Consider the following 144,179-nt stretch of genomic DNA (forward strand, 5'->3'; position numbering starts at 1 on the left):
AGGAGCAGGCAGAGCCTGTGGCATCATACCCAGCTGGTGGGTGTAGATGAGACAGACCAGTCACTACAGCCCACAGATGTAGAGAGACCAGTCAGCCCCCATGCCAGCATATGTGGACTGGACAGACATCACCTCTGGCCAGCACGTGCAGAAGAGACAGGTCGTAACCCCTGGCTGGCAGGTGCAGAAGGGACAGGTCATAATCCCAGCCAGCAGGTGCAGAAGGGACAGGCATCACCCCCTGGCCTGGCAGGTACAGAAAGGACAGGTCATAATCCCTGGCTGGCAGGTGCAGAAGGGACAGGCATCACCCCCGCCAGCAGGTGAAGAGGTGCCCTTGCAGCAGTTGGATGTGAGGCCAAGAAGCAGAAGCTAAGGGAGGGGGGCTGGGGCATCCCTGGAGCTCAGAAGCCAAGGCCCGTGCCTGCCCCAGGGCTGGTGCTGCACAGGCACTGGGGACCGAGGGCAGCTGATGGGGCCCTGAGCAGGACGTGCCTCTTCCGGACTTGACCACAGAACCCAAGCATGCTAAATGTGCCTTATGGATGCCATCAGGTTGGGGCAATTCCACAGGAAATGGACCATCAGCCCTTCCTTGGCCCTTGGACTCTCCCCCCTTCCCCCACTGTGGGTGAACACTGCCTGTTCCCTGTGCTCTTGGGGGAACGGTCTGGGCTCTGGGGTCACCACTGCTCATGCCAGGCCTAGGTGGAGGCAACTCTGCGGTGTTCTCCCTTAGTGCTCCCTCTGTGCTCCCCCTTGTGCTACCTCGCCTCGTGCTTCCCCTGTTCTTCTCATGCTCTCCCCAGTGCTCCCTTTGTGTTTCCTCTATGCCCCCTTCTATGCTCCCTCCCATGCTCCCCTCCATCCTCTCCTCTTGTGCTCCCTCTTGTGCTCCCCTCCCCTTCTCGCTCCATGTTCCCCGCCCTCCACACGTGGCTCCCTCTTTGCTCTGCAATCTGAGCTGTGAGGGCCCAGGTGCTGCTCAGCTGCCAGGCCCGTGGCCCTCCCATCCTTTTCCTAACCCTCCTCTACTCCTTCCTGGGGGCCCCCACACCAGTGCTGCCAGGGAGGCCTAGACGGCCATGCCCGCTGTCTCACATTCATAGTGGGCCAGAAACACTCACAAAAATTTATACTTCCACCTTCCTGTGCTTCCTTGTTTTAATGAGAATGATGCGCCATCGTTCAAGGTTTAGTAAGCAGCGAAATACGTCTCAGCTGTGGAGGCTCATGTCAATCACCTTTAAGAAGCGAATGAAAGTGTTACATGTGCATGACAGCTAAAGCTTTGTGAGACAGCCAGAGCCTGTTTCCCCCATAAAGACGTTTACACCTGACATGCGTGTGCGAATAGTGCCAGGCAGTTGAGCTCCCTGCTGAGGGTATGAAGGACAAGGGATAATAGAAACAGAGAAAAAGAAAAGGGGAGTCTGTGTGAGAGAGAATAGACTGAGGGCAGAAACCAAATCAGCTGCCTGGTATAAAAATGTGCTTTGAGATAAGATAAATTATGGGATTTCATGTTAGTCTATGATAGCGTACATGAGGGATAAAATCTACTTCGTTATTAACTGATTTCGTTTAGTTTGCCTTAATTAGAAAAACTGTTACAAATCACTATAAACGCAGAATTAACAGGTTGACAAGTGGCAACAAAATAATGAGTCCCATGGTGATAATTATGTAAAATATGTAAAATCAATTTTCTAATCATTGATTTACATAAAATAAAAACGTTAATTTGACTTTGGGTTGCCTGAAGATATTGGCAGCCACCTGAATCTAAATCTTTTCAAACATCTCCAAGATAACTATGCAGATGAGCATGAAGAACAACTTTACGTAGAATTCTTCCCTTGGCAAGCCTGGGAGAGAGAGACACGGTGTGTTTCAATCACCTGCAGATGAAATAATAAACAACATACAACAGCAGATCGATTACCTTTGATCCCAAAGGTAACACAGTGGTGGACACTGAGGAAAGTCCAGGGACATGGACAGGAGGGACATGGAGAAAAGGAGCAGGAGCTGCCGTTAAGCAAAACCCACTTTGTGGTGGTAAAACTGCAGAGAAGCCTCCCAGGGGCTGGCGGCTCCAGGGAAGGGACACATGCATCTCCAGGACCCACGTGGCACGCCCAGAGCTGCTTTGCCTCTGAAGAAAAGGGTAAATCAGAAGGAAGAAGGACCCTTAGGAAGCAGAGGGGTGAAGAAATAAAGAGAAGCAAGAGAGGAAAATGTGGGGTTCTGCAAGACCAAAGAGGAGCAGAAACCAGAGGACACACCACTTCCCCCAGGACAGCAGCGAGAAACAGAATGCTGCTGCACTGACAGAAGAGAGAGCTCTTGAACAAGGAATCCCATCCACTGCCTCTAACGGCCAGCTGCATGGAAGAAATAAGCAAACAAAAGCAGCCCAGCATTATAAAAAGCTATTAGTAGAAGAAAACACAAAATGAGAATCAAGCCATTTCAGGTGATAAAAATGCACTGCCAAAAAACAACCGTGACGGAGAAGGGAACGGAGCACAATACTGCACCTTAAATTAAATATCCTTACCAAGCAGTTGGTTGTACAAGGAAAAGGACGTTTTAGTAGGAAATATAAAAATGACCAAAACCAAGAATGGTTGGATTGAGTGACAATTTGAGACATTCAAGAAAGGCAAGAAAACAACAAAAATTAAAATTAAAATGATTTATGAGAGTTCTCCAGTGAAACAGAATCCCTGGAATGAAGAGTGAGCTCAGGTAATTATGGGGCTGGCAAGTCCACAGTTTGCAGGTTGGGCTGGGGCTGGAGACCCAGGAGGGCCAACACTCCAGCTGGAGTCTGAAGCAGGTGGGCTGCAGAGTTCTCTCGGAGCCAGGGAGTGGGGGTCTTTAGGCCTTCAGGGGTGCAAGGCCTGGTGCAACCCCCATGTTATGGAATCTGCTTTTTTACTTAAAGTCCACCAAAGTAAATTAATCTCAGGCACTGACACCCTCATGGAAACACCCAGAATAATGTTTGACCAAAAACCTGGGCACCCCATAGCCCAGGCAAGTTGACACATAAAATGAACTATCAAAATGAGTTATATTATAAAAAGGATCAGAGTGACATTGATGACACGCAAGAGAGCCAACAAAGAGCCAGCATACGTGTAACTGGAGTCCCGAACAAACCCAGGGCCAGAGCTAGAGAAACCAGAGTTAGATAACTTTTCCAGAAACAAAAGAAGCATTGATGCTACATGTTAGAAGGGCCTACTGAGACCTGCAGGAACTGGCCTGGCATATTTAACTGAGACATAGCCAAATAAAACTATTACACTTTAAAGATAATGAAACACAATCCTAAGGGCCTGAAGATAAAATATCACATTCCTCATCCAGGCCAAAGAACAAAGTAGGCATCTGACTTCTCAAGAGTGACCTGCAGAGTGAGGCCACAGTGGGGCTGCATCCCAGAAACCACCTAATGGAGGTGTGAGCACAGGATCCTATGCCCAGCCAAAATGCCTTTCCAGCATCAAGGCTATAGAAAAATAGTCTTAAGCATGCTAAAAACTCAGGAAATGTACCTATAAGCACTTCTTGAGGGATTTACTCCTGCAAAAATGTCTGGAGCAATCGTAGGCATCACCATGTTTATCTTTTTGGGAGAATACATTGACCTCTAGACCACCTGGTCTCCAACATCTAAAAACAGTCATTTCTTGTCTTCTGCCCAATCTTGTAGTTGTTTACATCAGAACGTTAAGCCTGCCTCAGTTACTTCATCATGGCTGGAAAGATAATCAATGTCTACTGCTTTTTTTAAATTAGAAAAACACAAAACAATGTTTTAGCATCTTCTTGTAAAATAATTGTTTTAGTCAAATTTTAATTGAGCAAATGAATGAATGAACAATCAGGCCCTCCTTTTTTTTTTTTTTTTTTTTTCTTTTTTGTTCGTTTTTGAGATAGAGTCTTGCTCTGTTGCCCAGGCTAGAGTGCAGTGGCATGATCTCGGCTCACTGCAACCTCCACCTCCCCAGGTTCAAGTGATTCTCCTGCCTCAGCCTCCTGTGTAGTTGGGATTACAGACGCCCACCACCGCACCCAGCTAATTTTTGCATTTTTAGTAGAGACGGGGTTTCACCATCTTGGCCAGGATGGTCTCGAACTCCTGACCTCGTGATCAACCCGCGTTGGACTGCCAAAGTTCAGGGATTACAGGCGTGAGCCACCATGCCTGGCCAGGCCCTTCCTTTTATAATAATATATACAACTCATGGGTTTTAAACCTTTCACTTTACTCTAGTCACAGATGGACTCTGAGAGAGAAAATAGCACTCCTGTCCAAATGTCACATGCCTGGCGGTGGAATGCAGCCTGGCCTGTGCATCTGAATGTCAGAGAGTGCACCTTCCTCTCTTCTTTTGCTTTATTTCCAGGGAAAGGGAAAGGAAGACATGCAGGTAATTTATCAACTAAATTACAGGCTGACTGATAATAAAGCTCCCTGCCCCACTAAAAAAGGAAATGATTGTGGGGTTTTAGTGGGTTTTCAATGCTCTTTCTTTTCTCTCCACCATGAAAATCTATCATTAAAATACATTATTTAGTTTTTGCTTTAAAAGTTTAGATAATTCTACCAGTAAAAATGAACCTTCCAAAAACTGCACATAATTTGTCACTGGGTAGAAGTCCACAAATCTACCAACTTCCCACTGATCTTAGTCTTTATTGTATGACTTCGTTGTGCTGCCTACCAGAATTTCTTGCCGCCAATGGGTAACTCAAGCCATACAATGTTAGAATAATAAAGGATGTTAGGCTTTTTCCAAAATCTTCAGTTGTATATTTTCATCACCAAATAAAGTGTAGTATCCAAAGCAAAATTAAAGTAACGTATTCCTTATTTTCTATCTAGAGCCAATACATATGGACTTCATTTATTGGATCATTGAATATGTTTTCTTTAACTATCAAGAAGCAATAACATCACAACTATTAACCTACCTATATAGTTTACATTCTAAATGAAATGTCAGGTTATGTATGTGAATAGAGACATATGAAGATTAATATTCTCCCATTTAGACTTTCAATCATGAATTGGAAAAGCATTTCTACTATGAATCATAGAAATATTTATTGCATGATAATAAAAGATTTGTACCTAAATACAATTTCATCAGAAAAGCAATGTAAAGATATTTTTGACTCAAGTTTTCACCTCAGGCTTAAATAAAATGCATGTATCATGATACTATAAATTTTATATAAATATTTTGATGATGATATTTGGCTTTCAAAGAAAGGTACTTTTGGACACATGAACAAAGTTCAACCAGTAATTTAATATAAAAACAGGAATATTAGTTATTATGTAATTAAGTACCATTATAAAGAATTTTAGTGTATCAAACAAAATATTAAAAGTGCTGCTAGAATCTATTATAAAATTTTCTTTTAAGAATTCAGATGCTTTGGATAATTCTGTTTGTGCATTAAAATTGTTTCTATAATTCTTATTAATGTTCCAACACTAATCTGCTTCAAGAAACACCCCTTTGCTTTCCTTTTTAGTCTCATTGAAGTCCTTGGGTCACTTTACCCCCACCCTTGGGTAGATGGACGATCAGATGTCTTCCTTCTCATGCTGGCTGAGACATCAAACACCAGAGTGGACTTACTTGGCTCCAGTGCTGGTGATGGGCACTTCTGAGTGAGTGGAATCTGGGGTGTATGTATACTAGTGAATTTGCTGGTTCTTAGTGCAGGATCATTTGAAAATTTATTATTCTGCCAAATTGATCAAATCACTTTGAACAATTTATGCATGTACTTCATTACATAATAGTTTCCATTTCTGCACATTCTTACACCTATTAATTTTTGCAACTATAGCCGTAATATAACATCACGTTGTTATTTTTGATTTGTGTTTAACTGAATTCAAGTACTTTTGTACTTGTGTTCAGAAGACTGACTTTAGGTTTTCTTACTTGTAAATTACCTTTTCATGTGTGTTGCCCATGTTTTAATGGGTTGACCTTTTTTATTGATGTTACTATGGACTGAACTGCATCCCTGCCAGATTCATATGTTGAAGCTTGAGCTCCCAGTACCTCACAATGGGACTGTATTTGGAGATAGGGCCTTTAAACAGGTAATTAAGTGAAAATGGGGTCATAAGGGTAGGCCCTGGTCCAATATGGTTAGTGTCCTTATAAGAAGAGGAAATGAGGACACAGACACATACAGGAATGACTGCATGAGGACACAGGAAGAGGCCCCATTTACAAGCCAAGGAGAGCCTCAGGAGGATCCAGGAATGATCAAATTGTCATCTCAGTCTTCTAGCTTCCAGCACTGTGAGAAAATAAGTTTCTGTTTTTCCATTAAAAATTCTGATTATTATTGTTGAAAATGAGCACAATGGCTTTTTTTTTAAAAAAAATGTTGGTATTCTATCTGACCATCTGAGTGAAAGCTCTTATTAGTGCTAGAGTTTTTTTCAGATTTCTTTGAATTTTCTGTATAAAAATATTGTCAATAATACAAAATATATTATCTTTTCCCATACAGTTCTGAATTCTCTTTATTATTTTTTATCTTAATGTGGCTAATAGAAAATAAAGTGCAATGCTTTATAACTGAGGGGACACCTTCCTCCTTGTCTGATTACTAAGCTTAGTAGAATGTTAGCATGATGTTTGTTTCAAAAACTTGGAAGATAACCTTTATCTATTTAGTTTTTCTTTTTTTTTTTCTTTTTATTATTATTATTATTATTATTATTATACTTTAGGCTCTATGGTACATGTGCGCAACGTGCAGGTAAGTTACATATGTATACATGTGCCATGCTGGTGCGCTGCACCCACCAACTCGTCATCTAGCATTAGGTATATCTCCCAATGCTATCCCTTCCCCCTCCCCCCACCCCACAACAGTCCCCGAAGTGTGATGTTCCCCTTCCTGTGACCATGTGTTCTCATTGTTCAATTCCCACCTATGAGTGAGAATATGCGTTTGGTTTTTTGTTCTTGCGATAGTTTACTGAGAATGATGATTTCCAGTTTCATCCATGTCCCTACAAAGGACATGAACTCATCATTTTTTATGGCTGCATAGTATTCCATGGTGTATATGTGCCACATTTTCTTAATCCAGTCTATCATTGTTGGACATTTGGGTTGGTTCCAAGTCTTTGCTATTGTGAATAATGCCGCAGTAAACATACGTGTGCATGTGTCTTTATAGCAGCATGATTTATAGTCCTTTGGGTATATACCCAGTAATGGGATGGCTGGGTCAAATGGAATTTCTAGTTCTAGATCCCTGAGGAATCGCCACACTGACTTCCACAAGGGTTGAACTAGTTTACAGTCCCACCAACAGTGTAAAAGTGTTCCTATTTCTCCACATCCTCTCCAGCACCTGTTGTTTCCTGACTTTTTAATCATTGCCATTCTAACTGGTGTGAGATGGTATCTCATTGTGGTTTTGATTTGCATTTCTCTGATGGCCAGTGATGGTGAGCATTTTTTCATGTGTTTTTTGGCTGCATAAATGTCTTCTTTTGAGAAGTGTCTGTTCATGTCCTTCGCCCACTTTTTGATGGGGTTGTTTGTTTTTTTCTTGTAAATTTGTTGGAGTTCATTGTAGATTCTGGATATTAGCCCTTTGTCAGATGAGCAGGTTGCAAAAATTTTCTCCCATTTTGTAGGTTGCCTGTTCACTCTGATGGTAGTTTCCTTTGCTGTGCAGAAGCTCTTTAGTTTAATTAGATCCCATTTGTCAATTTTGGCTTTTGTTGCCATTGCTTTTGGTGTTTTAGACATGAAGTCCTTGCCCATGCCTATGTCCTGAATGGTAATGCCTAGGTTTTCTTCTAGGGTTTTTATGGTTTTAGGTCTAACATTTAAGTCTTTAATCCATCTTGAATTGATTTTTGTATAAGGTGTAAGGAAGGGATCCAGTTTCAGCTTTCTACATATGGCTAGCCAGTTTTCCCAGCACCATTTATTAAATAGGGAATCCTTTCCCCATTTCTTGTTTTTCTCAGGTTTGTCAAAGATCAGATAGTTGTAGATATGTGGCATTATTTCTGACGGCTCTGTTCTGTTCCATTGATCTATATCTCTGTTTTGGTACCAGTACCATGCTGTTTTGGTTACTGTAGCCTTGTAGTATAGTTTGAAGTCAGGTAGTGTGATGCCTCCAGCTTTGTTCTTTTGGCTTAGGATTGACTTGGCGATGCGGGCTCATTTTTGGTTCCATATGAACTTTAAAGTAGTTTTTTCCAATTCTGTGAAGAAAGTCATTGGTAACTTGATGGGGATGGCATTGAATCTGTAAATTACCTTTGGAAGGATGGCCATTTTCATGATATTGATTCTTCCTACCCATGAGCATGGAATGTTCTTCCATTTGTTTGTATCCTCTTTTATTTCCTTTAGCAGTGGTTTGTAGTTCTCCTTGAAGAGGTCCTTCACATCCCTTGTAAGTTGGATTCCTAGGTATTTTATTCTCTTTGAAGCAATTGTGAATGGGAGTTCACTCATGATTTGGCTCTCTGTTTGTCTGTTATTGATGTATAAGAATGCTTGTGATTTTTGTACATTGATTTTGTATCCTGAGACTTTGCTGAAGTTGCTTATCAGCTCAAGGAGATTTTGGGCTGAGACAATGGGGTTTTCTGGATATACTGTCATGTCATCTGCAAACAGGGACAATTTGACTTCCTCTTTTCCTACTTGAATACCCTTGATTTCCTTCTCCTGCCTAATTGCCCTGGCCAGAACTTCCAACACTATGTTGAATAGAAGTGGTGAGAGAGGGCATCCCTGTCTTGTGCCAGTTTTCAAAGGGAATGCTTCCAGTTTTTGCCCATTCAGTATGATATCGGCTGTGGGTTTGTCATAAATAGCTCTTATTATTTTGAGATACGTCCCATCAATACCTAATTTATTGAGAGTTTTTAGCATGAAGGGTTGTTGAATTTTGTCAAAGGCCTTTTCTGCATCTATTGAGATAATCATGTGGTTTTTGTCTTTGGTTCTGTTTATATGCTGGATTACATTTATTGATTTGCGTATATTGAACCAGCCTTGCATCCCAGGGATGAAGCCCACTTGATCATGGTGGATAAGCTTTTTGATGTGCTGCTGGATTCTGTTTGCCAGTATTTTATTGAGGATTTTTGCATCAATGTTCATCAAGGATATTGGTCTAAAATTCTCTTTTTTTGTTGTGTCTCTGCCAGGCTTTGGTATCAGGATGATGCTGGCCTCATAAAATGAGTTAGGGAGGATTCCTTCTTTTTCTATTGATTGGAATAGCTTCAGAAGGAATGGTACCAGCTCCTCCTTGTACCTCTGGTAGAATGTGGCTGTGAACCCATCTGGTCTTGGACTTTTTTTGGTTGGTAAGCTATTGATTATTGCCACAATTTCAGCTCCTGTTATTGGTCTATTCAGAGATTCAACTTCTTCCTGGTTTAGTCTTGGGAGGGTGTATGTGTTGAGGAATTTATCCATTTCTTCTAGATTTTCTAGTTTATTTGCGTAGAGGTGTTTGTAGTATTCTCTGATGGTAGTTTGTATTTCTGTGGGATCAGTGGTGATATCCCCTTTATCATTTTTTATTGCATCTATTTGATTCTTCTCTCTTTTTTTCTTTATTAATCTTGCTAGCGGTCTATCAATTTTGTTGATCCTTTCAAAAAACCAGCTCCTGGATTCATTTATTTTTTGAAGGGTTTTTTGTGTCTCTATTTCCTTCAGTTCTGCTCTGATTTTAGTTATTTCTTGCCTTCTGCTAGCTTTTGAATGTGTTTGCTCTTGCTTTTCTAGTTCTTTTAATTGTGATGTTAGGGTGTCAATTTTGGATCTTTCCTGCTTTCTCTTGTGGGCATTTAGTGCTATAAATTTCCCTCTACACACTGCTTTGAATGCATCCCAGAGATTCTGGTATGTTGTGTCTTGGTTCTCATTGGTTTCAAAGAACATCTTTATTTCTGCCTTCATTTCGTTATGTACCCAGTAGTCATTCAGGAGCAGGTTGTTCAGTTTCCATGTAGATGAGCGGTTTTGAGTGAGATTCTTAATCCTGAGTTCTAGCTTGATTGCACTGTGATCTGAGAGATAGTTTGTTATAATTTCTGTTCTTTTACATTTATTGAGGAGAGCTTTACTTCCAAGTATATGGTCAATTTTGGAATAGGTGTGGTGTGGTGCTGAAAAAAATGTATATTCTGTTGATTTGGGGTGGAGAATTCTGTAGATGTCTATTAGGTCCGCTTGGTGCAGAGCTGAGTTCAATTCCTAGGTATCCTTGTTGACTTTGTCTCGTTGATCTGTCTAATGTTGACAGTGGGGTGTTAAAGTCTCCCATTATTAATGTGTGGGAGTCTAAGTCTCTTTGTAGGTCACTCAGGACTTGCTTTATGAATCTGGGTGCTCCTGTATTGGGTGCATATATATTTAGGATAGTTAGCTCTTCTTGTTGAATTAATCCCTTTACCATTATGTAATGGCCTTCTTTGTCTCTTTTGATCTTTGTTGGTTTAAAGTCTGTTTTATCAGAGACTAGGATTGCAACCCCTGCCTTTTTTTGTTTTCCATTTGCTTGGTAGATCTTCCTCCATCCTTTTATTTTGAGCCTATGTGTGTCTCTGCACGTGAGATGGGTTTCCTGAATACAGCACAGTGATGGGTCTTGAGTCTTTATCCAATTTGCCCATCTGTGTCTTTTAATTGGAGCATTTAGTCCATTTACATTTAAAGTTAATATTGTTATGTGTGAATTTGATCCTGTCATTATGATGTTAGCTGGTTATTTTGCTCGTTAGTTGATGCAGTCTCTTCCTAGTCTCGATGGTCTTTACATTTCGGTATGATTTTGCAGTGGCTGGTACCGGTTGTGCCTTTCCATGTTTAGCGCTTCCTTCAGGAGCTCTTTTAGGGCAGGCCTGGTGGTGACAAAATCTCTCAGCATTTGCTTGTCTGTAAAGTATTTTATTTCTCCTTCACTTATGAAGCTTAGTTTGGCAGGATATGAAATTCTGGGTTGAAAATTCTTTTCTTTAAGAATGTTGAATATTGGCCCCCACTCTCTTCTGGCTTGTAGGGTTTCTGCCGAGAGATCCGCTGTTAGTCTGATGGGCTTCCCTTTGATGGTAACCCGACCTTTCTCTCTGGCTGCCCTTAACATTTTTTCCTTCATTTCAACTTTGGTGAATCTGACAATTATGTGTCTTGGAGTTGCTCTTCTCGAGGAGTATCTTTGTGGCATTCTCTGTATTTCCTGAATCTGAATGTTGGCCTGCCTTGCTAGATTGGGGAAGTTCTCCTGGATAATATCCTGCAGAGTGTTTTCCAACTTGTTTCCATTCTCCCCGTCACTTTCAGGTACACCAATCAGACGTAGATTTGGTCTTTTCACATAGTCCCACATTTCTTGGAGGCTTTGCTCGTTTCTTTTTATTCTTTTTTCTCTAAACTTCCCTTCTCGCTTCATTTCATTCATTTCGTCTTCCAGGGCTGATACCCTTTCTTCCATTTGATCGCATCGGCTCCTGAGGCTTCTGCATTCTTCACGTAGTTCTCGAGCCTTGGTTTTCAGCTCCATCAGCTCCTTTAAGCACTTCTCTGTATTGGTTATTCTAGTTATACATTCTTCTAAATTTTTTTCAAAGTTTTCAACTTCTTTGGCTTTGGTTTGAATATCCTCCCGTAGCTTGGAGTAATTTGATCATCTGAAGCCTTCTTCTCTCAGCTCGTCGAAGTCATTCTCCGTCCAGCTTTGTTCCGCTGCTGGTGAGGAACTGCGTTCCTTTGGAGGAGGAGAGGTACTCTGCTTTTTAGAGTTTCCAGTTTTTCTGCTCTGTTTTTTCCCCATCTTTGTGGTTTTATCTACTTTTGGTCTTTGATGATGGTGATGTACAGATGGGTTTTTGGTGTGGGTGTCCTTTCTGTTAGTTTTCCTTCTAACAGACAGGACCCTCAGCTGCAGGTCTGTTGGAGTACCTGGCCGGCCGTGTGAGGTGTCAGTCTGCCCCTGCTGGGGGGTGCCTCCCAGTTAGGCTGCTCGGGGGTCAGGGGTCAGGGACCCACTTGAGGAGGCAGTCAGCCCGTTCTCAGATCTCCAGCTGCATGCTGGGAGAACCACTGCTCTCCTCAAAGCTGTCAGACAGGGCCATTTAAGTCTGCAGAGGTTACTGCTGTCTTTTTGTTTGTCTGTGCCCTGCCCCCAGAGGTGGAGCCTACAGAGGCAGGCAGGCCTCCTTGAGCTGTGGTGGGCTCCACCCAGTTCAAGCTTCCAGGCTGCTTTGTTTACCTAAGGAGCCTGGGCAATGGCGGGCGCCCCTCCCCCAGCCTCGCTGCCGACTTGCTGTTTGATCTCAGACTGCTGTGCTAGCAATCAGTGAGACTCCTTGGGCGTAGGACCCTCTGAGCCAGGTGTGGGCTATATTCTCCTGGGGCACCGTTTCCTAAGCCCATCGGAAAAGCACAGTATTCGGGTGGGAGTGGCCCGATTTTCCAGGTGCCGTTTGTCACCCCTGGAAAGGGAACTCCCTGACCCCTTGCGCTTCCCGAGTGAGGCAATGCCTCGCCCCTGCTTCGGCTGGCGCACGGTGCACTCACCCACTGACCTGCGCCCACTCTCTGGCACTCCCTAGTGAGATGAACACGGTACCTCAGATGGAAATGCAGAAATCACCCGTCTTCTGCGTCGCTCGCGCTGGGAGCTGTAGACCGGAGCTGTTCCTATTCGGCCATCTTCCTATTTAGTTTTTCTGAAATGTAATGTTGTTCTCACTTTAAATTTTCTAGTACTATCTATTATATAGGTATGAGTATTGTATATTAAACTGATCTTATGTTACATTAAAAAAATACAGTATTTTCAATAATTTACAGCTTTTATTATCTAAAATGATTATCTCTCAATACAGGTTTTCTAGTTCCTCCATAATGGTTTCTCCAGTATCACATTCTGAATGAAAACATATCTAGTGATTTCCCATTAAATATGATGCTGGCTTTAGGAGAAATATAATTATGTTAAACATATTTGCATATATTACATTACATATGTTTATGTATTTATATTTACTATATATAGTTTTACATATTTATAGATAACTATACATAGTTGTACATATTTATATCTGCATATATCATACATATGAATTGATAATAAATACTTGCTTAACCTACTAAAATATATAAAACATTTACATATATCAAGAAAAAGATATCTATAATACAATGAAATATAAAACATTATTATATTTTAATGTGTTAAAGAAATATCCATCAATTTATATTTTATAGAATGTTTGTATTAGAATGGGAGTTAGATTTTGCCAAAAACATTTTTAATGTCTGTAAATCTGAGACGGGAAACCAGCAGGACTGGTTTTCTGAGCAGCAGTCAGGACTGCAGCATGACCCTGCTGGCCAGAGCAGGATGGGGTGGAAATGGTGCAGTGAAACTGCCAAGCCAGCAGGTGGAGATGGCAGCAGCCTTAACTTCCCTCAGTATTCATTTGCATAAAGACCCCTCCACTGGTGCCATGACAGTTTACAAATGTCATGGCAACAACATGGAAATTACCTCACATGGTTCTGGAAACTCCCTGCTCTTTTTCTAGATATTTTTTCAAAACAGCTGGCTCACAGCTCACAGGTGCAAACTCTGGGTGAGCTGTCCATGGGGTATCCCTGCTCTGCAAGGGGCAGCACCAGTTCAGTAAAAGTTGCTTTCTGTCACCACCAGCTCACCCTTGAATTCTTTCCTGGGTGAAGCAAGAACTCTCCTGGGATAATTCCCAATTCTAGGGCTCGCCTAATGTATTAGTCCATTCTCGCATTGCTATAAAGAAATACCAGAGACTGGGTAATTTATAAAGAGAAGAGGTCTAACTGGCTCATAGCTTTGCAGGCTGTACAGGAAGCATGGCAGCATCTGCTTCTGGGGAGGCCTCAAGGAGCTTTGACTCATGGCAGAAGGTGACATGGGAAGAGGTATCTTACATGGCAGGAGCAGGACCAAGAGACGGGGGAGGTGCCACACACTTTTAAACAACCAGACCTCACAATAACTTACTATCATGAGAGCATCACCAAGAGGATAGTGCCAAACCATTCATGAAGGATTTACCCTCATGATCCGATCACCTCCCACCAGACTCCACCTCCAACCCTGAGGATTACAATTTATGTGAGATTTGGGTGGGGACACAGATCCAAACCATATATTCCACCTCTGGTCCCTCCCCAGTGTAATGTCCCTCTCACATTGGAAAATCCAATCATGCCCTCACAACAGTCCTCCTAATTAACTCAAAATTCAAACTTGAAAGTCACACCTGAGACAAGGCAAGTTCCTTCTGTCTACGAGCCTATAAAATAAAAAACAAGTTAGTTACTTCCAAGATACACTGGAGGTATAGGCATTGGGTGAATACTTCCATCCCAAAAGGGAGAAATTGACAAAAAGAAAGGTGCTACAGGCTCCATACAAGTCCAAAATCAAGCAGGGCCGTCATTAAATTTTAAAGCTCTAAAATAATCTCCTTTGACTCCATGTTTCACATCAAGAGGATTCTTGTGCAAGAGGTGGGCTTGGGCAGCTCCAGCCCTGTGACTTTGCAGGGGTCAGCCCCATAGCTACTCTCACTGGCTGATGTTGAATACTTGTGGCTTTTCCAGGTGCAGGGTGCCAGCTGCTGGTGGCTCTACCATTCTGGGGTCTGGAGGATGGTTGCCTTCTGGAGGATGGGCAGTGCCCCATTGGTGACTCTGTGTGGGGGCTTAAACTCCATATTCCCCTCTACACAGCCCTAGTAGGGGTTCTCCATGAAGGCTCTGCCCCTGTAGCAGATTTCTGCCTGGATGTCCAGGCTTTTCCATATATCCTCTGAAGTCTAGGTGGAGGCTTCCAAGTGTCAATTCTTTCACTCTGTGTACCTGCAAGCTTAACACCATGGGAAAGGCATCACAGCTTATAGGGTGGAAGCCATCACCCTCTGAAGCAGTGGCCCAAGCTGTACATTGGCCTACTTGAGCCGTAGCTGGAGCTGGAGCGGCTGGGATGCGGGGAGCAGTGTCCCCAGACTGTGCAGGGTTGGGCAGGGCCTTGGCCTGGCCCATGAAACCATTCTTCCCTCCTAGGCCTCTGCACTGTAATAGGACGGGCTGCCACAGAGGTTGCTGAAATGTCTCCAAGGCCCTTTCCCCATTGTCTTGTCTATCAGCATTTTCCTTCGTTTTAGTGATTGAAATTTCTGCAGCTTGCTTGAATTCCTCCCCTGAAAATGGGCTTTTCTTTTCTACTACATAGGCAGGCTGCAAATTTTCCAAACTTGTATGCTCTGCTTCCCTTTTAAATATAAGTTCCAGTTTCAGGTCATTTCTTTGCTCACACATACAAGCTAAGGTATTAGAAGCAGCCAGGTCACATTGTGAATGTTTTGCTGTTTAGAAATTTATTCTGCCAGATACCCTAAATCATCACTCTCAAGTTCAAAGTTTCATAGATTCCCTAGATCAGGGGCACAATGCCTACAAGTCCTTTGCGAAAGCATAACAAAAGTGACTTTGACTTCAGTTCCCAATAAATTCCTCATTTCCATCTGACGGCTCCTCTGCCTGGACTTTATTGTCCATATTATTATCAGAATTTTGGCCACAACAATTTAACAAGTCTCTAGGAAGCACCAAACGTTCCCTCATCTTTATGTCTTCTTCTGAGCCCTCCACACTCTTCCAACCTCTGCCTGTTACCCAGTTCCAAAGCCACTTCTCCATTTTCAGGTATCTTTATACAATGCCCCACACCTTAGTGCCAATTTTCTGTATTGGTCCGTTCTCACATTGCAATAAAGAAATACCCGAGATTGGGTAATTTATAAAGAAAAGTTTAATTGCCTTACTGTTCCACAGGCTGTATAAGAAGCATGTCAGCGTCTGGTTCTGAGGAGGCCTCAGGGAGCTTTTACTCATGGCAGAAGGCAAAGTGAAAGTAGGTGTCTTCCATGGCAGGAGCAGGACTCAGAGAGAGAGGAGATGCCACACACTTTCAAACAACCGGACCTGGTAAGAACTCCCTCACTTTCATCATGAGAGCATCATCACCAAGGGAATGGTGCCAAGCCATTCATGAAGGATCCACCCCCACAATCCAATCACCTCCCACCAGGCTCCACCTTCAACACTGACGATCACAATTCAACGTGAGATTTGGGTGGGGACACAGATCCAAACCATATTACCTGCCCTGCATCAAATCTAATGCTATTAATTTTTCTCTTTAGAGGGATTGCTATGTCATGTTGCTGACTTCCTTCATATTGGACTGACCCTGAGTTCATGAAATAGACCCCAGGTAGCCACTCTTTGCTAAATAGTTAATATTTTTGCATCAACATTTATCACTGATAATTTATGTTTTTTTCTTAGTACCATATTAGGTTTAAGTACAAATGATATTCTTGATTTATAACTAGAATTTGGAGTTTTCTTTCACTTTCTGTTATTTAAGGTAATTTGTGTAATATTTAGAATATCCTATGTTTAATATGTGTTAAAATTATTTCATATATTCTTATGAGGAGGTGATTTTTTGGTGATGTAATTCTCTATTTCTTCTATTAAGATTAATTGATTTAAACTTTATATTCAATCTGAAGCTAACTTTATAAACTGTATTTCCTCCATTTCACCTATGTTTTCAAATTTATTTTTATAGGATTGATAAATTATAGTAACTTCTGACTTTTAAAAGTTTTCTGTTTCATTGTTATTTTGCTCTTTCAATTTCTTTATTGTATGTATTTAAGGTACACAACATGGTGCTTTGATACACATGAACATAGTGATATGATGTGATTACTACAGCCAAGCAAGCTAACATGTCTGTCATCTCAAATAGTTATCCTTTTTTTCTGTTAGGTGCATCTAAAATCTACTCTCTTAGCAAATTTCCAGTATACAATACAATATTATTAACTATAGTCCTCAAGCTGCCTGTTCCATCTTTAGCTTTATTCATCCTGCACGACTGCAACTTCCTACCCTTTCACCAACTTCTCCCATCCCCCTTCCCTGCCTCTGGAAACCACCGCTCTGCTCTCTGCTTCTGTGCATCCAAGTTAAAAACATTAAGATTCCATCTATAAGAGAGATCTTGTCTTGTATATTTGTCATATTTATTTTTTTTGCTTGGTTAAATTATCTAGTTGTCTACTTTGGTAAGTTTTTCAAAGAACCAGGATTTATGTTACTGATTATATCTACCATTTTATTATTCTCTATCTTTTGGTTGCAAATATTTATGTATGTTTTTTGTTTCCTGTACTTCCTATTTGTTGACTTCATTGCTCTCTTTAGCCATTTCAATTGGTAATAAAATTTATTCTCATGCTTTTGTTTTTATTGATCTGAGTGTTGAGGGATCTGATTTCTCTTCTGATCCTGCCAAGATTTGAAATGCCTAGTAGTGTTTTAACTTTTCATTTTGAAATTACTTTACACTTCTCAGAAAAATTGCAAAAATAATACAGATTGTTTTTATAACACTCTTCATGAGCTTCCTCTAATCCTAACCTCTTGCATGAACTTGGAACTTTTTTTTTTTTTGAGATGGAGTCTCACTGTGTCGCCCAGGCTGGAGTGCAGTGGCATGACCTCGGCTCACTGCTACCTCCCCCTCCTGGGTTCAAGTGATTCTCCTGCCTTAGCCTCTCAAGTAGCTGGGACTACAGGCATGCACCACCATACATGGCTAATTTTTGTATTTTTAGTAGGGACAGGGTTTCACCATGCTGACCAGGCTAGTCTCGAACTCCTGACCTTGTGATCTCCCCGCCTCGGCCTCCCAAGGTGCTGGGGTTACAGGCGTGAGCCACTGCGCCTGGCTGGGACATTTTATAAAGCTGTGATGTTAGCATTGGTGCAACACTGTTAGTTACAGACTTAATCTGGGTTTCCCTGGTTTTCTCATGGACATCCTTTACCTCTCAGCATCTCATCTGTGGTATCACCCTGCACTTAGCCATCTCATTCCCCCACTTCCCTTTGACTGCAGTGGGTTCTCCAGTCATAAACACAAATTCTACACGTGGGTTTGTGACCTTCATACACTGAAAGAGAACTGGTCAATAAGCTTGCTGGGTGACCCTGCATCAGGGTTTGTCTGATGTTTCTTCATGATTAGTTTGAGGCTACAGTAATTATCCTTTAAGGAATAGCATAGAGAAAATATGTCTTCTCAGTGGGCCCTGTCTGGAGTGCACTGGGCTGGTGCCTCTTCTCCCTGGAATGTCAGCCTAAACTGATTTGGTTAAGGGGCATGTCTGACTGGTTTCTCCAGCACAAGGTAACCATTTCTCCCTTTGTCATTAATAAATGTCTTGAGGAAGAGCGAACCTAGAGCACCAGAGAAGGACAAGTTCTGCAGCAGCCTCGGGTTGGAGGAGCTGAGGGAGAAGGACAAGTCCTGCAGCAGCCTGGGATGGGAAGAGCCGAGGGGTGGAGAAGGACAAGTCCTGCAGCAGCCTCGGGTGGGAGGAGCTGGCAGAGAAGAACAAGTCCTGCAGCAGCCTCGGGTGGGAGGAGCCAAGGGGTGGAGAAGGTGCATTTGCACAACCTTGGAGGAGATTGTGTCCTGCTGTTTGCTGGCCACACCAGGTGGAGTCTGTAGCCTATGGCCAGGGACGTGGCCCATCACCCTCAAGGGCATGGGCACCCTGGAATCCTCCCAGCACCTCGCCCTGTGCTTCTCCTCTACCCAGCTGTCCGTCTATACTCTTTGTCAGATTATAAATACACGGGTTCTTTGAAGTGATCTAGCAAATTAATTGACTGCAAGGAGGGGGCCATGGGAACCCCAATGTATGGCTGGTTAGTCCAAGACACAGGTCAAAACCTGGGGCTGGTGACTGGTGTCTGAAGTAGGGGCCGTCATGGGAACTGAGCGTCAGTCTGTGGGTGCAGATGCTGTCTGCAGGTGGCCGTCGTGGGAACTGAGCCTCAGTCTGTGGGCTCTGATGCTGTCTCCAGGTGGCCGTGGTGGGAACTGAGCCTCAGTCTGTGGGCTCTGATGCTGTCTCCGGGTGGCCGTCGTGGGAACTGAGCCTCAGTCTGTGGGCTCTGATGCTGTCTCCTGGTGGCCGTCGTGGGAACTGAGCCTCAGTCTGTGGGCTCTGATGCTGTCTCCTGGTGGCCATCGTGGGAACGGAGCCTCAGTCTGTGTGCTCTGATGCTGTCTCCAGGTGGCCGTGGTGGGAACTGAGCCTCAGTCTGTGGGCTCTGATGCTGTCTCCTGGTGGCCATCGTGGGAACGGAGCCTCAGTCTGTGTGCTCTGATGCTGTCTCCAGGTGGCCGTGGTGGGAACTGAGCCTCAGTCTGTGGGCTCTGATGCTGTCTCCTGGTGGCCATCGTGGGAACGGAGCCTCAGTCTGTGAGCTCTGATGCTGTCTCCAGGTGGCCGTGGTGGGAACTGAGCCTCAGTCTGTGGGCTCTGATGCTGTCTCTGGGTGGCCGTCATGGGAACTGAGCCTCAGTCTGTGGGCTCTGATGCTGTCTCTGGGTGGCCGTCGTGGGAACTGAGCCTCAGTCTGTGGGCTCTGATGCTGTCTCCTGGTGGCCGTCATGGGAACTGAGCCTCAGTCTGTGGGCTCTGATGCTGGCTCCGGGTGGCCATCGTGGGAACTGAGCCTCAGTCTGTGGGCTCTGATGCTGTCTTCAGGTGAGCGGTGTTGTGAACGAACTGAACTGGAGGACACCTGCCTGGTGCCTGTTGGACAATTTGCTCCCGAATTGGTGGTTGGAGGGAAGAAACCCTCACACATGTAGGCCATGGAAGTGTACTATGTTGTGAGAATATTGTCGGAGAAACCGAATATGTTCTGTATCACCATTTGAACTATTCTAATCTAACAATATTTGCCATCTTCAACACTGATATTATTTTCTGTCATTTTCCTTCTGATCTGTTTGCTTTTATCCATTTCATTTATGCCATTTCATCTTTAGCTTTTTAAGTCAGCTTTCTCTGTTATTATTTTATCTCTTCTTTGAAACGTCACCTTTATTTAATATTAGCGGGAGCACAAAAAGCATTGTTGGCTAACATTCATTTCTATCACTACAGTAAAAAGTCTCAGAATTAGCAAAATAATGGGATGTGGCTCTTTGACATCAAGCCATGTGAATTTTTCTAAATTTAAATCTGGGTAATTTATTTTCCATCATGTGGTTGTAAGTTAGACCAATACTATCTGAATTTACTCACAGCAGCAAGAAAACATGTTTTATCCTTGATCATGTGTCAATGGTTCATTCCTGTTTAAGCTATGCACAGCATTCAGTGTGCTAATATCACTATTGCTAAGAATGTGTTGTTTGAATATTTAACTGATGTTTGCTTTTGGTTCATTCCTGTGTTGTTTGAATATTTAACTGATGTTTGCTTTTGGTTCATTCCTTGTCATTATAGCTATATTTGGAGTGATTACTTTGTGTAAGACAGGATTTTAAGTGTTTATAAATTGATTAATTTAATCCTGATGTCAACTCTATGAGATAGATTTAGTATCTATGTTTTGGGATGAGAAAGCAAACATTGAAAGGCTAGGTAATTTGCCAACATTAACTCAGCTAACTGTAAGAGATAAGATTTGTACATAGGTATTTTGAGACGAAAGCCTGTCAGTCTACCTCATACATTTTAAGATGGATTTATTTGCAAGATACAGTTAGAAAATGTAAAATAAAAAAATTAGGGTAAACAAATATGGCAAAAAAGAAATAAAAGTGACCATAAATATTTTATTGACAAGTGTTTTTAAAAAAATGTTTCTTGGAATTAATAATAAAGTGAAATTTCACTATTCAAAGTGTAATAGAAATGAGTATATTGTTTTATAGTAACTATTCAATTCACAAAAGTATACACAACTGGCTCATTAATCTATATGCCTGTACAATGCCAGAATTCTTTTACATAAAAATAAAGTACTAAATAAAAATGAAATCAGTGTCTTTCTTTACAAGTAGAGATAATACAAACCTTTAAAAATACTATTTGGTATGTTTTCTGATACAAACTGCTGTTTTCAGGAACTCAGTGTTGTAAAGTTTGAGCAATCTCATGAATAATTTTTGTGTATTGTTTACCATGTGCTAAACCTTTTATGTGGATTTTCCATCAGTTTTCAATTAAAAAAATCAAAGCTTGGACATTCTGAGTCAGAGCGCCAAGGTCACACAGCCGTGAGTTATGGAATGGGCATTGAACTCAGGCTGACTCAGTGCTTGTGCCCTGGGGCCAGCCCTGCTTTCCACGCGTGGTCAGTTCCAGAAAAATCCAAGGCAGGGCCGTCAACAGCCGTTCTATGGAGGGGCTGCTTTGGATGAGTGATGATGATTCTTGAGATGGGCTCCTAAGACCTAGCCACAGACACACTGGACCAGGGTCTTTCAGGGTAAATCCAGGCATTTCTCCCAGGAGGAGACAATGTTTATGTGCAAGCTTAGAATGGTGGTACTACTGAGAATAGTAATTTTTTCACTTCTTGATGTTCTCTTAAGGACTTTAAATAAACACAAATAATTCTAGAGAAGAACAGGAAGGCAAAAAGGCTCATTCATGTTTGACTGCTGTGGAAAGAACAATGGCCAGAGAATCAGGACAGGGTCAGATCTGATGGTGGAGCTCCCCACAGTGGGCTACAGTGTGAGCTCCAGTCCTGGGGCAGATGAGCCAGAGAATCAGAAAAGGGTCAGATCTGAGGCTGGAGCTCCCCACAGAGGGCTGCAGTGTGAGCTCCAGTCCTGGGGCAGATGGGCCAAAGAATCAGAAAAGGGTCAGATCTGAGGGTGGAGCTCCCCGCAGAGGGCTGCAGTGTGAGCTCCAGTCCTGGGGCGGATGCATCCGCGATGCCCTCCACACTGGTGCTTTGAGGAGGAATTACCTGGAGCTGAGGGAAGCTGAGCCTCTAGGCCCAGGGACGGGAAGCTTCTGAGAGGAATGGCTGTGTTTTGGGTAGTGCTTAGGCTATTAATGTAAGTGCTTATTACGTTAGAAAGTATTATTTCAGTAAAAGATGTATATGCATGTGCTATCACACCAGTGAGAATCTGAGAAGATATGATGCAAATAGAAAATGAGTTTTACTACAAAATAGCAGGTGAAGAGAGCTGATAAAATTAAAGGCAAACCTTAACTTCGGGTCTGCCAGCAGACACTGGGAACGCTGGATGGCTCATGCACTTTTGTTTCACACAGCCTGTACTTCCCCTCACGCAGAACAGCCCAGTTTATCTGTAGAGAGAAACATTCTCTTAAAATAGAGATATTTTTGTAATAAGTTGAAACACAAAATTAAAATAACATTAAGATCTATAATTAACAAAGATGCCATCAGCTGATTATCCATAAAGACATTGTCTCTACTTGTAGCCTGTAAACGAGAAGGTCAGAATCTTTTCATGAATTAAACTTCAAGAAAGGAATCTGACATTGCGAGTAGATATTTTGGAATTGTTCATATCACCCAGAAGTTTACCACTTTCATTTGCTACTGAGAAATTAGCCTGTCAGGTATGATTCCTGAGGAAACAGAGAACAATTTCACTTCCTTCCATTGAGCGCTCCTTCCAGCAAGCAGGGTGTGGGAAGTATTCAGAGGCAGTGTTTCTGAGTTTCCTACAAGCTGGGGTTGTGTTTCAAGCCATGAAGCTTTTCATATACATCTTCTCAAATATTTCTTACCCTCTAAACGGCTGAGCTGTTCTTTGAACTGGCATAATTAGCATATAAAGGGCGCATTTTCGTTTGGAGACACTTGATGCATTTCAGATTTGATGTCTCCTGGAAATGACCTTGTGTCTGAAGTGCCTCAGAGTCTCTGCTGGAGACAGCTCTGTTCTCAAGCGTAAGGCCAGGCATTATTCAGATGCAGAGTGGACCCTCACGCCAGCCCTGGCTTGAAAGATTCATGAGCGTGTCTTTAAATCCAGGTCACCAGGAGCACTGGCATGGAAGAACATGGTGCTGTGTCCCAGCACTTCACTTGTTTTGCTGCACTGGTTGGCCAAACCCCAAATAAAATTACCTTAAAACAATGGGATGGAATGGTTCTCCTCTCAGCATTCAATCACAGACGCTCACTTTCACCTTCATCACCCAGCGGGAACTGCAGCGTCGCAGACCCTTGTGGATATGAGCGCCCCTGGAGGTTCAGGCCCTCGCCTGCCGGCTGTGACCTTGCCCCGCTCCCCCCACCCCCCCCCCCGTCATCCCTGGGGCTCCAGGGGGTGTGGACACTAACAACTTGCACCTGACTCTGGGGTTGCTGTGAGGTTTAAAGGAGTTCATGTATGAAAAGGGCTTAGACTCGTGCCTGCCTCAAGGCTGTAGCCCTGAGTGGACACTCCCATGTTTAAGTAGCTGTGGGACCTCCCAGAAGTGCCTTAACCCTGAACCTCCACATCCACTCCATGTAGAGCATTGGACACCAAGGTCCTTCCCAGCTACAAAAACAGAAGAGCAGCACAAACAATAAGACCATGGGCTCCATGTTTACAAAAATCTGAGGTTCATTTTTCCTCTTTTTTTTTTTTCCCAGTTCAGGCTGTTTCCAATCACAGGTGACTCACCGCCCTGCCAGGCAGGCACACAGCTGAGGCTGGCCGGCTTTCAAATCCAATGGGGAGGGTGCTGACGTGGATGAGGTGTCTTTGGCTGTACTCCCCCAGCCCTCACTGAGCAGTGATACTGGTAACTCTGGAGGCCATGGATTCATGGTGGGCTCTGGGGCATGGCCTCCCGGCGTCTTGTGCGCTTGGATTCCATGAGCCTCAGTGCTTCTTTCCAAGTAAGGAATCCCCTAGGTCAGGGCTGGGCAGTGGCGGCTCCTGGTGTTTGTAAACATCGGGGGTAGATCACAGCTGCACATATCAGGCCTCTTAACTGCTGCACAAGCCACTTTGGTTGTTAACATCTGTGTTTCACACTTGTTCCACCATGAGCCCTTGTCATGATTTCAGATACAGGCCTGGGCCAAGGCACATCACAAGCCTGTCTAGTGCGTGGGGCTCCCTTGAGATAAACAGAACAAAACAAGAACAGAAGCAACAGCAAAGACTTGTATCGTGGAATTTATACACATGGAATTATTCTCAATATCATGACTGAGTTTCTCTTGGATCACAGAGAGGGCAGTTGGGGTCTCCTCGGATCCAATGTAGCCTTGGCCTCACCATGTACTTATGTAAATGGACGTGGTACAACGCTTTAGAGTGTGCTAGAATACAGTGGAGACAGCTTTAAAATATTCCATGATGAAGGGTCCTGTCGTAGTAAACACTTAATCCTGAAATACAGCGACATTCCTGAGCACACATTGGATTAACATCACTTAGCATTGCCGAGTGCACGGTGGGGAGGCATCAAGGGATCTGGCCTCAGAGTCCGCACCTGCTGCTCACTAGGTGGGTGGCCTTGCTTGTTTTTGAGTTCTGTTTCCTTCTGTGAAAGGGAGGACAGCAGGACACTTGATCTCCGACCTCCCACCTAGAACTCCGAGAAATAAATTCTTGTTTGAGCCGCCCTGTCTGTGTTCCTCTGTCAGGGCAGCCCCGCAGGATGAAGACGATTTGCCCACGTTCATCTCATCTTAGGGATGTGGCAGGATCAAATGTCTGCAGCCCACTCAGCCATGCAGGTCCAGGTGACAGCTTATCCTCCAACGTTTTCTGTCTCTTCGGTGCTGAATCTGGCTGGGTCAAGACAAGGAAGAGGGTGGCTCTGCGCCCTGTTGAGGGGAGTGGGTGTGAAGGGTCTGCAGGGTGCTCGTGGGAGAGGCAGACCCTGACTCTCCACTCTAGCCCCTTCCTCAGCATCGATGACTGTCACTCAGAAAACTCAACGAGAGTAAGTTCTGACTGTATTTTTGATAACATGCTGAAACAGACTTCACATTATAAATCACTTTCAGGATTTAATATTTCTTTATTTTACTAGAAGAGGTTGATCTTTATTAAATATACATTTCACGCTGGTTTTTGAAGAGTTGAAAATATTAAATATGAGAATCCTTTTGCAATAGAGTCATTTATTTTCAGGAAAAGGCAATATGGCTTTGCAGCAGAAACATACTGATGAGTATCCGGGGTTCAGGGCCCCCACTGTGTATTTAATCACTCTGCAGAGGCCAAGAGGGAAGTTATTTTGGTCCGTTTAATTGTTGGCTTCACCAAGGACAGTTATGCCCTGAGCAGGTTCTCTGCTACTGACAGTGCTAATTTACTGCCTGAGTTGGCATTGAAATTATTTAAGACCAACAGGTGTTACAAAGATAATTCCTCACTAGGTGAGCTGTGTGTGTGGCCCCACCCTGGCCAAGGGAAAGTTGGTCTCAGCAGAATCCAGACTTTGATGGGACGAGAGCTTCTTCCATGCAGAGCGGTGGCAAGGGTGTGGCATGTGCGCTGGCACGGGGAAGGCATTCCCCCCCTGGTGGAGCGGATTCCTCAACACGGACCTGCAGCCTCCCTCTGTGGTTTGTAAAATGAGACCCAGAAAGCCACTGCCTCTGGAAGGGCCTCCTGCCATCCGGAGACCCTTGGCTCCTGACGACGGGGTTTCCATGCAGGCATCAGAGAAAGGGGAAGGCCGAGTGTTCTGTCACTGTGTTTCCATCAAAAGTAGGTTCTCTCTCACTTCAAAGAAACATGAAGCCAGCATAAAATATGGCCTTCAGAAAACCAAGGCCATTCACTGGGCTAGACGTGGATGGACGGGAAGCTCTGACGGACTCGGCCTCCTCGTTCTCTCGTCGAGCGCTCTGTTCCAGCTCAGGGAGCATTGGTTTAGGGAATTCAGGAATGTAGGAATTCCTGTCGTGTGTGCATTCATGCGCACATGGAAGCAATCATGTTGGAGGAATAGTCCCTGCGGGGAGGGGCCACAAAAGCTGTATCTTTGAGAATTCATGAGCGCTGGCCTCTGTCCACATTAGTCCCAGGCCAGCTCTTGTGCTTGCAGGAATCTGTCATGGGAGGACCTACCTCTGTGTGGAGATTCGTGCTACCAACAGCATCTGCCGCATTGAGAGCACTGAATAAGGGCCCGGAATGGTTTGAATTTACTTCCCTGTGGGATGAGATGTGTCACCACTGTTCATTTCTGGTCTTGGGTCAGATGTCGGCCAGAACAAAGCCATCCAGGACTGTAACCAGGAGGATGGGGTCCCAGGGCCTCCACAGGCTCTGCAGAGCCCCCAGTCCTGCTCCCACTCTGCATCCTGGAGGGCGACCCTGGCCGGCTGGGCCCCAGCAGATCTGAGAACTGGCCTGAGTCTGGGGCTCCTTCAGGCTCAGCCATGCCCATCTCCGCACCAGCAGTGGTGTTGGTGCCTCCCCGGCTGCAGCCTTGTGGGGGCCTCTTCCTCTTCAGCTCGCCCATGTACCCCCAGGCCTCCCTAATCCCCCATATCCTTCTGGTTTCCACACAGGTCCCCCTCAGCTTTGGCCAGGAACTCCCCCACCCCCAGTCCACTCCCCCAAGCCCCCCAGTTCCCCTCCAAGCCCCCAGTCCTCTTCAGTCTTCCTCCGAGCCCCCCAGTCCTCCTCAGTCTTCCCCTGAGCCCTCCACTCCTCCACAGTCTTCCCCTGTGCCCCCTGGTTCCCCCCTTGAGCCCCCCAGTCCCCCTAGTCTTCCCCTGAGCACCCCAGTCTGCCTCAGAGCCCCCCAGTCTTTCTCAGTCTTCCCCTGAGCCCCCCAGTCCTCCCCACCCTTGTTTCCCTGGGCTCTGGCGGCTCCAGCACTGGGGACCCTGCCCTATGCTAACCTTGCCTGTTTCCGTGCATGGAAAACCCTCGAGGTGCGTCCGATGGTACCTGGCAGGGCTGACCATGGGCCTGGCGTTCCGAGGCTCCATGTCCTGGGGCTGCACCACCCTGCATCTGCTTCCTGACTCCTGAAGAGGGGTCCGGTGCTCACAGGGGAAGGCGTGGTGAGGGCTCAGACACTCCTAGCTCGCCATAGAGGTCAGGTGCAGTGAGACACTAAGATCTCTTCATTTTCTTTCTCCAGGAAGATTTCTAATGTTCCTAGCACTTGAAAAAACAGGAAAAAAAGCCAAACTGTTTTTCTTCTGCTACACACTTAACACGTTCCACACTTCAGTCCTGACACCAGATGTGGGGGCTTCTCCCAAGCTGACCAGCTCTCCCTCACCAGCTGAGAGTCCCATAATTCCATTTACTTCTGCTGCTACCTACCTTGCGACCGTGTCAGGTCTCATGGGTTAACAGCTCCGTCCCATGAGGCTGCCCCACTTCAGGTGCCAGGAAAAGTCCAGGCCTGTCATCCATGGGAGGTCCCTGTGACCCCTCCTTGGGTTCAATCATGTGCTGGAATGGCTCACAGAACTCAGGGAAACATTTCACTTATACTCGCCCATTTATCACAGAGACTCAGGAAGAGCAGACAGAAGAGATGTACAGGGCACTGTGAGGGCTGAAGCCTCCACACCCTCTCAGGGTGCCCCATCTTCCCAGCACCACCACTGGGGTCCTCACATGGGCACAGTGGGTTCTTTCCTTGGTCAGTGGTGATTACATATGTCTCAAGCCCCACTCCTCTCTCTGGAAGTCTGGGTGGGGTTGAGGGTCTCTAACCCTCTAATCATAACCCTGCTTCCCCTGGCAAGGAACCCTTAACCCCTGGCTCTCTGGGGGCTTTCCAAAAACCATCTCAAAGTAAGGCCAGGTGTGGCTTAAATAGGCTTCTTATAGACAACAACCTCTCACCTTACAGTTCTGGAGCTGTCTCAAGAAGGAAGACACCAGATCTTATAGCGAAAGACCCTCCTGCTGTTCTGCTCACTAAGGAAGTGATGAGGGTTTTAGGAGCTGTGAGCCAGGAATCCTGGATGAACATTTGCGTTTCTCATGTAAATCACAGCACCACAGAACTTTCTCACCCCGTCTGATCCCAGAGCACCCGCTGCTGAAGTGGCAGGTTTGAGCTTTTTATGGATTTGGCTGCTTTTTCCCATCCCCTCTCCTCCCTTCCTCTTTCCTCCCTCTTCTTCTCTTCCCTCGTCCTCATCTTTACCATAATTAAAAGAAAGGAATGGAGTGCACTTAGATAAATTAATGTAACGGGACAAAATAAACAATAGGCGTGTCACTGCGGACCGGGACATGGAAGCAAGACAGAGGCAGAGGCTGAAATGAAGCCTGGGAGAAAGGCATGGGCTCTGCCTCCTGAAATGCTGTTCCCACAGGTAGGGGGGTAGAAAGACAAATGCTATAATGTGCGGGATGCAGGATTTACGAGTTAAAAACATGCCAGCTGTTCATGAAAGTAAACACCTGTGAATGTCCATATGCCAGTGTGTTCTAATGTCCTCACTGCTCCAGGTCCTCTGCCCCTTCCCACAATCACGCTCACACCAGTGCAGAGAACGGGTTCCCGTGATCATGCTCACACCAGCGCTGAGAACGGGCTCCCATGATCACGCTCACACCAGCGCTGAGAACGGGCTCCCATGATCATGCTCACACCAGCGCTGAGAACAGGCTCCCGTGATCACGCTCACACCAGTGCTGAGAACGGGGTCCCACAATCACACTCACATCAGCGCTGAGAACTGGTACCCGTAATCACACTCACACCAGCACTGAGAATGGGCTCCTGTAATCACACTCACAACAGCGCTGAGAACAGGTTCCCATAATCATGCTCACACCAGCGCTGAGAATGGGCTCCCGTAATCATGGTCACACCAGCACTGCAAATGGGTTCCCCTAATCACACTCACACCAGCACTGAGAACGGGCTCCTGTAATCACGGTCACACCAGCATTGAGAACAGGTTCCCGTAATCACACTCACATCAGCACTAAGAACGGGCATTCCCAGCCCTCTGCTGGTCCCCCTGGGCCAGAGGCAGGACCAAATCCCACCGTGCTCAGTCGTTAAACCTTGGACATCCCAACCTTGCTGAAGCATAGAAAGAGGCTAACAGGTGTTACAAGAACAGCACAGACTCTGGGAGCAGAAGGTTCACATCCATGTTCTGTCAGGCTAGCTGTGTGTCTTTGGGCAAATTAGCAACCTTTTGGGGCTTCAGTGTAACATCTTCAAAATACTGTACTAATAACCACTTCATAGGATAAAACTGAAAGATTTAGGAGACAATAAATTTATAAAAGTCCCCAAATAAAATACAGCAACATGGAGAGGCAGTGAGGTGTGGTGAAAAGTCATGGACTCTGGAAAGAGACACAAAAGGCTGAACTCTCAGCTCCCCAAAGGAAAACACAGTTGTTCACACTTACACCTGCCTTCAGCCTTCCCTGGTGCCCAAGAGTCACTCCATCATCACCTCCATCCATCATCACCTCCATCCGTCATCACCTCCATCCGTCATCACCTCCATCTGTCATCACCTCCATCCGTCATCACCTCCATCCATCATCACCTCTCTGTTCCATCATCACGTCTCTGTCTGAAGAACACTGTGCAGCCATTCCTTCAGAGTGAGCCTGCTGGTAATACAGCCCCTTCGTTTGTTTGTATCTGAGGCTCTTTCTTTATTTCTGTGTTATTGCTAAAAGATATTTTTCTGGATATGAAATTCTGGATGGACAGCTCTTTTCCTTCAGCACTTGACAAATGTGCCGCTTCCTTCTGGCCTGCACAGTTTTGGTGACAAATCTGCTGTTATCCAAACCACTCTTCCCCTGTAGGTAGGTGATGTGCTCTTTCTGCTCTGGCTGTTAGTAAGATTTGTTTCCTCATTTCTGGCTGTCAAACATTGGGCTATTGTGCATTTGAACATGAATTTCTTAGGTTTTATCCTAACTGGGAGAGGACACTTACTTTCTTAAATCTATAGGTTTATGTCTTCCACCAAGCTTGGGAAGCATTTACTCATTTTTTTTCTTTCCAGCTTTTTCCATCCTGCATTCTTTTTTCCCTTTCATAGTTGCTGATGGGATGATATGTAAAACTTTTGTTGAGCCCCTTAGGACTCTGAGGAACATTCATTTGGTTCCAAGTCTATTTTATTTCTGCTACTGCTATTTGTTTCAGATTATTGATGTTATTATTCAGATGATTGATGTTCCTTAAGTTAGCTGATTTTGTCCTTGCTAGCGTTCATTCTTCTACTGAGCCCATGCATTGAAGTGTTCTTGTTGGTTTTGTGTGTGGGTGTGTGTTATTTTTGATGATTGTATTTTTCAATTTTAAAATTACCATTTGGTACACAACTACATATTCTTTTTTTTTTCCTGAGATGTTTTATATTTCCATTTGCTTCAAGAGTGTTCTCAACTGCTCATTGTAGCATTTTTAACATGGCTGCTTTAAAATCCTTATCTGGCTCCTATTAAAATCTTCTACGTAAGACTCTGGTTTTTAGGTAAATCTTCTAGTTTGGCACGTGTCATCCGGTACAGGTTCGAATGCACATCCTAGCTCAGTTTTGCCGTCAGTGGTCCAATGCCAATGTCGATGGATCCTCTGCAGTGCTATTTTGGTCCATGCCACTGTCTTCTCTAGAAGGTGTGACTTTGCCCCCAGTGTCCCTGTCCTGGGTGGGAAGGGGGAGGCCCCTGCCTGTGCCTGCTGAGCAGGGCCAGGAGGCAGCTTCCATGCTGATCCTCCTCAGGACGTTGCCTTCTCATTGCCCCAAGGGGCAGGGGGATCAGAGTTCTCCCCTCGAGGTGGGGGCAGGTGCAGTTACTGCAGCCCACTCTGTTGGGCTTCACTGCTTCAGTTCCTGTGGCTGGAGAGGGCCGCCTCTGTGGGGCTCCTGTGTGTCTGTACCTGTGGGTGTTTCTGGGCTCCTGCCACACCCAGGCTAGATTATAAAGGAGACTGGAAACCCCCAAGAGTTCACTGCTGAGTTATTTTCAGGGTTCCAGGGCCCCTAGTTAGTCTGCCCACCTTTTCCTTGATTTCAGAGCCCTCTAGAACGTGGCTTAGTATTTTGTATGGGGTTTGTGCTGTGAGCAGCTAGAGGAGTGAGTCAGATGGAATACATTACACCTCATCCAGAACGGGAGCCTCCACCCTTCCACTCTCTCCTGGGGTGACCTTCAGCAAGGGACGTGACTTCTTTGAGGCGCAGACTGGCCTGTGAGGTTGGGATGCAGGCACTCCCTGAAGGATTATGGTCAGAATGAGGCAGGATAATGTGTGTGTGGCACCTGATGGATGCTGGGCAGCCGCCACTTTTTTCTTTCTGTATTTCCCTCACACCCAAGCCTGATGCTCCTCCACCCAGTCTGCTCTGATAATAGTAGGTTATCTTTTCCTTGGAACATGACTGTTTCTGTTCCTAGACTGATCTGAATTATGAGGAAAGTCACATTATTTGCAATTAATGTGTGCCTGTCTTATCTCCTAACCTACGTAGACAACATCTAATATGTAGAATTTTACCATTGTGCAGTTAATACGGTCAACATTCCATTTGATAGGGGAGGAATCTGAGGCCAGGGAAGGAAAGCGGCCTGCCCAGTTCCTGGGTCGATGGCACCATGGATGTGGCGGACTTGGTCTAAGATGTATTTCTGTGTCTCGTCTCTGCCCACGAGGGCCCAGCCTCCCGAGGTGCATGAACATCCTGGCTGTCCTGGTTTTGCTTGAGATCCCCCCAAGCAGCAAGTGTCCTGGCATGTCGGGTGGTTTCCTGCAACAGAGACCCTGCAGTGCATTATGGGCTGTGGGGGGGGTCCCATGAGGAGGGCACGGAGTCTCCCTGTGCAGCTGGGAGCTCATTTCCCTATGGGAAGCAGCCCACAGTCCACTCCAGAGTGGATTATAATCGCAGAAAGATGGAGAGAAAATTCCACTCACTAGGCAGGGTCTGAAGTCCATTCACTAGAGCTCTGGCAAGGGCCACCCCCGTCCAGTGACCTTCCCGACTCAGGGGACCTGCCTGCTGAACAGGAGTGCACGCTCGGGTGGGGGAGAGACTGCAGGAGGGGGCCAGTGTCAACCTCGCTGGCATAATTAAGGGAAATGTGCTTCAGTGTGGAACGCGGAGGCCCAACTGAGGGCGTAAAGGTGTCCGGGGTTCCACCTGGAGCCGAGCCTGCCCGGGACAGGGCCGCGTGCTCTGCCGTTCGCAGCCCGAAGGGAAACCCGCCTCGCAGCATCTCCCAAACAGACAAGGCAAACTTCAGGCCGTTCTCAGATTCTCTCCTGGGAAAAGGAGGAGCTTTGTTTTTCAAGTCTTTATGTATTTAATTATTCATTCATTGCCTTTCTCCTTCACATAAAAAGATTACTAAGTTCCTTGGGACTCCTTTCACAGAATGCAAAACTATTCCACCTTTCAAAATAAAATGAAGAGAGAATAAAATGAATTCAAAATAAAATGAATAAAGAAGAAGAAGCTACATAGAAATGAAAGAAATGTAGCCAGTTACCCAAAACAGGGATTACGCAAAGCATTCCTCTGGTCTTCTTGACTGAATGGCCCATGGTGGAGGACGGAAGGCAGCTGCGTAGGAGGGCGGGTGGGGACTGAGAGGTCATCAATATGATCAATATTCACAGCGATGGGAAAGTCCAGGGGCGTCCTTCCCCAACTTTCCTTTAAAAATGCATTTCCTTTAGAAGCCCCGTCCTGAGGTCACCCAGACACGCTGGCATCTTCCTCCACTAACTGTGGGAGCGTCGACGGGCCATGTGCAGAGACTGACAACATGAAGTACAAGGAAAGGTTTGTGCTGTGACTGTTCACAAAGAAATCTCCAAAATAACCCGGAAATAGTAAAATTTATTGAGCACAGAGTCTGGGTCAGGCAGAAACATGCTTCGTGTAACTCAGTCCCACAAGAACCCACGGGAACACACCAAACTCTGTCAGAACCTACGGGAACACACCAAACTCTGTCAGAACCTACGGGAACACACCAAACTCTGTCAGAACCTACGGGAACACACCAAACTCTGTCAGAACCTACGGGAACACACCAAACTCTGTCAGAACCTACGGGAACACACCAAACTCTGTCAGAACCTACGGGAACACACCAAACTCTCTCGGAACCTACGGGAACACACCAAACTCTCTCGGAACCTACGGGAACAAACCAAACTCTCTCGGAACCTACAGAAACAAACAAAACTCAGAACCTACAGAAACAAACCAAACTCTGTCAGAACCTACGGGAACAAACCAAACTCTCTCAGAACCTATGGGAACAAACCAAACTCTCTCAGAACCTATGGGAACATACCAAACTCTCTGCTTCTTACTCTAAGACTGTGGCTGTCCCCGCCATGCAGAGAGAGGAGTCTGTGCTCTCTGCTTCTTATTTTTACTCTGAGACTGCGGCTGTGCCCGGCACACAGAGAGAGGAGTCTGTGCACCATGGGGGTTTTGAGAGTTCAGTGAGATGAAACCTTTAGTCAGGGTGTCCTGGTTGTTGTTGGCTTGGCCATCAGAACGCCAGGGCAGAGGCTCTGCAGGTGAGGGCAACTGGGAGATGCTTCAGCTGCAGGGCAAGAAGGGAGAGGTCGGATGCTTCATCCTCAAACCACAACCAGAATCAGCCGTCACTTTCCAAAGCCTGACCACAATGAGGCCATGTTTAGTTGTTAAACCCTTGACCACCTGCTTTGAAGGCAGTCCGGCTGTCCTCGGGCACCTGGGCCTGTGACCCTCCCTCTCTGGAGGAAGGCGTGTGTATGTGCATGTTTGTCTGTTCGTGCGTGTGTGTAGGGGCGAGAGGGTTTGGTGTGTGTGCGTGTGTGTGGGCGTGCGTGTGTGTGTAGGGGACAAGAGAGTTTGGGAGGAGTGTGCGAGTGTGCATGTGTATGTGTAGGGGTGAGGGGGTTTGGGGAGAGTCTGGGAGGAGTGTGCGAGTGTGTGTGTGTAGGGGTGAGGGGGTTTGGGAGGAGTGTGCGTATGTGTGCGTGTGTGTGTGCGTGCATGTGTGCATGTGTGTGTGTAGGAGCCAGAGGGTTTGGTGTGTGTGCGTGTTTTTGTGTGCATGTGGGTGCGTGTGTGTAGGGACGTGGGGGGTTGGAAGGAGTGTGCATGTGTGCGTGCATGTGTGTGTGTAGGGGCAGGGGTTTGGGAGGAGGCGAGGATGATATGGGGTGGAGGCACAGCACTAGCAATAGGTGCTCCATGCAAGCTGAACTGAGTGTCCGAACCCTGAGCTCTTCCTGGACTCCTGGCCCCGTGTTACATGCTGGGTACACGGTGGTCAACAGCATGGATGCTGCCTGTGGGATGAAGGCAGTGAATGAGCAGTGGTTAAATGAGCTTTTAATCAGGAATTGACCCGAACGGGCCTGTGGCTCCAGACCTGGGCTCTCATGAACTGTAGGAACGTGGGAGCCATCTCTGAAAGCCCCTCACTGCACAAACCCACTTGGAAACCGCAGAAGAGATGCTATGACCTGGGTAAAATGCAGCAATAATCCTGGGCACTTTTCACATGGGCAGACTTTCCCAAGTTCTAAGCCATATCCTGTGTTTAGAAGCCCAGGAACCAGGAACAGAGAAGCCTGAAGGTCTCCATCATTATGTGGTAACAATATCACTCAGATGAATCACCAACAATGGAACCCCTGGAAATTGTCCTGAGGCTCAAGTTAAAACATTAATGGAAAACAAACAGTAAAATGAAGTTATTCAAACCCCAATGCACAGGGGCATCAAATCTCACTGGAGTCTGTCTGATGAACACACAGAAGGAGAATGCAGAGGAAGCCAGAGACTGAGAATATGAGAAATAGAAAAATGACTTCTCTAAGCCTCTCTGAAACTCAAAAAAATCAACTGTACAAGGAAACAGGTTTTCTCTAGGTAATTTTCAGACATTTAAGCTGTGTGTAGATTTTGTATAAGTAAAGAATCACTTTGACTCCCAGAGCTCTCATTTTCTGTAATGTGCTCTCACATTTTCCAGTAGCTGCTGCTAATGAACGTCAAGCTGCCTTTATGAATATAAATTATTAACATTGGCTTATTGATACATAGTAGCTAATTTCCAAGATACTGTCTGTAAACACCATAAAATTGTATTAAATATTCATATAATCATTGTGATAATCCATAAAGCAATTATAATTAAAATGAAATTCTTATAAATAACCAAATAAAATAGAGCTTTATAAGATAGATACCACATCAACTTTTATAGCTAACAAAATAAAAATAAGATTGCTTTCACCTCCATTAGTTCGAGCTGCAGAGAGTGAAAGGAGCCATACCTGTTACATTAACTGGCTCCAAGAAAGTGAGGATGCCTCTCTAGGAGATGGTTTTGCAAGAAGATGGAGACAAGAGTGTCTCTGGGGTGCCCATCCGCAGGCATGGGCCACATATTTAGTTTGGGAGGCTTTTTGCTTTTGTCTCTACATTTGGGTTGTTACAATCCAGGTAAAAAGGCCAGGCCCATAACTGACCCCCGGAATGGGTAGCAGAGTGGGGACTCCACTGCAATGTCTCGGAGGCCTATCAAGGAGCAGGGGGTGTTGAGCTCAGCTCATCTCGCATGTGGCCAAGAGCCTGGGCCAAGGCTGTGCATGGGTCTGGGGGCTGAAGGAACTTTGGTGGCTTCCATAGAGACCTGGCAGAGCAGCCTCTGGGAAAAAGATCAGGAGGCAGAAGATGAAGTGGGTGTCCGGATGGGTCTGGGCACCCCAGGGTGGCCACTGATGCCAGACCTGGCCTGGATGCAGGCTCCTGATTATCTGAGCCCAGGAGAGGGCGGCTGAAGACCTGGGTTTTGAGGCAGGGGTCTCTCCTCCTCCTTCCCCTCGTTGCCCTAATTCACCAAATCTGATGGAGAACTGGCTGCAAAGAGTGTGGCACCCTCTTGCTTAGCCTCAGCTATATAGAGAGCTGAGGGATCCTGGATCCAATGCGGTGCCTGATCCCAATCCCCACTCCCTCAGGCCATCCCGGACCTGCTTAGTTAGGAGAATTCTATGAACGATTGTCACAGTGTACAGGTGCCCTTCGGAAGGTGGGCTTTTGGGGGTGAGTTGTTTACAATCCTGGCTAAGATGCAGCATCTGGGATGCGTGGGCCTTCAATACGTCGCAGGATCACCCTGAGAACATGCTCTGTGAGGTCAGGAAGACTCCAGGATTCTGCAGGAGCGGAAACCAATTGCAGAAGCCACCTCCTGCAGAACTGGCCACCCTGCTGGGGTCTCCCCTGTCACCTCATTCTCGCATCCAAGTCTGCAGCCCGTGTGTCGATGGTAAAGCCTAGGTTCCCTCGGGGATCTCGGCAGCAAGGGGTCTTGGAAGGGCAGAGTCGAGCTCCCTGGCAGACTCCACAGAAGCCAGAGGGGGCCGATGTCGAGGAAACGAATTGTCCGTGTCCACCACAGCTGTGCGGTCTGCACCCCAGATACAGCGGGGTGCGTCTCACACGGGCCTAGCCTCACGATGGGCAGCATCCAGCCTCTCCAGCCTCATTCCACCCAGGCTCTGCCCTCATGCCCAGTTTTTGAATGTGGGCACCCTCATTCACTGCTCCCTACCAAAGAGGACTCTACATTTTTCCCCATTGCCAACAGAAAGGACATCTTTAATGTGCTCCTGTATCTTTCCTTTGCCTGGAAGAGCCTCCTAAATGTCTGTCTGACATCCCCAAAGATCTGTCAATGCACAGCTCAGACACCTCTCTCCTGATCAGCCTTTTCCAACATGACTTCTCTAGGAAAGACGCATCAATTACTTTTTGGCTCCTAAGCATCATGGTTTATTACACAATTGGGTCAAATATTAATATGCTAATAATAAATAGGTATGTTACCCCTCTGTTGATAGGACAAGGGATTTTTTAGAAATTCTATACTGTATGTGTGATTTGAATTAATTTGGTAGCACCAATGATTGAACTCAGCCCTGCCTACTCTAAGTTGGAATTAATATTTCAATTCACTCTTACTTTCTTTTTATTATATCTAAGGTGTGCAACATGATGCTTTGATATACACATACATAGTAAAGTGATGACTACAGGTGGTAAACAAATTAATATTTCCATCACTTTTCATAGTTGCTTATTTTATGCAACTAAAACCCACTTCCTTAGCAAATTTTCCATATGTGAAACATTACTAACCCCAGTTCTCCTGCTGTACCCTAGATCTCTAGATGTACCCAACCTGCAGCACTGCAACCTTCCGCCTTTAATTCACACCCTGGTCTCGCTGAGCCTCTGGTCCTCCGGCTCTGGTAGCGTTTGGTGCTGCCGGTTTCTTCACTGATTCCTGGAGGTTATCAGCTACGTGTTGAGCACCTCTTCTGCTAGATTTTGGTAGATGCACAAAGCCTTTCTTCTTGTTCTTTCCCTTAAATAATATTCAGGAAAGTAGAAACACAAACAAACCACTATGAGGCAACATAATTTATGCTGTGAAGGGAGTTTAAACAAGGTTCCCCAGATGCACAGAGACCAGAGCAGAAAGGCCTGCCTGGGTGTTCCGGGAAGGGTTCATAAGACAGGCATCGCCGAAACGGAGGGTCTTTGCATCTGTGTAATTAACCCAGAGACAAGGAGCACTTAGGGGGCTCCAAGCCCTGCGTGAAGCTCCCAGCACACATGGTGTCCTCACAGGAAGCTTCAGCAACCCTCCAAGTGAGGGAAGTGAGTCTCTGTAAGAGGCGTGACCACTCAGTTGCTCAGCGACCCAGAGCTGGGCTTTATAAACCTGGATGAGGGCACAGGGCGCAGAGGGAAACCCAGGCATTGTGGAGTCAGAGCCTGTGCATGTGACTCCTGGTTTCGCTGTGTGCCGGCTGTGACATCACTGCATGCAAATTGCCTCACCTCTGCTTGCCAGGAGCCTTGGCTTTGAAATGGGAGTCACCATGGATAGACGGTGAACGTGGACTTGTGCAGGGGATGCATGTCCAGTGACACGCGGTAAACACGAGCCTCGGCTGTGGTGGGGTGACAGCCCTCAGCCCGTCCCAGTGCACACAGGGCTCCATGCACTGGTGCTGACCACCTGCGCTTGGTGAGAGGAGGGGCTGGGCACGCCCCGGGTGTGTCCCCTCTTGCATTTAGAACAAGCCCCTGTGCTGAGTGCCAGCCGTGATCCGGTGAGTCACAGGCCTGTCCTCAAATATTGCACAGTCGAAGGTGAGAGATGTGCTGCGATGTCTCCCAGTGGCGTTGGGCTGAGACGAGCTACAGCAGCTCGGGAAAGGCCCCGGTCAGGGTCAGCCATGCTGGGTGACAGGGCAGCAGGACTGGTCCCAAGTGTGTGCTGCTGGCGGGTGTCAGGCACGGCAGGTGAGGGGCTGAGTAAAGGTGAACGCCGCAGGGCTCCTGGGCAACACCACGGTTCCTCCCGCTTTCATGGGTGCTTCTCTGGTTTTCAGAAGAGGTCTAAGGGTAGATGGTAAACCTGTAAATGATGATGATTTGAATGAAATGCATTGTTACATGTTAGAACCAATGCACATATTTTCAAAACCACAAGCCTAACTCTGTGTGGAAATACCTGGGGTCACCTGCTCACTCACTGTGGGACACTTGGGGTCACCTGCTCACTCACTGTGGGACACCTGGCGTCATCTGCTCACTCACTGTGGGACACCTGGGGTCACCTGCTCACTCACTGTGGGACACCTGGCATCATCTGCTTACTCACTGTGGGACACCCGGGGTCACCTGCTCACTCACTATGGGACACCTGGCGTCATCTGCTCATTCACTGTGGGACACCTGGGGTCACCTGCTCACTCACTGTGGTACACCTGGGGTCATCTGCTCACTCACTGTGGGACACCTGGCATCATCTGCTCACTCACTGTGGGACACCTGGGGTCATCTCCTCGCTCACCGTGGACTTTTCTAGAAACAACTGATTTCTAGGCATTGCCACCATGCAAGCTTGACTTTCTCATATGTATTTGGCCTCAGCCCGGGCTTGTTGGGACTGCTGAGATGCTGCAGGGAGGAGCCTCAGTTCAGGTGGGAAGGAGGCTACCGGGTGTGCACTGTGAGCAGTGAGAACTGGAAAAGGCTCCTGGCCAGAGGCCGCCTCGGTGCCCATGGGCTCCCGCCTTGTGACAGAAAGAGCCCTAAAGGAGGGGCTGTGCCCAGGTGGTGTTCCTTATGATTCAGGTTAGTTATTATGCATTATTAGCAACTTGAACCACTTCATAAAAAAAAATTTGGTACTTGAGAAAAAAAATGGCCATTTTAGAATGCAACTGGAAAAAAAATTCATGTCTGTTTACAAGGAAATAAGTTTGTCAGGTCTTGAACTGGTTATGAAGTGTTATCCTGAAATGCTGGTTTAGAGCCACATTCATAACCATTTTTTCTTTGATTAAATATTTTTATTTAATGTCTTTTGAGAATGTCAGTGAATGGAAGGTCATTTTCTGAAAAACTAGCGAGAGACTCTCCACGTGAAGACGGAAATCAATTTGCATCTCTCTGTGTGGTGTAATGCTGGCATAGACAGGAATGAAATGCCCTTTCTTACTTTACTTCCTGAAGTAGAACTTAGCCTGGGACAGAAATTATTTAATGGGAAGCCTCAAACTGTGACACATTTAATTGATGTAGGGCAGCTAATAATAAGCTTCTCCATCACTGTGCACAAACTGTGACTTTTGGTTTCAAAATGCCTCCGTGCAAAGGAGTGAACCCCCAGGATGGGGTCCGGGGAGGATGGGAGGAAGGGGTTTCCCGAGTGGAGGAGCCGGGCGTTGTGGAAGAGGCACTTGGCAGGTGCAGGAAGCTGGTGTCTGGGTCATTCGGGGCACTTGGCAGGTGCAGGAAGCTTGTGTCTGGGTCATTCGGGGCACTTGGCAGGTGCAGGAAGCTCGTGTCTGGGTCATTCGGGGCACTTGGAAGGTGCAGGAAGCTCCTGTCTGGGTAATTCGGGGCACTTGGAAGCTGCAGGAAGCTCGTGCCTGGGTAATTTGGGCACTTGGCAGGTGCAGGAAGCTCGTGTCTGGGTCATTCCAAGGTGCTCTGCTGAGTCTTTGTGTTTCTAGGTCTGAGAAGTATTTAATTATCCATTTCTTAAAAAGCACATTTTCAAAGATGCTTATTAAAGGCTTTAAAGTAAGTGGCAGTGCTCATCGTCTGAACCTTCTGGAAGAGCCAAAGGGAGCAGGAAGCGGCCTCCCCAAGGCACACGCAGCCGGCCTGTGTGTGGAGGGTCAGAGCTGCTGAATCAAGGCTGGAGACCACAGCCACCCAGAGCACCTTCCATCCTGGCCATCCTGGTGGGGCCTGGCTGTCCTGCCCACGCCAAAGCCAAGAGGCGTTTGCTGTGGCTCCCTCTCAGCCTGGCACCCAGCCAGTGCCCATGCCCTCATGCCTCCTCCTTCTGCCACCCCTGCTGCAGCGCAGTCCTCAGGAGGGGGGTTGGGCCGTGGTGCCCACGATCTTCCCGATCGTGGGCCATGTCATCAGGGCTCTTCTCTGCTGAGCTGTGCCCTGCATCCCTGCATTTTAGCCACTGACCTCTGCCCAGGACCCCAGGCTGGCAGCTGGGCTGGACGTCCCCACAGCTGCCCTTGGGGCCTCAGTCCTGTTCTTGCCTTTGAGGTTCCCTGGGCGCATCTCCAGTCCCTGAGGGGTGACAGGCGCCCTGCACTGTTAGGCCGGGCACTCACTGCCACTGGACCAGCCCCTGTGTCTGTCTCCTGCATCCCCTCCAGTGGCATCCATTGGCCCTAGAACATCAGAGGGACTTGGCTTTCCAGGCTGCAGAAGCCATAACTCCACCCCTCACTGGTGGCAGCAGCAGTGGTTATTTCGGGCTCATATTGCACTGGGCTGAGGTCCGCGAATCTCACACACGTGGAAGGAGTGGTGCCATCCGAATGTGCTTGTGAGAATCGTGACAAAGCCAGGAAGGGCCTCTGCATGGGCGTGGGGTGCATCTTCTTCTCAAGGCTGATGTCAATGGGAAGAGGCGTGCAGTCCTCTCACCAGGGTCTGGTGCCCAGAGGTGCCGTCTTCCTCCTGCCTGTGTCTTCCTCCTGCCTGTGTCATCCTCTTCTGCAGGACGGGAAGATCCCGGAGGCACTGTCTTCCTGCCGCCTGTGTCATCCTCTTCTGCAGGACGGGAAGATCCCAGTGCCATCTTCCCGCTGCCTGTGTCATCCTCTTCTGCAGGACGGGAAGATCCCAGTGCCATCTTCCCGCTGCTTGTGTCATCGTCTTCTGCAGGATGGGAAGATCCCGGCGCTGTCTTCTCGCCACCTGTGTCATCCTCTTCTGCAGGATGGAAAGATCCTGGCATCTCACACACCCCGGCTTATGGGGCTCAGAGGCTATGGTGGGAGCTCAGGGCACGTTTGTTGAGTATTGGAGGTTTTTCAGTCAGGGAAAATATCAATTTAAAAATGAAGTCACACATTCCCCAAGAAGCATTGCTGAATTATATAACACAAAATACAAGTACACAGGAATAACCGAACCACAAAATGTCAGGCTGTGAAAGTCAGAGAGTACCTAATATTAGGATAAATAAAGCAGGCGGAGAGTGAGTGTCCTCTACACTAATGGAGACATTTTTAATTAACTTTGACAAGCAAGTTTTATTATTTTTCCTGTTAAGATCTAGGCAGACACATGCAATTTTTGTGGAGAAGAGACTCCAGTTTAGGGGCCTGCTGTGAGCAGTCACGCAGGTGGCCCGTGGGAAAGTGGCTGACGTCTGTGTCTGCACCATCCTGTGGGGTGTGGATGCCTTGCACACCTGCACCCTAGCTGCACCCCTGCCTGCACCGTGCAGACACGAAGTGGCTGCTCCAGAATGTTTTCTGGATGAGGACATGAGTGAGCAGGACCTGGGGCTGCAGAAAGACTGCTTCTATAGGCTTTATTTATTTATTTATTATTTATTTTTGAGACAGTGGCGGGATCTCGGCTCACTGCAACCTCCACCTCCCAGGTTCAAGCAATTCGCCTACCTCAGTCTCCCAAGTAGCTGGGATTACAGGTGCCCACCGCCACGCCCAGGTAATTTTTGTACTTTTTTTTAGTAGAGACGGGGTTTCACTACTTTGGCCAGGCTGGTCTCAAACTTTCATGCTATTCGGAGCATTATGACTAAATCTTGCACTGTCCTGCTCCATCCTGCCCAGGACCGGGTCATCTCTTTACCCAGCAGATCCATGCTGTGCACACCACATGCCTGTTAGTGGCTTAGTAGCTCTCCTGGGTCAGCAGGTCCACTGATGCAGATCACAGTGCCTGAGTTCAGACAGCCCTTATTTTGCTTAACAAGGGCTCCAGATCAGAAGAGCAGTGAGGCTGGCAGATTGTAGATGGCAAAGAGAAGCTGTAAAGTGCTCCCTTTAAGTGAAAAGGTGAAAGTTCTCTACTTAAGAAGGAAGGAAAAAATTGTATGCTGAGGTTGCTAATATCTACCATAAGAACAAATCTTCTATCTCTGAAATTCTCTGAAAGAATCTTCTATCTTCTGAAAGAAGAAGAAATTCCTGCTAGTTTTGCTGTTGCACCTCAAACTGCAAAAGTTATAACCACAGGAAGAGCACAGGAGGTCGGTGCCACACACTTTTTAACAACCAGATCTCCTGAGAATTCACTAACCCTTATGAGAACAGCAAGGGGGAAATCCGCCCCCATGATCCAGTCACCTCCCACCAGGTCCCACCTCCAGCACTGGGGACTACAATTCAACATGAGATTCGGGTGCAGACACAAGTCCAAACCATATCAGGTATTGAATGTGTGGGTGGAAGACTTAAGGATAAACAAGTTCTGACTGATGGCCGTCGGGTTTAGTGCCATCCACAGTCCCAGGCACCCACCGGGTCTGGAATGTGCCCCGTGAGGATGAGTAGGGGCTACTACATTCCATTTGTCCACAAGGAAACTGGAGTTGAAAGAAGCTGCAGAGTTCCCAAGTCCACACACCTGGCAGGCAGCACGTCTACGTCAGAGCGCCCGAGTCCACACACCTCGCAGGCAGCACGTCTACGTCAGAGCGCCCGAGTCCACACACCTCGCAGGCAGCGCGTCTACGTCAGAGCGCCCGAGTCCACACCTCGCAGGCAGCGCGTCTACGTCAGAGCGCCCGAGTCCACACACCTCGCAGGCAGCGCGTCTACGTCAGAGCGCCCGAGTCCACACCTCGCAGGCAGCGCGTCTACGTCAGAGCGCCCGAGTCCACACACCTCGCAGGCAGGGCGTCTACCTCAGAGCGCCCGAGTCCACACCTCGCAGGCAGCGCGTCTACGTCAGAGCGCCCGAGTCCACACACCTCGCAGGCAGCGCGTCTACCTCAGAGCGCCCGAGTCCACACACCTCGCAGGCAGCGCGTCTACGTCAGAGCGCCCGAGTCCACACACCTCGCAGGCAGCGCGTCTACGTCAGAGCGCCCGAGTCCACACACCTCGCAGGCAGCGCGTCTACGTCAGAGCGCCCGAGTCCACACACCTCGCAGGCAGCGCGTCTACGTCAGAGCGCCCGAGTCCACACACCTCGCAGGCAGCGCGTCTACGTCAGAGCGCCCGAGTCCACACACCTCGCAGGCAGCGCGTCTACGTCAGAGCGCCCGAGTCCACACCTCGCAGGCAGCGCGTCTACGTCAGAGCGCCCGACTCCACACACCTCGCAGGCAGCGCGTCTACCTCAGAGCGCCCGACTCCACACACCTCGCAGGCAGCGCGTCTACCTCAGAGCGCCCGACTCCACACACCTCGCAGGCAGCGCCTCTACGTCAGAGCGCCCGACTCCACACACCTCGCAGGCAGCGCGTCTGCGTCAGAGCGCCCGACTCCACACACCTCGCAGGCAGCGCGTCTACGTCAGAGCGCCCGAGTCCACACAGCTCGCAGGCAGCGCGTCTACGTCAGAGCGCCCGAGTCCACACAGCTCGCAGGCAGCGCGTCTACGTCAGAGCGCCCGAGTCCACACACCTCGCAGGCAGCGCGTTTACGTCAGAGCGCCCGAGTCCACACACTTCGCAGGCAGCGCGTCTACGTCAGAGCGCCCGAGTCCACACACTTCGCAGGCAGCGCGTCTACGTCAGAGCGCCCGACTCCACACACTTCGCAGGCAGCGCGTTTACGTCAGAGCGCCCGAGTCCACACACTTCGCAGGCAGCGCGTCTACCTCAGAGCGCCCGACTCCACACACCTCGCAGGCAGCGCGTCTACGTCAGAGCGCCCGACTCCACACACCTCGCAGGCAGCGCGTCTACGTCAGAGCGCCCGAGTCCACACACCTCGCAGGCAGCGCGTTTACGTCAGAGCGCCCGAGTCCACACACTTCGCAGGCAGTGCATTTACATGGAAATTGGATCGAGGCACTGACGTTTAGATCTTGGCTCCTGCTCCTGCCGTCTGGACAAAGGGCTCACCCGTTGCCATCTCAGACACCAGAGGCTCCCACTTGACCAGGTGAGATTTATCAGCTCCCAGACTGAAAGAGCATACGCTGCCAAAATTCTGACGCATGTGAACTCTCTTCTTTTTATTTAGGAATAGAGTTGGACTCAAAATTAGTTTTTGCAACCTGATCAGTATTTGATTTGAGAGTAGCTGTGTGCATTGAGAATTATTCTCCACACTCGGGGTGCTTCTCACAGCTGCTTTGGAAAGCAATTACTGGGGAGTACCTGATCTCTCAATTCCATTTCCTGCATGAAAATCAAATGGGGTGAGCTCTCTTCTTTTCAAGTTAAAGTCAGTATCTAAGGAAATTGGTTTCACATAATGTTAAATTGTGGACACTCTGCACCACATGTTTAAGTTTAATGAAAACCTTAGGAAAGATGCATTTGACCTTCATTTTAACAGCAACTAGTGCTCATTGAAACAGGAAAAAAGATTCTGTGGAAAAAGGGGCAATACACGGATAAATAAAAAGTGCAGTTTTTGTGCTGAATGGAGACAGTCTTCATAGATGCATGTGAATCCAGTTACAAGTGAGAGGTGCTCACACAGTGAAAGTGCCGTGTGTCACACGCTTTGAATCCCTGAGCTGGACGGCACGCCCGCGTGCTGCGTCTTGGTGGCATAACTGTTGTCAGGGCTTCCCCGTGAAACACGCCTGGGATGAGAAGTCCCTGCAGGTGGGGAGGGCGGGCCCCGCAACATCTCCTGTCCATTTCACATTTTATTTCATGTTTCACTACTCATGAAATAGACATTTTATTTCATGTTTCACTACTCATGAAATAGACAGGGCCAATAAAATGCCAGAGGAATCCTGGTGAATGAACTTGAAGAACACACCGTTGAAGCCTCCACTAGAGACGGATTGTGGCACTTTGGGGTGTGTGACCTGCAGAAACACCAGGCTCTTTCCTTAGTAAACACATTCCTTTCTTTGTCTGCTCACACCTCTTTCAAAAGCGCCTGTTAGGCACTAACCATTTTGCTGAGGGTTTGGGATCCAAGTGAAGAAAATCACAAGTTCTCACCTTCCAGCATCTGGGGCCTGTGGGTGAGAGAATGGGAGGATTGCCAGGCCTTCAGCTGCTACCTGCTGGGAGCTCCCTCCTGGGGAGCTGTGTACGAAGGTCCCTAAGGTGGCCTTGGGAAGAGCGAGGAGTTGCCAGGGAAGGTTGTTCTGGAGGAAGAATGCTAACTGGAGAATCTTAAGTGGAGATCCTAGAGAGCAGCAGAGAGGAAGGTGGACAGGTGGGTGTCAGGGTGTGGGGCCTGAGGGGACCTGTGCAGCCTCAGGTCCCCATTGTTGTGGAGACTCTGGGGAGAAGACGCAGCAGCCTCAGGTCCCCATTGCGGTGGGGACTCTGGGGAGAAGACGCATCTTCCCGCCACCTAGCATCAGTCACCTCAGGTTTTAGTCAGAGCACCTCAGGTTTTATCAGTTCTAATTTATTAGACTATCTAGCAAGAACTTGCCAATAATTAATGTGTGGCTAAAATCAAACAATCTAAAATGTAGACATCGTGGATGAAGGGGAGAAGCTCCGCTGAGGATGTGCGTGCGGCCTCGGTCCTGGCTGGAGCGACGTTGATGATGTCAGCAGTGAGGCTGCCCCAGGGGACTGTGGAGGATGCAGGGAGGGGCTGGGTGAGTGTGACTTCCCTTTTCTTCCCACCAACCACAGGGAGAGATGGGGGAAGGGCAGAGGCCATGAGGTTCTCCCTCCTGGGATGGGAATAGCCTTGTTCACTGGCCCAGGAGAAAAATAGAGAAACTGCGGAGAGAGTGAGGAATGGGAAAGATGGGAACTTTGAGCTGAGACACATTTCCAGCTGGAAATCAACCGCAGGTAACCAGGAAATGGCTCAGGATTGCTGTGGCCTTTGTGATTTGCAGAGCAGGGCTAGACCTAAGGTAAACGCTGGCTCCTGCCGAGGGTTTAATTCATGACCCCGCTCCACAGTAGTGAAAATTCAGTGATTGTTAATGCCAATAGGTCAAGAGAATAGGTGGACAGGTTGGAAGCAGGTCATTTCCAGCGCGTGTGTGTTTAGGCCTCAAGCATGTAGGTGTTTATCTAAACAGCAACTGACCTCAGGGAGGTGAAGAGGTCCCGGGGAGGGACGCTGTGTGCAGGAAGAGAATGCTGGCTCATCTTCAGGGGCATGAGCAATATGACATCTGCCGGATGTGATAATTACTCAAAATGTTACCCGTTTAAATCAGTTCTGATCAGTATGCTTACTAAAATGTGTTAGGTGAGTAGCTTCAAGTAGACGAATCCGTAAGATCTGGAATCCGCATTTCTTTCCAGCGCGGTGGCTCACCTGATGCTTGGAGTTCCGACGACTTCTTTCTGCAGCCTCTCAGAGGCTCTGCCCTGCCCTCCTCCCATAAACAGCACACACCACCTCAGACCCTTGCGATTGCTCCTAAATATTCTTCGAAATGTGACAAGTATTTTAATTCCTAGGACATTAGAACCTTCTCTAGGAGAGCTTCCAGTTCCTTGTCAGCTATGCCCAGTTACAAAAAGAAGTGCTTCATAGAGGCTCTATGTGCATTTAAATGAAGATAGTGTCTCCTGAGAGGAGAAAAATCCAGGAGCGATACAGAGGTTGATACCAGTGTCAGAAGACTGACTGGTTTTGATAAGCAATGGCCTGTCAGAAGAGTCTACCTGCAAATGTGTTTAGTTTGATTCTTATCATGACTAATTTATCCTAAAGCTTTCCCCCAGCATTTAAAAATTGTAGTATTTCATATAAAATTTATATTTATGGCTTCTGTCAAAACTGTAAGTTCATGACTAAATTGGATTTCTATTTTTGCTTTAGCAAAACCCAGCCAAGGAGGTGTTTTCCCGAGGCGTCGTGTGCTCTCCACTTTCTCACAGTGTATCAGGCTATTTTTGCTGTCATAACATCCGACCATGAACTTCAGTGGTTTGAACAACACAAATGTATTAGCTGGCAATTCTGGAGGGCAGGAGTCCGACAGGGTCTCACGGGGTTAAATGAATCCAGGTGTGGGCAGGGCCACCTGGTGGCTTGGGGAATGGTTCTTCCTGCTTCCCCTGGGTCAGCGGCCAGCTACCTGCTGGACTCACGGCCTCTCCTCCCCTTGAAAGTCAGCCACATCCCCATCCCCATTGCTCTGATCGCAGCTGACCTCTGCCTTCAAGGGCTTGTGTGGTTGCACTGGGCCCGCTGGGACCCTCAGGGTCATCTCCCACCTCAGCGCCGTAATCTTAGCCACACCTGCCTCTGGCCCTTGTCTGTGTCCGTGACAAAGCCACTGGTCTGGGAAATTAGGAAGTGGGCATGGGTGGGAGCCACACGCAGGCCACTGGACCGTCTCACGGTCACGCCACCTACCTGGCCCCCAGGCTTTGGAGCTGGCTGGTGTTGTCACACCTGTGTCCCTAGGCCTGGAGGCTAGGGCCCCTTGCTCCTTCACCTCAGACCCTTCCTGACTCTCACATCAGCCCACGAGGGCCGGGGTTGCACAGGGCTCCTGGGGTCCTGCACACTCTCTGGTACCTGCCTCAACCCTGAGGCATCTCTTCTCTCCCTACCCTATGCTGGCTTCTCTTCACTGGAAAAGAAACAACAGGCCTAGTTTCAGAAGGCAGCCATGAGTTTAACAAGCAAAATCAGCAAGTGACCTGAATGCTGGGGATAGTCTGGGATTCCACTCAAGGACCCAGAAGAACCCACCAGGGCTCTCAGGGTGAGGGTCGGCCTGAGCGTCTGGCCCCCAACTGGGAATGGCAGCCGCTTCCACTCTCAGTCCCCACATGGCCTTGCTGATGGCCACACAGCTTCACAGCAGAGACAGGACACTGAGCTCAGACGGGAACTGAGGATGCCTGGGGCAGGGAGGGCGTGGCTGGACCCGCAGGCCTGGGCTGTGCACCAGGGAAGGATGGCTGGGGGCAGGGGGGTGAGGCTGGACCCGCAGGCCCCAGCTGTGTACCAGGGAAGGACGGCTGGGGGCAGGGAGGGCGTGGCTGGACCCCCAGGCCTGGGCTGTGCACCAGGGAAGGATGGCTGGGGGCAGTGGGGGCAGTGGGGGTGAGGTCTCCCATAGCCTAATCCACCTCTCTCCTCTGCTGCAGTAGTCTTGGGTAGCCTGATCCACCTCTCCTCTGTTGCAGTGGTCTCACGCAGCCTGATCCACCTCTCTCCTCCACTGCAGTGGTCTCACACAGCCTGATCCATCTCTCTCCTCCACTGCAGTGGTCTCGTGTAGCCTGATCCACCTCTCCTCTGCTGCAGTGGTCTCGCGTAGCCTGATCCACCTCTCTCCTCTGCTGCAGTGGTCTCGTGTAGCCTGATCCACTTCTCTGCTGCAGTGGTCTCACACAGCCTGATCCACCTCTCTCCTCCACTGCAGAGGTCTCGCGTAGCCTGATCCACTTCTCCTCTGCTGCAGTGGTCTCACACAGCCTGATCCACCTCTTTCCTCCGCTGCAGTGGTCTCGTGTAGCCTGATCCACCTCTCTCCTCTGCTGCAGTGGTCTCGCGTAGCCTGATCCACCTCTCTCCTCTGCTGCAGTGGTCTCGCGTAGCCTGATCCACCTCTCTCCTCTGCTGCAGTGGTCTCGCGTAGCCTGATCCACCTCTCTCCTCTGCTGCAGTGGTCTCGCGTAGCCTGATCCACCTCTCTCCTCTGCTGCAGTGGTCTCGTGTAGCCTGATCCACCTCTCTCCTCTGCTGCAGTGGTCTTGTGCAGCCTGATCCACCTCTCTTCTCTGCTGCAGTGGTCTTGTGCAGCCTGATCCACCTCTCTCCTCTGCTGCAGTGGTCTTGTGCAGCCTGATCCACCTCTCTCCTCTGCTGCAGTGGTCTCACATAAGCCTGGTCCACTTAGTGGTCTCGTGTAGCCCATGCCACTTGACTGGCTTGGTCCAATTTCTCTTGAACAATGGGAAATTTCCGAAGGGTTTTGTGATGATTAACCCTGACCTGAGTAGGAATGGCTGTTATCCACATTTGCAGTAAAGGGACCTGATGCTCCCAGAGGTTAAATGAAGGCAAAGCTCAAGTTCATGACCTGGTGACCAGCTCTGCAGCTGCCTCGAAACAGGGCAGGTAGCCCAGGTGAAGTGCAGTCATTTCTAAGATGAGGGAGTGGGGTTTGAAAGTTTGAAAGGTCCTGTTTGTTGGCAAACCATCTGGCATGCCTGGAGCAGGAGCACCCTGGCCACCCCTGAGCTCCTTTCTTGAGGCCTTTGATGGAGTTGGAGCTCTGAGATGCAGGAGCTGTGTTGTGTGGAAAAGTCGGAAGGTGGAGTTCCCTTCTGCTGTCGGACAACTGGGTCCTGGTGTCCATAGGAGACGAGAAAGGAGGCAAAGGGACAAGTGGCAGGAAGGAGAGAGAAGGTGGAGGGAGGAAGGAAGGAATCGAGGGAGGGAGGGAGGTGGAGGGCTGGGGAGGTGTGGGCCTCTGCACCTGCCCTGTGTTGAGTTATATTCAATAGGCGTTTACTGAGACCCTGTCTCCCTAGGCACTCATCACCACTGAAGCATCCTTGGTCACCAGTGGCTGTGGTGGGGTGGGGACACCTTTGCATGCTGGACGCTCGAGGCCGCTGTCCCCCTGGGAGTGGACGTTGGGGGAGACTCCTCAGAGGATGTTACCTTTGGCTGAAGCTTTGAGGGATAGATGGGGTGCAGACGGCAGAGTTACCTTATTCCCAAAGGGTACTGGGGACTTTGTGACAAATTCTACAGCAGAAGAAACATGGGGAGAACATCCAAAGAGAGCAGCATCGCTCCATCCCCATATCGCGCGGGTGTTGAAACACGGAGAAGGGCTCTTCCTGGAGGCTGGGATGCCAGGTCACTGCCCACCTGAGTCACACGCCCTTTTTATAAAACCCCGTTCAGTGGATCAGTGGAGCACAGTGACCACACTGCACTGCCTGTGCAGAGAGCCGGCCTGAAAATGGCATCCCAGTAGAAAGAACACAGGAGATGCTTTCACATGGGGAGTGTGACTGCAGAGAACGAGGGTGGCGGTCCTGCTGTCGGCATCAGGGGAGGCAGGTGCAGGCTGCAGTGTACTTCCTCCCACTATCAGCAACACGAATGATTTTCTTTCTTTCCGTCTACACGTCTGTGGCTGTCAGCATCCTCGGGGATTTCAGAATGCGTCCAGGGTTTCACACTTCGAGGAAAGCCCAGCATTTTCTCGTGGGTTTCCGTGCACCGGCTGTCTCGGCTGACGTCCTGGCCCTCATCACTTATGTCAGCGTGTGGGTGAGACACACAGGTGCCTGCATGCCTGGCTTGGAGAGCATTTAAGTGTCTCAACCTCCCATTCAGTGCCTGGGACGTTGGAGGAGAGGAACCTGAGAATCCAGGGAGCTGCCCCTCAGTAACTGTGGGAAGAACATGCCGCGGGCGGGAGAAGGGAGGTTCAGGAGCTACCACAGCGAGGAGTGGAAGCCAAGAAGGGAGGCGGGGGCGTGAAGGGGCTGATGGCTCGGGAAACTCTGGGAGGGGCTTGAGCATTCGAGTGGCACAATTCAAACCACACTGCAGTTTCACTCACCTGGGTTCCTGCGCGCATGTGTGTAGGAAGCAGAGCCCCTCAGGGAGGCTCCACCTGGTCCAGGTAGCTGTGAGGAGGGTGCCCTGGGCTGGTGGAGCCATGAGGCGGGCTGGATCAGGGGATTGTCTGGATGAAGCAGTCAATGGCACCTGCAGGTGGGGTGTGCAGGGACAGATGGAAAGTCGTATTTTTTTTTTTTTTTTTTTTTTTGCACCTGAGCAATTGGTCCCATGCTGGTGCCATTTGGAGAAGCTTTATCCTGGGAAGGAGTGAGGTTTGTTGGGTTACAGGTGACGATCCAGGCTCCTCCGGCGTTCTGAGTGTGGCACAAAGATGCCGGTTTCTTTTACGTGTGCATGTTACTTTCTATCGTTCAGGTTCTTCGTTGCTTCTCCCTCAAGAGAGCGCAGGAATGCGCAGACATTCCTGTAAATGTTTGGATATATGAGTGTACTAAGCTAGCGCAAATCTTTAAACAACTAATTTTGAGGGAAAATTTGAACAAAAACCTTACCAATCTGAAATTCAATGGGGGAAGGATTGAAAACTCTCTAATTGCATCTGAAATTTTGCCATATAAGTGATTATTATGTGACCTGAGTAACAAAAAGGGAAGTGGAAAACCATGTTCTCATTTCTGCCCTGAGGATTAAGGTGGGGGCTGAGGAATAAGGTGGAGGCTGAGGAATAAGGTGGGGTCTGAGGAATAAGGTGGGGTCTGAGGAATAAGGTGGGGGCTGAGGAATAAGGTGGGGTCTGAGGAATAAGGTGGGGGTCTGAGGAATAAGGTGGGGGTCTGAGGAATAAGGTGGGGTCTGAGGAATAAGGTGGGGGCTGAGGAATAAGGTGGGGGTCTAAGGAATAAGGTGGGGGCTGAGGAATAAGGTGGGGTCTGAGGAATAAGGTGGGGTCTGAGGAATAAGGTGGGGTCTGAGGATTAAGGTGGGGTCTGAGGAATAAGGTGGGGGTCTAAGGAATAAGGTGGGGGCTAGGAATAAGGTGGGGGCTGAGGAATAAGGTGGGGGCTGAGGAATAAGGTGGGGGGCTGAGGAATAAGGTGGGGGGCTGAGGAATAAGGTGGGGGGCTGACGAATAAGGTGGGGGCTGACGGATAAGGTGGGGGGCTGAGGGATAAGGTGGGGGCTCCAGTAACTCATGATGGGACTCTCAGAACCCCCACGTGCCCCGTTTTGGGGAAATGTTGTTTCTAATGGAATCTCAGGACTGTTGAAGTTTCTTGGGTCTCCTGTAACAGGTAAGGAAACAAGTCCCTAAGGGATGGGCACTCCGCAGGTGCTTAGGGACACTTGGGGACGCCTGGCGGCACTGTGCATCAGACGTGGTCAGTGGTCCCAGACACATCAATGAACAATCATGCTCCTGCCCCAGAGCCGGGGGCTCGTGTGGAGGGGGCAGGTGAGCAGGGGACCTTGATGGTCAGAGGAACGGTCCAGTGCCATGGAGGGGAGAGGGTGGAGGGTGTGGGTGGGGGTCCAGGGGAGAGGGCGGGTGCAGGTTGCAAAGGTGCAGTGCTGTGAAGGAGAGGCTTCTGGCAGAGACAGGCGCTGGGGAAGGCCGGCATCAGGGTGCAGCGTGGAGGCAGCTCCTCCGGGAGGGAGGACACCTTTCTAAAGGGGCAGCTCCTGGAACTTCACTTTGTACAAATGTTCAGTCAGTTCTGATGTCAAGGTTTTGGACTGCGAGACCTTTCAATGTTTCTCAACATTTAGATCCCTATTTTTTTTTCTTTGTAACAAGATTCTTATCTTATAAATTTTTCCCATTGATTTTGAAAACCCTCAACTATTTAGCTATTCCTGTTAGAATTGATATCAGGATTCCGTTACTCAGAGCTTCATTTCTGCAGCATTTTGAAAGAACATTCACGACAAAAAGCAACGGGTCGATACCTTTTTATTGTTTTGGGGAAAAGTGTTTCTTCATGAAGGTCCACGGCTCTCTCAGGATCCCTTAAAGGTGGCGTTTTGGGCAATTCTTCCTCTTGCAGGCACATTTCTAAGCCAGAGAGGCTGGAGGCAGCACAGTCCTTCCAGCTCCTGGTGAGGGAATAAACAGCCTGACTCAGGTGTAGGCCACAGGGGCAGTGAAACACAGCCAGTGTAGACGGTGCGCTTAAAGAAAGATGTTATGTTGATTGTGCTTGTGCTGTGAGCATTGGATTTTTAAATCCAGATAAAATTGAGTTTTTTTTCCTCTCCCAAATGTATGGGAATTTGATCCGACTCGCGGTGGCAATGGAAGGATCTCTTTTCAAATGCTTCTGTTTCACGGGAAGATATTTAAGTGGGAGATGACAGGCTCGTGGGCGCTTTGAGAGCTACACACTCTCCCATTTGGTGGTGTTGAGATAATCCTTTGATAGTGAAGAAATATGCAAACGTCTTCCTTTCTGTTTGGCAGACTTTGATAAGTCTAAAAACTGCACATATATTAATTATTTTTAAGAGAAAAATATGCATCAACCACTTTAAAATGAATACTTTATTCAGTGTATTTGCCTTTGTGCTAAAATTGAGTTTAATATAAATACACATATATGCAAAGAAGATAAAGCATTAATTTTAGCTTTTGGTAAATATATTCAGCATTAATGTCATCCCTTTTTTTTTGGTCTGGTTGAGAAAACTGTATTGCTAAAGAGTAAACCATACCATACCTGCCAAGCTGCTGGTTTTTCTGTTCCACGCTTTCCACCATTGGTTCTAAATAAGTCAATTTCCAGAAGGAATGAGCCAGTAATACTAACAGAGGGGACCAGAAATTACACTTTTCTGTATAAAATATCTGTTTTAAGAATGACAGAACACTTTGGCTTGAGTTTTAACTATTTAGTGGCAGCCGTTACTTAGCTGTACTGTTCCTATGTTTGAAGCGATAAACGCGGATATCACAGCGTGGAGCCTGCGGTGAGGCACATTTTAGGAAACAAATTCTCAGCCTTCATCTAAAAGCCAGAGTCCTGCAGGGCGAATCGTGTCCCCAAATCCATAGGCTGAAGTCTTAATCCCTAGTGTCTCAGAATTGGACTGCAGTTAGGGACGGGGCCTAGAAAGGGGGGATTAAGGTAAAAGGAGGTTATGAGGGTGGGCCCCAATCCCACAGGACGGTGTCCTTGTGAGAAGAGGAGATCAGGACACAGACACACACAAAGAGGAAGGACCCTGTGAGGCCCTGGGGGATGTTGGTGTCTATAAGCGGAGGAGGGATGCCTCAGGACGTGAGGCTCTGGGGGATGTTGGTGTCTGTAAGCCGAGGAGGGAGTCCTCAGGATGTGAGGACCCAGTAGATGCCGGCGTCTGCAGGCTGAGGAGGGAGGCCTCAGGAGGAAGCAGTCCTGCCTGCACCTGGATCTGGGACTTCCAGCCCTGGGATATGAGAGGATGAATTTCTGGGGTGCTTTGTCATGGCAGCCTTCACACACACACACAGACACACACACAGAGCTGCAAATCACAAGCTGCATATCTTGGCAAAATTTTCCCTTAAGAAAGGACAACCACACCTCAAACCCCTGGACAGCAGGGAGCACAATTTGTTATTTTTTTTGTCTCCACCCCTCTTTACTGTATCCTCGCACTCAAAGCATTAAACATTGGATTTCTGGAAGGAGGAGAGGAAAGTATAACCTCAGGGGGAGACCCAGAGTCTTCTGATAACAGTGTCATAAATGACATAGGGTGTACATTTAAAACTGAATTTTCAACCTAAAGCTTGAATACGTGGTCTCAATGCCAGCAGCAAAATGAAATGTCACTTCCAGGACCTGGTTTGGGGACCTGGTTTGCCTCCCTAAACGTCAGCTGCAAGGGAATGTTTTACTTTGCGCATTAGAGTGTTAAATACGGTTTACAGGGGGGCCATTGTTTTGCACTGAGTTCCTGTACTAGGCCCCACCTGGGCAGACTGGGCAGATTGAAGTCACCTGTGCCAGGTGCCAGGTCACCAAACTGAACTTAAAAACAGGCCAGCTTTCCAAAAACAGGAGATTCACAGCCACCCATCAGGAGGGGCCCAACCACCCCGGGCTGGCAGGATAAGAACATCCTTGGACTTAAGCCCACAAGAGGAAAGGAACATTGTATTAGTCTGTCCTGGCCTAATAAAGACACACTCAAGGCTGAGTAATTTATAAAGGAAAAAGGTTTAATGGACTCACAGTTCCGCATAGCTGGGGAGGCCTCACAATCATGGTGGAAGAGGAAGGAAGAGCAAAGGCATATCTTACATGGTGGCAGGCAACAGAGTTTGTGCAGGGGAACTGCCCTTTATAAAACCATCAGATCTCATGAGACTTATCCACTACCACGAGTACAGCGTGAGGGAATCCTGCCTTCATGATTCTATCAGCTCCTACCAGATCCCTCTCACAATATGTGGGGATTTTTACAATTTGAGGTGAGATTTGGGCGGGACACAGCCAAACCATGTCAAACATGAATGCTACTGACGTTATCTGCTGTGATCTGAATGTGCCCCCCACATCTGTGTGTTGAAACTTAAGCACCAATGTGATGGTATTAAGGGGGCTCTTCACAGGGGATCAAGTCCTGCAGGTGGGTGAAGCCCTTGTGAGCAGGATTAGTGATTTCACAGGAGAGGCTGAAGCCAGCGCCCCTGGCCCTTCCTGCCTTCCTCCATGTGAGACACAGCTCCAGGCGCCCTCCTGAAAACAGAGCCCAGGCCTTCCTCAGACACTGACCCTGCAGGTGCCTCAATCTTGGGCTTCACAGTCTCAGAACTGGGAGAGATCAATCTCTGTTGTTGGCGACTGTCCATCCTTGGCATTTGTTACAGCAGCACAAATGGATGAACCCGATATCCTGCCAGCTTGCAGCAGGTCACCTCCTCCTTCCCACCCAAGCTGCCTGCAGAAACAGACCATGGGCATTGCCTGGGGAAGCCCTATCTGTGCTGTGGATGGTACACTATGGGTGGTACATTGTGGATGGCACACTGTGGGTGGTATGCTTGGATGCTACACTGTGGATGGTCTGCTGTGGGTGGTATGCCGTGGATGGTATGCTTGGATGGTACGCTGTGGGTGGCATGGGTGGTACGCTGTGGGTGATATGCTGTGGATGGTACACTTGGATGCTACACTGTGGATGGCACACTGTGGGTGGTATGCTGTGGATGGTATGCTTGGATGGTATGCTGTGGGTGGTACGGGTGGTACGCTATGAATGGTACACTGGATGTTTCGTTGCCAGTCCGTGCATCATGAATAGCAGCCAATTCAATCTTTAAAACTCAATTTTTTGAAATTTTGTTCTCGGACAAGAGTCCTTAACTGCCCTCAGGCTGGAGGGAGGTCCTGCTGCTCCTCTGAGGCCCAAGGATGAGGTGGTGGTGAGGGCTGAGTCCACACGGCCGTGCTGCGTGCAGTGTGTGCTACGTGTAAGCCTCTGTAGGGAGAAATACAAGCACGCTGAACTTAGACTTGTCTGAACATTCCTTCTTTTGCTTGACTTGTTAGCTTTTGTAGGAGAGAAAAATTTTAATTCAATAAATCTAGTAAACTGTAGCCCAAGGATAGGATAGAAGAGCAAAGGTCACAGGAAATCAGTGCCAGAGAGAAAAGAAGCTCCTGGGGCCCCAGGGTGAGGGGCGCAGGGCTGAGCAGGGAGGAGAGCAGGAAGTTCCCAAGGGAGAAGAAACGCAGCCTTATCTGGATGCAATTCCACAGTGATTTTAAAAGTTGTATATTAGAATGCTAAAAAGCTAAGCGCTATTATAAAATGTATATATCTGACTTAAAAAAAGCAACAGCTTTATTGCTGTGACACGCTATTAATTTAAATTGCTTAAATGCACTTCTCATGTATTAGTTATAAAGCTAGACTAAATTGCAATCTTTAATTTTTTGCTGATGTTTTTATTGCTTGGTGATATATGGAAAATTACTTACCTTCAAGAGTTTTAATTCGTCTTTTTTCTTTGTCAGCCTCTGGAGACAGGAAGCAAAAAGTAGCAATAAAATGAGATTCTGTCAGTATGTTATAATGATAAACCCAAAGCTTACCACTAGCTCATTTACAATTTTGTAGCAAGCTTACAAAAAAAGAATTAAAAATTTTACATCAATTTGTAATAGACTGTATATTCATTGATATTTCTGAAGTGTTTTATCTATCCTATAGCACCTTCAAGAGTACACTTTTTAAAATAAGTTTAGAATAGTTTTAGATTTACAGAAAAGTTGCACAGATTGGAAAGCATGTTTCCATGTCCCACACCCAGATTTTCCTGTTAACACCCGACATTAGTGTAGTGCTTGTGTGACACAGCTGATGACCCAGTTTGGAGCCAAGTTGGAAAGACGTGGGGGTAACCAGGGACCCTGATCCCTGGGAGTGACATCTGAAGAGGGGCAACCTTGTGGGGCTGAGTCTTTAGCCCAGGGACCTGGGCTAACCCCAGGTAGAAAGCATCAGAGTTGAATTAAGTTGTAGGACACCCAGCTGGTATTTAGGGAGATGGAGAGTGGTTGATGTGGAAACCCCTCAGCCCCCACCCTGACCCGGTGTCCCACGTGAAGTTTTGAGAGGAGCCGGACAGTCAGGGAGAACCGTTTTCCTCCTTCTGTGACCGAAGGACCAAAGGAAGATGCTGTATCACACGAAATAGTTAACCATGCTTCCATTCATTGATCTAATGAAGAAAGTATATTTTGTGAGATTGCAAAACAAAACCCAAGTGTATGTTCCACACAGGAAATCCTCAGGAAATGAGACCCAGGAAGTGAACGCAAAAGGCAGAGCCACATGATACAAGGCAGACAAAAGAAGGCAGGTTGGTGACTCAACATTGGGTCTCCAGGCACAAAGAAGGAGGAATGATGATAGAAAATTGCCAGGGATCAATTACAAAATAAATAACTATCAATATTCATAAACAGGGAGCGCAGCGTGGCGAGGTATGAAGACGGTTCCTTTGTTTCTTGTCCGGCCTTTACCATTCCTTCCTTCTGCTAAGTGGGGGCTTAGTGTGTTCTGGCTTCCCGGGTTTCGTGAGGTGTAACGTGAGGCTGTTTATTTGGTGTCTTTCTTCTTTTTTGATGTAGATGTTTATTGCTAAAAACTTCCCTCTTAGAACTGCTTTGCTGTGCCCCATAGATTTTAATATGTTGTGTTTCCATTTTCATTTGTCTCAAGATGTATTTAAATGTCCCGTATAATGTTTTCATGGACCCACTGGTGGTTCAGGAGTAAGGTGTTTAATTTCCCCACCTTTGCGGATCTTCTGAAATCCCTCCTGCTATTGATTCATACCACTGTGGCTGGGAATGGTATTTGATGTAATTCTGGTCTCTTTAAGTCAGGCAGGACTTGTTTTGTGCCTCAGTGTACAGTCTATCCTGGAGAACGCTCTAGGGCACTAGAGAAGAGCATGTTTCTGGCTGCTGCTGGATGGGATGGTCTCAAAGGGCCAGTGAGCCCAGGTGCCTGACACGTAGTTTAAGGCCAATCCTTCTTCATTGATTTTCCACCTGGATGGTCTGCCCCTTGCTGAGGGTGGGACCCTGAGGCCTCTTAATATTATTACTTAATTGACTTGCTGCCTGTCTCTCCCTTCAGATTTACTAACATTTGCTTATATACTTAGATGCTCCGATGCTGGTAAAGATGTATTTACAATTGTTACATGCTCTTGACGAAGCCACCCCTTCAACCTCACATCATGACTCTCTTGATCTCTTTTTACAGTTTTGACTTAACGTCCATTTAATCTGACATGAGTGTGGCCACCGTTGCTCCCATTTGCTTTCCGTTTCCACGGAATGTATATTTTCATTCTTTCTCTTCCAGCCTATGTGTGTCCTAATGGGCATAGTGAGGGAGAGGGAGAGAGGGAGAGAGGGAGAGAGAGAGAGTGAGAGAGAGAGAGAACCCTATCCCCTTTTTTTTTTTTAATCAGAAACCCACTCCTGCGATGAAGGACGAATCTCTTCCTAAGGGCAGAGCTCTTATGGCCCACTCGCCCCTCTAAGTTCCCACCTCCCAAGGCCGTTTCTCTGGGGATGAAATTTCCAACATACAAACATTGGGGGCACCTTCAAGCCACGGTGTCCTGTAAACCAGCCTTTCATCATTTACCGAATGGTGTTTCTTTTACCAGGAGGTAAGGACTGGCGTCCTGTAAACCAGCCTTTCAGCATTTGCCCAATGGTGTTTCTTTTACCAGGAGATAAGGACTCTATGATCAGGTGATTTGGGAAAGAGCAAGTGAGTCTTTGATTCTTTCCTGGATATTCATCATGTATGTTAGGAACTTAAAGATTCCCTGTAATCCCAGAGTTTAACAAACACACACATGTGTTTTCAGCAACACTGAGTCTTACATGAGTATCTCCGAGATGAACATGATTGTGCCTGTCTGTGAAGCTTGTGGCAACCACTTTCCCCAGGGGAACGCTTCTGTGGCCTGCAGGAGCCCTTAGGTCTGGCCGCGGTGTGAGCACAGGGTTTGTTCTGGGAGATCCATCCAGCAGCAGTTTGTGTGGGATGGATTAGAAGAGCAGGAATCGGGGTGGACGACCGGCTGGCCGGGCATGGCTCCAGCTCCCAGGAGTGATGGCCAGAGGCTGAGGCGGGTGGGCCACCCCCTCCACGGGGAAGCAGGCAGACCAAGGAAGGAACCCAGATGCTGACAGGAGAGAGAGAAGAGAAGGGTGAAGGTGGTGGGAGGGAGGTCCTACAGGACTGGTCTGTCCCTTGCTCTTTCCAAAGACAATGCTGGGATTCCCCTTCCACTGCACATTCCCTTCTGGTATGTAGGAAGCTGCCTCACGGGCATCCATGTCTCACGGTGTTGGAGAGCTTCAAGACTTTTTGAAAAGCCTCTGCCCAAACTCTCGGTTCAGCAGCTACCAGGTGTTTACCTTGGAGAGGTAAATGAAGCTCTCCCTGGCTTGGTTTTCTCATCTGTGAAACAAAACTGCACTTTCCTGAGAGGACTAAATAAAATCGTGTGCTTAGTTGTGATGCCGGCTTCATGAGAGGTGGGCTGTCAGGCAGTGCCAGTTCTGTTTGAGAAGAGCCTCTGGTGTCCTTTGTAAAATAGATAAAATTCTAAGTCCTTCAGCCGACTGAATGGACCCCCTCTTTGCCAAGGGGATCCCCCCCAAAAATTCAAAAAGCCAGTTCAGCCCATGATGGCAGGAAGTAGGGTTGGACAGGCCACATTATACCCTCGTTCCTGTGGAGTTCAGGACCAGCTGACCAGCATTAGCACTAAAGCAGACATCAAAACACTACCCAACAGACTCCTTGTAGTAATCAGATTCCCCACTCCAACCTGGCCCTGGCATAGCATCACATGAAAAATAGCAGGTCCTGAAGGAAATCAAAATATATTAACCCCAACTATATCTCCCTTATATACTCTGAAATGGCCCCGCAAAGGCGTCTTTTGCCGGGAACATCTGCATTCTGTGGAGAATCCCTTACTAGGCCCTTTTCTCATCCAGGAGAGATTTAACTAAGGCCTGACATCTTTTAAGGTCCTATAGGAGGCGTTTGCCATCGATTCTCCCTGAAGCTGCTGCCTGAAGGCTTCATCTCCATACCGTGAACATTGGTTTCCACAAAGCCTTTATCTTTCTGCTGGAGCATTTCTTTCTGCTGACTTCACTCTTTAGGCAAAGCTGAAGTCTGTCAACCAATCTTCACTCCGAAAATCTTTGAATCCACCTGTGACCTGTGAGCCCTCGCTTTGAGATGTCCACCTTTCTGGGCTGAACCAGTGTAAACCTGTAACTTCTGCCTCCCTAAAATGTATACAACCAAGCTGTAGCTCGATCACCTTGAGCACAGGATCTGAGGCCATCTCAGTGCTGCATCATGGGCCATGGCCACTCATATTCGGCTGAGAATAAACCTCTGTGACAATTTTATTGTTTGGCTTTTATCATCAACACCTTCCAGGCAGAAGCCACTGTGGTTCCCATGGCCACCCTCACCTGGGCAGCCCTCACCTGGGCCTCCTGCCACCTTGAACTTTCTTAGTTGAGCTGAATTAACAACAAGCGAGGAATAGATTAGTCACTGGTACAATAGACTGTTTTCACCCCTTACCAAAGTGTGTTAGGTGAATGTCTAACACATTAGCCACCGGCCTCTGCCCAGGGCCCCAGGCTGGCAGCTGGGCTGGATGTTTTTGACCTCTTGTCTGGAGGTGCAGGTGCACCTCCAGCAGCAGGGTGTGTCACACACGGGCCTGGCACCATACCTGCCACATCCACGGTGCCGTCAACCCATGAACTGGGCAGGCTGCCCCTACACACACATACACACACACGTACACACATGCACACAGGCACACACGCACACACAGGTGTACACATGCACTCACACGCACACATGCACATGTACACTCCTCCCAAACCCCCTTGCCCCTACACACCCACTCACACACACACATGCACATACATATTTAACATTAATATTTTAATCTATGACTCAATTGTGTAATAAACCATGATGCTTAGGAGCCAAAAAGTAATTGATGCTTCTTTCCCAGAGAAGTCACATTGGAAAAGTGACCAGAAGAGAGGCATCTGAGCTGTGCATTGACAGATCTTTGGGGATGTCAGACAGACATTTAGGAGGCTCTTCCAGGCAAAGGGGGGATACAGGAGCACATTAAAGATGTCCCGTCTGTTGTCAATGGGGAAGAACGTAGAGTCCTCGTTGGTAGAGAGCAGTGAATGAGGGTGCCCACGTTCAGAAACTGGGCATGAGGGCAGAGCCTGGGCGGAATGAGGCTGGAGAGGCTGCATGCTGCCCAGCTGGAGGTGTACCTGCACCTCCAGACAAGAGGTCACAATTGGACCTCTTGGACCAATGTTCTCAAATATGGTAGACCCACCTAGCCGCAGTGGCCCAGTGTGCATCCTCTTCCAGGCAGCAAAACTCAGGGGCACTTGCTGCATGGCAGGCAGGGGGCCTCGCATCTGACCCTTCACCCCTCACACTGGCTCCAACCCCTTACTGAGGATCCCGTGTGGACATGAGCTCCCAGGGCTGTGTCCATTTCTCTCCTCCATCTCTCTCAACCATGAACCTGTGTTATCATCTATGTTAGGAACCAAATTCACCTTCTTCCCCCATTCATAGGTTAAAGCCATAGCCTTCAGCATTTCAGAAGTGACTGTCTTGGAGACAGGGAATTTAAGGAGGTAATCGAGTTGAAATAAGGTCACAGACTGGACCTTGATCCAGTATGACTGGTGTCCTTATAAGAAGAGGAGATGAGGGCACAGGTGCACCTAGAGGGATGATCACCTGAGGACACAGACAGAAGACAGCAGCTGCAAGCCAAGGAGAGAGGCCTCAGGAGGTACCAGCCCTGCCCACACCTTGATCTTCGGCTTCTGGCTTCCAGAACTGGGAGAGGATAAATCCATGTCATATAAGTCACCTTGTCTGTGGGTTTCTGTTATGGAAGCCTGAGCCAACTATTACAAGGAATATTTGTTGAGTCAGCCAATGACTCTTCATAGCAGGCAGGATCTGGACAGAAAGCAGCCCTCACAAGCCCAGGAGAGCTGCACTAAAATGTCCTAGCTGCTCATAGTGTGTTTAGTAAAGTCAGAAAATCACCTGGTTCTCGGGGATCCTGTGCTATCTAACAGGCACCCCATTTATTTCCTGGGGACACCTCTCAGCCATCTAGCAGCTTCTGCGGCTATAGCCTGTGGATACTTCTCCACACTGACAATACCCATTCTGTCCAGGAAGGTTTGTCCTCCTCGGCTGGAATTAGGTGACCCATGGAAACATCCCATTGCACATGTTTCTGTGCACCTGCAGACACTCGTGGGAAATGCCCCACAGCCTGTGTTTTTATTCCCCTTGTGAACACTCGTGGGAAATGTCCCACAGCCCATGTTTCTGTGCGCCTGCGGACACTCGTGGGAAATGCCCCACAGCCTGTGTTTTTATTCCCCTTGTGAACCCTCGTGGGAAATGTCCCATGGCCCGTGTTTCTGTGCACCTGTGGACACTCATCAAACACCAGGCTGTCATTGTGGGCAGGGTGAGCTCTGGCTGTTGGTGCTGCATGCTGGGAAGAGCGCCAGGTCTTGGACTCTGGTGATTTGTATTAGACCCTAATTCCAAGCTGTGGTCTTGGCTAAGCCTTGGACGCTGTGTTATCTAACGTGTGGGGAGGGGGCTTAATAATAATAATCCGTGTGAACTTCCCAGTGCTGGAAACACAGTATAGACCCTAAATGACCACTGTTTTATTTATTATTGTCTCAGAATTGTTTAGAGCTAAATAATGATTCAGTATGTGATTTTCTAGAAAACTCACAGAAGGAGATAGGACTTGCTTTTCATGAAAATTGGTACTTGAACAAACAACGGCCACCTAACACTGAGGCTGTGGCCTTGGGACACACTGCTGTGTCCTTCAACACCGTCGGGCAAAAGCTGTTGGAGTGAGATGGAAGCAGAAGCGCAGTGCACAGAGGCCAACGTGGGCTCACACAACCTCTCAGAGCTTCACAGAGGCCGTCATGGGCTCACACAACCTCTCAGAGATTCACAGAGGCCGTCATGGGCTCACACAACCTCTCAGAGATTCACAGAGGCCAACGTGGGCTCACAAAACTGTCAGAGCTTCACAGAGGCCAACATGGGCTCACACAACCTCTCAGAGATTCACAGAGGCTGTCATGGGCTCACACAACCTCTCAGAGATTCACAGAGGCTGTCATGGGCTCACACAACCTCTCAGAGATTCACAGAGGCGAATGTGGGCTCACACAACCTCTCAGAGATTCACAGAGGCCATCATGGGCTCACAAAACCGCTCAGAGCTTCACAGAGGCTATCATGGGCTCACACAACCTCTAGAGATTCACAGAGGCAAATGTGGGCTCACAAAACTGCTGAGAATTACAGAGGCCAACATGGGTTCACAAAACTGCTCAGAGCTTCACAGAGGCCAGTGTGGGCTCACAAATCCACTCAGAGCTTCACAGAGGCCAACATGGGCTCACAAAACCGCTCACAGCTTCAGTGGAGTCAGATTTTGGCCAGGCCGAGGGCCCGATTCTTAGCTAATTATTTCCAGTAATTTCTACTTTTAAGCAATTATACATCTAATGTATCTTTAATAAAAAACAGATGACGTAGACTATTAAATTACCAAATGGTGCCGTAAGACAGAAATATAATAACTGTAACAAAAGAGCACTACTTTAATATAACCTTAAGCAAAATAACACTTTTTATTAATACTAATGCTTTTAGATGTAATTAAATAAAATATGACATGCAACAAATTAATGTAATTCAAATGTGATTACTTTGTTCCAATAAAAAAACTTCAATTATTTTACACTTAGCTAGTTTTTCTAAAAACATGCTATTTTTGAGAGTTTTTAAAACAAATACACTTACTCACTGAAAAGGGACGTTTTGGTCAATAACAGACCCCGTATGCAGTGGTGGTCCCGTGAGATAATCATGGAGCCGAAATTCCCCAGTGCCTGGTGACACAGCAGTCCTAATGCCAGAGTGCCACACATTGCTCACTGTTTGTGGTGATGCAGTAACTGTGTCAACGTCCAGCACATACAACTATGCACCGTACACAATACTAGATAATGATAATAAATGGCTATGTTGCTGGTTTATGTATTTACCATACTTTTTATCCTTATTTTAGAGTGTCCTTCTTCCACTTATATTTTAAAAGGTTAACTGTAAAACAGCCTCTGGCAGGTTCTTCAGGAGGTGTTCCAGAAGAAGGCATGGAGATAGACAAATGCTCACCATTGTGTTACAGTCATGTGCAGCATTCAGTGCAATCCCAGGCTGCACAGGTGTGTAGCCCCAGAGCAACAGCCTGGGACCCAGAGCCTCAATGTGCAGTAGGCCATGCCCTGGAGCCTCAGTGTGAAGTAGGCTGTGCCCTAGAGCCTTGGTGTGCAGTAGGCTGTGCCCTAGAGCCTCGGTGTGCAGTAGGCTGAGCCCCAGAGCCTCTGTGTGCAGTAGGCTGAGCCCCAGAGCTTCTGTGTGCAGTAGGCTGAGCCCCAGAGCCTCGGTGTGCAGTAGGCTGAGCCCCAGAGCCTCGGTGTGCAGTAGGCTGAGCCCCAGAGCCTCGGTGTGCAGTAGGCTGAGCCCTAGAGCCTCGGTGTGCAGTAGGCTGAGCCCTAGAGCCTCGGTGTGCAGTAGGCTGTGCCCTGGAGCCTCGGTGTGCAGTAGGCTGAGCTCTGGAGCCTCAGTATGCAGTAGGCTGAGCCCTAGAGCCTCGGTGTGCAGTAGACTGAGCCCCAGAGCCTCGGTGTGAAGTAGGCCGTGCCCTAGAGCCTCAGTGTGCAGTAGGCTGTGCCCTAGAGCCTCGATGTGCAGTAGGCTGAGCCCCAGAGCCTCTGTGTGCAGTAGGCTGAGGTGCCCTTTCCTTCTGGTTTCAGATATTCCACCCGCTCTCCACACAGCAACCCTGGCATGGAGCCACTGCTGGGGGACAGGAAAACACAAAGCGTTGCACAGACCTGTGGCCTGAACCTCCAGGCTTGCTCCAGGGGCCTCCAGGGTGCACCAGGATAGACTCTCAGGGCATTTGTCAAACCCTGACACTATCACAGGGAGAGGAGAGGCTACAGAACTAAGTCCAACCTCAGAAAAGCAGGGAACAAGATTCTCAGTGAAAACCCTAGTCATGAGGAGAAAAAGAGATGGATGGAACTTGACCGAAACTGCAGCCCCGTCTCGACCCAGCACTGTCCTGATGAAGTGAGGGCCATTGGTGTCCCACTATGTCTTCAGAGCAGAGCAAAGGGCGGGCCTCTGCTGGGTGAACCTGTCTTCTGGTACCTCTATGCATTTTTCATACATAATGTTATCAATGTATCCAAAATTACTAGTCACACCAGGAAACAGGATGCAAGACTTATTATTTGATGAATTATAAGAAAATGCATAGATAGCAGAAGCTGCCATGCAGATGGGATTGTCAAATTCAGGAAATAAAAACATTGGACACCCAGTGAGATTTATTTCTGTCTATGCATGTATGCATTGAGACAACAGATGAGACTGTAAATCATTCACCTGTAGTAATTTAAATCATAGAAGTTTCACACATCTTTTTGTAGTGACATTTCTCAATAATTTGGTTTGCTTTAACAGTTTCTTGTGTTGCAGAATTTGCTTATAAAATTCTTTGCAGTGATAGTCTCTGTTGCCTTTATCTTGCAACATACCTGCTATAGTGGTCACATACAATATATTTTGCTCCTTGGCCCATGGAACACTCATTACTGAGAAAACATGGTCAGCATTAGCGTGTGAGCCAGTGTGCAGAAGATGAACTGGAATGAAGCCCACCAGGCTGAGAACCGCTCTTCAAAACGGATGTGCTGAAGCACACAGTACCACCTTTCATGGCATCAGATTTCCCTTGTTCTTTTTTCAGGATTATATATGTCTTTTGATCAAAAACATAAAAAGAATCCACTGACAAAAAAGATAAATGTTATCAATTTTTATTTCCTTCTTCTTCAGCATTACACCTGTTGGTTTTACTCAAGGCCACACTGGTAGCATGGCTGGTAACATCTGTGTGAAGGAACTGGATTATTTAAGTGTGAAATTCATCCCAAAAATCTATCCCAAAAGACAGTCCTGGCCAGTCCATAATAGTCACCCACCTCAAGTCAGAGTTTCATTTCCTGTTGGTAAATAATGTTGTCGCGTTTAAGAACAGCCTTGATGCCTAAAGAAATGCATTTCCCATTGATTATCTCCTCAACACATTCAGCAAGGTCCTTCCAGCAGCAGAGAACTTCGGCAACACTGCTGGCGTCCTTCCTTCAACTTGCATAATCCGATTGCTCAAGCAGTGATGAAAAATATGAAGAAGAAGTAAGTAGGCTTCGCTCAAAGGATTATTTTAAAAGTCAACAAGAATATCTTGGGGCTATTGTTCGGAATTAACTTGATTTTAGTGCCACAAATAAACTGAAGATGTTCTCAGCTGCGCTGTTTAAGGAGAGTCATTGGGTTTTTCAATGCAGAAGAATTGAAGAACACTGAATGCCAAAAATTCTATAAAAATCCATCAATCACTCAGTTCAGATCGTGTCAATACTGCAATAAGAAGACAGTTGCTTCCGCGTCTGTAGCAAAGGCATCGACTGTCGTTTACGCAGCGTCGTGGTCTTCAGGCTGGGGAGCCCCGCTTCCCACAGCATCTCTGCTTCGCTTCAACCTTGAATAAATGTCATCTGCACCTTTACGCATGCATCCATCAAAATCTGTATTTGTGTTATTTCTGCCAAAAGCAATACAACTTTTCTCATTGACTCCTGACTCATCAATAGAGAATCTCTGAGAAAATTGCAATTGTTTCTGAAATCTCATCTGGAAGAAATGTTACTCTCAATCCTCTTGTAAACAAGCCTTTTTCATGAGAGGAATGTTATACCTGTGAAGGGAAAATCCTGTGTGCATGGTGGTTTTGGAGCAAGGACACTCCTGGCAGGAACCTGTGTGTGCGGTGGCTGGAGCTGAATGGCTGGTCATGACAGAGTGTGGATGGCACCTTAACTCCTGCTGCAATTAAGATCCCTTCATCTGAACTCCTCTTGATAAGAAATAGTTATTTTATCACTCTTCCTGACACTAGTTGAAGAAATAATACTTTTCTTACACTTAGTGGCTATTATGTGCTGGTTCACATGGATTTTCACCATTTCTCTGCTATTAAGTGAACAATTGTGTACTGAACCAAAATGATGACAAAATACAGAATTTCAAAAGAGATTTGGAATCCATAAAATACTATTGAATGGACATTCTAGAAGTGCAGATTAGATCTAAGATGAAGAACTCAATGGTTGGCCTTAATAACTTGTTGAACACAGAAAGGGACAGGACTAGTAAGCCGGAAGACAGATCAATAGAAGATATCCAAGTTGAAGCATGGAGAGGAATTTAGAGAAAAATGTACACGTTCCATGAAAAACACAAATTGCCAAAGCTGACAAAATAATACTGAAAAAATACAAATAGCTTGATTCATACTAGAACCTGACATGGGCACACAGCATGAAAATACAGATCAATCACTTCTATGAACACATCTGAAAACTTCCTACACACTAGCTAATCAAATCCACCGGGACAGGTAATACATCAAGATGGCATGTTTATTCCATAAATACAAAATTTCAAGGATTCAAAGGGCCTTTGACCTTTGAAGAGCCGATCAGGGCAAATCCCCATAGTATTAATAACATAGTCATGTAATCTTCTCCATAGGTCAAAATAGCCTTTGATTATTCATAAAACTCCAGTGAGGTTGTAGAAAACTCCAGAAAAGTTGTAGAAGTTTCTTAATCTGAAAAAGAGTCTCTGCAGTAACCCCCACAGCACTCATTGTAGTTCCTGGGGGACGCCAGTAACCCCCACAGCACACATCGTAGTTCCTGGGGGACTGGGGAACGCCACCCATTTTCCCAGCAGCTTCCTTCGGAGCAGCCCTTCCCTGGGGACTGTGGATGAAAGGGGCACAGGGACAAGCACTGCCCGGGGGTGTTTCCTGCCTCGTGGACCAACTTGCAAAGGAATTTAAGGCTCGGATAGGGAAACCATTATTTTCACCAGTGTTTAATGCAAAACAAATTTTATAATAGAAATGCTTCATAAAATATATATTCAAATATTTCCATGTGCATATCATAGACATCTGATGAAGACTTAAACTTAGCAACTTGTTTTTAAAAAATAAATGTCCTAAAGATCTTTGAAATATTCATACCTTTAAATTCAGTAATTCTACTTCTAAAAATTACCATAAAATCCATACAAGTACAAATATCAATACAGCAAGATCTTTACATCATGCTATTTGAATACTAAAATAATCAGAAAAATACATTAAATATAAATTATGGCATGAGGAAATGTTGATCTATGGCTGTCAAGTAAAAAACAAATCCTGACTTAGGTAAGGGGAGACTTCATTTGAGAAGGCCACTGCAGCAAGACAGGAAGCCACTGCCACAGAGAAAGCTTCCACCCCAGGAACCGGGGCTTCTCCAAGGCCGGGCGGCGAAGGCTGTTCTTGGGTGGGAAGGTGTGAACAGGACTGGGAGCGCTGAGGGAGTGGGATGAAAAGCACCTGGTGTTTCCTGAGTGGCCCTCTCCTCCTGCCAATGGCTCAAGTTCAGTCCTTACTCTCTGTCTCTCTCTCTTTCCATTTCTGCCATAGTGTGGGTGCTGGTAAGGCAGGCATGATCATTTAGTCAGAAAGATTGTATGCCCTGCACAGCTGGACCCCAAAAGTGGGGTCAAGGGCAAGAAGCCCTGCCAGGTTTCCCTGATCCGGGGTCCACTGTGCCCTTGCAGGAGCAGCGCGCTCCCGCCCACGGCCCCTGCTCAGGGTTCTGCAGGACGCACCAGCCATGTCACACACTGGTAGGACAGGCTGTGTGCACCCATGTGTGCCAAATTCTCAGAGACAAGGAGCATCTGACAGAAGCCAAAGATCTCACGTTTGCTCTCCCAACATTTCATCAGCGTGTGCGAATGTTATTTTGACAGTTCATTGAATACATGTGACTGAAGCAGATTTCACCAATTAAACCACTTTCTTATGTAGTCATTTTATTTAACGTTTACAATTAACTTACTCATATTTTAATTTTATTTAATTTTTTTTATTAAAACTATAAGCAGAAAATAGCCCAACATTAGTTTCATATATAAATGACAAAAATACACAAATTTTTAACATACAAATTTCATTTTAGCCTTAAAATACTTTTTAAAATTACAACTATGGCTTTCATTGATTTCATTTTATGTGTGTGTGGTCAATTAGCACCAAGCTACTTAGGAACAGTGAAATCAAAGATGTTTTAGTTCTTAAGAACTAATACAATTGCAATCACTATGAATATCATTATCCTTTTTCATATTAACAACTCATGAAATTGCTCATGGTATGTTGAGTGTGGCTCGCCATGTTCCATATTTTTGTCTAAAATGAAAGCTATTTAATGTAGTTCAATAAAGATATTTTGCATTTAATTGTAGGGATTATGGCACTGAAAAATATGATGTTGAATTACTTCCCTTTCTGTGCCATGCCCCTGCATAAAACATGTACATTAATTTTCTTCTGTATTAGTTTTAATAATTTATTTTGAATTTACAAATAAGACAGTTTCATAAGCATTAAAAATATATGTAAATTCCTGCATTATTAGTGTAATTGCTGAAATTGTTTTGCAGGTAGAATAGTTGGGGTGTTCATAAAAGGGAGATTTTCATACCCTTTGATTTGGAATGGAAAGTTATCATGAAGTATTGGAAAAATTACCCCAGACTGTGAAAGAGAGAATTTAAAAAAATAATTAAACGTGTTATTTCTTTTTAACATTGGTTTAGCAGATATTTAATAATAAAAATCTAGCAGGGTAGGGGCTGTAGTCATGTTGACCAGTATTCATTAATGTCCTCCCAGTGAAATGACATCATTCTAATAGTCAGAGGCAGAGATTCTTTGGGAAAATCAAAGGGCGAATAGCGGATAGACTGACACTTAGTCTCCCTACACCAACATGCCCTTTGCTCCTCTGACCTCCCTTGTTCACCGACTTCATGGGGAACCTCTTGGGGATTTGGAACCAGACCTGGTGTGTCCCCAGCCACCACCCTGCATGGCTCTTCCCTCCTGCAGGTAGTGGGAAGGGACCTGCAGCTTCTTGGACTATTCTCATCCACCACAGGCTCTGCACTAACCCTGGATTTCTGTGTCACTTCTTGACAATCCTGTGGGATAGAGGAGCAAAGACAGAGGAGAATTAGGGAAACAGGCAGGTAGGTATTCTCAGATATGAAGGAGTAGGTTAGTGAATCATGTCACGATGACCACACTGGGGGTGTGTGCACTCCATGTGGCATGCAAGATGATCTTCGGAATGTTGGATTGATACATTGCACCTTTATCTGTATTTATTTTAGCTTGTTAAACAGGAAATAAGTTTATTCACATTTGATAAACACATTTACAGACTTTTTTTTTTTTTCACTTTAAGTTCCAGGATACGTGTGCAGAATGTGCAGGTTTGTTACATAGGTATACATGTGCCATGGTGGTCTGCTGCACCTGTTGACTCGTTCTCTAAGTTCCCTCCCCTCACCTCCCACCCTCCAACAGGACCCTCCCTGTGTCCATGTGTTCTCATTGTTCAACTCCCACTTGTGAGTGAGAACATGCAGTGTTTGGTTTTCTGTTCCTGTGTTAGTTTGCTGAGGATGATGGCGTCCAGCTTCATCCATGTCCCTGCAGAGAACATGATCTCCTTTCTTTTTATGGCTGCGTAGTATTCCATGGTGTATATGTACCACGTTTTCTTTATCCAGTTTATCACTAATGGGCATTTGGGTTGGTTCCATGTCTTTGCTATTGTGAATAGTGCTGCAATAAACATACGTGTGCATGTGTCTTTATAGTAGAATGATTTATTATCCTTTGGGTATATACTCAGTAATGGGATGGCTGGGTTAAATGGTATTTATTTCTGGTTCTAGATCCTTGAGGAATCACCATACTGTCTTCCACAGTGGTTGAACTAATTTACATTCCCACCAACAGTGTAGAAGTGTTCCTATCTCTCCACAGCCTCGCCAGTATCTGTTGTTTCTTGACTTTTTAATAATTTCCATTCTGACTGGCATGAGATAGTATCTCTTTGTGGTTTTGATTTGCATTTCTCTAATGATCAGTGATGTTGAGCATTTTTGTCAGATGTTTTTTGGCCACATAAATGTCTTCTTTTGAGAAGTGTCTTTTCATATCATTTGCCCACTTTTTGATGGGGTTGTGTTTTTTTGTTGTTGTAGTACATTTGTTTAAGTTCCTTGTGGATTCTGGATATTAGACCTTTGTCAAATGTGTAGATTGCAAAACTTGTCTCCCATTCTGTAGGTTGTCTGTTCACTCTGATGATAGTTTCTTTTGCTGTGCAAAAGCTCTTTAGTTTAATTAGATCCCATTTGTCAATTTTGGCTTTTGTTGCAATTGCTTTTGGCATTTTTGTCATGAAGTCTTTGTCCATGCCTATGTCCTGAATGGTATTGCATAGGTGTTTTTCTAGGGTTTTTATGGTTTTGAGTTTTACATTTAAGTTTTTAATTCATCTTAATTTTTGTATAAGGTGTCAGGAAGGGGTCTAGTCTCAGTTTTTTGCATATGGTTGGCCAGTTTTCCCAGCACCATTTATTGAATAGGAGATCATTTCCACATTGCTGTTTTTGTCAGGTTTGTCGCAGATCAGATGGTTGTAGATGTGTGGTGTTATTTCTGAGGTCTCTGTTCTGTTCCATTGGTCTATATGTCTGTTTTGGTACAAGTACCATGCTATTTTGGTTACTGTAGCTTTGTAGTATATTTTGAAGTTAGGTAGCATGATTCCTTCAGCTTTGTTCTTTTTGCTTAGCATTGTCTTGGCTATATGGTCTCTTTGGTTCCATATGAAATTTAAAGTAGTTTTTTCTAATTCTGTGAAGAATGTCAATGGTAGTTTGATGGGGATAGCATTGAATCTATAAATTACTTTGGGCAGTGTGGCCATTTTCATGATTTTGATTCTTCCTATCCAAGAGGATGGAATGTTTTTCCATCTGTTTGTGTCCTCTCTCATTTCTTTGAGCTGTGGTTTGTAGTTCTCTTTGAAGAGGTCCTTCACATCCCTTGTTAGCTGTATTCTTAGGTATTTTATTCTCTTTGTAGAAATTGTGAATGGGAATCCATTTATGACTTGGCTCTCTGCTAGTCTGTTGTTGGTGTAAAGGAATGCTTGTGATTTTTTGCACCTTGATTTTGTATCCTGAGACTGCTGACATTGCTTATCAGCTTAAGGGCTAAGATGAAGATGATAGGGTTTTCTAATTATAGACTCATGTCATCAGCAAACAGAGGCAATTTGACTTCCTCTCTTCGTATTCAAATACGCTTTATTTCTGTCTCTTGCCTGATTGCCCTGGCCAGAACTTCCAATACTATGTTGAATAGGAGTGGTGAGAGAGGGTATCGTCTTGTACTAGTTTTCAAAGGGAATGCTTCCAGCTTTTGCCCATTCAATAAGGTGTTGGCTGTGGGTTTTTCATAAATAACTCATTATTTTGAGATATATTCTATCAGTTAATACCTAGTTTATTGAGAGTTTTTGCCATGAAGGTATGTTGAATCTTGTTAAAGGTATTTTCTGCATCTATTGAGATAATCATGTGGTTTTTGTTTCTGTTTCTATTCATGTGATGGATTACATTTATTGATTTACATATGTTGAACAGCCTTGCATCCAGGGATGAAGCCAACTTGATCGTGGTGGATAAGATTTTTGATGTGCTGCTGGATTCAGTTTGCCAGTATTCTTTTGAGGATTTTCACATCGATGTTCATCAGAGATATTGGCCTGAAGTTTTCTTTTTTTGTTGTGTCTCTTGCCGGTTTTGGTATCACATTGATGCTGGCTTCATAAAATGAGTTAGGGAGGACTCCCTCCTTTTCAATTGTTTGGAATAGTTTCAGAAGGAAGGTACCAGCTTCTGTATGTACCTCTCATAGAACTTGGTTGTGAATTCATCTGGCCCTAGGCTTTTTTTGGCTGGTAGGCTATTAATTACTGCCTCAACTTCAGAACTTGTTATTGGTCTATTCAAGGATTTGACTTCTTCCTGGTTTAGTCTTGGGAGGGTGTATGTGTCCAAGAATTTATTCATTTCTTCTAGATTTTCTAGTTTATTAGCATAGAGGTGTTTATAGTATTCTCTGATGGTAGTTTGCAATTCTGTGGGGTCAGTGGTGATACCCCCTTTATCATTTTTTATTGTGTACAGACTATTTTTTATTAACCTATGAAGCAAAGAGGTAATACCTTAGCTGGGAAAAAAAAAAAACACTATCCTCAATAGAAAATGACTTTTTTAGTAAGGATGATGCATTATGGGAACTGTGTAAGAATGACCTTGGTCTAACAGGCTGTTTTGATTGGAATATATATATATATTCATATACATATATACATATATATTCATATACATATATACATATATACATATACATATATACTTATACATATATACACATATACATATTTACATATACATATATACATATACATATATACATATACATATATACATATATACATATACATATATATATACCACATATGAATTTGAAATACAGCATCTTTCATGGGCAAGCTATTGTAGCAAAAACATGTAAGAAACAGATAAAAATTTTATGGAAGGTGATAGCATTATAGAGGTAATATGTTTTATATTTCTAAAAAGACTTCGAAATGATGATAGCATCCTGTAGTCCTTTACAATAATAAAGCATCTACCATGATAATCTTCTCTATCTCACATTGATTCACAGTCATCTTGTGGCAAAATAATTAAATTATTGAAACTAAAGATGACTGAGACTTTTGTTGTTGTTAAAATTTAGTATGTAAGCTGTCAAGTATTTTTAAATAAACAATCTGCTCCTCAGAATAAAGGCGACATTCTAAAAATGGAGAAAAGAATGAATGTGTTCTAAGTAAGTTTACACTTTGGAGACAGCTTATTAAAAATGAATATTTCTAAGGTTCCAATAACTTTATTGCTAGAGACAATCATGTATGGCCTTAATAAAACTTCTGTATCTGCATCATAAATCATTGAAACCAAATTTTCTCACCCAGTTAGAATCTTTCAAAAAAAAGTTGTTGGATAGATTTTGAATTCATTCACTAAAATATGACATAAAAATATAACATATTTTAAAATGTGGTTTATTTGCATAAAAATGGACTGATACAAGGAAAGATAGGAACAATATCAAATTTAAACAAAAACCAGAATTGGTAGTTGATATTAAAAAATAAATATCTTGGTTTAGAAAGTACGTCACACACAGCTTCCATGTGGCTTTACACAATTTAAAACTGTATATATGCTTTAACATAACTGCCACAAAGCCAATAGCAAAAACCTGAACATAGAATTAGCACTGACTCGTTCTCTCATACCACAAGTTTTGAGCCAATAGCTATCAAATAATTCATCATATTCACTCATTTTTCTCTCATCAAAAGCATCAGCTCTACCAACATTTCAGTAAGAACAAAAAAGCCTTCTACAACAGTCACAAATATAACTAAAGTATCTTAAACCTGTTGTTTATTTCAGTTCTATTTCATAATTTAAAAGCTCTGTTTTTATGTTTGTTTTATAATGTAGCTGTCATTTTAGGTGGCAGGTACAGCCTAGAACACACAGGTGTGTATTTATAACATCCCTTGTGCTTCACCTGTGAATATAAACATCGCCCCTCAGTTCTAACCTTGTGTGAAATGAACACTCTCCTTCTTTTCTAAGGTATCAGAAGTTGAAATTGTGGCCATGTAGCTCTCTGGGGGAGCCTGAGGCTGCTGTCACTCACAGATTGGTGAGCAGGGTGTCACTGTGGAAAGAAAAGGGGACCCTCATCCTTTTCTCCCCTCAACCTGCTCCCCACACAAGATTGCATCGTCTAGTTGGCCTTTGGGAAGGAACAGCTGGGCTTTCTGGATGACAGAATTTATAGAACATTAGAAATCTTGCAGACAAGTGTTACCTTATAACTCACTTCAGCAACTCTTGCAATGCATTTTTCCAAGTGCAGATAATACAGGCTGGAGATGCTCCTTGAAGTCACAGGGTACTGCTTTATTGCTGATGTGACCTAACCCTTTTATCCACCAATAGAAAGATTGTTTTCTAGATGTTTATTTGTTATTTTCCTGGAAAAGAAGCAATGGGCATGGGGACTGGTGTTCCCGTTTGCACCCCGGCTGTTCATAGGCACTTGGCATTGTGGTTTCTAAAAAGAATGCACTGAGATTGAATTACTGAACCAAAATAGCCTCCAAATTTGGGTTCCAAATTTCCCTTCCTCCCTCTGCCCGTAACCATACTTGGAAAGCTTCTGTCTGAGGAGAATTCCGTCCCTTCTGGATGGGTGCTTCCGTATAATAACATAATTGTTTTATATCATTGAAAAGAACTTGGCTGTAACATCACACTTAATGGATGAACCAAAAATATTTTACTATGGAATGATTCACAGGTATTAATTTTTATTGCATTAAAGTTGTACATTTCCTTTTAAGGAAATTGACCTAACACACTCCTTAATGAGAGAATTTCTGGATGATTCCGGCTGTTCCTGCACAGACACTCACTGTGTTGTCTCAGTAACACATCCCACATGTGTTGTGTATTAGAATTTGTCATTCTCAGATGACTCCGGCAGTTGTTTTGTTTATTATTGCGGGGGCAAGAGAACAGAATTAGAAACGATGAGAACAGAATTAGAAATGATGTCAGAGATTCTGGCGAATGAAGGAAGGTTTGCTTAACTTCCTGACTTCTATATTTCTAAGCAGTTCTTTTGCAGTCCTAAATGTTTCATATGTTCAAGAAGCTATTGCAGGGCTGAAGGGACTTGCTGTGTGTGGTCTGGGGAAAAGCAGTGTCTCCTAAACACTCCCAGGCTCCCCCAGAATAAGTGGATGAAAGAATGCATGCAGCAATAAACAGGTTTTTTGCTCTGGTTTGACCACAATGAGTTTAGATCATGAATGGGAACTGCAAAAACTGTAGAAACAGGCAGCCTGGCTATCTTCGGGATGTGTATTTATCAAGCCTGTTCAGAACTCATATGGAAACTTTGAGATTCCTCAAGACCACAGGCAAATCAAACTCTTTTTTGAATATTACAGGTAGAGCTGCAGCAGATTGGATCTGTACTTCTGTAAGGGCTGCTTTGCCAGGAAGGCTGTGGGTGGGATACGCGGCCCCCCCGGCTGTGGTTGTAAGGGAGGATGTCATCACCTGCCGGCCAGCATGTCCCAACTGCTCACGTTTGGTCCGCAGCTCCTATAAGGACACAAAGGCCGTGAGGGCTTCCTCACAAGACACAGACACAGTTAAAGTGCAGGTCCCCAAGAGAGGAGTCAGCCCCAGCGTAAATGTTATTCTGAGAGTTCCCTGAAGGAAGAAGTTGTTATGGAAAGAGAAAACGTGAGGAAATGGGGCTGAAGGCAAGGGTGGGGGACTCCAGGATGGGAGAAGCGCTGCTGAGGCAGCTCCTGAATCAGTTGCCATAGGGCTGGGGCTCCCACCCTGTTGGTGTTCTGCCCTGTCCCACATCAGCTCTGGTCTTCACTGACCACCCTTCTCCCTTCTCCCTGTTCTATCCACCCCTCTCTCTTGAAGTCTCCCCTCCCGTGGCGCCCTCTTTCCTTCCTAGAGTTTCCTGATGGTGGCATCCCTGGAGGAGGCTCTGAGTCCCCCTGAGGCCATGTTTTCTTTGGAATAAAATGCGTCTATCCTCGGGGTGACAACGCACGTGTTTTTCAAACAGCTGATTAGGACAGCTTTGAAGTCCTCACATACAACATGCTTAAATATTTTTGAACATAAAATGAGAACCATTCCATCTAGTAACCACCAAGATGTTTTAAAAGGAAAGAGACCGGGCAGGCACGGTGGCTCACTCCTGTAATCCCAGCACTTTGGGAGGCCAAGGCGGGTGGATCACCTGAGGTCAGGAGTTCAAGACCAGCCTGGCCAACATGGTGAAACCCTGTCTCAACTAAAAAAAAAAAAAAAAAAAAAAAATGAGCTGGATGTGGTTGTGAGTATCTGTAATCCTAGTTACTTTGGGAGGCTGAGGCAGGAGAATCACTTGAACCTGGGAGACGGAGCTTGCGGTGAGCTGAGATTGCACCACTGCACTCCAGCCTGGGTGACAGAGTGAGACTCGGTCAAAAACAAAACAAAACAAAACAAACAAAGCAAAAAAAAGAAGGAAAAGCCAGCGAGGATGAAAAATGCTTATGAACAAAATATCTTACAATTTAGTACGTGAGATAAGGGCAACAAGGAAACCTTTAAGAGCTAAACCTACTTGGAGGTTTGAGAGAAGCTCTGGGTTGTAAGCTGGGCGAAGAATCTATGAAATGAGAAACAGCTCAGAGAGGACTTAGATGCCAGACAGCAAATCAAAGTGGTGAGAACTGCCCCATCATTCTTCCTTCAGGGCCTTCATGGTTCTGTTCCCCATCACTCTTTGAACCACAGGACTTCCCAATAAGAATGTCAAGGTTATTGGTTTAACCAAGAACATGTAAAAGTGTTTTGTGCTTGCAGATTGGTAGTCATGGCAGTGTTGCATTCGGTAGACTTGAAAGAAGTAGACAAGAATTTTTCGCTCTGTGTATGAAAAGCACAGAGACAAAAACATGAGAATTTGGAATCCAGACTAGACATGGTCAGCGGATCTCCCCTCTACCACGAAAAAGAAGCGGGAGTGAGATGCTATGAATGACTTAATGCAAAACCATAATCATGGTGAGTCCTGGTCTCAAGCGAGTTGTCTTCTGGGTTTGCATTTCTCCCTTATGTACCAAAATTAAATCATAAATTGGTGTATTAGTCCATTTTCATACTACTATAAAGAACTGCCTGAGACTTGATAATTTATAAAGGAAAGAAGTTTAGTTGACTCACAGTTCAGTATGACTTGGGAGGCTTCAGGAAACTTAGTCGTGGGGGAAAATGAAGGGGAAACAGGCACCTTCTTCTCAGGGCGGCAGGAAGAAGTGCTGAGCGAAGGGGGAAGAGCCCCTTACAAAACCATCAGATCTCCTGAGCATTCACTCACTAGCATGAGAACAGCGTGAGGGAAACTTCCCATTATGGGGATTACAATTCAAGATTGAGATTTCGGTGGGGACACAAAGCCTAACCATATCTGTTGTTTTACATTTAAAAAATGACTTTAGAAGACAAACACAAGAACTATAATGAGAAAGCAATAGCTGATCTCTTCCTCTAAAGACAGGAAAACAGTATTTTGAAATAAGTCCAAACACAATTAATGAGGTGAAACATTAAAGAAAAAACTAAGAAAAAAGGTCCAATAAAGCATATAAGGAATGTTGGCTGGCTCAGTGGCTCACAACTGTAATCCCAGCACTTTAGGAGGCCAAGGTAAACAGATCACTTGAGGTCAGGAGTTCAAGACCATCCTGGCCAACATGAAGACACTCCATTGGCTATAATAAAAGCCTTGGTTGAAAATAAAAGCTTGGGACCCTGTCTCTACCAAAAATAGAAAAAATAGCTGGGCATGGTGATGCATGCCTGTAATTCCAGCTACTTGGAGGGCTGAGGTGGAGGAATTATGGGAGACAGAGATTTCGGTGAGCTGAGATTGCGCCACTGTGCTCCAGCCTGGGTGACACAGTGGGTCTCCATCTCAAAAAAAAAAAAAAAGCATATAAGTAATGTTTATAAGAATTTTTGGCATCTATTTCAAGCATGTTTCATAAGACTTTATTTTAAAAAGTCACTGTATGAGAATTTTAAAACAGCAGTGATCTGTCTATGACAAGTCAAAGGTATGTAATACATTTTCTAATGGATCATAAAGTAGACTGTTGCAGAAATTTTAAATTTATTTTTAATGAATTTCCATGTTCATTGGGTCACAGAGATTCTGGTGATGAGGGTCAGAACAAGCTCGTCCTCTGGAAGGTGCTAGAGAGGGTGGTGGTCAGTGAAAGAACGTGGGTCGCGAGAAGTTCCTCTTGGCTCCTGTTCAGTGCTGGCTGCTGATCTAAAATGCCTGTCATTCTACAAAAGGGTTTTGCTAAGTTTCCACTAAAAGTAAACATCCTGTCTGTTATACGCCAACTTATTTTTATTCCCCTGTAGAATCATATCCATTTGTGTAATTAAGGTCAAGTGAAAGGACTTTATGAGGGCTCAGACGCCTGCAGTGCTAGGCATAAAAATGTCACAGAATTCATGCAGATATTTGGAAAAGTTGTTGAATGCGACCACACGCGAAGCCCTGGGTTTCATCCTGGGGGGTGGTATGGAAGCCAGGTGAGCCTCCAATCTCACAGGCAGGTGCCAAGGGGGCGCCCACCAGAGGATCAGTAATTCAGTGTGAGGTGGGACGGGCAGGACATGTGGGGGAGTCCCACATGCCCACATGAGGGAGAAGCCTGCTGTGCAGCGAACGGCATGGGAAGGCCTCAGCAGGGGTCTTGAGGATTGGGATGGGCAGGAGAGGGCTCTTGGGACAATGGAGAACAGAGGGTGAGGGTGAAGGTTGCAGGTCCCAGGTCCTCACCAGAAAGAGACAAGGGGTGTGGTCAGAGTGGGAAAGTGGACACCCCGGGCTGTGCTGAGGAAATGAACTCCATTGGCAGGAGCAGGGACCACCCTGTGTGTCCACAACCAAGTAAGAGAACCATCCACCCTGGAAGGGTGCAGGCCAGCATGTGGGGGAGGTCACGTGGGGAGAGTGAGGCAGGGCTCCACGGGTTGCTGTGGGCCGGATGACAGGGATTCAGGTAGGGCAGCTTGGGATAATGGAAAGGGCCCTGAAAGAATCAGCACAGCAGGGAAAGGAAAGGGGGCTTTACAGATGTGAGTGCCTTCAGGGGACAGGGCAAAGGGGGATCCTTCAGCGTTATTAACAACCTTCTCAGCAGGTGCTCAGCCCTGGCACTTTCATTGGGATGAAACCCTGTTTACTCTATCCTAATCTTTAAGTTGTTGTGTTTTCTTGTTGCTGTTGAGTGATGCTTTGCAAGGTTTTTTCTCAGTTATATAAGGTCTTTAAGGAATTTTTTTTAATAGAAAAGGAATTACTCTTTTCAAATGCCAGACCCTAAAGGGGCCTGTTGTGATTTGTAGCAAAGGCTTGTTAAAAATAACAAGACAGAGTTTATTCCAGTTACTGCCTCAGGGCTGCAAGGCCAAAGTGCAGGCCTGGGCTCAGCCGAACACAGCAAGGACCTCCAAGGACGAAGGGCTAGGAACGCTGAGGGGTCGGGGACATGGGTTCGACTCGGGGAGTCTTGCTAACCTGGGCTCAGCAGCCGAGAACTGGGCCATGGCAGGAGGAGGTGAGGAGGGGCCTGACTGCAGCTGGTGGAGAACGGAGTCCACGTCAGCATTGGAGGCATTGTGTTGGTAAAGTGACCTCAAAGGAAGTAATCAGAGTTTACCAATTTCAAACAGTGTAAATAAAAATAGACACAAAAATTGGTGGTAAAGTATATTTTCCTTTTCTCTACACAGAAGGAAAATGCATTTGATTATTGCGTTCACTCTGGCTGCGGCACCATGAAAGGAAACTAAGAGCTCGGGGATCCCATTTACTCTGCAAAGAGGAGGAATGAAGCTGGAAGACGAGTCGTGCAAGCAGCTGCCTTTCGTTTTGTTCCTAAGCAGAGAGCGACAGATAGAAGGTGATGCATCTCCACAAGCAGCTGCTCTATGTTCACTTTGTCTTATGGAAAGTGCAGAGTTGCTGGGCAGGAGATGGTTGCACAGTTGACTATTCTCATGCCTGTCCTTTCCTCTTGCCGCATGTGGATGACCACACCCTTCCTCTTTCCCCGCCAGCTCCCATTTCCCCTTCAACTATCAAAGCCCTTAGCATCATCTTTGGAGAAAGGCACACACCATAGACTGTTTTTGTGATTCCGTGTTGTTATTTTTCTCTTGAGCATGCGGTTAACATTGGCAAAACAAACTTCTAAATTGATTGAGACCCATCTCAGATACTTTTTGGTTTACAACTGGAATTGGGGTGAAACCCCACCACATTTACACTATGCAGAGCTGGAAAAGGGAGGAAAGACTGAATCTCGCCCGGAGGCTTTGGTCCTGAAGGTTCAATTCTGGATGATCCTTTACAGGTAGATTTCAAGGGGAAAACAAAAGGATCAAAATGAATCCTTATGAAGAATTATTTTTAAGCCTGAATCTTGGAGATAAAAATATGATGTTTTCCGGCCAGGTGTGGTGGCTCACACCTGTAATCCTGGCACTTTGGGAGCCCAAGGTGGGCAGATCACGAGGTCAGGAGATCAAGACTGTCCTGGCTAACATGGTGAAACCCCCTGTCTACTAAAAATACAAAATAGTCGGGTGTGGTGGTGGGCACCTGTAGTCCCAGCTACTCGGGACCCTGAGGTAGGAGAATGGCGTGAACCCGGGAGGCAGAGCTTGCAGTGAGCCGAGATTGTGCCACTGTACTCCAGCCTGGGCGACAGAGCAAGACCTCGTCTCAAAAAAAAAAAAAAAAAAAAAAAATGATGTTTTCCTCAACAACACAGAGTCAACAGGAAGAAAGATAAACATTGCTGTCCTGAGCTGGCACATGACTTACGAGGGTTAGCCATGGTGAATCTATACAAGTCTGCAGCAACCTCAGTTCTTGCCTCCTCAGAAGAAAGACTTTGATTGAGGAGCATAGGAGAAGGAGAGACCGAGGCAAGTTTTAGTGGAGGAGAGAAAGCGTATTAAAAAGCCTAGAGTGGGAACAAAAGAAAGGAAAGACCACTTGGAAGAAGGCCAAGTGGGCGGCTTGAGCAAGTCAAGTGTGTGGTTTGACCTTTGACTTGGAGTTGTATCCATTGGCATGCTTTCGGTTGCATCCCTTTCCCCTGATTCTTCCCATGGGGTGGGCTGTCTGCATGGACAGTGGCCTGCCAGCCCTTGGGAGGGGCCGCGTGCACAGTAGGTTTACTGACATTGTACGTCTGCTTGCTTGAGGCGTTCTTCCCATACTAGCTGAATATTCCTGGAAGGTCATATACCAGTTAAACTCCACTATTTTGCCTTTTAGTGTGCGTGCTTGAGCCTGCTCACCCAGCTCCTGAGATCTTATGGGGAAGCTGCTGATCCAGTTTCAGGTGTTTTCTGTCCTTTGGGAAACTGCTGTTCCCTGGTGCCAGCTGTGACCAATTATTTTAGAGAGACTGTTAACCACCTCCTGGCCATCACCTGATAGTTGCCTGACATTCCTGGCCAGGGGGGCTCTCACGTCTGTCTGACTTCCTGCTGTAGCATTTTCCCCTCAAGAGTCCAAGACCCCAATTTTGGGGGAAAATGGATTAAGGTCAGTCTTCTGTAACTGCTTCCTGTTGACACATGGGCAGTGGTGGTGGTTCTGTGGGTCTTGTCCTCTTGCTGCTGTCAGGGAAGAAGGGTGACTCTTTGGGTTGGTGAAAGCAGTGTCTAGCCAGGTCCAAGGGAGATGGGACAAGATTTCAACTCTGTTGCTTTACACTGATGGGCAGTCTAAGGGTCCTCTGTAGAAGGATGGCTCTTGAATCTTGAGAGGATGGCATCCTGCTGAGGGTCATCTGGAGCTTGATGGCCTGAAGGCAGGAGGAGATAAATCAGGTTATTAGATTTAGAAGACATGGACCACGAAGGAGCAAAAGTAGGAGAATAACAAGTGGTTCTCAGAGGAAAAAACCCAGGAGAGCCATTTCTAGGTTCCTTCTAGGATCCATTCTATGTTCCTCCCCCAGGTTCCTTTATGAGAACAAGCCAGCCCTGAGAGGCTTGTTCCCATCAACAAGAGGCTCCATTTACAAGTTGTCTGATGTTGTCTTGTACTTTTCCTGATTGATTACCCAAAATCAATATTTTTTGTTTGAGACTAAGGAAATTCCTTTCTGAGCTGCTGTGAACATTAGTTGACATTGGTCCTCCCTGTGGTGTGTTAGGGTTAGTCCTTAATGATTTTAAGGACTACAGCTGCTAAAGAGTGGATCTGCTCTTGTTAGCTCTTAATGATTTGAAGGACTATGGCTGCTAAAGAGTGCATCTGCTCTTGTTAGTCCTTAATGATTTGAAGGACTATGGCTGCTCAAGAGTGGATCTGCTCTTGTTAGTTCTTAATGATTTGAAGGACTACGGCTGCTAAAGAGTGCATCTGCTCTTGTTAGTCCTTAATGATTTGAAGGACTACGGCTGCTAAAGAGTGGATCTGCTCTTGCACGGTTGTTCCCAGTGGTGTGTTAATGTTAGTCCTTAATGATTTGAAGGACTACGGCTGCTAAAGAGTGGATCTGCTCTTGCATGATTGTTCCCTGTGGTGTGGTAATGTTAGTCCTTAATGATTTGAAGGACTATGGCTGCTAAAGAGTGGATCTGCTCTTGCTAGTCCTTAATGATTTGAAGGACTACGGCTGCTAAAGAGTGGATCTGCTCTTGCTAGTCCTTAATGATTTGAAGGACTACGGCTGCTAAAGAGTGGATCTGCTCTTGCACGGTTGTTCCCTGTGGTGTGGTAATGTTAGTCCTTAATGATTTGAAGGACTATGGCTGCTAAAGAGTGGATCTGCTCTTGCTAGTCCTTAATGATTTGGAGGACTACGGCTGCTAAAGAGTGGATCTGCTCTTGCACGGTTGTTCCCTGTGGTGTGTTCATGTTAGTCCTTAATGATTTGAATGACTACAGCTACTAAAGAGTGCATCTGCTCTTGCACGGTTGTTAAGGCTTCAGCCATGGAGTCAATGTTGTTGGCTATTTCCTTTGAGAGTGGGCATAGGTTAAGGAGGCTTTTATGAATCTGGCAATTCCAGTTCCTGTACTGGCTACAATGCCAAGTCCCATGAGAAGAGGAAATAATTGGATAGCCCTCTTCACCCTGGGCAACATGGAATGCGCATAGATTGGTACTGGAAGAGAGAGATTGACAGGGACTATGAAGATGTCTGTGTATACATAGCCTATGGTACAAGTTCTAGTCCCATTAGTGGGGAGGCATTGGTGAACTGATTGGCCACAAGTATAGAAGGCTCCTTGAGTTTTAAGACAAGTAGAAAAGTCAAAATGAAATAAGGGGGTGAGAACAGTTCCTAAAAATTCTGAGACTGCTGAGACACCCAGGTAGCTGGTGGCTAAGACTCTGGTGCATGGGGCTGCTAGCTGATTCCAATATATGCCCAAAATTAGAATATTGATCCAGATGTTTGCATTACCTATCCCTCTTGTTTCTTCTGAGCTGCAGCCAGATATCATGGTTGATTGATAGGAGTGAGCAGGATTAGTCTGAATTGCATGAAAAAAAAAAACTCATAAACAACTGATGAGACTGGAATCTAATAACAGGTGTACTACAGTTCTTGAAACATAATTTTTATCTCTCTAGTCCTTATTTTTATTAAAACCAAATCATGATAGGACTGATTTGTTTGCAAAATAAGCTTTCATCATATTATACTTGGCCTGATTATTTGCATAAAACATAGCAAGAATAATCATAGCCTCTTTTTAAAATTGGCTTTGATAGAACTTTGTTCCATAAGGAATCTCAGATAAGACTTTTTAAAGCCTTGAGCCCCGCCATGGACTTGTGCCATCAAATACCTGTATTAGCTGCATAAATTCTTCTCTTTAGGTCCCAAGATAACTTGAGTTCCTGGGCTTGTTAGAAAGTGACATTCTTTACTTAGTACAGGTCAGGAACCCTGCACAGGGACTGGATAGACAAAGTATTAGGCCAGTTTTCCCAACAGGCTTTTATTGGCTCTATAAGTGAACTTTGATTCCTTGAAAGAGTCTGTTTGTATCTGAAAGCATGCCATTCCAGTCAAAACCTTGGTAAGATAACCAGTGTCTGCAATTGTGCCCTGCTACAAAAGAAAACAGATTCTTATTGTACTTACGCAAATAACTATACTGCCATAAGTTAAGAATATTCACAAATAGTTTCCAAATTTTGGAGAAATCTGGTAGATAGAAATATTATTCAAATTTTGTTTGTAGGGGTATACTTAACTGTTAAAAGCTATAAATAGCTTGAAAGAAAAGTATTTTTTATTTTGAAAACAAAACAAAGGATCCGCAACGTTTTAAGCCAAAAGTAAAAAAAAAAAAAAAGATTACTTAAGGCTTTTATTAGCTCAGTTTATGCAATTAATTCATGTTTTGCTCAATATTTTTGAACACATTACTTTTCCTAGAGAGTCTTGGAAGTTCTTTTCTCTCCATTTTAATGTCACAATCTCTGAGTTATCAGAAACCTGCATTTAAGAACACCTGTTAGAGTTCTATAGCTGATTATGAAACCATCTTTTAAAGAGAATTAGAATGAGACAATTGTCTGTGGATAACAAAAAACAGGGCAGCCACAGTCAAAGACACAATTGACAAGGTAATTTGTCACTTCTGTGGCACACAATTATTTAAAATAATTATAGTTATTACTAATAATGTATACTAAGTCATATTAGAATTACAGAAGTTTCACATGATTTTGGAACACATACCAACAACACAATTATACAAATACAGTTCAAAAAAAAGCCAAATTTTACCTTTGCATTAGTGTACTATTGATGTTAAATCCAATTCTTAATAAAACCTTATGGACAAATCTATTTAATATTAATCAGTTTGACCATAAGGAAAGATTTCATAAACCTTTTATAACCCTTTACAATTTTCTGTTAAAAAGCAGAGCAATGTTCTAAGAAAACTGTGCTATACTTTCATTCTAATGTTCAATTTACAGAAAAACTGAGTAATACCCCTTTAACTTTAGCAGTGTGATCACACACAGAATTTCTTTTACGAGACTACTTTTTCACAAACCTTCCACAACTTGCTTAAACTTTTAGCTTTATTCTATCTAACTTAAAACAATCCTTTATCCCTCTGAACTGGGCAAAAAAATACTGTTCCCATGACTTATGCTAATCTTTTACCAAAAGCACATTTTACTTTCCTTATATGCCTGGCATGTAAAACTGTTTTTCCAGTAGTCTAAAATATATGTTACACTGTTAATTCTTACCAACTTTTACTTTTGGTGAAAAACTATTAAATCTTACACAAATACATAGTATATTTTCCTGACCCCTTGTCTCATTTTCATATTATTTATTTGTATTCTTACTTATGAATTTTTATTAATTATAAAATATTTTGAGCATTCGATAAAGACACTCATGCACCCATCACCAGGATTACTATCTTTTATATTCTTTCACTCTCATGTTTTTGAAGGGATACAAAATCACAGATACAAAAAAATTTCAACATGAAATTCCAGGAATAGTTATTTACCTTATATACGGTCACCTGACTTGGGACTTTAATTCTGTCTGCAAATCTCCTTCAGGGGGGTGTTGAGATTAGTGTTGACCAGATAGCCCAGGATTGGCACTGCTGGGGCTGGGGTGTGGGGCACCTTTTAAATTTTGCCTCCTGCACTCCCTTCAACTCCAGATTTTAAAAGAGAGTTTTATAAAAACAAACTTCAGTCCTCACCTCCCTCCACTAAAAACACATATTGTCATCCCAATGCCACTTTTCTACTTCATATCTCTGAGAACTGAGTCTATCTTCTCAGGCCACAGCCGTCTCTCCTGTGAAATGGGAATGCTGTATACTTTGGAGGGTTACCCACCACAAATTCATTATTTTACATAGATAAATATGAGAACATCTTATTTGTATTACAAATTATAACACACATATAAAAAAGAACAAAATGCACAGTTTGGAAGCTTATGATCAATCAAACACTTTGGTCAAAAAGCAGAAGATTGAAAGTAATCTACGGTACTCCCTCACACCCCTCACCGTCACTACCTCCTCCTTTTTCTGCAAAAGGAAGAACCAGACTGATCATTCGTAGTTATCCTTTCCTCACTTTTCTTTCTTTGTCCTTTCTACCACCTAGACATTCACCTTTGAATACTATAGTTTTATCTTGTTTGACATTTATGAAAATGGAATTCTGTGATCTGCACTCTTGTGTCTACCTGTTTTTATGCAACATTGCATTTGTGATATTTATCCACTTTACTGCACACATATCACTTCAGACCATTAATTTACTATTGCTTTGAACAAGGAGTCAACAAACTACCATCTGTGGGGGCCACATTCAGCCACTGTGGCCTGTTTTAGTCTACAAAGTCTTATTGGAACACCGCCATGCTCTTTCCTTTACTTGTTGGCAAAGACTGCTGCTCCCTGCAGTGGCGGGGGTGAGCCCCTGATAGAGGCCGCACGGCCTACAAAGCCTACACCACTCACTGCCTGGCTCTTACAGAAAAGGTTTGCAGATGCTCCTGCTGTGGACTCCTCCCCTGAAGGGCTGTGTCCACACCCTGCCCCTGCTGCGCATTGGCGTCTTTCAAATCTTCAATTGTGTGAATATCTCCTGCACACAGCTCGCAGCCCTGCTCTGTGTCTTGTTAGGTGTGACATTGCCAGGTCATAAATGAGTACCTTTATTGTGGCCTGATGATGGCAATATTGCTTCCTTTTGTTTCACCATCCATGGTGTGGTGGTATCCGTTGCGGCTTTAATTTTGCATTTTCCTAATTACAGAAAGTTGTTTGCAAATGAGGTCTAAGACATTTCATACGGATATTGGGCAGCTGGATATCCTCTTCTGTAAAGGACCCATTTCAGTCTTTTACCCATCTGTTTAATTAGGTCATTTGTGGTTTTGATCCTGATTTATGGGAGTTATTCTCTGTGTCAGCAACAAGCTCTCTGCCAGCTACATGTTGCAAGGACGTTCCTGCACCGTGTGACTCACTTTTAATTTTTTATCAGTGTCTCTGCAGGAGCAAATATTCTTAATACAAATGCAATCCAATGTGTCGATTTATTCTTTCATGGTTGTTATTCCTTGTGTCTCTTTAAAGAAATAATTCCCTTATAAAAAATGTAGATATCTTGTTATTGTTTACAATTTGTCTTCTTATGTCTTTCACATTTAGATTTAAAATTCACCCTACATTTATTTTTGTGTGCAGTATAAAGTATATATCAAGTCTCATTATTTAGTTTTCATATTTATTTGACCCAATATTATCTGTTGAAGTGAAAAAAAAAACAAAACAAAAACACGTCACTCTGCTCTCTACTCCAAACTCAGCCATAAGCTAAGTATGTGTGTCTGTGAGGGTCTGATTCTTAGCTCCAGGTTCCATTCCATCCTCCTGACGGTCTCTGCACCCACACCGCTGGTCACTGCTGCGGGAGAAACCACCTGCCCATGGGGCAGTTCTTGGGGCCTGCATGTCTGTGTTGCCCTCAGCTCATCATTTGTCTGCCTATATTTTATGTTTTTGAAATTATATTTCATAGGGATGGGATCTCAGTATGTTGCCCCATCTGGTCTAGAATGCCTGGCCTCAAAGTTTTCTCGCCTCGGCCTTCTAGAGCACTGGGATTACAGGCCGTGCCTTGTCTCTGTCCCTTTTTTAGACTCGGTTTGTCAATGTCCACAAAAGAAAAGGCCTGCAGGAATTGTCACTGAGATGACCTTGATTCTAGAGATTATTTACCTTTACTGTGCTGAGTCTTCCAGAATCCAAACATTGCTTATTTCTTTAGGTCTTTAATTTATTTAAAAAACATTTCATGACTTTGAGCATACTGGTCTTGCATAGATTCTGTTGCTTTTGTTAATGCCATTGTAAAACAAATCTTAAATACACAAAATTTATTGATTTTCAGCCTTTGTGATTTTCTAATATATGGATTTAAAACTATACGTTCTCCCCATACCATGTTTCGCCACGTGAATGTGTCTATTTTTTCTTGTTGTTCTATCAGCTTTTTGGGAAACAGCTTTATTGAGCTATACTTCAAATACCATACAATTTGCACATTTAAATTGTACAATTCGATGGTTTTGAGTATATTCACAAATATGTGCAGCCATCCCCACCCTCAACTGGATCATTTCATCAGCTCCAGGAGAAAAAGAGGAGACCCCTGCCCTTCTCCCGTTGTCCCTCCTTCCCCTGCCCACAGCTCTCAGCAGCCACTAAGCTGCCTCCTGTCTGAACAGACACTCCTCTCCTAGACTTCCATACAAATACAGAGGCTCAGAGGTCTTTTGCATCTGGCCTCTCTCATTAGGCACAGTGTTTTCTAGATTATGGATGAATGATGTTCTTTTGCGTGGCTAAGCCACATCTCATTTTTACTTTTGTTCACTGATGGATATTTGGGTGGTTTCTGCTTATTGGCACTTTGACCCTCTTCCCAATGACAGATCCTAGATAATTTGAAGTGCATTTATCTCCCACCCCATACGACTATTTCACAGGAACACCCTGCTCTTGCAGCAGGAGGTGCTCATGGCATGGGGCATGGGAAGCATGACCGGGAGGAAAGCAGGGTGTGGAGCGGCACCTGCAGCATGGCACCCTCTAACTCGGCAATGCCCACATGGCACCCAAGGGTACGAAGAGCATTGCCGGTGTGTAGAGACCACCGCATCTTCCATTTCTGATTCCCGGGGTTCACACAGATCATTTCTTTATTATTATAATTAATGTAACCATTTCTAACTTATGAGAATCACTGTTTCTTTACTCTGGATATAGTTGGGTTACCTCTAAGTTTGACTTTTTCAAGGACCTTTATTTTCCTTTAGTGGATGCTGCTACTGTTTTGGCACTCTGTCCCTCCTGTCTGTCTCAACAGCAGCCGAGGCTCACTATTAACCTCTGGGTAGTAGATCCCATGAGAAAGAAGAGGGAAAGTCTGGAGCTTCCTGCATCCCTAGTAGAAGGAACCAGAGTTTTGAAGACCTGCTCACCACCACGGTTCCAGAGGCAGTGGGACTCCCACCAGAACCCTGGAAAAGAGGCTTTTATGAATTAATATGCTCAGTTCTGACCCAGAGTGAGGCACGCTGTCCTGCAAAAGCTTATATAGCTTTTCATTTTGATTAAAGAAAAAAATAACTCAAAATTATATTCACCACAAGCATTCTGTATTTGTTATATTATAAATTTAATTGTCTCTTGTGAACTTGTAGGGATAGGATTACAGTACTAATTCCCTGGGAAATTATGTTATAGCTTCCAAACAACTACTAATTAATTAATAAGTCAACAAAGATTTACTGTGCAGCTTCTATGTGCCAGACGTTAGTGTGGAGCTAGATGGTGAAGGGCAGGCAAGAACTGAAGTCTTGAGTGTATGTTCTGTGGCTGAGAAGAACAGTAATTCAGTAAACAGAAGAGGTCATAATTTAGAATAAGAATAGATGTTTTGCTGAACATAAATGATAGGCAGAGGATGTGGATAGCCAGGGGATGATAGAAACGTGATAGATGACAAAATTCGTCAGACTTGAAAGAAACTCTGTTAAATAAGGAACCAGATGATGCAATGTTCACAATCACCTTTGCTTAGAAAAAAATTTTCATGTCCTAGAAGGTTCCATCACCGTGCACAAAGCGCTGCTTTTGATCTAATGAATACCGGAGAGAGGCTGGCAGGGCATGAGGGCGGCGCCCGGGATGGAAGCTGGGGTCTGAGTGTTCCCAGGAAGTCACTGGGAGGACGTGCGGCTGGGTTTGTTCCCAGCCCACCTGGCCAGGCTGGTTTGTCTCCAGATGCCCGTACCAGGCACTGCTCTGCAGCGAGTGTACAGGTGGTCGGACCGGGGGAGGACCCCATCCCTGTCAGAGGGCCAAGCCCAGCCTGCAGGCCGCTGAGCCACAGCCGCACGTGAGCACCTGGCGCCGGGTCACCGCTCCCTCCGCGGGTCCACCAGGCATCTGCTTTGGAGCCGTCATGTCATGGGGCCACCCCTCCCTCCCCGTGCCGTGCTGGCTTTGAGTGAGGATCGCCAGGAGACCGCTTCACAACTCTGTGACTGGTGAACAAACTGAAGTCAACCTTTTCTATAACGAAAGAGAAGACTCGGGGCGTCAGTTGGCTGAGGCCAGGTATTAGCTGAACATACAAATTGACGTGATTTTCAAAGCAAACACACCTGTCTTTTCCTGTATTTTCTCTGTGTTTTAGAGGCATGGCTGGCACGTTTACAGGGTGTGTGTGGCAATGAATGCTTTCCATGAATATGCGGGAGAGGACTTCTCCTTCCCACTGAACTAGAGCCTGGTGCTGAAAACACAGTGAGCTGAGGGTGCACACAGCCCGAGATTCGAGCCCAGGTTTTGTCCTGTACTCCCGTTAAAGTGTGTCTGGGCTCCTGAAGCCTCAGTGCGTCTCGTTATGTGGTGAGGATACCATTTTCCAGTAATAGTTGTGGAGAGGATTAAATGAATTCCCGAGCGAGGAGCGCCTCTGCCCAGCCGCCCTGTCTGGGAGGTGAGGAGCGCCTCTGCCCGGCTGCCCTGTCTGGGAGGTGTACCCAACAGCTCCGAAGAGACAGCGACCATCGGGTGCGGGCCATGAGGACGATGGCGGTTTTGTTGAAGAGAAGGGGAGGAAGTGTGGGGAAAGGAAGGAGAGATCAGATTGTTGCTGTGTTTGTGTAGAAAGGGGTGGGCATAGGAGTCTCCATTTTGTTCTGACTAGGAGAAGTTCTTCTACCTTGGGATGCTGTTGATCTATGGCCTTTCCCCCAACCCCCTGCTCTCTGAAACATATGCTGTGTCAACTCAGGGTTAAATGGATTAAGGGCGGTGCAAGATGTGCTTTGTTAAACAGATGCTTGAAGGCAGCATGCTCTTTAAGAGTCATCACCACTCCCTAATCTCAAGTACCCAGGGTCACAAACACTGCAGAAGGCCGCAGGGACCTCTGCCTAGGAAAACCAGAGACCTTTGTTCATGTGTTTATCTCCTGACCTTCTCTCCACTATTATCCTATGACCCTCCCATATCCCCCTCTCCGAGAAACACCCAAGAATGATCAACAAATACTTCATGAATTAAAAAAATAATAATAATAAAAGAAATTAAAAAAAAAAAAAGAATTTTTATCATGTGCAATTGTAACCTACCCTTTCGTAACTAAGGTTAATCAAAACCAAATTAAGTCCTTAATTTCTGATTTCCACAGTGTAGATAACATCAATTTGTAGCTTTGACGAAAACAGTGGAGGTGGAGAGAGGAACAACATTATTAAGAATCAAAGATACCAAAGAGTTATTTTGCAGGTTCATGTGTGTTCATTTGCAGAAGTTACTTTTGAAAATTTATAACAAAAATCAAATTTGATTCACATGTGCAGGTAGACAAGGAAGGGCTATGTAAGAGGTATGAATTTTATTATTGTATTTCCTCAACTCACACTTTGGAATACACTATGCTTTTTCAAAAAAGAGGAAAGATTTCAAAAAATAAATAAATAAATAAATAAATAAATGAATTCCCGAATCTGAACGGCTCCGTGCAGAAGCTGGGAGAGCTCGACGTTTGTCTTCTGTCTTTGCCAGGCTTGCGACACCTGCACAGGGACGTTCATCCACCGGCGCCAAACTCGATTGGGTTCACAGGCTTTCGGTGTCTCTCCCCTGTGGTGCGCCAGTGGGAGGCTCAAGACACCTGCTCCACCCCACCCCTTCCCTTTCAACATCCTCACAGCGTTCCCTGTTTGTGTTTGGAGGCCACAAAAGATTTTGTGCTTGCTCTAAGCCTTCAGCTATTCTGATGACTTCGTGAAGAAGAGACAGGAATGGCCACAGCTGTGTTAGGGACCCGGGACCCAATATGACCAACCCAACCACAAGCACTTTATGACTGACATGCACCTCCCACATGAGGATTTTAGTGAGAAAATGTGTGCCGTGAGGGCTCCACTTGGAATATTGAACGTGGCACCGAGGGCTGCGTGCAGAGACGTGGACGTGGCACCGAGGGCTGCGTGCAGAGACGTGGACGTGGCACCGAGGGCTGCGTGCAGAGACGTGGACGTGGCACCGAGGGCTGCGTGCAGAGACGTGGACGTGGCACCGAGGGCTGAGTGCAGAGACGTGGACGTGGCACCGAGGGCTGAGTGCAGAGACGTGGACGTGGCACCGAGGGCTGAGTGCAGAGACGTGGACGTGACACTGAGGGCTGAGTGCAGAGATGTGATAGTAAGGAATATATGCACTAAATTAATGTATCTGCAATCATTAATCGTCACCAGAATATTGTGGAGGGGACTGCATTTCTGAGATGCAGGTTGGCGTGAGTTTCTGAGACCGTGAAACACACCTGTGCTGGGTCTCAGCCGACCCAGACAACCTTTCCTACTTACTCAGCTGGGTCAGCCGACCCAGACAACCTTCCCTACCTACTCAGCTGGGTGGGTGGTACCTGTGGACTTGCTTATGTGGCCTCTGTCATAGTCCAGGGCAACGGACTGGGGAAGGCCTCCATGGGCCCGTGACAATTTTACGGTTCCCCTTCCCCAGTGAGGGTCAAACAGCAGTCACAAAGAGCCTCTGACTCCTCCATCTCAAGTTCTGTTTTCTGCAAAGGAGAGTTTCTAACATGGGCCTTAGAAAGCCACTAGAGTTTTGCTTTTTGTAATGATAGTCGCATTCAAATCATGATTCCACTCTAAGAAGCAAGGTGCCTGGAGGCAGCAGTTTCAGAGTGTGAAATTAATGAGACTTTCATAAAGGAGGTAGCTATGAATGGAGGGAAAGGCAGGAACTCTGACAGCAACAGGGCCAAGAAGCACCCGCTCCAGCCTACCAGCCGGGCTCCCCTCCGCGAGCCTGATCTCCTCAACATCAGAGAATGGCGCACGGAGCATCTCCATGGCACTCAGATAAGCTCCTCCGTGATACACAAGATACCCCACAGCAGGGCCTGGAATGAGCATCAGAATGGCCTGTTCTGTCCTTCTCATATTTGAGGGTTCACTGTGCACCATGCGTTTATTCATTCAGCATTAATTGAGCACCTACTGTATGCCCAGTATTCTCCTGAGTGCAGGGCCTGCAGCAGTGAGAACCCTGGCTGTGTCCCTCATCTCAGGCGCTCCCGTGTAGATGAAGGGGATGCCCGGTGAGGACAAGGCCACCAACAACAGAAACGTAAGGACCCAGCAAGCCCAGGGTGGACGTTATGGCAGAGAAGCATGAGGGGTGATTGGCGGCCACTGCGGATTAGGGTGCGGGGCTCCTCTGAGCCTGCAGGTGGACATAGATGCAGAGCCGGCACCACAGGAGTGACCGTCTCGGGACTGCCTGTGAGGACTTCCTAGGGGGTGGAGCAGCTGATTCAGAAATCCTGGCCAGAACGTCTTTTCTCATAGTGTCCTCATCTGGCTTTGGTATCAGCATAATTCTGGCCTCATAAAATGAATTAGGAAGTATCCTCTCTCCTTCAGTTTTTGGAAAGCATTTGAGGAGGATGGGTGTTACTTCCTTAAATGCCTGTAGGATTTATCAGTAAAGCTATTAGGCCCTTCCTTGGCTTTTCTTTGATGGAAAGTTTTTTTTTTTTAATTACGAATCCCATGTCTGTACTATTTAGGTCTCCTCAGATGTTCTGTTCCTCATAATTCAGTCTTGCCAGGTCGTATGTGTCTATGGATCTGTCCATTTCTTCGGGGCCATGCAGTTTGTTGCTGTGTAATTGCTTACACTGGTCGTGTGACCCTTCATATTTCTGTGGGCCGTCTGGTTTGTTGCAGCGTAATTGTTTACACTGGTCATCTGACCCTTCGTATTTCTGTGGTGTTGGCTGTGAGGTCTCCTCCTTCATTTCCCATTTTATTTATTTGAGTCTTTCTTAATTAGTCCACGTAAAGTTTTGTTGACTGTTTATCTTCTCAAAAAGCCACTGTTCACACTGGTAGTGTATTTGTTTTTGTTTTAGTATCAAAAAAAGAGAAGAAAGAGGATCATGATATGAAACCAGGGAGGTGGACCCGGGGGAGGCTGGGATGCAGACGGGGCCAGATCATGGAGCTTTATAAATCAGGGAGAAGAATCCTGAGTCCAGTGGAAAGCCATTAAAGATTTCAATTAAGACATGACATCTGATTTAGGTCTTGTAGAAAGCTCATCTGGCTGCTCTGTGGAGACAGGACCATAAGGGGTGATGCCCGAGGGGAATTGCTGCAGCACAGGCAGATGTGGCCTGGGTGGGGCGAGAGGTGCAGATGGAGAGAGATCACACATCGGACTTTCAGACTCTTCTGAGCACGTGTCCTCTTGGTCCTCTGGCCTGCTCTAGAGTCTCTGTCTCATGTGGGCAGGAGAGAGGCACCCAGGTCTCTGCTCTCCACAATCCCTGGGGGCCTCTGGACCTGGGTCATCAGACGTCTTCCACTGTCAGCCCTTTCAATGGATTTTAAATCAGTTAAAACATTATGGGATTATTTTTAATGGTGAGAAACAAAAGGGAATTGTACACCTATGCATATGTGTGTCCATGCATGCATTAGTGTGTGTCCACGCATGAATTGCTGTGTATGTCATGTATGTGTGTGTATGTGTATCCTGTCTGTGTGCATGAATGTGCATCACATATGCACGTGTGTGTCCTGCATGTGTGTATACATGAATGTGCATTTTTGTGTATGTCATTTATGTGTGTGCAAGGTGTGTGTTTGTGTGTCTTGCATGTGTGTGTATGCATGGATGAGCATCTGGAGTGCATGTGTGTGTCATGAAAGTGTGTGCACATGTGTGTCCTGCATGTATGTATGTATGAATGTGCATCGTGTGTGTGTTATTATGAAAGATGAGGCTTCAGTCCCCACAAAACTTGTGTCATCCCTCGGAAGTCTGCAGCACACCCAGCAGACATTTCCTCTGGTGGCAGAGGGTATACAGTGCACAGGCCCTTCCCTGGGTTGCTTCCACGGTAGGGTTTCATCCTTGTGCTAATATTACAATAACAAGAAAAGCCACATTTCAATTTGGGTAACAATGCTTCAAGGTGGAGCAGCACATGGTCTGACTAATTCCAGGTGTGGGAATGTCTGGGCGGAGTTCTGGCTGCATTTGCATCTGGGACAGGAGCACGGACACAGTTTGGAATGCCATATATTTGCCTCTGTGAAAGTCCTTGTCTGCACTAACAATCTGTCAAATAATCCTCCTGCCTTGCCCAGTATCCCTTCCTTATGCTGGGAAGGTCAACCTTGGCTGGAGAATCCCCAGGCCCCTGGCATCTCTGCCCTTTGATATGGAGCTAAGTGAACTCTGTGGAAGGTGGCAGTTTGGAACAAGCTGCTGCACAGGGCCCAGCTGACCAGACCGGAATGAGCCACAGGTCCCACACCATGAAGGAGGAGCCGAGAGCTTTTTCTGACCTCCGGAGACATCAGGAGAAAGCCCACAGAAGCCAAATCTCCAAATGGGCCGGTCCTAGCCGGCATGGTAAGGAGGTTCCTCTGCTTCAACCTTGACAAGAAAAGTAACCAGACCCACCGGGGTCCTTTACGAGAGACGGTCGTCTGTTCTACTGCTCTACTCTTGTTCTGCTGTTCTACTCTTGTAAAAGAGACAACCCTCTTGTGTTGTGTTTCCTGCTTCCTTTTCTGTCTATAAAATCACAGCCTCCTCTGCTAGGCTCACTGGGATGCGCATTCTCAACAGCGATCAAGATCTTTAATCTAAACTTGTTGTAATTTTGTCTTCTGGCAATGGCAACGGGAGGTTCTGGAATGGCCTCATGGCCTTGTCCTTCTCTTCTTTGCTCCCCACTCTCCTAACTGTACCTTAAAGGGTCTCTCAATTACATGTGTGGACATCGGAGTCCAGTTCTCCATCCAGCCACCCCGGAGCAGCTGCCCTAACTGGCCCCGCTCCCTGCAAGCACTGGGCTCCCTGCGAGCACCAGGCTGGGCACGCATCTCCCTTCCTTGGTGCTCACCTACTTGAGAGCAGACCCAGAGTGACATGGACAGGCAGATGGGGTGCACCCCATACACTTGAGCCAAGTCTGTGGCTGACTGCACCCTCCTCCTCGCCATGCAGGCTCAAGGGAGGGACTGCCGGGACCTGACCCAGAGGCCGGGTTTCTGATCTGTCTTGGCCACAGGGAGGTCACACTCTTCTCTAAAGTTCAGCTTTACCACCTGAAAAGGAGGCAGTCAATCATTCTGAAGTTTCCTCTTGGCTCTTACAATCTATGATACCCACTAATTCGAGGACAGATCCCAGTAATTATCTTCAACCAAAGAATTAAAACAATAGACAAAAATGAGACCTTGACTCATATAATTAAAGGTTATGATCTAATTAGAACAGGAAAATTAACGTATGCGTTAGAGTTTGACGTCCAAATTTTGGACCATATTGCCATATGGAAAATAAGAGCAGGCTGATAAACACAGTCCCAGCTTTGGGCATGCAGAATCCCTTTTGTTCCAGATCTAAACAGCATCTGCATGGGTTGAATGAGTGATTTAGCCTTGAAGTCAATACTTGAAATAGAAAATTGGGATTTCTTCTTTCCTCCACCAACTCTTTGCCAGAGGCACTACTGAGCCATGATGTGCTTCAAAGAGGGTCAGAATGAACGATGGGATGCATCTAGTTATAATAATTTACTCTAAATAATATATAATAAACAAAAGCTTGGAAATCCACATTAGAAATGTATGATCTTTAACTATAAAAAGCCAAATATGTGCATTATTTATGTCAAGAAACCATGTGCATGAATTTTTAATATTTAATCTCATTGCATTTGGTGTTTGAGAATTTACTCATCAATATAGTTCACATTATAGTTTAAAATATTCTTTTAATTAGAAATGATGATGGAAGCCTATAAAATGGTCACACACTTTGAACAAAAATCTAGATTGTTTTATATAATAAAGACAATAAAATAAATTCAAATGAGAAGAGAAATAAACACTTAAGATTATTATAGTAAAGATGATGTCTTCAGGATCATCAGAGACTGCTGATGCTTTTGATTCAGGGCCTGAGGACTTTCATGTCCTGATGACGGGACCATTCAGGGTGACCATGTAAGAATCCGCTCCACCCTCCTCATCACAGCATCCGATTCGCCACTGATGCCCATAATGGAACTAAAACAACATTTTTGTCATTGCAGTTTGAGTGTTCCTTGCCTTTGGATGCCCACTCTCTACTTGGAGGGGATGCCCATGATTTTAGCTGTTGGACAGCTTTTGGTTTTGATTTTTAATTACAAAGAAAAAGCACACAACTATTATAGAGTGCATCTCATAGACGTTAGTTTCAGAGCAAATTTTGGGACAAATTAATAAGTGATCACAGCAAATGATCTCAATTCAAAGCACAGCTCCCTTTGGTATTCATTCCATGGGCGGCATTTGTGAGCCAAGCCCACATACTCGGGAGTGATGGACCAGACACCCTCTGTGGTGCCCGCTCGTGCCCCAGGTGCCAGACCACACGGGGCAGCAGTTTAGAGAATCACCAGGATTTGGCCTCTGTCCTTTGTGGAGACTGAGATAGGCCAGATTTGTCTGGCCACAGTCTAAGGGAGGGCTGTGTAACATCCCAAAACATTATGGGGAAAATCAACCGGCTCAGTTGGCCACTCCCATTCAGTGATCTCAGTGGACCCTCAGGGGTAGGAAGCCCAGTCTCCCTATTCCAGACCGACTTTTCTCTCCAATCCCCCACTCCTGTGCCGCCCTGGAGTTTTCAGAGCAGGAACAGGCCTCTGGCCTAAGTGTAAGGCTCACTCATGCCCTTGCTGTAAGTGAGGTATAAGCGGTTGATGTAAACATTCCCTGCAAACGGCCATATTTGATCTGCTAATACACGTCCATCTCTGGACATTGGAGCTACCGGCATTCCTGGTTTCCTTGCTCTTTGGTGTCGGTGTGTTCAGTTTGCTTTGCCTGCTCCTGGTCCATCTGCCCAGAACGGGGGTGATGCTGCATCCTCCCCTCTCCCCAGGAGCTCTATCCCAGTGATCTTAGTGCTTTGCCTTATTTTGATGACCCCCTCCCCCAATGCTATTAATTCCTAAAAATGTGTCTCCCCCTGGGTCCTCATCAGAGAGTTTGGGTCCCATGTGTGACTCTTTGAATGGCGTATTCACTGGGATGCCACCAAGATGTGTCAAAGCTGAACTCATAATCACAAGCTGAACTCATAATCACAAGCTGAACTCATAATCACCTCCTGCCTCTGGGCTCAAATTCCCTTCGTCCAAGTTCTCCTTTCTCAGTATGCGACCATGAAGTTCTCATTCCAGTTACTGCGGAATGTCTGGGCTCAAATTCCCTTTGTCCGAGTCGTCCTTTCTCAGTATGCAACCAGGAAGTTCTCATTCCAGTTACTGTGGAACATCTGGAGGAACACCAATACTTTGCCAAGACAACTAAAACATTTGGACAAAATCGGGGGGAACATCCATGCATATGCAAGTTAGGCAAATCTCATGGTTTCAGATCTTAAGAAAATAAGACTCAGAAAAGTGATGGTCCTATCATTGTTGTCTTTCTATTGAGGCATTTTAAAAATGTGTAACCTCCGTGAATCAAGAAGCTAAGAAACCAAAGAGAACAGAGCTGCAAATCAGACTGGATTCTGGGTGGTGCTGGAGGTGGAAGTTGAGACCAGGATTTCTGAAGAGTGAGGGGCCCCAGGGATCCCCTAGGCTCCTTCAGGGTACCCTGGAAGCCCCTGCTCTAAGGGTACCCTGGAAGCCCCTGCCCTGAGGGGTGAGCGGGATAATCAGAGCCTCCTGCAAGCCACACGCCAGCCTCCTGGTAACTGAAATCTCCACTTTAGGTGTAACATATGGCCCAGATATTGGCATTAACATTGGCCATTTAAATGGCAGCTTTATACACACATGAAATAGATAACAGCATGGATAGTTTTACCACAATGATGGAATCCATATAAAAGAAGCAAATAGAAATTCTAGAATCAAGGAGACAGTCGCTGTAATGAAGAGCTCACTAGATGTAAATGCCAGAGTGGGCAGAGCAAAGAAGAATCAATGCTGTAGAAGTTACTTTGTTAGAAAATATTGAAGTTGAAGAACAGAGAGCCAAAAAATGCAGTCATCATATGAAAGGCATACTGGACATGATAAAATGTCTAACATGCATGCAATTGGATTGATAAAAACCAAAGCTTGTCAGTAAACATTCTAATTCAAGAATAGCACAGATGAAAAAAATAATAAAGAGCAACGCCGTGTCAACTGTGCCAGGGACAGAATCAAAAGCTGGAACTCATGGGCTGTGTGAGCCCCGGAAGAAAATAATAACACATCAAAATGGATGAAACGTGTAGAAAATAACTTGATCAGAAACAGTGATTCACAGCTCCAGGAAGCACAGCAAGCCGTCAGAGGCCAGAGGCTGAAAGCTGAAGATAAGCTGGACTCTTAGGAGCCGCCTAAGATTATTATTAGGATAAGAGAGATTTGTTATCCACTGGGGAACAATGATACAGCTGACTAATGATGCTTTGTCGCAAAACTAATAGAATCCAGAAGAAAATGTCACCAAAAATAAAAAGACTTTCAACTGAAAAACATATCTAGAAAAACTATCTTTCAAAGATGAAGGGTAAATAAAAACATTTTAAGATGAATTAAAGCTGGATGAGTGTGTTGCCAGCAGATCCATACTTCAAAAAATGCTAAAGAAAATTCTTCAGGCTGAAGAGAAATTATACCTGATGAAAAATGGTGTCATAAAGTAATGAAGAATACTAGAGACAATAAATATGAAAATAAATAAAAACAAGTATTTTCCTTCTTTGCTTAAATTCTTCAAAATTAATTGGTTATTTCAAACAAAAATAGGAAAGATAGTTTTATAACATAAAATTTAAATGTGAGGCAACACTTGCAGATAGCAGGGAAGACAAGTGGATTTATAGTAGCATGAGGTTATTGTACTGTAGATGAAGTCACACAATATTACATTAGAGTAGACCATAAAAATAAAAATGGATATAATAATTTTAAGAGAAAACACTGAAAAAATAATGCAGTCAAAAAGTCAATAAAAGGACGAAATGCATAATAAAAATTTACTAATTTATGCCGAAATAAAACAGGAAAATAAAAGGACAAGAAAAGAGAACATACTGAAAAGGAATGTTGAGGTGGGAGGCCTTGATTCACAGGCAGAGCGTCGGTGAGGCTGTCGGTGACCCTTGGGACTCATGACATTGAGAGGCCTCGATTCACAGGCAGAGCCTTGGGGAGGCTGTCGGTGACCCTTGGGACTCATGAAATTCTTCAAAATGAGGTTTTTGTGGTGGACAGACCAGACCCTAGCAGGGTCACATTTTCATGACTGCATAATCCCTTCCCTTGAGTGTAGGTGGGACCAATTACTTGTTTCTAACCAATATAAAATGGCAGCAGTGATGGGAGTCACTCTCTTTGTTACATGACTGTATTCATATATAGCTCTGTCTTGCTCACATTCACCAGAAAGACTCTTTCCACTGCTGCCTTGAATAAGTGAGTTGCTGCATCATGAGAGGCCTCTGGAGGTGCCAATGGCAAGGAACTGCAGGGGACCTGTATCCGCTGGCTGAAAGGAGCCCCCAGCTGACATCCACAACAGAACAGAACTTTAGTCCTCCAACTACAAGGAGATGAATTCAACCAACAACACGAAGGAGCTTGGAAGCAGACCTTTCCCTTCCCCGGTTCAACCTCTGATGAGCCCACAGCCTTGGCCAACACCTGGACTGTAGCCTTTTGAGACCCTGAGCAGATGACACAGCTAAGCTGAACCCTGACTTTTCACCTACAGAAACTGTGAGATAATAAAAGAGTGTTGAGCTTCTAAGTTTTTGGTAATGTGCTATGCAGCAATAAAAAAACTAGTATGTCCATTAAAAACAAATGAGGCTTGGCCGGGCATGGTGGCTCATGCCTGTAATCCCAGCACTTTGGGAGGCTGAGGTGGATGGATGGCCTGAGGTCAGGAGTTTGAGACCAGCCTGGCTAACATGGTAAAACCCCATCTCTACTAAAAATACAAAAAAAAAAAAAAATTAGCTGGGCATGGTGGCACATGACTGTAGTCCCAGCTACTTGGGAGGCTGAGGCAGGAGAATTGTTTGAACCCAGGAGGCAGAGGTTGCAGTGAGCCAAGATTGTGCCACTGCACCCCAGCCTGGGCCACAGAGCAAGACTCCATTCCAAAAAAAAAGAGGCTTAACTAACCGCACATGAAACATGCAGGAAGAACACTAGTAAGTTGGTATGGAGGTGCCAGGGGGTGGGTTCCCTTCAGAGTTCTTTCTCCTATCTTTCCAGTCATAAACTATAAACTGTTCCCTGAACATCTCAACACAGGATTTGCAGAGTTTTACTGACTGTCAAATATCTTCCCAAATGTCCTGTCATCATGAGCTTGTTCTATCAAGACCCATGCTGCACGGGGCCACAGGTCCTCATCATGTGACAGTTTTGTCACTAGGCTACAGGTGCACTCCACAGGGGTGTGAATCCCTGTCCTCAGATAAACAACCTGCAGCAGGCTTTCCCAGCTCTGTGTACTGAAGGGGTCTTAGAAATCAGAACTCACAGCCATCTGGATGGAGTTTTCTTTGTAGGAAGGTTTTAATTAACAAATTCAAATTTCAGGCTATACTGATTTTGTATTTTTTGTTCATCACCTTTGTAAATTATATTTTCAATGAATTTGATGATTTATCTACGTTGCTATTTATCACATTCCTTATAATTTTAATGTCTCTAGGATCTCTACTGGTGCCTCCTTTTACATAATGACTTATTTTTGGAAATTTGGGTTTGTTAATCAATTTGCCTAAGGGCTTATCAATTTTCTAATCGTTTCGAAGCACAAATTTTTGCACATAATGGTCAGATCTGCCCCAATGGCTCATCATGCTTCTCAGAAAACAGTTTGTCCATTTCTTACTATTTGGATATGTAGATTTTTTCTACTTTTCCACCCTAACGAATAATGCTACAGTGAACATTTTGAATATATTTCCTTATATAAATATATTAGTGATACTCTAAAATATATTCTTAAAGCTGGAATTGCTATGTTATAGCAGATGCACACTGAAATTCTAATGGACACTGTCAAATGGCTCTTCAACCTGGTTGTATAAATATCTACTCCAACACCTTGTTTATAAGAGTTTATTTTCTCTACATCCATGATAACTTACTTGCCCATGTCTGTTATTTTTTTTAAAGCAAATAACTAAGAAATTACATCTTTGATGTCTGTACTCTTAATTAACAGTGATGCTGATTTTTTTCATAAACTCATTATCTATTTGGTTATTTTCTCCTGGGTGAATTATCCATTCTTAGTCTGTTTCCTTTTTTTTCTCATTTGTCTCCATGTATTTGATAAGTAGATGGCCTTTATGTAATCCTGATACTAATGCTGTATTACACATTGCAAATAACTTCCCAAACTAAAATCTAGCTAGAAATGCAATTTCTATAGTGTATTTTTAACTTGTATTTTCTATTTAGAGAACCACTGTGTTGACAAATAATGAATATTTCCCCCATATTCCCATTGACTTGCTTCATTTAACTTGCTAACACCTGCAGTAAAATTTTGAAATTTATGAAAATTTATAAAAAAGACATTTTTAGTCTTGCCTTAAGTGGAAATGCAGGTAATTTTTCACTATTAAAGGATTGATATAAGGTTGTGGTAGATATTTTTTTAAAAAATCAAATTTGAGAAATCTCTTCTATTATTATTTTATAAATATTTGTATTGTAACTGATTGGTTGAATTGTATCAATTTTTTTTTCTTCTGTTGAAATGGCTTTTATTTTTTACCCTTTCAATTTGTTAAGGTAATGAAGAAGGTAAATGATAGGTTGTTTAGCTCTTGAATAATCTTTGTATTCCTGAGATAAGTGTTAATTACTCAAGATGGATTTATGTTTCTTTGTAAACAGCTACGTATGACTTATTTATTTCATTTAAGCTTTTTGTATCTATGTTCATAAATAATGTTGAACTACGATTACTGTTTTGTTTTTCGTTTAAAAAACAAAATTTTCACACTTTTTTATAAAAAAAATACTTCAATTCAGCAACGTCTTGTTTTGTTGCTGACTTATGTCCTCACATTGCTTATAGACACTGACCCTTTTCCTGGGGTCAAATTCTCTTCTGGTTGAAATGGTCTTTTAGATTTTTTTCAATTGTTTCAAATGAGAGATTGGAGCTCCTAATCTTTCTTTGAATAAAATTATTTTATTCTTATATTTTTATATAACTCCTTATTATGGAAAATTTCAAATACATACCTAGGGGAGATTATGGCATAATTAACTCTAATTTACCCATAACCTGCCTTGAGCATTGATCAGCGCAGAGCCCGTCTCATTTCCTCTGCTTCTCACCCTCTCCCCTTGCCCAAGATGACCTCATTCAATACCTCGGCCTAGGTCTAGCCTTCTTTCTATCTCTGTACCAATTCTTTTGTCCATTTTGTACTATCTGGATACTTATATTTTTTCCACCTTTTCACACGATCAAATTATGTGCCGGTGAATATCCTTGTATGTTTCTTTATTCCATTGTGCTAGTAATTCCAATGTATATTTCTGCACATATTTCTAAATATTTCTACATGTATCTTTAAAAGACACACCAACACCTTTAAACATAGTGACAATTTATTATCACACTTGAAATTAATCCACAGTAATCTCTTAATATCATCAAATATTCAAGCACTCCTCACATTTCTATAATCATTCTAATGAATTTAAAATACATTTTAAGGCCAGGCGTGGTGGCTCATGCCTGTAATCCCAGCACTTTGGGAGGTCGAGGTGGGCAGATCACAAGGTCAAGAGATTGAGACTATCCTGGCCAACATGGTGAAACCCTGTCTCTACTAAAAATACATAAATTAGTTGGGCGTGATGGCGCGCGCCTGTAGTCCCAGCTACTTGGGAGGCTGAGGCAGGAGAATTGCTTGAACCTGGGAGGCGGAGGTTGCAGTGAGCTGAGATCATGCCACTGCACTCCAGCCTGGGCGAAAGAGCGAGACTCTGTCTCAAAAAAAAAAAAAAAAAAAATTAGTTTGTGCAATTGAAACAATTCAAACACATTACATGAATTATTATTAATTAAAATATCCCCAAAGACTCTACTGCTCTAGGTATTCCTCCTTCATTTCTTTTTTTTCCCCTTACAATTTTTTTTTTTGCTGTTGTTGAAGAAACTGGATTTGTTATATAGATGTCCTATTAGCTAGTTTAGTGATCATAGTTCTCATTTTTTTTAAGTACTTTTTTTTTTTTCTGTTCCCCATACTTCCGGTAAATGGATAGATCAAGATGCTTAACCGAATTCATGGTTGATGTTTTTGGCAAGAGTATTTATTGTGATCTTGTGTACAACTGTCAGGAAGGGCAGATGTGGAGGCTGAAGCAGCTTCACCTTGGATGACAACCTGCCATGTTGACTTTTGATTAACTCCAGTTCCAGGAAGTCCTCTAAGATTTCCAGTTTATCTTGAGACAGCGTAAGGACAGGACTTGGGCCCCATAGGAACTTGGCCCATTCCCACTGATGTGTCTTCCCATGCACATCAGCTAAGCACCTGACCTCGCCCCACCACCCCCACTGGCTCCATAGACCCTGGAGAAACCAAGCTAACCAGGGTTCCGCTGGAAACCTTACTCAAGGGAGTCACTTCTATCACTGGCATGTGCACAAGACCAGAAGAACGGCTGGGCTTTACCTCTTGCCTCATTAAAATGTTAAAATCCCCACCCAGGAGGGGACTTAGGTGTTATTTATCATGCACGATGTATGTATCAGCCTGATTTTTCACTGTGCCCTTGCACCCCAAGCTCTGTCCCACGCATGTAATGATGTTTGCATGCTTCATGCTTATCCCTGACATCCTTCCTAACACACCAAAAAGACCTGCCCTTGGGGAGCCAGCCCGAGACCTCTCTCTCCAGTGCTGTCCCCTCGTATTCAAGCACAGACTCCTGACAAAGCCTCTTCTGGGGAACGTGCATGGCCCCATGACCCCTCTGTTGCATGGGAGCACAAGAACCCGTGGCCCCGTGACCCCTCTGTTGCATGGGAGCGTGAGAACCTGTGGCTGGTAACACTCTTATTCCTTGTGCGTGAGTAAGCATCTACCGTAAATCGTGCCCTTGGGTCCAGACAACCTTGATGTTGTTGTACTTCAGTTGTCCCACCCATGCCTTCTGAACCACCCCTTCACCATGGCTCAGAGGCCCTGGGCCTGGGGGTTATGGGGGGGGCAGATCCACCATCTTGTCTGGCTGCAGGCACAGCTTCTGTCCCTAAGTTCCTACTAAATGTTTCTTTCTGAGAAACCAGGTTTTCTGGCCTCTTTCTCTGGCCTCTCAGCTTCCTTGGACTTTGAGGGCAGTTGTGCCTGGACCTCCCCACTGTGGAACAATAGAGTATCCAGTGTGTCTCATGTTTTAATGTAAGCAGCCTTGATAATCACCACATAGGTACATTAATGCATTGTGGGTAACAAATTTGTAATATTTTAATGTTACCATCTTTTCTTATTTATTAGCTGAAATATTTCTTTGAAGAGAAACTTCCCCTTGTTGACTCTTTCCTCGCCCTGAGGTACAGTTTTTATACGAAAGGCAGGATCAATGCTTTTCCCTTCTCTCCATTTTCAAAATTATGAGGTTTTTCCTCTGTTATCTCCCAAAAGTGATCACGGATTCCTTTGATTTTAGGTGTTGTTGAGAATTATTAATAATTCATGGGATTTAAACCATAGATGTGTTTAGAGTCCCTCAAGGTTATCATCATTCTTGATGTTAAAACAGTTCCATTCTTTTCCAGGGGAAGCTGTTCATGTTCTATCCTGCGTGTTCTTGAGAAAGTTTTGATGACAGAAAACATCACACAGAAGGGGCAGGCATCACAAGTTTCCAGCTCCATGGATTTTTGCAAACTGAGCACATTTGTGGGCCAGGAGTGGGGCCCACAGCGAGAATATCCTTCCTGCTGCTCCTGCCGTCCATCCACCAGCACAGCCAGTTCCTGGCTGTGGAACACACAGGTTAGTTCTGCCTGTTTTGTTTTTTATGCAAATGGGACCATACAGTGTTCAGTCTTAAGTCTGGCTTCCCTGCTCAACATCATGCGTGTGAAATTAACCTGCACTGATGTGTGGAGCATCTCATGGGTCATCCCTGCCGCTCTCCATCATCCGTTGTGAGAATGGATAACACCGTTGTTCATTTTACTCCTCGTGGGACTTGGCTAGTTTCCTCTTCTGCTGCTGTGACTATTCTCAGACACATCCCGTGGCTTTGAAGCGAGAGTTGTCTTTGAGGATTTTTTTGTTTTGTTTTGTTTTGTTGTTTTTTCCTGGCGTAACACGATGCTGTGGCTCACTTTGTGCCTGTCTTCACCAGAAATAGAACCAGCCATTTTTCTAAGGAACAGTGATCCTTTCCATGGAAAATGATGGTTAGGGACCAAAACATTTTCACTTCATTTTATTTTATTTTATTTTTTAAATTTTTACCTAAAACTTAGAAACAATCCTATCCAACTAAATAATTTATAAAAATTAGTAAATAGCAAAATAAATTTCTTTAGTTTTCAAAAGGTTTCTCTTTGATTATCAGTGCTTTATGCAGTTGAATAACACAAATGTTAGCACTGGGGGGACAAGAAAAATAAACCCTGGCCCTGAATACTTCAGAGTTGGAATTTTGAACTTAGAGAAAAAGCATGGTATTAACAAGCCCTGTCATCTGCAGCAAAGAATATGGTTGTGATTTTAACAAAAGATTAGTTAAATCATTTTCTCACAGCTTATGCCATAATAAACTGTTTTTGAATCAAATATTTAAATGTAAAATCTAAAACTATATAAGCACCAAAAAACATGAAGATGTTTTCTTACAGTTTCAGAATGAGAAATGTTTCCAAGTATTAATATAAGTAGAACAATTAAAATTTAAAATTTGATTAATATTTTAAAAGTGGCATGGTTCCAAGGAAATGGACAAATCATGAAATTCGTTGCTATCATAAAGCACATTTTTTAAATGATTAAATGGATTCTACAATTCAGTAATAAAAATACCAATAATCCAACTGAAAAAATGGCCAAAAGATGAGACAGTAAACAGAGTACGAATGTGCTAAGGGATGCTTAATTTAATTAAAAATAAGAAAACAATTGAAATCATGAATTATGATTTTTGATTTCTGCCTCTAGGATTAGGAATAATTGGATCATTAAGAATGTGGAAAGACATGTGCTCTCTTCCACATTGCTGGTAGAATTGCAAACCAGCTTAGCATTTATAAAAAGCAATTGAAAATTAGACACTAAAGATAAAGCGCTCCTACTCTTTTGACCTGATAATTTAATATCTTAAATTTTATTAGATATACGTTATCACATATGTATAAAGTATATAGATTGATGTATTAAAAAAATAAAATAATGAAATACCTTATGAGAAATTCACTAAGGCATTGCTTAAATAAACAAGGCCGTATCTACTCAATGGAAAATAACATTTCTTTTCAAAAGAATGATGAACTCTATACTAGTAAGGCATAATATTCAAGATATATGGTTAAGTGATAAAATAAAACCTGATTTTAGATTGTGTGCATCATATGTTTTTGTGTGTATAAGAATTAAAGTTGGAAAACATTAGCAGAATATAAATAATATAAGCAACATATAATAGACAGTGCACCACGTAGGTCACGATGATACAGGAGGGGCAGGTTCCCGGTGAGGGCTGCACCCTCGGGCCTGTGCCCACGGATCTAAGTGAGAGAGGCACTTCTGTTTTCCCACCTGAATGTTGCATTTCCAAGACCACTCTGGCCTGCCACACCCCCCATCGTGTGCCCATATAAACCCGAGACGTTAGCGGGCAGACACACAAACTGCTGAATGTTGAGACAAGTGGAGAGCGGCTGAGAGCAGTGGAGAGAGGCAGAGAACAATACTGTGGCCCGGCAGAGAAGGAGGGAAGAGGCACCTGAACACCAAGAGGAGTTTGCTGACAACAGCCAAACTCCAGGAGAAGATGATCTCCCCCGTCCCTCCACCTTCCAGCTCCCCGTGCATCTGCTGAGAGCCACCTTCACCACTCAACAGAACCCTGCACTCATCCTTCCAGCCCGCTTGTGATTCGATTCTTCCAGGATGCTGGACAAGAGCTTGGGATACAGAAGGCTGTCCCATTGGCTCTCTGCCCTTGTGATAAGGCAGAAGGTCCGCTGAGCTGGTTAACACTCAAGCCATCTGCAGGCAGCCAAGCTGAGAGAGCTCTGTAACACGGAGGTTGCACGCACTCACCTCTAGACACTACTGCAGGGCCAAGAGCCCAAAGTCCTTGCCCTAGCTTCTGCCCCTGCCCCTCTGCATGCTCCTGCTAGGGGTTTGAGCTGCAGCGTGGCCAAACAGGTGAGCCACACTCCTGTAGTACATCCTGCGAGGCGAATTCAGAGAATTCTCCAGTTTCAACAATATACTGTATCGTACAGTGTGTAACATACAACAGGTGTAATGCAGAACATGTACCATGCACTGTGCACTGTGTGTGTGCGGGACTCCTTCCTGTCTATAAACAGGGGAATATATATACGCACACATACATATATACATGTAGCATGTACTGTGCACTGTGTGTGTGCAGGGGCACCTTCCTGTCTATGAACAGGGAACTATATATATACACACACATATATACATGTAGCATGCACTGTGCACTGTGTGTGTGCAGGGGCACCTTCCTGTCTATAAACAGGGGGCTATATATATATACACACACACATATATATATGAATGCTGTTTGCTGTTACTTGTTGCACATGGACAGACTGTTTCTGGGATTATCTAGAAGACACAGAAAAAGCAATTAACTTCAGACAAGGAGTTCTGTTGCTGGGTGAACAAGTGGACAAGGTGGGATTTTACTTATTTATTTTTTATTTTAAATTTTGAACCAATTAAATACATTCAAATACAGTCAAACATTAAAATAGTTGGATTTTGAGAATTACTTCATAGCTGGGCTCTGTAGGAACAGTCAAGACCTCTCCCTCCCTCTAGGTCATAACTGGTCTGGGCTCAACACCAACTCATCAGGTGAGAAGGAGCCAGAAACAGCTGGATGGGTGCAGACAGCTGCAGGGGGCCTGGCTCACTCACCCAGGTTCACAGCCTCAGGGGCTATGCCGGCTGTCACCCCAGCAGCCGGATTCCAGAGCCCCACTCTAGATGTGCCCCACCCAACTCACAGGCAAGCACACCTTCCTGGGGGTGCAGCTGGCACTGTCAGCTGTACAGAGCCTCAAGCTACTTTTCCAACGGGAGCCCATGACCCTTGATTCCTTCAAAAAAAAAAAAAAAGGGAATGATTTTCCTTATTCCAGGCACGTCTTTCCTAATAGTGGAGCAGAGAGAGTGCCGCTGTGCTGAATCCCAGACGGAGTGGCATCCATGCTCACATTCCACACAATGTAGTACTGACTTAGCAGACTGAAGTCCCCACTACAGCAGCCGGCCCGGCAGAGCTTTCAAGGAAGGTTACGGGGGCTGGTGTTTCCCACAGCTGCTGGGCTGCTCGCTTCCCGGGATGCCTGGGTAGTGGTAGGGATGCGTGGCTGTTCAAAGTCGTCCAGGCGGGAAGAGAGCAGCCAGGAGCCCGCTGCACAGTGCAGGATGCAGCCTCAGGACTGCCTGGAGTCAGGTCCCGTGAGGGAGCATGGAGGGTGCCCAAGGCCAGTTCCCAGGGGCCTGGGGGAGGGGAGGGCCCCCACTCCTGGGTGTCAAATCAAGTGTGGCCTAAAGCTGCCTCCTTACATATTTTAAGTTCGGCCTAAAGGTTTCTCTGTACGTGGTGAGCTATAACCTAAGCGGGGTTGTACACAGACTGTAGCCTATACTTGCGCCAATCACCGAGATTTGGCCACTCAGACGTAGCCAGTTGTTTGAACCCTGTTAAAATAAGGCAAATGCGGGCTGTTACCAATCCAGCTGTCTCCGTCCCTCACGTCCGTTTCTGTCTGTTACTTTCCTTTCCCTGTCCATAAATCTTCCTCCCAGACGTGGCTGCGCTGGAGTCTCTGAGCCTCCTCCAGCTGGGAAGGCTGCCCGATCATTGCTCGGTTAAACTCTGTTCAACTTAATTTGCCTGAAGTTTTTCTTTTACCAAGGGCTTTCACTCTTGGGCCAGACTCCCCCAGACAGAGCCCTGGGGCCCGGCGGGGCAGGCTGTTCCGGGTTAGGAACGAGCTGGTGACCCTGGCCCATCATTCCTGCCCGTGCCAGCTCCTCCCAGGGCCCCCAGGGCAGGCTCTGTGGGCCATTCCTTGTAAAATCAGGTTCCAGGTCCGCCCGCTGCAGTTCCTGACTCCACGTGTCTGGGCCATGGAGGTCCTGGTGACCCTATGGGTGCCTTTAGTGACAGTTGGTGAGCCTCTGCCCGTCCGCCTCCCTGGTCCACACTGAGTGTGTCCCTTGCGTGTGGAGCCTGCATGTGTGCCGGGTGACCTGATACCCGGTCCTGTGTTCTCTAGGCCAGTTGGTGGCAAGAGTCAGGTGTGTTTTTTCCACACCGTTCTTCCTCCCGCTGTCAGTATCTTGATACATTAGGAGCCTCACTGTGCAACTTGTCGTAGAAGGTGCAGAGCTATGAATCAGGCACTTGATCAAAGTAAAGTAAATTTTGTTTAATAGCATGTGGCCATCAGCACTGCAGACCATCCAGGGGGCTTCCAGGGAGAATCCCACGCCTGATGTTGTGTCTATTCCTTTTCAGCAGCTGTGGAAAAGAGCTATTTGCTTGCTGTGTTTCCTTTTCTTCTAACTGCGAAAACCGGAGTGCAGGATGTTCTTGAACAACATGGAATCAACCCAAATAAAATGCCTCCTGCTGTGAAAAATCATAGAACGCCCACTTCAGATTTCCAGGCTCCGGGATAGCAAAGCGTCTGTGAATTCTACACGACAGCCAGTTCCCACTGGGAGCTGATCCATTTTGTCTAAAGCACCAACTGTTTTGAGCAATAAGCCAAAAACAAGGTTTTCCAGATGGTTCGCCTTCCACAAAGGCAAAATAACCTATGGGGCATCATTTGACAACTCCACACGTGGGCTCTGGGACAGGAACAGGTGGCCAGGCCTTTCCTTCCCTGTGGTTTGTTTCCTCCCTTTCCAGCCGCAGACTTCACTCGGTTCAGTACGTGCCAAAGGCCTGGCCTCAGCATCTGTCACACGCCTGGGAGCCCAGCCCCGCTCAGCTTCCAAGTCGCCCGGCCTGCCTGGAGCACCGAGTCTCTCCACCGGTTCTTCCCTTGAGACAGCGTCTTCTCTACGGCTCTGGAGGGCCACACGCCCACCTTACACTTCCTCACTTGCTCATTTGCAACTAGAAGCTTGATGCGTGTGATCAGCCAGAGATTTATTCACCAGAATGTCTGCATTCTCTTACGGGCTTTGCAAATGCTAAATCGTAGAGTGTTTCCGCTTTTAAAGTTTAAATCCTCTCACTGGTAAGCGAATAATTATTCTTAAAAGTAGACTCTACTGGAAAGGTCACTAAGAGGGTTATTTCGATTAAAATACATTTATTTTTCTTGAAACGTGTTAAGTGGCCTTTGTCTAGGTGTTTATAATAGAAGAGTACATAAAAATGAATTTCTCTAGAGATGCAGCATACTCTAAAGATTTATCATTAGATAATTAAAAATACATAAGTCATGCTAACATTTCCATATGTAAATGGAGAACATTAACTCTCCTACTATTTAGTTATAAAATACCAAATTCTGTAATTATCCTTTATTGAATTACACTATATTGCAAAAATGCCAGTTACTCACTTTTAAATTTGACAATGTATGTGATGAATTATAAATTTAATAGCCTACATCTTTTCTCTTGTATCAAATTCTCAAAACTTAATCTTAAACTTTTGTTACTGGAGTTAAAAGATTGCTGCTAAGATGGAAAAATACCAATTTAGAAAAAAATAATGTATATAATGGAAACATCCATTAATTTAAACATACACTTTATGCAAATGAGCATACTATTTTGTACTTTCAGGTCAGAGAGGATAAAATATACAATGTGTGCTGTAAATAGATTTGGAACACTTTATAATATCAAAGAATTTAAAAACTGTAAGATTGTCTAGCTCTTCCATTCTGGGACAAAAAATTAAAAATAAGAAAAATTAAGCAATCAGTTAAAGACAACAACAGCTGGGCTCCTCCCTGTGACTTCCAGGTGAGGGCCATTTCTACAGCTTCTCCAATGTGTGGACTGGGTCAGGCCTTAAACTGGAAGCCTTGACTAGCAGTGAAACAGCCTGACAAATGTTACCTATTTTCTACACTTTTTTTCAAATATGGTGAAAGTTCTCAGAATGAAAGTGGAGTCCCTTGTGTTAAAACCTGGATGAGCTGAGCTGGGGAAGGCGTTGGAGGGAGGGCTTTGCTGCATGAATGCCTGACAACAATAACTATCACTAAAGACTCTGCAAACACCACATCCACGCACAAAAGCCCCGAGGACCTTGCAAGGGCTCTGCTGCACGAATGCCTTGACAACAAGAGCTAAAGACTCTACAGACACGACATCCATGCACAAAAGCCCCGGAGACCTCAGTCAGAAAGCACCTCTGTGAGGACATCTGCCTAGCACCTGCCTGTCCAACCCCACACCGGCACCACCCTTGCTATGGACCCTTGTAGGCAAGGATAATTGTCTCCAAACAACTTATGTTTTCTTTAAAAACTCTCGTCTTCCTTGACCTCCCTGAATGTATTCACTGACTCCCATTGCAATGCTGAATTCCCAAACAAATATTCTTTTCTTCAGAAGGTCTTTCTGTCTCTTATTTAGGTTGGCAATAATAAAGTCAAATTACAAAGAACTCAGAAGAAAGTTCAAACCTGTTTTTAGGAACGAATGGTCTCTCGACACTGTGTCTTCTTGGAGTGGTGCCTGGTTCCACCTGTGTGCTGTTGTCCTCTTGTTTTCAGGGATGAACAGTCTCTCGACACTGTGTCTTCTTGGAGTAGCACCTGGTTCCGCCTGTGTGCTGGTTCCACCTGTGTGCTGGTTCCGCCTGTGTGCTGGTGTCAGCTCTTGACACTGTGTCTTCTTGGAGTGGCGCCTGGTTCCGCCTGTGTGCTGGTTCCACCTGTGTGCTGGTTCCGCCTGTGTGGTGGTGCCCTCGTTTCTGCCATTATTTTTATTTCCTAAAATGTTTTCCATCCTTTTCTGTGTTCAGCCTGTGAGTGTAAAAGTAATTGTGCTGTTTGCATTGTTGGAATTTGCCATTTGATATTGGAAAACATTTTAAAATACATGTGGTTGCGTTATACATCATTTTAATGAGCATTTCTCACTTTATGTTTTTTTGCTAATGACTTATTACCTGGTGTTATTTTACGTTTATTTTAGACTATGGAAATGATATTAGGAAAAAAGCAAATTCAAGCAATTTTCTTATTCAGGTTCAAAATGGGTCATAAAGCAGCTGAGATGACTTGCAACATCAACGATGCATTTGGCCTCAGAGCTGCTAATGAACATACAGCGCAGTGGTGGTTCCAGAAGTTTTGCAAAAAATATGAGGGCCTTGAAGATGAGGAGTGTAGTGGCCGGCCATCGGAAGTTGACAATGACCAATTGAGAGCAATCATCAAGCTGATCCTCTTACAACCACACGAGAAGCTGCCAAAGAACTCAGCGTTGGCCATTCTACAGTCGTTCAGCATTTGAAGCAAACTGGAAAGGTGAAAAGCTTAATAAGTGGGTTCCTCATGAGCTGAGTGAAAATTTTTTTTAAAATTGTCGTTTTGAAGTGTCTTCTCATTCTACACAACAACAAACCGTTTCTCAGACTGTGACGTGTGATGAAAAGTGGATTTTATACAACAACCCGTGATGACCAGCTCAGTGGTTGGACTGAGAAGAAGCTCCAAAGCACTTCCCCAAGCCAGACTTGCACCAAAAAAAGGTCCTGGTCACTGTCTGGTGGTCTGTGCCTGTCTGATCCACTACCGTTCTGAATCTAAGTGAAACCATTACACCTGAGAAGTGTGCTAAAAAAATCAATGAGATGCACCAGAAACTGCAATGCCTGCAGCTGGCATTGGTTGATAAAAAGGGCCCAATTCTTCTCCACCACAATGCCTGACCACACGTCTCACAACCAACACTTCGAAAGTTGAATGAATTGGGCTACAAATTTTGCCTCATCCGCCATATTCACCTGACCTCTTCCCAACCGACTACCACTTCTTCAAGCATCTTGACAACTTTTTGCAGGGAAAACACTTCCACACCCATCAGGATGCAGAAAATGCTTTCCAAGAGTTTGTCAGATCCTGAAGTATGGATTTTTATGCTATGGGAATAAACAAACTTATTTCTCATTGGCAAAAAATGTGCTGATTGTAATGGTTCCTATTTTGATTCATGAAGATGTGTTTGACCCTAGTTATAATGATTTAAAATTCATGGTCCAAAACCACAATTACTTTCGCACCAACTTAATATTTTCTGCTGTATGTGCCATCCAGTTGACTATTTCAATCACTTCTAATACCCACGTATTTAGTGCTTAGCTGCAATTATTTTATTTTCCAGTTATACAACTTTCATTTGTTGCATTTTTTGAAAAAGATAAGTTATGTCTGATTGGCTTCTCCACCTCATGGCTGGTCTTCTTGGAGGACACCTTCATTGCAATCTGCGTCTCTTCACCACAGTGGCTGGTGCTCCCTGATCAGCTTCTCTTGTCCCTTTCTTACAGGGTCTTTGGGGTGTTGTTTTTTGGTCCAGAAAACTTTGTGGCTGGTAGCACCTTTGCCTGAGTTTTGCTCAAGCCCACTGGGCTGGTTCTCCCCACTTGGCCTAGCAGGCTGTGCTCCATTCACACAACCAGCCTGGGTCCATGCCTGCTAAGGGCAAGTCAAGCATGGAGCGGCAAGGGGTGCATGAGGGAGTGTGGGGTCCAGCCAGTGTGCAGTCAGCACGCCAGTTGCTGCAGCGGGGCAGGCAGCTCCAGGTGCCAGCATGGGTGCCAGCTCTCTGCAAGCCTGTGGCTTGACTAGGCACACCACAGGCAGCTTCCGTGGCCAGCACTGGGGAATGCAGTGGCACCTGGAGGCCTGAAGACACCAAGAACCGCAGGGCCTCAAAGAGGGAGTCACAGCCTTGGCTTGGGGAGTTCTGAGGTCTGGGCTCCCCACGGGGCCGCAGCGCTTCTCTCCCTCTCTTTGTCTGCAATGTGGTGAGCAAGGGATGTATTTCAGCCTCATTTGTATTACAGCTTTTTTAGCCATGCCACTCAGTAGGTCCCAAGTTCTTGTCCTGTGACCAGGAAGAATGAAGTATGCAGACAAGTGGAGGGTGAGCAGGATGAAGGGGAGCTTTATTGAGTGATAGAACAGCTCAGAGAAGGGGATAGCTCCTTTCCACAGCCAGGGTGCCCCGATGAGTGTCCAGCTCCTAGCAGATGGTAGCTCCTCTCTGCAGCAGGTCATCCCACCGTTTCCCCAGCTCCTAGCAGAGAGGAGGCCCTAGAGTGGGTTGCTCCTCTCTTCAGCTGGTCATCCAGATATCTGCTCAGCTCTGGCTGAGCCCAGAGATTTTATGGGCCTCAGAGGGGAGGAAGTGAATGCCAAATGATCCATGGGCAGCCATGGGCAGGCCCAGAAAAGACACCACAAGTTTTTACTTTGGTTTGCAAGACCCCTACCTTCAGGCCCTTCCTGGTCTGAAGGTGAGGCCTCACCAGGGACCTGTCCCTTCTGCCCAGGAACCTGTCTGCCTCCTGCCATGCTTCATGGCACCCAGACTATAGGTGCCAAGGATGTGTGCAGGCCAGCCCTGAGCTGCCCTCAGCCTCCCCTCGGCTTCCCTCCTATGCTCCTTGGTGCCCAAAGTCTGGAGGTGGGCTGAGGCAGCAGGGGGCTGGTGTGTCAGCACTGCCTGGAGCATGTGCACACCCAGCCAGGCTGACAGTGCCTGGGCTTGGCCCTAACTTTGCTCCAAGATTGGAGTGGGTGCCAACAGCAGGGAGAAGCCAGGCAGCAGAATCAGAAACTTCTGAGCCTATGAGGGCAGAGGGGGCATTCTTGGGCCCCCAAGAGTTCAGAGATGCCTGGGTCCACAGCAGTAGTTTGGGTGGCTGCAGCTGCACACATGGGGGTGGGGATCCTGCCTGCTCTGTGGAGCAGGAGGCCTGGGTCTGCAGCCATGACATGGGTGTCCTGCCTGCTCCCACCCCATCAACTCGGAAGGGGCAGGGATCCCAGCTGTCTCCAGCTCCCACTGGCTCTGTGGAATGTGCAGCTTCTGCAGTGGCTTCTGGCTGCTCTAGATGGGTCTCCCCTGCCATTACTTCTCTTCTCTACTCTCCTTTTATTTTTAGTTTATTTTTAGTTTGGTTTGTCCTGTCACTGGTTTGCTTGGTAATCTTTAACTGAATGCTGTGCTATGAATTGAATGGTGACCACCAATTCATAAGTTGACACCTGGCCCTCAGTAATTGAGAATGTGACCTTATTTGAAGATGGGGCCTTGAAAACATAATCTAGTGAAAATGAAGTCATTCAGGTGGGCTGATCCAGGATGATGGGGATCTTATAACTTCTTATGTCCAGGGGAAAGAAGGACATACAGCCACACACAGGGGATGACCACGTGAGGACACAGCAGGAAGGCTGCCATCCACCCATGAACAGAAGAGGCCCCAGGAGAATGCAACTCTGCCCCCACCTTCATCTCAAACATCTGTCCTCCCGAATCACAAGAGAACACAGTTATGCGCTTAAGGCACCCAGTGTGTGATATTTTGTTATGCAGCAACCCTAGCAAACAAATGCAGCCAGTTACAATGTGTGATGCTGTGGAGAGTCCAGGCTGGAGCACGCTGACCACCTTGGCTAAGCATTCCCTTTCCAGCTGTAGCCAGATACGATGTGTGAGTCTACAGAGTCTAGGGCAGAGCACGCTGGCCCCCTTGGCTAAGCATGTGCTTTCTGGCCTAGGCTGCATATGATGTGTGAGGCTGCAGAGAGTCCAGGCTGGAGCACGCTGACCACCTTGGCTAAGCATTCACTTCTGGCCTAGGCCAGATACGATGTGTGAGGCTGCAGAGAGTCCAGGCTGGAGCACACTGACTGCCTTGGCTAAGCATTCATTTCCATGTCCTGGCCTCAGTCGGAGAGGAGGCAGGTCCCACAGATCTGCTCTCGTTTCTGCTGGTCTGAAGTGGGGTTTCAGTTTCTGTGTGGAGCAATTCATTAGAGATTTGATCTCAAAGCGCAGGCATTGGCCTGTACCTGTTCCTTCACGGAGCTGAACTCCTGCTCATGGTCCCCAGCCTAGGGGCAGCCAAATGGGCTAACCCCAGCCAAGGGGCTGTTTGGTGACCTCTGAACCACAGCTTTCCATAGTCTCTTGTTCTCCAGGCCTGAGCCACTTACAAACTGCAGATGTTTCATTCAGGGAGAAAGTGGCACACGCTCCGAGACCCACCTGAGAAAGCTCCATCCTCTCAGAATCTAGGCCCCTCTGGTTCTGCCATGTTGGTGATGCTTTGGCTCTGTGTCCCCACCCAAATCTCATCTCAATTTATAATCCCCACGTGTTGAGGGAGGGACCTGGTGGGAGATGATTGTGTCCCCACCCAAATCTCATCTCAATTTATAATCCCCACGTGTCGAGGGAGGGACCTGGTGGGAGATGATTGGATCATGGGGTGGTTTCTCCCGTGCTGTTCTCACGAGTTCTTATAAGAGCTGATGGCTGTAGTGTGGCACTTCCCTGCTCTTTCTCACTCTCTCTCCTGCCACTTTGTGAGGAAGGGCTTGCTTCCCTTTCATCTCTGCTATGATTGTAAGTTTCCTGAGGCCTCCGTAGCCATGTGGACCTGTAAGTCAATTAAACCTCTTGTTTATAAATTACCCAGGCTCAGGTAGTACCTTTCTAGCAGTGTGAGTAACCCTGAATGCTGAATTTTTTCTGGACAGCTGGGTTTGTCTGCTCAGAACTCAGCATACAGTTTGGCTGTCACCTGTGTCTTTAAGGTCAGCTCTCTAGACTCTCCAGCCCTGGCTAACACCACACTAGCAAATGCCCAGAAAGGAAGAACCCCACAAAAAGCCAGGCCTTCCTCAACCAGCTTCCCTTCTGTCCAGAATGCGGCCCCACCTGGCGAGTCTGAGATAGTGCCTGGAAGACACTTCTTCTTTTGTCCAGCGGTTCTCATTCCTGGTGGGAAGATTGGTCAGCAGGATGGCTGTGCCGAAATTGGAAGTGAAATTTTAAGAATACAGTTTTTAGGAAAATAGTTTGAATATTCCTCAAGGAAAATGGCAATAGCAAGAAAGAGAATTGATAACAGTTTCTGGAAGAAATACTGTGGTGAGATAAGAATTGATGAATCAGGAAGTTAGCAAAAGAGCTGGTCATTCATTTGATTCACCTTTGATTCACCTGCTCCCGCTCCTGATTCCTTCTCTGTTGAGATACCGCTCTTTCCCTGAGTTGTGATGTAGTCACCGGTTTAAACTTTATGAGTTTTAAATTTTATGCTTTTGGGAGTCTTATTTAGGAAATCTACACTAGCCTTATACCATAAAGATGTTTGTGTACATATTCTATGCACTTAATAATTTTCCTCTAATATTGACATTTTTAAGCTTTAAAAGGTTACTTTTATGTGTGGTTTAAGTGAAGGATGGTGATTTATTATTCATCATACAATGAACCAGGTTTCTAACCATGCTAGTGAGTATGAGAAGGTATCTCATTGTAGTTTTAATTTGCATTTCCCTGAAGACGAATGACATTGAGCATCTTTGCCTTTGCTTATCAGCCATCCGTATATCTTCTTTGGTAAAGTGCATGTTCATATGTTTTGACAAATTTTTTATCATTATTATTATACTTTAAGTTTTAGGGTACGTGTGCACAATGTGCAGGTTTGTTACATATGTTTATATGTGCCATGTTGGTGTGCTGCACCCATTAACTCTTCATTTAACATTAGGTACATCTCCTAATGCTATCCCTGCCCCCTCCCCCCACTCCACAACAGGCCCTGGTGTGTGATGTTCCCTTTCCTGTGTCCATGTGTTCTCATTGTTCAGTTATCATTGTTCAGTTCCCACCTATGGGTGAGAACATGCAGTGTTTGGTTTTTTGTCCTTGTGATAGTTTGCTGAGAATGATGGTTTCCAGCTTCATCCATGTCTCTAAAAAGGACACGAACTCACCATTTTTTATGGCTGCATTGTGGAAGTCAGTGTGGCGATTCCTCAAGGATTTAGAACTAGAAATACCATTTGACCCAGCCATCCCATTACTGGGTATATACCCAAAGGATTATAAATCATGCTGTTATAAAGACACATGTACCTGTATGTTTATTGCAGCACTATTCACAATAGCAAAGACTTGGAACCAACCCAAATGTCCAACAATGATAGACTGGATTAAGAAAATGTGGCACATATATACCATGTTTTGGCAAATTTTTAATCTCACCTTTGAGAAAATCAATTGACAGTAAATGTTGGGATTTATTCCTGGACTCTCATCTGTTCCCTGGTCTCTACATGTATCTTCACGCTGGTGCCACATGTCCTGATCGCTGCCACTTCCTAGTATGCTTCAAAATCAGGAAGTTACAGTCTTTTATCTATTTTATTTTCAAAATTGATTTGGTTATTCTTGGCATTTTTCATTTTCATATAAATATTAGGATAAGGTTGTCAATTTCTTTAAAAAGCCATATGGAATTTTGATGGAGAGTGCATTGAATCCATAATCAATTTGGAGAGAATTGTCTTCTTGATTAGCTTTCTGTTGCTGATGTAAGAGATTACCACAAATTTAATGGCTAAAAACAGCACAGATTTATTACCTCACAGCTCTGGAAGTCAGAAGTCCAAAGTTGGTCTCACCAGACTAAAATGAAGGTGCTGGCAGGGCTGCGTTCCTTCCACAGGCCCCAGAAGCAGATCTTGTTCCTGGCATTTTCCATGTTCTAGAGGCACGTGACTTCCTCGGCCAGTGGCCCTTCCCTCTGCCTTCCTTCCTGTACCTCTCCCACCTCCCTCTTTTTCCCATAGAGACCCATGTGATGACACTGGACTGGCCCGGGCAATTCAGGAGTATCTCACCACTCAAAATCCTTCAGCACACCTGCAACACCAATTTTTGCCAAGTAACATGTTCAAAGGTGTCTGGGATTCAAACATGTTATCTTGTGGGGTGGGGCATTATTTTGCACATTAAATCAATGTTAAGTCTCACAATCCATGAACAGAAAATGTCTCTCCATATCTTTAAAGCCACTTTAATTCCTATTAGTAACATTTTCTAATTTACAATGCACATGACTTGCACTACTTTTGTTAAACTTATTCTTATGTATTTCATAATTTTGGATGATATGAATAAAATTGCATTCTTAATTTCCTTTTCAGGTTGTTCATTGCTTACATATTTCAATACAATTAATTTCATATTAATTTGTATTCTGTAAACTTGCTGTGCTTTCAAAAATTAGTTTTAATAGTTGTCTGTGGATTCCCCAGGATTTTTTACGTACAGGACTCTGACATCTGCCAATACAAATAGTGTATTTCTTTCTTCCAATTTAGGCACCTTTTTGCCGTGTTTGCACAGGCTGTACCACGTTGGAAAGGAAATGAGAGGAGATGTCCTTGCCTTTCCTGAACTCAGAGGGACATGGTCCATCCCCCTCCATTTAGCCTGGTATCGGCTTGGGGATTGTGTTTAGATTTTCTTTATCAGTTTTTAATTTATTAGATTCCTAGTTTGTAGAGTGCTTTTGTCATGAAAGTGCATTAAATTTTGTTCAGTGCTTTTTCTGCATCTAGTGAAATGATCATGTGGTTTTTGTACAAATAGGATGCTTAACATTTATTTTTGAATGTTAAAGCAACCTCTTTTCTCAGGGACAAATCCCACTTGATCATAGTGTTTAGCCTTGTTGTAATGTGATGTGGCTTTAGTTTGCTAATATTTTGTCAAGAGCTTTTCCATTTATATATGAGAGATATTGGTCTGTAGTTTTCTTTCTTGCTATGCCTTTGGCTTTTCTATCAGGGTGATAGACAGGTGTCCATCAGGGTGATAGACAGGTAAACAGCACTTTCAGGCTCTTGCTGAAATTCTCAGTTGCAAGCAACAATGAGGATTTCCAGGACTTTAATTTGATTTTAAAGCCCTGTATTAATTTTTACAAAATGCAATGAATTCATTCAGCAGTTCTGTGTCCATCTATCTTTTGTGAAAGGTGGGCTCAACACACACACTCTCTTGTCTCATTGAATCATAGAAGGAGTTGTTAATCATTCTTTTCTCCTCTATTTAATGGCAGAGTTTGTGAGATATTGATATTACATGTTTAAATATTTGATAAAAAGTTACTATCTGGGTGAGACCATCTGGGCCTGAATTTTTCTTTGTCTGAAGATTTTTAGTTCTTCATTCAGCTTCTTTACTTGCTATACATTTATTCAGATTTTCTATTATATATGGAGTCATTTTGCTAATTTGTTCCTTTCTAGGAATTTGACAACTATATCGATGTCATAGAATTTATTCCCAAAATATTGTTCAGAGAATTCTTTTGTGATTTTTAATTTCAGAGGAGTCACTGGTAATGTCTCCTCTTTCATTCATAAATTTCACTATCTGTGTCTTCTCTTCTCTGTCTTTTTTTTTTTTTTTTTTTTTTTTTTTTTGACAGAGTCTTGCTCTGTCACCCAGGCTGGAGTGTAGTGGCGCAATCTCGGCTCACTTCAACCTCTGCCTCCTGAGTTCAAGCGATTCTCCTGCTTCAGCCTCCTGAGTAGCTGGGATTACAGGCATGCACCACCACGCCCAGCTAATTTTTTTGTATTTTTAGTAGAGACAGGGTTTCACCATGTTGGTCAGGGTGGTCTCGAACTCCTGACCTTGGGATCCGCCCACCTCGGCCTCCCAAAGTGCTGGGATTACAGGCATGAGCCACCACGCCTGGCCTGTCTTTTTTTTTCTTCAAGCTAAAGGCTTATCAATTTTGTTGATCTTTTCAAAGCACGAACTTTTGGGTCCCTCAAATTTTCTCTATTTTTCTATTTCATTAATTCTCCTTTACTCTTTAGTGCTTCTTTTATTGGCTTGCCTTCAGTTTAATTTGCTTTTCTTTTTCTAGATTTTCAGTGCAGAAGCTCAGATTATTGACTTGAGACCTTCGTTATCTTTTCATGGAGGCATTTAAAGCTATAAATTTTCCTCTAAGCACTATGTTAGCTTTGTCGCATAACTTTTGATGTTTTGATTTTATTGTCCTTTAGAAAAGCATACTTTCTAATTTCCCCTGTAATTTCTCTTTTGGCTCATGAATTTAGAAATGTGTTGTTTAATTTATAAATACTTTTGGATTTCTCAAATTTCCTTCTGTTGTTAATTTCCGATTTAAATCAATTGTGGTCCAAGAGCGTTGTCTGCATGATATCAGCACTTTCAAATGCGTCAATACTTGTTAAGTTGCCATATTAAGTATAATATTTCATTTATTCTATTAGCCATTATTAGCCCTGAGATGTGATAGGTTCTTATTTATGGTTATTTTGTTAACTTCTCTCAAGCAAGCCCAAAATGTAAATAACACATCACACTTTCAGTCTCTTGCTGAAATTCTCAGTTGCAAGCAACAGTGAGGGTTTCCAAACCTTCACTTTGATTTTAAACCCTGTATTATTTTTATAAAAATCGAATGGATTCTTCCATCAGTTATGTGTCTATTTATCTTTTGTGAAAGGTGGGCTCGAGACACATTCTCTTCTAAAGCGTTTTTGCCCTGCACAGTGAATAAGCGCAGAAAAAAAGAACTTGCGGAAGGCAGTGTGTCCTTGTAGACTCATCTTCTCAGCCTCTGTAATGGTAAAAGATGGGACTTAAATTGCTTGCTTGTGACGGAATTCATGTAAGCGACTAGAATGTCAGGTAAGAAGTGAGTTGTTCTGGGAGTTCAGAGAATGGGTAGCAGTCAGGATTGCTGGATTTACCAAATAAAAACACAGGACGCCCACCTAAATTTAAACTTCAGATAAACAGTCCCCCTTTTTAAGTAGGTCCCATCCAGTTCTCAGCACCTATTTATGCTAGAACAAAAGGTGCTGTTGATGTGCCCTGTGTTGTATGGGTTGATCCCAAAGTGACTGGAAGGATGCGGCTCTAGGATAGGGCAGTGTCCACACTGTTCCACCCTGGCTCGTTTCCACCCACCTGGCCTCCCTTCCAATGGGCCTGGGGTCCAGCAGCCAAGCAGCTAAGGTCATGGGCCCCGGAGACCACCTCTCTGGGCCAGAGCATGGCAGAGGTGGATCCTGTCTGAGAAGAGACAGCCACGCTCTGCAGAGAATGTGCCTGAGCTCATGCCCAGGCGTGGATTGATTGCTGGTCACTACCTGGCCCATTCCGCTCATTTCCAGGCAATTCCAAATAGCCTCCAAGGTGGCTGCATCATGCTGGCTTACCGACCTGGGCTGCCCCTCCACACAGTCTATTCAACACTGCCTGGCATTGGCAGACCTTCCAGTGTTGCAGTATTAGATATAAAAGGTGTCTTATCAAGGTTTTCATTTACATTTTCTGATTATTAATGATTCACTTGAATTTTGGTCTTTGGAGTGACAGTTTGCAATTCTTGCCCACTTTGCATCAGTTTTTATGTTCATCTTTTATTGATTTGTAGGTATTCTTTACATATTCTGAATTCAAATTTTTGTTAGTTTAAGAAGTTTCGGGTGTCTTCTCTTTTCCTTTTATTTTACAGCTTGATGAAGCATATAGTTTGGAACTAAAGCAAGACTCCAAGGGCGTCGGAAACAAGAGCTATCTTGGTCACCAAAACAGTGCTGTGCTGAGCATCTTGCAAACTGACCAACTGGCTTTAAAACAAAATGGAGCTCTCTTAGGTACTTTCTAAAGTTTCTCCCTAAACTCTCCTGTAAGTATTCCTGGATGAAGGTGCCCACGGCCCTCAAGGGGTTCCCAGGGGTATGAATCATAAGGTGAACTGCACTCAGGTGTCTAATAGGACCCCTGCTAAAAAGCAACCTGCACCCTGCTCTTGAGTTCAGAGGTTCACTGGGGATGAAGGCAGACACTGGGGCCTAGTGCAAGGGCATCAGCACACGGCAGGTGTCAGGGAGGAAGCCAGGGTGGAGGCGACACAGGGACAGCTTGGAGGGGGAGCACCTTCAGGTGTGGCCTGGAGTCGTGCACAGGAATTTTAAAACTTGAAATGAAATATGGGAGAGGGGGAAGACGTGAACCAATGCCAAATGCTTGAACATTCTGGTCACTGATAATGAAGGACAAGAGTCAAAGTGTTTTCTGTGCAGAAAATTGAAAATATTCTTGGAAAATATATATTGAGAAATCTGTAAACCTTGACACTTCATCAAAATCTATTCCATCTGGGATCATTTAGGGCTTTAACTTACTGACCTAAAAAATGAATTTCCTATCTGTCAGAGTTGATATTGTGACTTCTTTTTTTTGAGACAAAGTCTCACTCTCATCCAGGCTGGAGTGCAGTGACACAATCATGGCTCACTGCAGCCTCCACCTCCTGGACTCAAATGACCCTTCCACGTCAGCCCCCTGAATAGCTGGGACTACAAGTGTGCACCACCACACCCGGCTAATTAAAAAAAGAAAAATTGTAGAGACAAGGTCTCACTATGTTGCCCAGGCTGGTCTTGAACTCCGGGGCTTAAGAGATCCTCTTGCCTCAGCATCCCAAAGGGCTGAGATTACAGGCATGAGCCACCAAGGCTGGCAATTATAACTTTTTAAGTCTTGGCTTGGAATGTGGGGAATATTAACTTTCAGGAAGAAATATAACATAGTTCATGTCAGCAAAGACACTGTTTTCAGGCTCTTTCATACAGAAATAAAATACAGAGATGAAATAGGATGACTTTGTTGGGAAAAAGATGACTAAGAAGTCAGAAGGAACACCAGTCCAGTTGCTAAGCTTGAGGTGAGTGTGAGTGTGTCTCTGTCCCTCTGTGCTGCTGTAACAAAAAAACCACAGACTGGGTAATTCACAAGTAATAGAAAGTAACTTAAAAGCAATAGAAATTTATTTTTCACAGTGCTGAAGGCTGGGAGTCCAAGATCAAGGCACTGGCAGGGTCGGTGTCTGATGAAGGCTGCTGTCTGTATCCAAGGTGGCCTTGGGGCGGGTGCCTGGTCCTCACGGGGTGGGAGGCGGAAGGCCTGTGGCAGCCTCAGCCACCTTCCTCCAGCCCCTGCACAAGGCAATCATCCCTTCACTTCCCGAGGGCCCCGCATCCTCACACCACCACAACGGGATTCAGTTTCAACATGAACTTGAAGGGTCACACGTTCAAACCACAGTAGACTCTCTTTTTTTAAATTTAGAGCTGTGCACTGTTGAGTTTACCGCGATGAGAACAGTGAGTGTCTTTCATCTGGCTGCAGTTGCTGGAGGCACTGCCTGCTCTGGCCTCCTCGCTCTGGAACATTCCCTGCTGAACAATGACACCAGGGAAGGCCAAGGATGGGCACACAAGGCTCAGTCCTTCACCTGATGGTGGCTTGGCCATGTTTATCTTTCCCTTTTCTCAAAGACCTGTGTGGGGCCAGAGAGAGCTGGGGTTTCCAGTGGCCTGAAGTGTAGCGGAAAGCAGAGGCTTCCACTGGGAAAAAGGGAATTCTTCCAAAGAGAAGGATGAAGCCAGCAGCAGGGATCCCGGCAGGACTGACCCCCATGGAGCTGATGAGGCCCATTGTTGGGAAGCACGCACATTCTCCTCGAAAACAGACACAGGTCAACCCGTGTTACGGGATCGGCGAGGCAGAACTGACCCCCATGGAGCTGATGAGGCCCATTGTTGGGAAGCACGCACATTCTCCTCGAAAACAGACACAGGTCAACCCGTGTTACGGGATCGGCGAGGCAGGACTGACCCCCATGGAGCTGATGAGGCCCATTGTTGGGAAGCACGCACATTCTCCTCGAAAACAGACACAGGTCAACCTGTGTTACGGGGTCTGCGAGGCAGGCCTGACCCCCATGGAGCTGATGAGGCCGAGTGTCGGGAAGCACTCACATTCTCCTCGAAAACAGACACAGGTCAACCTGCGTTACAGGGTCGGCGAGGTCATCAGATAACCCCACAGTGTCTAATACTGTAACTACATGCCTGCCTAAAATGACCTGGCACACCGTAGGTGCACACAAGATTCTACATAGTGAAAATACATAGACAATTGTTGCTAATTTTTGATCCTGGAAAATCCACTGGATCGATACTTTAGAAGAGGATAATGGATAAAATCAATCGATAGGAAAATTCAAATATTTAGAAAATACTAGTTTTAATCTACTGTAAAAATATCGTAAATTTGTACTGAACTGTTTTTCCTTATTACAAAAATATTCAAGCAATAAAAACGTCAGATATTACTGTGGACTATGCTGTAACTGCTTATCTGAAAATCACATTTATGTTGATATACGGGAACCCTTGACATTACCTTTTATGTTCCTTTGGACACTGAGGTGTTGTGTAGGGTGATTTTAATAATCAAGTTTTATTCCTGGAATCTCTGATACAGCATTTACTCCTTCATATAATGTGATCATAAAACAATGAGACTAGTTTTAGCAGGGGTTTCTGAACACAATTTGTATGATAGGCATTATCTATACTACAATGCACTTATCCCATCCTCTAGACAGACATAAGCACCTTTGGGCAAATTATATAAATTTAGTGTTCCCAAATTTTTGTAACATTTCCTGGAATAAGGAAAATGTACCATTTATAATTGTCATATGGCAGAGCACTAGATTCTTTAATATCCATTACCTTGTAGCTATAATCAGATCAGAACATGTTTAATGCAATAGGTATATTGTTATTTTTCTTTTTGAAATACATACCAACAGTAAAATAGTGGCAAAAGATTTTAGTCTTTTCCTTAAGGTTTAACAAGCAGAGGAGCTATGGACTATAAGCAAAGGGATAAAAGGGGAATTTTATCTTTTAAAAGAAAAAAAGATCAAATTACTGCCTGGGGTGGCATTATAATTAGACATCTCTCAGGAAGCTGAGCACATCTCCGCCCACCTTCTAACCTCCATGGGACGGCACAGGACACAGCCCCAGCCCTGGAAAGAGTCGCTTATGTGGACGAAGATAATTCAGGGAAAAGTGCCTGGATGAAAAACTCATCTTCCAAATCTAATTAACACGGACTTATTTTTTATTAACAGGAAGACCAGAGGCAGAATGATGAGGACTTAAGTTTCTGTCCTTACATTCCTGGGGGTGGGGATGGCTGGGGTTTCTCCACGGATGAAAAATGATGCAAAAAGATAGGTTGGGGGAGGAGGCTTTGCTCCCTCCCCTTAACAAATGCTGATGTGAAGATTGTTCTTCTTAAGAGCTTACGCTGTGATAAGCAGACTGTGTGAGGTCGTGTCTATGATGATGCCCACAGGAAGGGAAACGAAAGCCCTGGAGTGCCCGGTGTCCCAGCTAAGAAGACGGCCGTCTCCAGGCTGCTTTCTGTGCAAGTCGGTGAATCAAACCCTGGGTTCCAGGGAAAAGCGATGTTTTCCTGAAGCAGAAAGAGGAACTGGCCACAGGCCTGGGGGTGAGTGCAGGTGGGGTCCATTCCACACCCCTCGGCTCTCCCCTGCGTGGTGCCTGCTCGGGTTGTGGAAGAGAGCGAGTGTCTACTGGCAAACATGGGGCCTATTGGATCTTGTCCCATTGCTATGTTTTGTAACTGGACAGACTGACGCCACTCCTGCCCTTGCTGGGCTCCCCTCACCTGCAAACGCGTTGTTGCCTGTTGCAGGACCAACTCACGTCCACAGAGCCTTGCACAGGGACCTCAGTTGTTCTGATAGTTCGAGAAATTCTTCCAAAGTTTGTAATTCTGAAGGCCTTGTGCCGATGGAGCCAGTGGGCAGCCCTGCCAAGTTCCCTAAGGCCCCAGGAGGACACACGGGGCCTTCGGAGTCCTGTGGTCCTGGACACAGGAGGGCGGCAGCCTTCCGCTGAGCCCAGCGCGTCATCGTGTTTACGTCTCTGCAGAGGAAACACAGCAGCCTTAGCAGGACCCTGGACCCTGGTCTGCACACTGCACTTGGGGTCACTCCTACCCTTTATTGGGTGATTTGTGGATGCCCAGCTTCACCCAAGGCTGTCCTGTGGCTGCAGGATGCCTGCTGTCCCCCTCAGCCTGTGGGGCCCAGGAGGTCAGAAGGTGCTGGCTGATGTATCCCTGTGATCAGGGCTCTGTAGGGAATCTCTGGGGGTCTCAGTAGCCCCACGTGGATTCGGCAAGCCCAGAGTCAGGGTCGCCTTTTGGGGCAGATGCCGCCTGTCCTGTGTCAGCCCTTATGGCCCCCTGGGCCCCCTAAACCTGCGTGCTGGCTGTGGGCTGTCTGGCGTCCTGCAGACTGAGCTGCCTGTGATGACCAGATGTGGTCTCATTCTCCAGGCCATGACGTGGGTTGGACCGGGCAGGTGTCCTGATCCACTGTACAGGGTAGAGGGTGGAGCTGGCAGCCTCAGTTGGTTTAGGGACAGGAGCCACATCCACCTCTGCATCCTGACACAGTCAGGGGCTCCTGGGACCACCTACCAGGGAGCACTCGGCCTCTGTGCACACCTGGATAAGCACCATATCCTGTTGCTCATGCGGAGTGGACCGTTCCCACTCCAGACAGCCCAGAGCACATGGAGAAAGGCCATGCCCCAGAGGTCAGGTTCATGAGCCCAGCGTTGGGCCCTCCCAGGACCTGACAGCCTTTTAGAGACCATGGGTCTTCCCTGCCTCCCGTTCCCACCTGAGACAGCAGAGGAAGGGCCTGACCGGCCGCAGGGCTGAGAACACTTACTTTGGACCTTTCACAGCCACCTCCAGGAAACGGCGAGACAGCCCTGAACTGCCTTCCAGCGCTAGGGAGCAGGGCTGCGGGCTGGGGAGATTTGGGACAGGACACGCAGGGCCATGGTGTCCGGACAGATGAGGCACTGTCGACGTCCAGACACCACTCAGAAGGAGTTTCAGGAGGACACTGGGAAGCCACAGCCGCAGCCATGGTAGGCCGAGGCCCATCTGGGAAGCGTCCAGGGTGGGGAAGGGTTTCCACAAAGAAACTCAGCCCGGAGGGCTGTGCTGTGACTCCTGCTAAGATAGGAACGAAATGATGCCCATGCCCCACGAATTCCTTCGCAAACTCAAGGAGAAGGACCACTCCCCTGCTCACACAATCCAGCCAGCATCACCCTGATACCAAACCCAGAGGCAAGAGCCGCTGCGCAGCAGCCTTCATGAACACAGATGCTGGGCTCATAACCACAGGGTTTCGATCCAGCAGGGAACAGAAGCTCCTCGCTTGGTTGAACATTCAGGTGTCATTGATGGATTTGTCCTGTTTACAGTCATAGAAAGAGAAACCCGTGACCACCTCAGTACATGCAGAAAACACGTTTCACAAAATCAAACACTGACTCAAAAAACAAACAGGTGCTAGCAAACAAGGACTAGAACGAGGGAGCTTCCTCGAGCTCCTCCAGGGCCTTGATGAAAACCCCAGAGCCAGCACCCTGCGTAGCATGGGATAGAGGGGTTCCCTGCAGTCCGTCTCCCTCCCAGGAGCCTCACGCCGGACGTCCTGCCCAGGGTAATGAGGCCGGGAGAAAAAGACCAACAGCTGCCTCCATTCAGAAGACGTGCTTCTCTATGCAGAGAATCACAGGGAATTTAGGAAAAAGCTACTAAGATAAGTACATTAATTTAGCAAGTTTTCAGGACAGGCAGCCAATACCTAAAAATACATTGAATTTCTACGTAATAGCAACAAGTGATTGGAAATTGAAATTTTTTGAAAAATATATCATTTATAAGAGCACCCAAAATATGAGATATTTAGGGTTATTTTTACATTTACTTCTGTCAGATACCCCCCGCAGATGCCACTGGCCGGAGAATAACGTCAGGTTATTTTATCAGCTTGGAGACTCTTATTCTTCACAAAGCAAAGTTGAACTCCAAGCCCACGTGAGGGCCAGTCTTCACTTGTAAATGCACAACAGCAATGTCTCATTGCCACCTTTAAGCACTGGCCAACTTCTGTGATGCCTTCCTTTCCACTAGGTAATTTTTTTTTCTTTTTTTAATTCACACTATCACTGAGACACCTCTTCATGAACCGTGGCTGTATCTGTGTTGCGACTCAAATGTGGTGGCCATTCAAATCGCCACCCTCTGCATAATTAAAAGCAACCCAGGGAGAACAACTACTGTGAGGGATTATAGAGGTTTTCAAAAAGCTATGATGAGTTTTAAGTCACATTTGGATATCTAGTTTTTGTACATCTATCTTTTCTCAAAGACCTTGTTATTTGCAGTTATTTATTATACACTTCTACATACCAATACGTGATTGTTTAGATATATATCTGGTATGTATTTAGGAGTAAATAGTTTAGAAGTATAAAATAAAAATAATAAAACAATTGTAAACCTGGTCACAATTCTAAATTTGAGAGTGAAAGAAACATGAATGGTAAAAGATAGAATAAGATAAATTCATGCATTTCTTTACTTCATTCACGATGTCGGGCACAATAAGTTATTTGAATGAGAATGAGGATTAGTTCCTTCACATTCTGAGAACAAAAATAAGGAACATTTCTCATCCAGAATAGTGACTTAAGTGCTTTTACAAGCACCCCCACATTTAATAATTAAGCAGGTGAGGTTGGCTGAAGTTCAAATGTATTTTTGGCCTTTTTATTAAGATGATGATGCCGCTATATATTTCCATGGGCGATGAAGAAGACGCCCATGCCTTATTACAGGTGCTGATTTGGAAACTGTTCATTAAAGCTTTCATGCTATTCCCATAATTGTCCCTTTCACAGTTTTCTCTTTAATCCACTCTGTCATTTCTAAATAATGAAAGGGGTTTTAAAACTAGTGAATAATCAGGCCCTGTGGAATCAGAGGTGAGCACAATATGAAAACATCTGCGTTGGATTCACACCAGATTCATTTCAGATCTGTCATGTTCCTCGATGCTGCACTTGCCATTATGATTTTTAGGAACAAAAAAGTGAGGGGAAGAGTCTCACGACTCCCAAACGCACTGGGGTTTTCCAAGCACGGTGACACACACAGCTAGGTGATTAGCTATTAATTCTCTAACTGAGGTGAAGGGCCCTGTTTTGGGAAGAAAATGCCTTGTACTGGCTGTGGAACATTGATTCACTCCCTGGAAATTTTTGTAAATTCAGTTTCAATTTTTTTTCAGTGTAATGTAACAGTAAGGCAATTTATTTTCATATTATGGATCTATAAGGGGAATGTGGCGCTGGAAGCTGTAATCGGTTATCAGGCTTAACTGATGTTCATGGGGGCAGAGTCTTAAATATTTCCGAGGTGCGGCTACTTTTAAAAATACACCCGCCAGCAGAGCATCCCCTTCCAACAGATTCCAACAGACCAGTAATAACCACCTGGCAGTGATGGCCCCTAAAGTTCTGATGCAGCCTGGAGGGCTTTTTGGCTGGAGCCTTAGGCAGGCCTGAAAGGAAGAATTTCGGGCCCCCCAGGGGTCACCACTTCCTGCTGAGTCACTGCCCAGCCACACACCTGCCAGCCAGAAGGGCCCTTTCAGACGGTCACAGGCAGGTCCCTGCCCCCACACCACCTCAAATACCATCACACGGCGGACTGTAATCCTGAAAACAGCCTCTCTAATACCCCCTCTCCTTTGTCCTTTTCCTTAAAAGCTCGGATCTCTCTTTTGTTCTCCAGGACGTTTCCCAAGGTACCCTGAAAGTGTTTCCTGCCATCCCTCTAATTTGGCTCGAATAAACTCTTCATTGTTTAAGCGTGCCTCAGTTATTTCAGGTCCACCTAAGCTTCCCATCCTCAGTGCTTTCCACAGTGCCAATGACCAGCTTTCTAGAACACAACCTCACCTCACCTCCCCTCCTCAGACCCCGTGCAGCCCACTCCTGCCTCTCGGGTGCACCAAACTGGGGGACAAGGTGCCTGCTGGGTGGGGCTCCAGGCTGGGTGGGGAGCCAGGCTGGGGGTCACAGGGTGCCTGCTGGGTTGGTGAGCCAGGCTGGGGGACAGTGTGTCTGCTGGGTGGAGGTGCCTGGCTTAGGGTCACATGGTGCCTGCTGGGTGGGTGAGCCAGGCTGGGGGACAATGTGTCTGCTGGGTGGGGTTCCATTCTGGGGGTCACAGGGTGCCTGCTGTGGGCAGGCAGGATGGGGGCCAGTGTGTCTGCTGGGTGGGGGCACCAGAATGTGGGACAGTGTGTCTGCTGGGTGGGGCTTCAAGCTGGTGGACAGTGTTCATGCTCGGGGGGCAGGCTGGGGGACAGTGTGTCTGCTGGGTGCCAGGCTGGGGGTCTCAGGGTGCCTGCTGGGTGGGGCACCAGGCTGGGGGACAGTGCCTGCTGGGTGGGGGAGCCAGGCTGGGGGACAATGTGTCTGCTGGGTGGGGTTCCATTCTGAGGGTCACAAGGTGCCTGCTGGTGGGAGGCAGGATGGGAGCCAGTGTGTCTGCTGGGTGGGGGCACCAGACTAAGGGAGAGGATGCCTGCTAGGTGGAGGCGCCAGGCCTGGGGGACAGGGTACCTGCTGGGGGGGCACTGGCACCAGGTTGTGGGCATGGGAGCCCCTGTTCACACCAGGTATGCGCCTCGCGCTCCACCAGCGGTTGGCCCTCTTCACATGTGTTTCTTCCTTCGAAAGACAATTATTAACTAAAGTGCTGGAGATGAGAGGTGAGCCAGACACCCCAAGACCCATCCTTTCATGCAAGTGTGGTGTGGACAAACCCCAACGAAACTCTCAGAGTGACAATGAGCACAGGCAGCAGGAACATCCAAGGCTGCACACAGGCTCCTCGGACAGAAGCCCTTGGAAGCCACGCATGTGTCTAATTAAGGGGACGACGTTGTTGTCTTTAACCCGATGGTGTGGGAGCACGGAGGCTTCCTGTTCACTGCACTGACTGTGTGAGCACGTGTGTGCTGCAGCTGGGGATTTTCACTTGGATGCTCCCTCAGCAATTTCCTCCAAGGTACTCAGATGCATTCACCATTTAAGAAAATGATTTTTTTCTACATGTTTTCATAAGTGAAGGAAATTCCACATAGGGCCTGAGCTGATGGTTAACATAGTTCTAATCACCATGCGTGGTTGACCTGGGACGGCCCACATCTTTCTCAGATGTTGACACCGTTCACTCATTTAGTGCTCTTCCCACCATCTCTGAAGTAACGCGGTGCCCTTTTTGGGCTGATAAAACTCAAACAGAAGATGTACTCTGCCCAGGATCACAGATGGTAATAACAGAGTCAGGAATTTAACCTCTTCTGGAATTAAAAACCTGTGGTTCTTTCAGTTATATTTTAGATCAAAGTAAGCAGCGTTGGAGGTCCTGAAATGCAGCGACTGACCACAGCCTCACAGATCCCACACCATCAGCCCCTCTTCTCTTAAGGACCATGATACACAAAGAGTGGGGTTTTAGGGAATGTCGCTCCTAAAGTGTCCATTCAGCTTTTAGAGATATTTGCCCCCACACGGGTTAATGAAGTCAAATGGCATAAATTAGCTGCCTGGAGCCTTGGCCAGCCCACACTGCGGTGGGAACCTGAGGCAGCACCAGGTCCCACAGCTCCAGCTGGTGTTCTGGGTGGTCACCCTCCACTGTCCAGACCCAGCTCCTGGGCCTCCGCTCTGAATTTCCTTGCTGTGTCCCTTTTACGCCTTTCTTCCCTCCTACTGTGCTCCTTAGTTCAGTGCCTGGTCCAGGGCATTGCTGTCCTTTGGGAAATGGGGTGGTTTATGCTCTAGGGTTCCGTGAACTTCTTCTTACCTGTTGTTGGTGGCCGTGTCTCAGGGCCTTGGATAAAATGCAGGGTCCTTGAATTCATGTGCTATTTCTCGCTGGTTTCTCTTCAAATGATTCTTTCCCTGCCATTTTCCATATATTCTGTGTATACATCCTAACACGTGAAATTCCAGAATTTACCCTCCTTCTCAGACACTCTTTAACTTTCACGCATCATCTTGTTTTCCAGTCAGACTTCCAGAAACATAAATTAGTGTTGACCTACCATTAAATTAAATATCTAAATAGCAGACCCACAATTTTCATGGATAATTTCATATGAGACTATTAAATAGTTAAATTAATTCAGTTCAAAGACAAATATTGGATAACTAGGAATATGCCAGGTGTATAAAGAAGACAATGTTGTGAAGATCCTTAAATGCTGAAGGCCTGACAGTTGCTGAGCAGCAGGCACCTCTCTGAGCTGGCTCATGGTCAGGGTCTCCAGAAAAGCCACCCTGACTCTCCAGCCTCACAGGTGATCTCCCCAGCCTACCCCGAGCAAAGTAGCTCTGGTGGGCTCACTTCCACGGCTGGCTGCACTCACTCTCACTGGCGAATCCAACACCAGGTCACCTGTCCACCCAGGAGCCTGTGTGGCTATGGAGCTGGGCTGGGCGTTATGCTCAGAGCAGCCTGTGTAGGGCTGCTTTGACTTCTCGGGAGGTCGTCCGTCAACTTTCCCATGCAATGTTGATGGAGGGTCTGTGTCGCCTCAGGTACTGAGCTGGGCTCTGTCCTTGGTATGTTAGAGAGCAACACGGAGAAGCTGCCCTGTGTGGATTTGACAAGACACTACCCTGAATAGATAGGCACAGCAGGAGATGCACGAGAAATAGAATTTGGAGTCCTTTCTTGGAAAGGGTATTTAATCCTCACCTCTTTTTCCCATGGATGAGAAAAGGTCCTGCCCCGGAGTCCTGGGAAGGGCAGAACACAGGACCCTGGGCTCTGGGCAGATGGACAGACAGCAGGTTATTAATCACAGCCCTGGGCAGGGGCACTGCAGGCCACCTGAGGGTGCCTCAGGAGCCGTATGAAGAGGCGGGGCCTTGGGAGGCAGGCTTGGTAGTAACAAGACGGGGGGGGGCAATGCCTGGCTCCTGAAGATTGATGGAATTGACTGACTTGAAAAGTTTTGCCGGCCAGCCAGGTGCTGAGTGAGGCTTTCTGCTCGGGTGGAGCTGGTGCCTGGTCCCTGGGAGGAGGGGGTCATTTGTCTATGGGGTCTCACCCAAGGGAGCAGAGTGTGGAGGGGATGGTGGCAAGGTCATTTGGGGCGTCTTGATTTCCCCTGATGCCAAAGCTCACATAATATTGAACCTTAATCTTAGATCTTAGAAAACCATGTGACTGAAGCCTTGGGGGCTAGCTGAGTTCTCCAGGGAATGAATGGAGTTGGCCTGTGCACAGCACAGATGTACACTGTGCAGGTCCCTTACATGTCTGTTTTCTACCCGCTCCACCACCTCTGAAACAGCCACACTGACCCCTCTTCTCCCCCCTCCTCCTCAGCCTGCTCAAAAGGAAGATGAGAATGAAGACCTTTATGATGGTCCACCTCCACTTAATGAATGGTGAATGTACTTTCTCTTCCTTATGGTTTCCTGAATATCATTTTCTTTTCTCCACCTTACTTCTTTGGGAGAATACAGTAGATAATGCATAGAACATATAAAATATGTCTTCATCAGCTTTTTATGTTGTCAGTAAGACTTTGGTCAACAGTAGGCTATTCATAGTTAAATTTTGGGGAAACAAAAAGTTATATGTGGATTTTCAATTGTGTGAAGGCTCAGCACCCCTAAGCCCCAGGTTATTCAAGGGTCAACAGTATAATTATCATCCCAAGAGTTTTAGGAAGTTTCACAACTTTAGCCTATCTGGTATCTGTGGAGCCCCTCTGTTCCAGACTGGAGCTCTAGATATTGTGGGGGGGAAAGTGTGCTCTTTGTTATTTTATAAGAGGTACTCAGAGAAGGTCTCATGCAAAAGATGTTATTGGGGTTGAAACCTCAAAGGATGCCAGCATGGATTCAGGAAAAGATGGTGCCAAGAAGAAGAAATGACAAGTGAGAGGGCCTGAGAAGGAAATGTGCCCGAGGAACAGAAACGGGGATGCTGCCACGGCACAGAATGGGAAGGGAGCCTCGGAGGCCATGAAGACCGTGTCAGGGCCTCTGCTGTCACTCTGTGTCACACAGGAAGTCATGGGCCGGGATGTAAAGAAAAGGCATCTTTATAAACACTCACTTCTATTTCTTCACTCTTCCTTAAAATATTTTATCTTTGCCTTTGAAAAACCCTCTTTTCCTTGAAATCCAAGCTAAAACCTCCATTACAATCAAATTTTATATCTTTGTGTATTTACTTCCTTACTTATTTTTTGAGACAAGGTCTCACTCTATTTTCCAGGCTGGCTGGCTAGCTCACTGCAGCCTTGAACTTCTGGGCTCAAAGAGTCCTCCCCCTCAGCCTCCTGAGTAGCTGGGACCAAAGGCACGTGCCACCATGCCTGGCTAATTTTATTTGTTTATATTTTTTGTAGAGATGCAGTCTTGCTTCGTTGCCCAGGCTGGTCTTAAACACTTGGGCTCAAGCGATCCTCCTAGTAGGCCTCTAAAAGTGCTAGGATTATAGGTGTGAGACACCTCACTTGGCCTATAATCAAATTTTAGTATCTATATGACAAAAATAAAACTTTTCATAACATCTTTAATACTTTGTGTTCTCTACTGTTTCATAGTCAATGTAATTTATGTTGGTGTGGTCATTAAATGCATGAAATTCTTCCCTAGAAGACCAAGAAAAGTCAGCCTGCCTGGTGATAATGAAACAATGGTGATGCAAAGTTATGATAAATAAATGAGATCATGAAAATCATAAATTGTTACAAAGATTCAACTGTAAAGTTCTCCTATCAATCTCTAGCCATAAAAGTCCTTACTTTAAGTAATTATCACTGTATTAGTGTTTTCTCATGCTGCTAATAAAGACATACCCAAAATTGGGTACTTTATAAAGGAAAGAGGTTTAATCAACTCACAGTTCAGCATGGCTTAGGAGGGTCAGGAAACTTACAATCATGGCAGAAGGGGAGGCAAACACGTCCTTCTTCACATGGCGGCAGGAGAGAGAAGTGCCAAGCAAAGGGGGAAAGCCCCATGTAAAACTATCAGATCTCATGAGAACTCTCATTATTATGAGAACAACATGAGGGTAACTGCCCCCATGATTAAACTACCTCCTACTGGGTCCATCCCAAGACATATGGGGACTATGGGAACTACAATTCAAGATGGGATTTGGGTGGGGACACAGCCAAACCATATCAATCACTAATACTACTAATCTCACCAGGATTAACTGCCAGTCACCACACCCATGTCTAGTGGAAGGTTCTTTCACATGATGGTTCTGGCTCCTGTACTTCTGTACTTCCGACCCCATTCTGCCCTTCCCCGTCCCCTGAGACATGACGGGTTCTGTGGGAGTCTGAGCAGGACGGCATCTGAGAGTCCTTGGGTGTGGATTCACCATTTTACTTAAATACAAACCCCTGCCATGTGGCAAATCATAACCAGGCTCATTATCACAGCACTGCAGTCATTAGAAAGCAATTATGAGGTCAATAGAGTTTGTAGCATTAGATGATGTCAAATATCCTGGTGGAAATGCGAATTTTTGAATTTACTAACTGTCCATGAGACACTGAGGTACTATTTTTTAAAAATGAAAGGAAGCACAGTGTGGTCACTTGGCCCTAGTTATCTAAGGGACTTTGTGTTATGAGAGTAAACATTAATTCATGCCCAATTTTAACTTAAATAATCAATCACAATATAACATGAAATTTGTACCGTGGATTCATAACTCAGTAATATCCATTACAGTTGACTCTATTAAGAAGAAAAAATGTGTTTAAGCCTAAGATTTACAGAGCTAAAAAATGAATTTCTCTGCTACCCCAAGTGCATTGTAAAAGACAGGTTTGCGGAAGCCAGCACAGTGTCCCAGGCGTGAATCAGCCTTGGGGGCCTCTGTGGTTTCTGGCTATTGAGCCACAAAATATGTTTTCAGTATTCGAAATCTATTTTCCAAATTCAGCAAAGGTAACCAGTGAGTGAAGTTCCAGAACATGTGACTCTGAAGTAAAAAGAGGCTTTGGTTTCATTAATATAATTTATATGAGGCTGGGAAACCATTTATCAGTCTGTCACATGTCAAATTTAAGTTTAATTTATTGGGAAAAGAGTTAATGGATTGGAATACAACTCCATTTATCAAATCATCATTAAATTTAAATCCTAGGTTAGCTATGGATCAAAGAATTCAGCAGAAATCAACGAAATCTTTTTGTGAGAATCAACTAGCTTTGGAATTTACAGAAATTATTTGAATATTTACAATGTATTATTTGTGAATTGCCTGCTGGGGCTGCTTTGTGTCACCCACAGGATTTGGTTGGGAGAGTCGTTAAACCCGCAAAGGCAAACTGCGGGGGTGGGAGGTGAGGCAACCAGAAGGCCCCTGCTGTGGTGGTTTCCGGGGGTGGGGCTAGCAGATGGGGATCACGTGGTGCAGGCGTGGGTACCTGCAGGCCGCAGGGGTTCAGGATCCAGATGGGGATCACGTGGTGCAGGCGTGGGTACCTGCAGGCCACAGGGGTTCAGGCTCTGAATAGACTAGAAGTTTCTTCTAGTTAAACCACAGATGTTCTTGTATTTCTCAGTAGATGCTGAGCTAATGTTGCAGAAACAGTGCCAGAAATATTTAGGAAACTATAATAAAAAAGCTCTGTAACCCTGGATCTCTGAATAGGTTCACTGTTGGTATTTTCATTTCCTCTCCTTAAAATAAGTACATGAAATAGAAAACTTTTTGATTGTAACAATCTCCTTTACTCCCCATCCTTGCTCTTCTAACCATCATTACTACTAGGACAAGGGCTCATTAATTCTTATTTTAGGATCTGACTTGCCTTTTTAAACCAAAGGCAATCTTTTTCCAGGTCAAAACAAAATAAAAGCCTCTCCGACCTGCCTCTGTCCTGCTGCCTTAGGTCTGTGTCTTCCTTCGCGGATCCTGGGACCTTGCTATTGTTTTTCATCGTATTTTTTCTCAGTAACTTGGACCTTGCCTGGTTTTCCTACCCCACACCCAACCTCCTGCCCACTGGATCCTCTGTGGCTATGGCAAGGCAATGAGTCCTCATGGTGGACTCTCGTGGACCCTGGGTGGGTGTCCCACAACCCAGGACTTGGTGTCCCTTGTGGGCAGGGAGGATCCTTGGTCCCTGGAAGGTTCTGAACCTCCCTGAGCCTCAGTGCCCTGCTCTGCAAAGAACCTGCCCACAGCGACCACCCACTTTCCTGTCTTGCTTGTATCCTTGGTGGTGCATTTTACAGATAACACATCTCTCTGATAAATGGTGGCACGTTCTCCCCTTGAACTGGTTGAAACCCTGGCTAAGGAAAGACGGACCTTACTTTTGGCTTCTCTTGCTGGCTCCCCTTGGGCCTTCAGTTCCCAGTAAGGAACTTCAGTTTTCCTCTCCTGCACCTCTCAGCTGGCGTGGCTGTGGTGCTACTGTCTGAGGCCTGGTCAACCTGCCCCTGGCGGGGTCTGATTGTCACCCACCTACTCACTGGCCATCCCTGGGGCCCACTCCAGCCACAGGTGCTGGGCCTCAGACCAACCCCGGTGAGAGCTCAGTCCAGCTTCCTCGCCTCCCCCGAGTCCAACACCATGGTCCTGTTGCCTGTGCTGACCTCTCCTTCGTGGCCTGCTCCAGGGACACAGACAGTGACGCATCCCCTTGAGAGAAAGCAGCTGAACCCAGACCTCCGACAGCCCCACCCCAGCCTGGAGCATTTTTCATTTCTAAACTCTGGTTTCGTGATGTTTACTCTCAAGTCATGCAATTGCATGCAGCGTTTTCATTCTGTGTAGGAAGCACATTATTCATATTCTGAAGCAGATAATTGAGTCCAGTGAGCAGCGGTGAGAATCAGCCTCCCGCTGCTGCCTCCCCCTTCAGACCTGCTGGTGGTGGACTCCATCCACTCAACAGACATTTGCCTCTTGGTGGAAGAGGTGACAGCTTGTCTTCATCAACAAAACTGTTAGCCTATGGAGAGGTTTTAGAGCCTGATACCAGCATTTCTGTCCTATGGCTCTGGTGTTGGAAGCTCGGGGGATTGGCGATGAGTGCATGGGGGCTGCAGGTCTCTGACCTGGTCTGGCTCTCCCAGCACCTGGCCAAGGGTGACTGTGGCATCCTGTTGCATAGGTGAGGGCACCGGGGTGCAGAGCAGTGAAACAGCAGCAGCAGTTCACTTCGCAGAGACACAGAGAGGCCCAGAGCTCCTCCCAGGCTTTCCTTTCAGCTGCTGAGCCACTCACTGCCTTCCTCTGCCTCAGTCTCCTTGGTAGGTAGAGGGTGGAGAGGAGTAAGTATCTTACTGAGAGAGAGCCAGGTAGGACACCCTGCAGAAGGCAATGAGGTGGCCTCATTGAACACCAAGCATAAACTAAGCATGTGCTCCAAATACACTAATGCAGCACCCCCGTGCACACACATTCATACATGCACACATGCACACATGAACACACATGAACACACATGCACACACATGTACACTCACGTGTACACAGATACAGATACATGCACAGCCATTCACACATTTGCACACGTACATATGGGCACACACGTGCACAGCCATGTATGTGTATTGAATACACATGTACACATATTCACATAAGCGTCCACACATAACATGAGTGTACATTGCATATATTACACATGTAAGTAAAATTTCTTTGTAATCATATTTCTTTTGAGCTCAATTTTATTAGCTTAACATTTTAAATTTTATTATTGTAAAATAAAATATTGGTAGATACGACTCCTGTGTTAGAAAAACATCCAACACTTAATGTTCCAACTATGTACTGCTATATCACAAATCTTAGCCAAAACTTAGTGGCTTCACAAAAGTCCAGTCATTTATTTTGTCTGCAGATCTGAAACCCAGAGAACTTCTGTCCGGGGCAGCTCATCGCAAGCCAGGCTTGGTTGCCGGGCTGGAGGGTGCAGGGCCTGGATGGAGGCCCTCAGGAGATGCAGGTCGGGCTGCTGTCCTGGGAGCTCAGCTCAGCTTGAAGGGCCCAGTCTTTTCCATGGGGCTCCCTGTGGCTTCCAAAAGCAAGTGCTCCAAGAGGTGGGAGAGGAAGCTATGATCTCTTAGGAGCTGAGCCTGGAAACTCAAGCCTGGCATGTCCTTGAGTCAATAACCCCAAGACTCAGCAGCGACAATTTCGCAGGAGCCGGCCGAGCTCAAGGGCAGGGGACATAGACAGCATCTCTCAAGGAAAAAGCAGTGCCAGCCATCTGTGACCACTGCAGTGAACCACATTTAGAGATGTAGTGGGGCAGAAAAGCACCCTGTAGTATTTTCCACGATTATCATTTCATGATGTGATCCTTATGACCCAGTTATCCTGACTCACTGTAGGTCTATCATCCTATGACCCAGTTATCCTAAATCACTGTGGGTCTATCATTCAACCCAGAGACAACATGAACATCAGAGGATTTATGCATTTTTTTGGTAACTTGATCAATAGAAATTTATGTTCTTTGCTTTCTTACACATTTCTTTTATTAAGATATTGTAAGGAACAAAAAAAAGTAATTTTCAAATAACTGGATTTTCTGTCAATGCTTCAATGTTGATACAAGGTCAAACTTCTGGTATGCATTTTGAGGGAACTTAAATTCTCATTATACTACTCTTTAGCTGTGAAGTCTTGGGCAAGATATTGACTCCTTTTTTCCCACAATTTCTTCAACTGTAATAATACTTTCTCAGGCTGTAAATAACATATTTTTATGTTACTGCATGCTTAAGACCTCTGAGCAAAGAGATTGAAACGTGGGTCGAAGGACAAACCTTGGAAGTTAGAAGGTGATTAGATACCGGGAATCTGCCGAGGAATTTATTTTCTGGAGACATGTTCACGCTGCAAGGGAGGACACAGTCCTAGGTTCTGAACTTGGAGATACTTGTCCTCTATCCCCCTCCAGACACATTTGTTTACACTCCAAAGAGTAGGAACTCGTGAACCCTCACCTTCTCTTTGTAGGGAGAATTTGTTGACTTTAGGAAGCTGAACTTGCTTTCTCTTTCTCAGCAGGAAAGAGGCAGTGTGTGTATTAACTCCTGGATTTATATTTTGTGAGTTCCTCTCCCACAATCAGATGCTGGTCTGTGTAGTCACACATGATGCTCATTGCGTCATCCCAGAAAGAAGAATCGGGGCAGAGGAGTGATGCGAAGATCGTTGTGAGTGATTGTAATGGGTCTCCCCTCCAGAAACCTCGTGTCTGAATTCAGGATAATGGCAACAGGTATGGATATCAAAAGTGCATCCCTAACCTTGCAGGATTTATGTCAGGATTAATTGAAATAATTTATGAAAATTGGACTGGATGGCTCATGGCAGGGAGTCATGCCTAGTGAATTTTAGCTAGTATTATAATCTTTTGATATGAAAATCAGGAGATTTTTCTCAATCAGGAAAAGATGCATCTTCGATCATTGCAGTATGTCCTGGACTGTA

General features: G+C 45.6%; 1 protein-coding gene and 1 long non-coding RNA gene across 4 annotated transcripts; both read left to right on the forward strand.

Annotated features, from left to right (window-relative positions):
• Positions 1 to 297: 297 nt before the first annotated feature.
• Positions 298 to 21,014, forward strand: LOC129057791 (uncharacterized). Of its 3 annotated transcripts, none has more exons than XR_008522574.2 (5): positions 298 to 2,754; positions 5,563 to 5,701; positions 15,936 to 16,088; positions 16,307 to 16,377; positions 19,477 to 20,793. It is a non-coding gene; the product is annotated as an uncharacterized LOC129057791 (long non-coding RNA). The 3 variants fall into 3 exon arrangements; XR_010136413.1 differs by having other exon boundaries at positions 321 to 555; XR_008522573.2 differs by lacking the exons at positions 298 to 2,754; positions 5,563 to 5,701 and adding an exon at positions 6,212 to 6,350 and having other exon boundaries at positions 19,477 to 21,014.
• A 15,338-nt stretch (positions 21,015 to 36,352) lies between these two features.
• Positions 36,353 to 84,967, forward strand: LOC129056855 (uncharacterized). Its single transcript, XM_054546928.2, has 5 exons — positions 36,353 to 36,417; positions 40,025 to 40,191; positions 41,046 to 41,319; positions 42,882 to 44,413; positions 81,158 to 84,967. The coding sequence occupies exons 1-4, from the start codon at positions 36,353 to 36,355 to the stop codon at positions 44,407 to 44,409; spliced, it is 2,034 nt and encodes a 677-aa protein (XP_054402903.1). The 3' UTR covers positions 44,410 to 44,413; positions 81,158 to 84,967.
• Positions 84,968 to 144,179: the final 59,212 nt, after the last annotated feature.

The sequence above is a fragment of the Pongo abelii genome, chromosome 12 (assembly GCF_028885655.2).
Source record: "Pongo abelii isolate AG06213 chromosome 12, NHGRI_mPonAbe1-v2.0_pri, whole genome shotgun sequence".
Classification (NCBI taxonomy): domain Eukaryota; kingdom Metazoa; phylum Chordata; class Mammalia; order Primates; family Hominidae; genus Pongo; species Pongo abelii.

Coding starts and splice junctions, on each gene's coding strand:
- LOC129056855 (XM_054546928.2), top strand. CDS start 36,353: ATGTCGAGGAAACGAATTGTCCGTGTCCACCACAGCTGTGCGGTCTGC. Junction 36,418..40,024: donor TGCACCCCAGATACAGCGGG/GTGCGTCTCACA, acceptor TTGTGTTTCTAG/GTCTGAGAAGTATTTAATTA. Junction 41,320..42,881: donor TATGGGGCTCAGAGGCTATG/GTGGGAGCTCAG, acceptor TTTGTCCACAAG/GAAACTGGAGTTGAAAGAAG.